Below are 144,179 nucleotides of genomic sequence, written 5' to 3' on the forward strand. Positions count from 1 at the left end.
CTCGACGCATAAAACCATTTTGAAGACACGTCCAAGATATCATCCCTCCTTACTGCAGTAACTGTTCCTTAATAAATAATGCAATACCACCTTCTTTTTAACATTCTCTCCTGCCCTGCCTGTAGTTCCAGTAATACAGAATATTGAGTTGTTCACCGTGACCATCCTCAAAAATATTTCACCTCCACATGTCAACTCACGCCATTATCATATCAGTCTGTATAATAATATTTTTAGCATTAATGTAAGCTGGAATATAACACCTGGAATACTCTGTGCCCCGGAGTTCCTCAATCCTTCACTATTTGTTATCAGGCTGCCCAAACCATGAACCAAAATTGTAACTCTGGGACTGAATGAACATTTGTTGAATTTAAATTTCTTTTTTAAAAATGTACTTATCAAGTCCAACTTTCCAGAACTGAGCAGTCAGGTCCACATAAAATGAGTTCTGATTGTTAATTTTCCGCTTAGTATGCAAAGTTGACCGCCCTCCGTCATGGAGACAGTGCGGATTGCAGATGATGGAGATCAGAGTCGAACAGTGTGGTGCTGCAAAAGCACAACAGGTCAGGAAGCGTCCGAGGAGCAAGAGTGTCGCTGTTTCAGTCATAAGATCATTATCAGGAAGGGATTGGTGCATTCCTTTTTATTTGATTCTGTGATTCGCAGGACTTGGGAACCGCACTTACTCAGGAAGGCAGCACTGTATTTTGCACTGAAATGGAAAGCAGTCAATCAGTTCGTTGGACAGTGTGTAGATAAGGTAAGGGGAAGTACAGACTGATTGAAGTACAAACATAAGGATAGGTAAATCCCCTGTGTCAGATGGGGTGTACACGAGGTTACTCCAGGAAATGATAGAAGAGATTGGTGTGCCTTTGGTGATGATCGTTGTGTCCTCACTGTCCACTAGAGTGGTGCAAGATGATTGAAGTGTGGCAAATGTTATTCCCTTGTTCAGGGAAGGGAATAGGGATAACCCTGGGAATGACCAAACAGTCAGTCTTACATCAGTGGTGGGCAAAGTATTGGAGACGTTTCTGAGAGACAGGATTTACAATTACTTAGAAAATGAGAATTTGATTGGAGATAGTCAGCATGACTTTTTGAGGAGCAGGTCATTTCTCACAAACCTTATTAAATTATTTTAAGATGTGAAAAATACAAGTTGGTGAAGGTAGACCGGTAGATGTGGTGAACACGAATTTTAGCAAGGCGTTTGATAAGGTTTCCCATTGTAGTCTCATTCAGAAGGTAAGGAGGAATGGGATGCAGGGAAATTTGCCTCGCCGAATACGGGCATGGCTGGCCCATAGAAGACAAAGGATTGTAGCAGATGGAAAGTATTCAGCCTGGAGCTGATTGACCTGTGGTTTTCCACAGGGATTGGCTCTGGGACCTGTGCTGTTTGTGATTTTTATAAATGACTCTGATGAGGAAGTGGAATGGTGGGTTAGTAAGTTTACCGAAGACATGCAGGTTGATGGAGTTGTGGATATTGTGGAGGGCTGTTGTAGGTTGCAACAGAACATTGACAGGATGCAGCGCCGGGCTAATAAGTGGCAGATAATGTTCGACCTTAAAAAGTGTCAAGTGATTTGGTTTAGAGGGTTGGATTTGAATACAGAATACAGAGTTAAAGGCAGAATTCTTGGTAATGGGAAGGAACAGATGGATCTTGTGGTCCATGTCCATAGATCCCACAAAATTGTCACCCAAGTTGATAGAGTTGTTAAGAAGGTGTATGGTGTGTTGACTTTCATTAGCACGGGTATTGAGTTTAAGAGTGGAGAGGTTAATGCTTAGCTCTATAAAGCTGTGGTTCAAACACATTTGGCATATTGTGTTCAGTTCAGGTTTCCTCATTATAGGAAACATGTGGACGCCTCAGAGAGTATGCAGAGATTTACCAGGATGTTGCCTGGACTGGAGGACATGTCTTAGGAAGAAAGTTTGAGGGAGCTAGAGCTTTTCTCCCTGGAGCAAAGAAGAATGACAGCTGGCTTGATAGAGGTGTACAAATGTTGAGAGACAAAGTTTGGATAACCAGAGTCTTTTCCCGTGGCAGAAATGGCTATCGATAAGGAGCGTAATTTTAAGGTGATTGGATGAAGGTTTAGGGACGATGTCAGAGGTGGCTGCTTTAAAAAGAGAATGGTGGGGTTGGAATGCACCGCCAGTGATAGAAGTAGAGTCAGAAACATTAACGATAATTAAGAAGACTCTTGAATAGGCTCATGAAAGCTAGTGCATTGAAGGTTATGTAGGTTAGTCTGATCTTAGAGTAGGATAAAAGGTCGGCAAAGCATTGAGGGCTGAAGGGTTCTTATTGTGCTGTACTGTTCCATGTTCCAAGTTTCTCTCAGCTGGTGGATTCTCAACAGTTGGTGAATGTGTCAGGGAGTGTGGTGTGTGAGGTCAGGAAGCTGGAAGGGACGTGATGCCAAGATTTCCAGTTATGGTGTGCATGGTTATAGTCAGCTTAGTGCCAGCACAATATGTCTGGTTAACTCGACCAAACAAAATCCACCAAGTTTAATTATTAAACTAATTTTTGGTTTGTCGTTAGCTCCTGGTTTCTTCAGATGCATTCTGTTGGGTGACCAATGTATTAATATCTGACCATCCACAGGCAGTTTCAATTAAATTTTGATACTGGTGAACGTGAAGTTACATTTATTGGATATAATTTCAGAGGATTCACTGTGAGACACAAGATGCTGTAGAAAGCTGTCAGTTTTGAACATTTTCACATCGCGTCTGGACAGGGGAGCGGATGTAGGTAGTATGGGGAACATGTCAGATGTTAGTACCGTAATCAATCCCATGTGATTCTGACATTCCATGTCCATCCAATGGTCTCTGGGTCATTCTCTGACTGAAGATGCATTCGTACGACCTGGTTCCTGATCAAACATTGATAACTAATTTAGACAGTATTTGTAACTACACTGAGAACATTGATAGGTAAAAACAAGAACTGCAGATGGTGGAAACCAGAGTCTAGATTAGAGCGGTGCTGGAAGAGCACAGCAGGTCAGGCAGCATCCGAGGTGCAGGAAAGTCGACGTTTCGGACAAAAGCCCTTCATCAGGAAAGATGACTGATAGCCTGTTGGCTAGGTTCCTCCTGCCCAAGGTGGAATCCAATGATTTCCTTTGAAGGAATGTTTGAATGATTGTACGGAGGAGAAAGTGAGGACTGCAGCTGCTGGCAATCAGAGCTGAAAAATGTGTTGCTGGAAAAGCGTAGCAGGTCAGGCAGCCTCCAAGGAGCAGGAGAATCAACGTTTCGTGCGTCTCCTCCTCCACACCGACCTCCTGATTGTCCTGACCCAGGTTGGAATCTTTCTGGTCAGATTCTGGAGTAGGCCAGTATCTCACTCTGTGTCACAGACAGCTGTGAGGTCCAGTAGCACGGTGCCTGAATTCAGGCCTTTTGGAATCCATTTCTAATGTCGGTCGTGATTGCAACGTGCTGGGTTGACTGACCTGAACAATGATTAGGAGTTAGCCATGTTTGTGAATTGGGCAATGATGAGATATGAACTACAATTATTCAACTGAACAATAATTGCATCATCTCTGAAAACAATTAAGTTGGTTCTATATTGATGGAACTAAAATGTAAACACCTAACAAGATTTTATGATACAAAAGTAAGGAGTGCGCGTTTTGTTTTGTACCAAAAATAAAATGTCTGATTATTTTGGTGATCACAATTACACATTGAATGCCAGTATTCAAATGCTTACATTGTCACTATATCATTTACAAAGTGGTTAACCTCTGATTGATTGCATATTCAGAGTGAGCAAGCAATTGAATAATCAGTAGAATTATCATTCTGACACATTTATGTATAATCAATCGATTTAATTCTGACTGAAGTATGTGAGCTTCAGCTATTTGCCAACAATTCTATTAGTTTTAAAATAATGATGGAAAATGACCGACCAGATCTAAAAGATGAAGTTCTAAATTAGAGCTCACTTTGATGATATTAGGCAAGAACTTTCAAAAGCTGACTGGAGGCTGATGTTCGTAGATAAAAGGGCAGCTGGAAAGTGAGAAGCATTCAGAAATTATGTAACGAGAGTCCAGAGACAGTATATTCCTGTTACGGTGAAAGGAACGGCTGGCTATAGGGAATGCTGGATGACTAAAGAAATTGAGGGTCTGGTTAAGAAAAAGAAGGGAGCATATATCAGGTACAAACAAGGTAGATTGAGTGAACCCTTAGAAGAGTACAAAAGGCAATATGAGTATATGCAAGGTTTGTGAAGGTTTGTAGCTCAGGTGAGGTTTAGGGTGTAGGTTTGCTCGCTGAGCTGTAGGTTTGATATCCAGACGTTTCATTACCTGGCTAGGTAACATCATCAGTGGCGACCGACAAGTGAAGCAAAGCTGTTGTCTCCTGCTTTCTATTTATATCTTTCTCCTGGATGGGGTTCCTGGGGTGTGTGGTGATGTCATTTCCTGATTGTTTTCAGAGGGGTTGATAGATGGCATCGAGATCTATGTGTTTGTTTATGGCGTTGTGGTTGGAGTACCAGGCCTCTAGGAATTCTCTGGCATGTCTTTGCTGAGCTGGTCCCAGGATAGATGCGTTGTCCCAGTCGAAGTGGTGTTTTTTTTTTCATTCGTTTGTAGGGCAACGAGGATGAGAGGGTTGTGTCTTTTTGAGGCTAGCTGGTGCTCGTGTATCCTGGTGGCTAACTTTCTTCCTGTTTGTCCTACGTAGTGTTTGTGGCAGTCCTTGCATGAAATTTTGTAGATGACGTTGGTTTTGTTCATGGGTTGTACTGGGTCTTTTAAGTTTGTTAGTTTTTGTTTGAGAGTGTTGGTGGGTTTGTGTGGTATTAGGATTCTGAGGGGTCTTAGTAGTCTGGCAGTCATTTCTGAAACTTCTTTGATGTATGGTGAGGTGGTTAGGGTGTCTGGCTGTGTTAGGTCTGCTTGTCGTGGTTTGTTCTTGAGGAATATGCGCACTGTATTTTTTGAGTATCCGTTCTTCTTGAATATGTTGAGTATAATATGAGTATACTTAAGAGATAAATCAGGAAGGCAAAAAGAGGACATGAGATAACATTGGCAAATATAAATTAAGGAAAATCCAAAAGGATTTTACAAAGACATTAAGGACAAAAGGGTAAATAGGGAAAGAATAGCGTCCCTCCAAGATCAGCTTGGAGGCCTTTGTGTGGAACGCAGGAGTTGGGGGCGATACTAAATGAGTATTTTGCATCAATGTTTACTGTTGGAAAGGACATGGAAGATATAGAATGTAGGGAAATAAATGGTGACAACTTCAAAAATATTCATATTACAGAGGAGGATGTGCTGGATGTCTTGAAATAGAAAAAGATGGATAAATCCCCGGAACCTGATCAGGTGTACAGAGAACTCTGTGGGAAGCCAGGGAACGGCTGGTCCTGTTACTGAGATATTTGCATAATCGATAGTCATAGGTGAGGTGCCAGAAGACTGGAGGTTGGCGAATGTGGTGCCAATGTTTAAGAAGGTTAGTAAGGACAAGCCAGGGAACTATAGACCAGCGAGCCTGACAGCGGTGCTGGGCAAGTTGTCGGAGGGAATCCTGAGGGACAGGATGTACATGTATTTGGAAAGGCAAGGACTGAGTAGGGAGAGTCAGCGTGGCTTTGTGAGTGGAAAATCATGTCTCACAACCTTCTTTGAATTTTTTGCAGAATTAACAATAATGATTGATGAGGGCAGAGAGGTGGATGTGATTTATTTAATCTTCAGTAAGTCGTTCGACAAGGTTCCCGATTGGAGACTGGTTAGTCAGATTAGATGTCATGGAATAGAGGGAGAACTAGCCATTTGGATCCAGAACTGGCTCAAAGGTAGATGACAGAGGGTGTTAGTGGTGTCGGGTTGTTTTACAGACTGGAGGCCTGTGACCAGTGGAGTGCCACAAGGATCGGTGCTGGGTCCAATACTTTTCATCATTTATATAAATTATTTGAATGTGAGCATAAGAGGTAAAGTTAGTACGTTTGCAGATAACACCAAAATTGGAGGTTTAGAGAACAGCAAAGAAGATTACCTCGGATTGCAACAGGATCAGATGGGCCAATGGGCTGAGGAGTGGCAGATGGAGATTAATTTACATAAATGTGAGGTGTTGCATTTTGGGAAAGCAAATCTTAGCAGGAGTTATACTCCTAATGGTGATGTCCTAGGGAGTGTTGCTAATCAAAGAGACCTTGTAGGACAGGTTTATTGAAAGTAGAGTCATAGATAGATAAGAATGTGAAGAAGGCGTTTGGTATGCGTTCCTTTATTGGTCAGAGTACTGAGTACAGGATTTGGAAGGTCATGTTGCGGCTGTACAGGAAGTTGGTGAGGGCTCCTTTGGACTATTGCGTGCAATTCTGGTCTCCTTCCTATCAGAAGGAAGTTCAGAAAAGATTTATAAGAATGTTGCCAGGGTTGGAGTATTTGAGCTGTAGGGAGTGCCTGAATAGGCTAGGACAGTTTTCCCTGGAGTGTCAGAGGCTGAGGGGTGACCTTATCGAGGTTTATAAAATCATGAGAGGCATGGATAGGATAAATAGACAAGGTGTTCTCCCTGGGGTGGGGAGTACAGAAAAGAGGGCAGAGGTTTAGGGTGAAAGGGGAAAGATAAAAGAGACCGAAGGGGTAACTTTTTCGTGCAGAGGGTGGTACGTGTATGGAATGAGCTGCCAGAGCAAATGGTGGAGGCTGGTACAATTGCAACATTTAAAAGGCATCTGGATGTGTATATAAATAGGAAGGAGTTGGAGGGATATGGCCCGGGTGCTGGCAGGTGAGACTAGATTGGGTTGGGATATCTGGTCGGCATGGCCGAGTTGGACCAAAGGGTCTGTTTCCATGCTATATATCTCTATGACTCTCTGACTCTAATTTAGAAATGACAATAATTTAACATGCACTGTCAAATAAATAAATGTTTTATGTTATTAAATTGTAACATACAATAAGTTGAAAACTTACAATTTTTAGAATGAAATATAAAGAACGAAGAACAAAGAAAATTCCAGCGCAGGAGCAGGCCCTTTAGCCCTCCAAGCCTGCACCGATCCAGATCCTCTGTCTAAATCTGTCGCATATTTTCTGAGGGTCTGTATCCCTTTGCTACCTGCCCATTCTTGTATCTGTCCAGATATATCTTAAATGATGCAATTGCAAAATACTCCAAATATGGTCTGATTAGAGCGTTGTAAAACCTCATAAATCCTTCCCAGCTTTAATATTCAAGTCATCTCAAAATAAATACCATCGTTGTATTTGTCTTTCTGACTGGATCGGCCACCAGGAACAATGAACACATGATGGATATTCATAAACTTAGCACGGAGTTCTAAAAATGAACAATGATTAAAGCATGCTGGGAAATGGATCCCAGCCTTGAGTAAACTCTGCTTATCCATATGCTGCAGAATCCAGACAGGCTGCAGCTCCTCACAGACGGTTTGCAAAGAAAACCTGACAGATACAGACCCTGCAATACCCACCTGAAATTGGACTTGAATGATACAATGGAATGTCGCCCTTGGTCCATCAATATGCCAACCCCGAGTTGAGTCTGATGGATCTGGGTAAATAAACTTGAACATAACATTGGAAAGTCTTCTATACCCTCCTAAGGGCTTGAAGACTTAGAAGGATAAGAATCACCTCAAAACCCCATAGAGTGCGGCAACTGGAGAATAACCACTGAGAAAGAAAACAACTCCAAGACCATCGGAAGAGTAAGAAGGCATCACCATGTGGATCCCGGCCAAGTTCTAGTGTGGTGGTACACAATCAGCCAAAGTTAAGTTAAAACATAAGACAGTTTGCAGTAGTTTTCATTACTTTATAGTAAACCTTATTGTACTAATATTGAGTGTGCTCAATAAACAAATATTATTGTTTGTAAGAGTTGACTCAGTTCCTTTGCTGAATGGAAGAATTTAAGCAAACTGTGCGGCAGAGGCAACACCTTCCTAACTATTGACTCAACCTGCAAGTTTACCTTGAGACAATCCTGTACTAGAACGCACAACTCTCTTTGCTCTTCAGACTTCTGAATTTTCTCCTTATTTATAAAATAGTCCATGCCTCTCTCCCTCCTCACAAAGTGCATCACTTCAAGTTTTCCCAAGATGAACTCCATCTGCCACATCTTTGTTCACTCTCCTACCCTGTCTAAATCCTTCTGCAGCCTCCCTGCCATCTCAATGCTACCTGTCCCTCTACCTACCTTTGATTCATCGAAAGACCTCGCCAGAATACCCTCAGTTCCTTAATGTAGATCGTTAATGCACAAAGTAAAAAGTTGTGTTCCCAACACTGAGCCATGCGGAACACCAGTTGTCATCGGCTGCTATCCCAAGAAGGACATTTTCATCCCCACTTGCTGCCAGACAGCCAACCTTCTGCACACACTAGTTACTTACCTCGAACAAAATGGGGCCTATTTTACTCAGCACCAGTAATATTTAATCTCAGCTCACCCAGCACATGAGATGCACTGCTGGCACTCCCTCCCACCAGCCACTTGGACTGACCAACATCAACTGGACTGGAACGAGTTTGGGGACTCGTTAACTGAGGTAGTATGGGCTGAGGTTAGAAACAGGAAAGGAGAAGTCACCATGCTGGGAGTTTTCTATAGGCCTCCAAATAGTCACAGAGATGTAGACGAAAGGATATCAAAGAAGATTCTCGATAGGATTGAGAGATGCAGGGTAGTTGTCATAGGGGACTTCAACTATCCAAATATTGACTGGGACCACTACTCTACGAGTACGATAGAAGGATCAGAGTTTTGTCCAGTGTGTGCAGGGGGGCTTCCTGACACAGTGTGTAGACTGGCCAACAAGGGGCAAAACCTCTTTAGATTTAGTACTGGGCAACAAGATAGGTGTTAGAGTTGGAAGTAGGTGAGCACTTTGGAGTCAGCGATCACAATTCTGTCAGGTTTGCTTTAGTGATGGAAAGGGATAAATGTACTCAACCGAGCAGGAGTTACAGCTGGGGGAAGGGAAATTACGATGCAATTAGGAAAGAATTAGGAAGTATAGAATGGAGAAGGCAACTGCTGGGGATGAGCACATTAAAATGTGGAGCTTATTGAAGGAAAGGCTCCTGTGTGTCCTGGATAAGTATGTACCTGTCAGACAGGGAGGAAGATATAGAACACGTGAGCCGTGGTTTACTAAGGAAGTGGAATCCTTGGTCAAGAAGAAGAAGAAAGCTTATGTTAGGACAAAATGTGAAAATTCAGTTAGAGCGCTTGAGGGTTACAAGAAAATCAGGAAAGACCTAAAAAGAGAGCTCAGAAAAGCCAGGAGGGGAGATGAGATTTTGTTGGTGGATAGGATCAGGGTTAATCCTAAAGCCTTCAGTAGGTATGTCAGGAATAAAAGAATGACGAGAGTTAAATTTGGGTCAATCAAGGAAAATAGTGGGAGGTTGTGTGTGGAGTCAGAAGATATAGGGGAAGCGCTAAATAAATATGTTTCGAAAGTGTTAACAATAGAAAATGAAATTGTTGGCGAGTAAGATCCAGAAATACTTGCATCTAGACTAGAAGAGATTGAGGTTCACAAGGAAGAGGTATTAGAAATACTGCAGAGTGTGAAAATAGACAAGTGCCCTGGGCCGGATAGTGTCTATCTTAGTATCCTCTGGGCAGCAAGGGAAGAGATTGCCAACTTTGGCATTGATCTTCAAATCATCATTGTCAACAGGAATAGTGCATGAGGATTGGAGGATAGCAAATGTGGTTTGCTCAAGGTTGTTCCAAATACCCTTGTTCAAAAAGATTATTTGAGACAACCCTGGTTATTACAGACCAGTGACTCGCACTTCAGCTGTTGGTAAAGTGTTGGAAAAAGTTATAAGAGATATGATTTGTAACCATCTGGTAAAGAAATATCTGATCAGGGATAGTCAGCACGGTTTTGTGAAGGGTAGATCGTGGTTAACAAATCTTATTGACTTTTTTGACAAAGCAACCAAACAGGTGGATGAGAGTAAACTAGTTGATATGGTGGAAATGGATTTCAGCAAGGTGTTCGATAAGGATCCACACAGTAGGCTATTGTACAAAATGCAGAGGAATGGGATTATGGGAGACATAGCAGTTTGGATCAGTAATTGGCTTGCTGAAAGAAAACAGAGGGTTGTCATTGATGGAACATGTTCATCTTGGTGTCCAGTTACTGGTGGCGTACTGGAAGGGTCGGTGTTGGGTCCACTGCTGTTCATCATTTTTATAAATTACCTTGATGAGGGCTTAGAAGGGTGGGTTAATAAATTTGTGGATGACACTAAGGTCGGTGGATTTGTGAATAGTGACGAAGGAGTTAGTAGGTTGCAGAAAGACATAGATAGGATGCAGAGCTGGGCTGACAGGTGACAAATGGAGTTTATTGTGGGCGAGTGTGAGGTGATACACTTTGGACAGTGTAATCAGAATGCAAAGTACTGAGCTAATGGTAAGATTCTTGGAAGTGCAGATGAGCAGGGGGATCTCGATGTCCATGTACGCAGATTCCTGAAAGTTGCCACCCAGATTGACAAGGTTGTTAAGAAGGCAGACAGTGTTTTGGCCTTTATTAATAGAGGGATTGAGTTCTGGAACCATGAGGTTATGCTACAGCTGTACAAAGCTCTGGTCCGGCCGCACTTGGAGTATTGTGTACAGTTCTTGTCACCACATTATAAGAAGGATGTGGAAGCTTTGGAAAGGGTGCAGAGGAGATTTACCAGGATGTTAGGTAAAAACAATGACTGCGGATGCTGGAAAACAGATTTTGGATTAGTGGTGCTGGAAGAGCACATCAGTTCAGGCAGCATCAAAGGAGCAGTAAAATCGACATTTTGGGCAAAAGCCCTTCATCTGGAATAAATGCAGAGAACCTGAAGCATAGAGAGATAAGCTAGAGGAGGGTGGTGGTGGGGAAAAAGTAGCATAGAGTACAATAGGTGAGTGGGGGAGGGGATGAAGGTGATAGGTCAGGGAGGAGAGGGTGGAATGGATAGATGATAAAGAAGATCGGGAGGAAGGACAAGTTTGGACAAGTCATGGGGACAGTGCTGAGCTGGAAGTTTGGAACTAGGGTGAGGTGGGGGAAGGGTAAATGACGAAGCTGTTGAAGTCCACATTGATGCCCTGGAGTTGAAGTGTTCCGAGGCGGAAGATGAGGCGTTCTTCCTCCAAGTGTCTGGTGGTGAGGGAGCGGCGGTGAAGGAGGCCCAGGATCTCTATGTCCTTGGCAGAGTGGGAGGGGGAGTTGAAATGTCGGGCCACGGGGTGGTTTGGTTGATTGGTTCGAGTGTCCCAGAGATGTTTCCTAAAGCGCTCTGCTAGAAGGCGTCTGCTAGAGCAACAGATACAATAAATGATATTAGTGGATGTGCAAGTATATCTTAGATGGATGTGGAAGTCTCCTTTAGGGACTTGGATAGAGGTGAGGGAGCAAGTGTGGGCGCAGGTTTTACCATTCCTGCGGTGGCAGCAGAAGGTGCCAGGATGGGAGGGTGGGTTGTAGGAGGGCGTGGACCTGACCAGGTCATCACGGAGGGAACGGTCTTTGCGGAAGGCAGAAAGGGGTGTAGAGGGAAATATATCCCTGGTGGTGGGGTCTTTTTGGAGGTGGCAGAAATGTCGGTGGTTGATTTGGTTTATGCGAAGGTTGGTAGGGTGGAAGGTGAGCACTAGGGGTGTTCTGTCCTTGTTACGGTTGAAGGGGTGGGGTCTGAGGGCGGAGGTGCGGGATGTGGACGAGATGCGTTGGAGGGCATCTTTAACCACGTGGGAAGGGAAATTGCAGTCTCTAAACGACGGTGCCGTCTGGTGTGTTCTGTGGTGGAACTAGTCCTTCTGGGAGCAGATACGGTGGAGGCAGAGGAATTGGGAATACGGGATGGCATTTCTGCAAGAGGTAGGGTGGGAAGAGGTGTAATCCAGGTAGCTGTGGGAGTCAGTGGGTTTATAAAAAATGTCAGTGTAAAGTCGGAGATGGAGAGATCCAGGAAGTTGAGGGAGGTGTCAGAGATGGTCCAGGTAAATTTAAGGTCAGGGTGGAATGTGTTGGTGAATTTGATGAATTGCTCAACCTCTTCACGGGAGCACGAGGTGGCGCCAATGAAGTCATCAATGTACTGGAGGAAGAGGTGGGGAGTGGTGCCGGTGTAATTACGGAAGGTCAACTGTTCTACGTAGCCTACAAAGACACAGGCATACCTGGGGACCATATGTGTGCCCATGGCTACTCCTTTGGTCTGGAGGAAGTGGGAGGATTCGAAGGAGAAATTGTTAAGGGTGAGAATCAGTTCGGCCAAACGAATGAGAGTATTGGTGGAAGATACTGTTGGGGACGTCTGGAGAGGAAACACCGGAGGGCTTGGAGGCCCTGCTCATGGCGGATGGAGGTGTAGAGGGATTGGATATCCATGGTGAAGATGAGTCAATGGGGGCCAGGGAAACGGAAGTCTTGGAGGAGGTGGAGGGCGTGGGTGGTGTCTCGTACACGTGGGGAGTTCCTGGACTGGGAGTATAGGATAGTGTCGAGGTAGGTAGTGATGAGTTCAGTGGGGCAGGAGCATGCTGAGACAATTGTTCAGCTAAGGTGGTCAAGCTTGTGGATCTTGGAAAGGAGGTAGAACCGGGCAGTGCGGGGTTCCCGGACTGTGGGTGGGAGATCTCCTCAGGAGATGAGGTTCTCTGTGGTCTGGGAGATGTTGGTTTGGTGATGGGGTGTGGCGTCATGGTCGAGGGGACGGTAGGAAGAGGTGTCCTCGAGTTGGCATTTGGCTTCAGCGGTGTAGAGGTCAGTGCGCCAGGCTACCACTGCACCCCCATTATCCGCTGGTTTGATGGTGAGGTTGGAATTGGAGCAGAGGGATTGGAGGGCTGCGCGTTGTGTTGGTGAGAGTTTGGAGTGGAGGAGGGGTGTAGACAAGCTAAGGCAGTTAATATCCCAGCGGCAGTTGGAAATGAAGAGGTCGAGGGCAGGTAAAAGGCCAGCACGGGGTGTCCAGGTGGATGCAGTGTGTTGGAGGTGGGCGAAGGGGTCCTCGGAAGGTGGGCGGGAATCCTGATCGTGAAAGTAACCTCGGAGGCGGAGGCGGCAGAAGAATTGTTCGACCTCACAGTGCGCATTAAATTCATTGATGACTGGACGGAGGGGGAATGAAGGTGGGTCCTTTGCTGAGGACTGATCGTTCATCCTCAGTGAGGGGGAGGTCTGGAGGGATGGAGAAAACGCGGCAGGGCTGGGAGCTGGATCTGGTGCGGGTGTGGAGCTGGGAGTCGGTGTGGAACCTGTAACTGGAGTGGGTGGGAATGGGGTGGAGTCATGAGCAGGTGGAGTGTTCCCCTCGGGGTTCTGGGTGTTGGGGATAGTGACAGTGGGGTCTGTGGGGGGCATGTCAGCAGAATGCAGGTGAGTGGCGCTGGTGGGGGCGGAAGTGGTGGTGACCACGGCAGTAGGGGTGGTGGAAGACACTGAGAATGTGACATCAGTGATGATGTGAGGGGCGGAAGTGATATCACATGTGATGCATGAGGAATTGTGAGGGGTGGAAGTGGTTGTGGGAGTGGCCATGATTGGGGCGGAAGTGACATCATCAATCAGTGTGGGAGTGGCAGCTGCATCAGCCGCATGGCTAATGGCGTCTGAGCAGTTTCTGAGGCCAGGGGAATATTCTGGAATATTTGAGGAGCGCTGGTTATGGAGGTGGGTAGATAAAAGTTTGTTGTACTTACAGTTTTTGATGTTTGAGGTGGAATTGAAATACTGTTTGTTGAGAGTATGAACTCTCCTGAGGATGTATTACAGAGTGGATCCTTTGCAATTTTGAGAGAGTGTGGCCCTCAGCTGAGACAGGGCTGACTGGAGAGAGGGTAGGTGCCAGCGCATTGCTGCAAGTGTGGAGGGGAGGATCTTGAAGGAGAACTGTTGCTGGTGTTTTTGAATCCGTAGTCTGTACTGTTTGTCCTGTTCGGCTCTGAACTCAGCTGGTTTAAACGTGGTCCGGAGTCCGTGTGGGATGAGTTGGTTGCGGAGGCAGACACTGAGGAAGCAAATGTGGCTGTGGTAGCGAGTTTGTTTCATGACATGGTTGAAGAGCTTCAGAGCAGAGGAAATGACCTGGGAGTTGCAGTGGGCGAGGGACTCCCTGAGATTCTTGTAGAGAGAAGAGGAAAACTTCTTCAAGGCAGGCATCCTTGCAAGAGGATTTGCAATAGGGTTAAAATCAACTCGGTAAAAACAATGACTGTGGATGCTGGAAAAAAGATTCTGCATTAGTGGTGCTGGAAGAGCACAGCAGTTCAGGCAGCATCCAAGGAGCATCAAAATCGACGTTTCGGGCAAAAGCCCTTCATCAGGAATAGAGGCCGAGAGCCTGAATCGTGGAGAGATAAGCTAGAGGAGGATGTTGCCTCTTATGGAAGGAATGTCTTACGAGGAAAGGCTGAGGCCCTGAAGCTGTTCTCGTTAGAGAGAAGAAGGTTGAGAGGTGACTTATAGATACATACAAGAAAATCAGAGGGTTAGATAGGTGGACAGAGAGAGCCTTTTTCCAAGTATGGGGACGACAAACATGAGGGGACAAAACATTAAAGTATGGGGAGATAGGTATAAGACAGATGTCAGAGGTAGTTTATTTACTCAGAGAGTAGTAAGGGTATGGAATGCTTTGCCTGCAACCGTGGTAGATTCGCCAATTTAAGTGCATTTAAGCCGTCATTGGACAGGAATATGGACGTACATGGAATAGTGTAGGTGGGATGGGCTTCAGATTAGTAGGACAGGGTAGCTCAACATCGAGGACCAAAGGGCCTGTACTGCGCTGTAATGTTCAATGTTCTATGTTCGATTTATGAATATCCGATACAAACGTTGATTTCCTACCTGTTCTACAGATCTGTTGCAGAGGAAGAACTGGGAATTCCAGTCGCTTGTTTTTCATATTTTGGTGAATTAACAGCGTGATGCAGTTGAGGTTTTTTATGAGGAAGCCAGAAATAATATTTTGGAAATGGAGCTGAATTCTGCATTTACACTCCACCCCTCTGCATGTATTATTCATAAGACTTGTATATCATTAATTTTGGAATAAGGTTTTGGCACTGTGCACTGCGAAAGTTCAATTTGATGTGGACCTGCAGCTTATTCTGTAAGAAATTCGCTGCAATAGTCAGCTGCAGATTTTTTCTTTTCATGTACAGGATGGACGCAGGCTCATTCATTAAGGTTGTTTGAAAGAGCGAGATGTATGAGGATAAAGATTAAATTAATTTCTACATTAAAAACACACTATAGAAGATCAATTCACATTCTCTTTTCCACGTTGGTTTGGAAGCAAATTAAAAGAGCATGGACCCATCGTTTCTGAATATTGTTTTAAAAAGTGACATCATGTTGCAATAATGCATTGCGGGAAAAAGAAAATGCTGTCTGCATTTGAGAGAGATACAGGAATGCAGAGTGATTGTACAATATGAACAAGAATCAAGTGTTAATAAACATGTAGGAGAAATCATTTCATAATTTTCAAAGGAAACCAGATCCCAATTTTCATGAACAGTGATGTTTGATTGTCCATCAATCTCACTTTTCCAATTATATGCTTTTCCTGCCACTGATGCGCCTTCTGGCAAACCTCATCCTCCCTTCCTACTCGTTCCTTACCGTCCTACTTCCCTTGCATCGCCCCTTCTGATGCTACATACCCTTCCACTGACCATCTCCCTTTACACTTCTCGCACTGTATGTCACACCACTTCCCCTGACCTTCCCTTTCCCTTTTTGATCTCACACTAGATGCTGGAATCTGCTGATTTATGTGCTTCTACTGGTCATCAGTGAATGATGAGTTTGTAATGATCAATGTCCAATAACAACAGACAATAGGATGTTTGCCACTGTTTGATGCACCGTGAACAGGATAGTTTTGTTTTGTATTGGTACAGACTGGAGCCTGTCCGTCTGAAACAATGTTTAACCAAACAGCCTCACCACAAACAGGACAAACAACTTCTGACAGAATCGTATGACCATGTATCAATTGTCTTTTGAATATTGCGAGGACATTGTTCTAACAAACAGTGTTCTTGTCTTTTGCTCTTTATTTTTTCAACTGACTTCCCATGTAATTTAAGCTGAGATCAGAGTGAATTCCCTTTCAATCAAAGCAAGACTTGACTGAGGGTGGAATCAAAGTCCCTGAGCAAAACTGTGGTTAATGGTAATTGGAGAAAATTCTGCACTGGAAATCGGAACAATGGAAAAAGCAGTCTCTGCAAGGTATCTTCCAAGTTGCATGTCATTCTGGTTAGGGACTAATTTGTTCTTGCTTCATTATCGGTTATTAAAAATCTTGGAATGTCCCAACAACAGCTGTGTATGGATCTGCATTACTTGGATTGAAGAGGTTCAAGTAGGCAGCTCTCTGGCGCCATTTCCAGAGCTACTGGGGACGACAAATAAACTCTGCCCTTGCTAGTACCTTGCAAAACCCTGGATGAATATATTCTGTTCAAAAGAAAAACAAGATATATTATGTTTGCACACTCCCATCTGAAGTCTCGGAAAGGTAAGACCTTACTGGATGAGTATGATGCCAGTGACGTCAGGAGCATGACAAGATATTGGTAACAATTGGAATCGTTAATTCAGTTAGATACTTACAGATAATTGATTGTGTGATGTCAGTGCCACTGAGTTCAATATTTTCATAATGTGTAATGGTCGTCATTCTCATATTTTCAAATTTTTCATTCAGGTGCCGTAATCAAATACTCGCGAGCCAACAGAAATGGCAGCTTCACTGTTCCCTTTCAGATCAGACAAATATCCACAGTCTGAAAAGCTAAGTATGTTGAAAGTGCTGGAAAACCATAACAGATTCTGAGCAGACAGAAACATATTTAACTTATTGAGTCGAATGTGAGTTTTTTCCCAATAGGGTAATATCAGGCTTAATATTCTAACTCTGCTTCTCTTTCCAGATACTGGCTCATCTGCTGTGTTTTTCCACTGTTTTCTGTTTATATTACAGATTTTCATTTTCCCCAGTATTCCCTAGCACAGTGATTCATTGGGGGGAGCGGGGTGGGAGTGGCATGGTGTCTCAGTGGTTAGCACGACTGTCTCACAGTACCAGGGGACTGGTTTGGGGGGGAGGGGGAGGGGCACATGGTGTCTCAGTGGTTAACACGACTGTCTCACAGTACCAGGGGCCTGGTTTGCTTTCACACTCAAGACTATTTGTGTTGAGTTTTCACATTCTCCCCCTGTCTGCAAGTGTTTCCTCCAGGTGCGTCAGATTCCTCCCACAGGCTAAAGACTTTCAGTGGATTGACCATGCTAAATTGCCCATCGAACAATTTTGAATAAATGCAAACACACAGGTACCACAGACCTGTGGGGAAGAGAATTCCAACTCAAACGGTCCTTCGATAATTTCTCCTTATCCCTGTTCCGACCGAGGTTGGGAGAGTCATAATATCTTTTTCTACTCTCACTCCTCCATCTGTCATGAGAAATTATCAGTGTAACCAAGTGTGTGATATGGGAAATGATATCAGTCTTATACTGGGTCAGGTACAGTGTTCGGAACATGTCAGGCATGTTAATTAAATTTGTAAAAATAATTAATCTAAAACAAAAGCAAAGTTTATCAAAGAAACGATGGAAAGATAAATGACAGATAGTTTGGACATTGACGATATGTGTATCATTATTTATTTTCCTACAAATCTGAGACACACACACATACATCTGAAAGTAAACAGAAAAAAAAAACAAACTCTACAGAATATTAGTTTGGAAGAATTTTGTCCAGATAATAGTTAATTTAATGGCAAAAGGAAAATTGAGATGGTCTCAATTGTTATTCTGCCTCACAGATGCTGCTGGCAATGTGGTTTCTTCCTGGAATAGTTGGACTTGCCTGAATTCCCTTCTCTGCTGGCAGTGGGGAGATTCCAATGAATCCTCAAAAGGAACCCTCCATGAGTGGTAAAAATGACTGAGATTTTCTGCTCTCTGTTAAAAAGGCGTAAGGTGTGTTAGTTTCATTTGTCAAGCAATTGTATTCCGGAGTAGCAATGTCATGTTGCAACTAAACAAAACGCTGGTGAGACTAAACTTGGAATATTGTGTACAGTTCTCGTCCCCATATTACAGGAAGGATATGGAATCATTGGAAAAGGTCCAGATGAGATTTATCAGGATGTTGCCTGGTCTGGAGGGAAGTTCTTATGTGGAAAGGCTGAGAGGGGGTTTGATAGAGGCATATGATATGTTCAGAGGATTAGGTAGGGTAGATAGTGAAAGTCTTTTTCCTACGATGATGATGTCAGCTTGTACGAGGGCGCATAATTACAAATTTAGGGGTGATAGATTTAAGACAGATGTCAAAGGCAGGTTCTTTACGCAGAGAGTGGTAATGGCATGAAATGCCCTACCTGATAATGTAGTCAACTCAGCCACATTAGGGAGATTTAAACAATCCTTAGATAAGCACATGGGTGGTTTTGGTTTAGGGTAGGGGGACGAGATAAGAATAGTTCACAGGTCGGAACAATACTGAGGGCCGATGGGCCTGTTATGCGCTGTATTGTTCCATGTTCTATGTTCCATATGTTATTGTCGAGATGAAAAAGTAAAGTGATGGACCAATGGCTGTGGCTTCTCAGACAAGTTACATTGTCTTCCTCTCTGAGCTGAAACATATAATAATGTTACCTGAACACCAACGTGAAACATGTAATGTCTGGTTAAACATTTCCCTGAATGCATACTCCATCCCTGTTATCTGCTCCATTTAGGAGTGATTTGTAATTTATCGTCTGTAAATATTTTTATATGTGGCGTCGTAATTATTGTACATTAAATTCATATCTTCAAAGTACATATAATGTTTTATTAAATTAAATCCTTAGTTTTATTCTCTCATTCCTCAGCTACGCCCAGTACAGTCTCCTCAGGGCCCTTTATGGTTCAATGTGAACATCTCATATCCTCAGGCCTGAAGTGCCCTGACCTTGAAGAGGCCATGAGGGGCATGAATATGGTTATTTTTCAAGGCCGGAGGAGTCCAAACCAGAGGGCATAGATTTAAGGTAAGAGTGGCAAGATTACAAAGATATCTGCAGGAGTAACTTTTCTGCAAAGAGGGTGGTGTGTGTACGGAATGAGCTAGCAGCGAAAGTGATGGAGGCTGGCACAATTACAACATTTAAGAGGCAATGGATGGGCATGTGAATAAGAATCATTTAGAGGATTATGGGGCTAACGCTGTCAAAGATTACTACGTCAGACTGGAATATCTGGTTGGTACAGATAAGCTGGACTGAAGGGTCTGTTTCCGTGCTGTATAACACTATGATTCTATCAGGCCTTCATTCTAGCAAAGAATAAAGTGAAACATCAGTGAATAGCTTCCAAAACAATTGCATGTTTTTCTTTCAGTTTTTGCATCAGATGTAGTCTCAGCATTGTCATGTACAAATGCAGTAATACATCCTAATGATTATACCCAATAGCCTTGACATAAAACAGCAAGATTCAATACCCTTTTCTAATTATTGACTGAATGTGCTGACTAGGTTTATGTAGCTCATGTTTCGGAATGCACTAATCCTTCTGTACCAATGAGTTTTACAATTTTCTCTCCATTTAAGTAGGTTACTGTTATTTTCTCTGTTCAACACTGCACTGACTTCTCTTAACCCACATTATACTGTTTTCTGCCAAAGTTTTGCTCACTAACCTCGTGAGTCTCTTCTCATTGCAGAGTCTCCATGTCCAGTTAAATGACTCTCTTGGTGAATGAGCTAACTGAGCTCCAAGACAATCAGTCCTCGCATCCAAGTCATTGGTATTGATTGTAAATAGTTGATAATCTCACACGGATCCCCGAGGAACTCCACACAGTTACAACTTTACAACCTGAATATCCCGACTGTTTATTCCCTGATAGTTAACTGGATTTCCCATGCTGTTGGGCAGCAGGCTAGAAAGGTTGGATGGCCTCATCATCCACTGTGTAATGTACTTAGCGAGTTGAAAGACTTCAATCTATTCAGGTGTAAATCCTTAGAGGGCAGAATGGTCTCCTTCTGTCTCATTATAACGGTGCTGACAGGCTGAATGGGATCTTTCTTTACCTCTGTAACATTACGGAGTGCTTGAGAGAACAACACGTGTTTGGAGCAGCAGCTGGCCATTCAGCCCCTTTAGCCTGCTGCACCATTCGGAATGTGCATTGTTGATGTGATTGTAACTAAACACCCCTTTCCTCTCTGTTCCCAATAAACATGGATTCTCTGGTTCATCAAAGTTTTATGGAACTGAACCTTGAGTGTTTTCTGTACTCCAGTCTTCACTGCTCCCCAGGGATGAGAACACCACAGACTACACAACCCAAAAGAGAAAGGAGCATCCCTGCATCAGTCTGAAATGGGAAGGTCCTTATTCTCAAAATGTGTTCCCCTCAAACTCTTTTGATGTATAAGGAGTCGACAATTAGAAAGAGATATCGACCACTCAGCCTCTAAAACCTGTTCACATTCCCATTAACTCTCCGAAATCAAATACATATCAAATTCAGTCTCCACTGACCTCATGGAAAGACAATTCCAGGAAAGATCATATGAGCAATGAACACTGGAGCAGAATGAGGCCATTCAGCCCATCTTTTCTGCCATGACATTTGATCACGGCTAAAGTATTTCTGAACCCCATTCTCCTGCCTTCTCCGACTAACCAATGATAACCTATTAACTAAAAATTAATTAATTTTCACTGCACATTCTCCCTGTGACTGCGTGGGTTTCCTCCGGGTGCTCCAGTTTCCTCCTACAATTCAAAACAAATGTGCAGGTTAGGTGAATTGGCCATGCCAAATTGCCCGTCGTGTTAGGTGAAGGGGTAAATCTAGGGGAATGGGTCTGGGTCGGTTGCGTTTCAGCGGGTCGGTGTGGACTTGTTGGGCTGAAGGGTCTGTTTCCACGCTGTAAGTAATCTAATCAACTATTCTAAAAAAGTGTATATATCTCTGTATTAAAGACTGTGTGTGCCTGTATATGGGGTTATGTTTGTGTGTTTGTGTGTAAATGTCCATATCTATGTGCATATCTCTGTGGGCATGTGTTATGTGTGTTAGTGTCAGTATTTCAGTTTGTGTGTACCTCTGTCTGCATCTCTGTGTAAAGTTGTTTTCGACGTAAATAGAGTTGAACTTGGAATCAAAGTCTTCCTCCTCCTCTCTCTCCGCCTGTCCCTGTTGTTCATAGAGTTCATCGAATCGCTCCAGTGTGGAAACAGGCCCTTCGAACCAACAGGTCCACACTGACCCTTCGAAGAGTAACCCACCCAGACCCGTTCAAATGTTATCCTATGCTTACCTATGACTAATGCCCCTAACCGACACATCCCTCGGCACTATGGACAATTTGGCATGTCCAATTCACCTAACATCCACAATGTTAAACTGTGGGTGGAAACCAGAACACCCAGAGGGAACCCATGCAGACACGTGAGAATGTGAAACTCCACACAGACAGTCGCCTAAGGATGGACACGAGCGCGGGTGCCTGGTGCTGTGAGGCAGCAGTGCTCGCCTCTGAGTTTTGTGATTAGATTCATACACTACCTCCCTCTGCTGGACTACCCACGCCACTGCATCGGTGTCACCGTTTTTAACTCTGAGAAGATAATAGTGAATCTGACAAATTGCATGGCCGTTTGATTTTTCAAATAATATCTTTGGAAGCACAGAGCAGTTTTGTCTGATACTAAATAATGTTGTTCCTGTGTCATTACCAACATTACTGGACCTATTTTGGGACTTTTCACTACTTTCTCACATAACTTTTAAGCATTGGAAGTCACAGAATGAGAAATCAATTCATCTCATCTCCTGACAAAATGGTTCACTTGGAGGCTAGCATTTCTATTCTTACAGGCCTAAGTATATTTGCAACCCTCCTCCTACCAGGATTGTGTGTGAGTGTGTGTGGGGGTGTGGGGGTGTGGGTGTTAGAGGGGGTTGGGGGGAAGGTGTAAGTGTTGATGGTGTTGTCAAATTGGATGGTGCTGTGAGCTGCTTCCGTCTCTCCGTCCCAGACTGAATTCTTGAAGGGTTTCACTCTCTGCCAATGTCACTGCAGGAGGGTGGGGAGGCTAGCTGATGGAGAGATTGTGTCATTTTAAACGCCACAGAGACTGTCAGACCTGCACCCACGTATAGATACCCACAGAGTCAAATACAGACACACTGGTAAATGGGGGGGGGGGGGGGGGGGAAACCCAGCTTCACCCTTTGTGTCCGATTCCAAGCTGTTTGTCCTGGAATAGGAGACGGTGAAGGATGGAGTGAGGGTGAGAGTGGGTGACCCTGCTGTTAGTGCTGATGTAGGTGTGGGGGGGGGGGAATCGTGACGTGTCCAGAGGGAGTCAGTTAACATTGTTGTATCCATCCAGTGCGATTAGTGAGGGATATATAGTAGAGGGGAAAGAAAAAGAGAGAGAGATGGTGCTGCATGCTGGGTGGTGAGCCCAGACCATGCTCGCTGTGTCTAGTGGTGTGGCCTCCGCCGGGAAGAGAATGGCCCCCCTCTGTACTAGCCCATCCACCATAACCTCCGTGCCCCTGTCAATAACCAATGGTGTAATTCCCCCTTACCTGCCATGGCCAGGATAAATTGTGCAGGGCAGTGCCAGCCTGAGAAAGCTCAACCATTTACCCATTGGCCTTTTAAAGATGGCACCAGTGCCAAAGATCACGGAATACCAAGGGGCATGCGGGTGATGGTGATTACCTCCAACTTTGATGAGTGGGAGAACCGGGCTAGTATTGAATGAGAGGGATTCCATGGGTGGGGTGGGCAGTTAATGAGGTGACGCCAATAAGATAGCTCGAGGAATCTAGCTCAACCTCGTGCAGATAATCCCTCTGTCACACTGAATGAAAATGGCATTGAGACAAATTATTATTCGATTCAAACCAATGAGCCGAAGACTCTGCTGATCCCAATCCCAGTTACAACGCTGCAGCTCCTTGACCAATGCTCTCCATCACAGAGAAGGAGCAAAACGTCACCTTACCCTTGGGAATTAAGACAGTGGGGAGGGGGTGGTTTTGGTATCAATGTGGGAGCACATTGTGGCAAGTCATCATAATTCTATTCGTTTTAAAATAGAGATGGAAAAGGATGAAGCAGGTCTAAAACTTAAAGTTCTAAATTGTTGAAAACCAATTTTGATGATATTAACTAAGAATTTTCCAAATACGATTGGGACAGATATTCTCAGAAAAGGGGGTCAGTTGGGAAGTGGGAAGCCTTCAAAAATGAGATGTCAGGAGTACAGAGACATTATGGCCCTGTTAGGGTGAAGGGTAAGGCCGGTACGTGTAAGGAATGCTGGAGGATTGGAGAAGTTGAAGTTCTGGTCACGGATAAAAGAGAAGCATATGTCAGGTATAGACAGCAGGAATTGAGGCTGGTTTTCTTAATTCATTCACGGGATGAGGGCGTCTCTGGCTAGGCATACATCTATTACCCATCCCTAATTGCCCAGAGGGCAGTTGGCAGTCAACCACATTGCTGTGTGTCTGGAGTCACGTCTAGGCCAGACCAGGTAAGAATGGCAGTTTGTTTCCTTAAAGGGTGTCAGTGAACCAGATGGATTTTTCCATCAAACGGAATGGTCATCATTAGCCTCTTAATTCCTGATTTAAAGTGAATCACGAGAAGAGTTGGAAGGCAACAAGAGTATACTTGCGGGAAATTTGTAACATAAAAAGGGGTCATGTGATAGCTTTGGCAAATAGAGTAAAGAAGACTCCAAAGGAATTCTACAAATACGTCAAGGACATAAGAGTAACGAGGGAGAGAATAGCACATCCTTAAAGATCAGCAAAACTGCCCATGTGTAGAACCACAGGAAATGGGGGAGGTACTAAATGAATATTTTGTATCAGTGTTTACTGTGCAGGAGGATATGGAAGCTAGAGAAATTGGGAAAAAAGTAGTGACATCTTGGAAAGTGTCTGTATTACAGAGGAACTGCTGGAGGTCTTAAAACATTCAAAGGCAGGAAAATATCCTGGCTTTTATTAGATGTACGCTAAAACTCTGTGGGAAGTGATTGCTGGGCACCTTGCTATCATTAATAGCCACAAGTAAAGTGTCGGAAGACTGGAGGTTGGCTACGTGGTGCCACTACTTAAAGGATTTATGAAGAGTAATAAGAAAAAGTTAGTGAGTCTGACGTCAGTGGTGGATAAATTGTTGGAGGGGATTATGAGTCATTGGATTTTCACGCATTTTGAAAGGTAACAACTGATTAGGGATAGTCAACATGTCTTTGTGCAAACAATATTGTGTCTCACTGACTTGACTGAGATTTCTTTGAAGAAGCGACTAAAACGATTGAGATAGAGTGGTGTACATTGTTGATATCGACTTCAGTAAGGCATTGAATAACATTGTGCATGGTCATCTTTTTATCAGGCTTGGTTCATATGAAAGCCATGTGGATACAAAACTTGCTCAAAGGTAGGAGGCAGAGGGTGAAGGTAGAAGTTTGCAATATCCTGGTAAAGGTTTGCAATGCTCCCCATGCTGTACAGATAATCCAGTTTATCGAGTAATCCACTAGCACGGCCTACACAGCTCTCCATATTAGACGTTACCTTACCCCAGTTTATGGTGTCTGGGCTGGTTCTGTGAAGAAGATTCAGAATTTGAGGCAATGGACCATTCTAGCGGACCTGGCAATGTCTCCATTCAATGTTTGCTTGCTTGGGATTGGACCCCCCATTGTCTCCATTATCCCGTTATTCCAATCCCCCCATCTCCTTATCCATATTTTCAGCAAGTTATCAGTTAATGAATTATTTGCTTTTTTTCTGTATCTTTCCTTGGCCTTTGTTTTCGACTCCCTCGTGCATCGAGTGTTGGCATGGTGAAGTTCAGAAACATTGAAATGGTGTGTGTCAGACTGTTGTTCACCTCCCGGTGTGTCCCATGTGGTATTCTATTGGCAGGAGTGTTTCAGCAGCTGTGACTCAAGTGTTTGAAACTTGGTATGGACCTGCCCACGGAACGCCTCTGTTTGTCTCTCTCAGTTGATCGTGCGGTCAGTTACAGAAGGAAAATCCTCGAGTATAATTATCAAGGAACAGGCATCTAACTTATAGCTGAGGGGCTTCTGTCTGACTCCTGTTATTGAAAAGTTAGTGGAGGTGTGGGGGATGGTTTGCTGAAGGCTGTGCTGTGAGCTGCGTCAGACATTCAGGGAGACCTGAGGATTTGCTGACCCAACTCTGGATGGAGCATGGGGACTGTAGTTACTGTAACTGGGTCTGTAACATGGACACCAAATGGGGCAGATGCTGCAGAGAGGTGACGCTCTGAAACCACGGAGTGTGTGTGTTGGGGGGAAGGGATGTGCTGTATCTGTCTGTGTTTTCGCCTGGACAAGCACATAGACTCACTGTCCCCGTTACATACAGTGATGGACACTTCCTATCCGCTTCACACACACAATCTCACTCTCCCTGTCTCACATACACACACGCGCACTCCACTCTGTCACACGCATGCATGCACACACAGCCTCTCTCTCTCACTCCCGCAATCACACACACAATCCCCCTCACTCTCTTGCACGGACACACAGTCTCTCTCTCTCTCTCTCTCTCTCTCTCTCCCCTTCACACAGACACGCCCCCTCTCTCCCAAATACGCACACACATGTATGCACACATAAATTTGCGGGGAAAATTTGCATTTGACCATTTGTATTTGCAGATGCATTTTATTTTGTTCCACAAACATACAATTTGTATTCAGTCAGTCAATGTGATATTTTATAAACTCCTAATTTGAAAATAAAACCAGTCTGACTCCAGGTGAAGACACAGACAGCGTCCAAACAATGTCTCAAGCTTAGAATATATAGTCTGACGGCAAGTGTTACTTCATTTACCTGGAAGTATCTCCAGGCAGTGACTTGAAATAAATTATGCGATTTGCATAATAATCAATCAAATTTGCATCCCCATTCCAACTGATTGAGTATTTAAGCGCCATCTCAGTTGTGTGGACAATTCATGTGCACAAGTTGTACAACCCTTTCATCTTTTCCTTATAACTTCTGTGTTTAAGGTCTTCCTCTCTCTTACACCTGATGAAGGAACAGCGCAATGAAACCTTGTGTTTACAAATAAACCCATTGGGCTCTAACCTGGTGTCGTTTGATTTTTGACCTTGTCCAACCAAGTCCAAAACCAGCGACTCCATATTATGGGTTTAACTGGTTAGCTAATCCTCTTTCCCAACAAGTAAGATGTGGACATGAATTGATGGGTTTCTGAAGAGAATATTGACAAGAATTATTAGCGTGAACTATCAATGGAAAAGGTAAGAGTAAACAAGAGCAGCTTCGTTGCAGTCTGAACCCAGAGGAAGGAGAATAGAGAACAGAGCAATAGCAGAACAAGAAAAAATTATTTCAGTGATGTCTTCACAGAAGAAAAGAAATCAAATCTTCCCAGAAAGACTGGAAAGCCTAAGTCTCGAATGAAAAAGAATGAAATTAATAAATAAATGCGTTGGGACAAATTATTGGGACTGAAAGTATGGTTGAATTTAGAATAGAGATGGAAGGTGAGAAGGTAAAGTCCAATAACCGGGTCCTGTGCTTCAACAAAGTAGACAACAATGGGATGAGGGAAGAGTTGGCTAAAGTTAACTGGAAGCAAATACTTTACGGTGGAACTGTACATAAACAGTGGTAGGCTTTCAAAGCAATTCTTCCAAGTGCTCGGCAACAGCATATAACAGTGAAATGGAAGGATTGTAGGAAAAAGGATAAGCTACCATGGCTGTCTCAGTAAATAAGGCTATCAAATTAAAATAAATCGCATAAATAATGGCAAAGGCCATTGCAAAACAAGAAGATTGCGAAAACTTTAAAGGTCAATAGAGCAACAAAAAACTATCAAGAAACATAAGATAATTATGAGAGTAAACTACCTCAGAGAATAAAGACAGATAGCAAAGGATTCTATAAATATGTAAAACGAAAAGAGTGGCTCAGGTAAGCATTAGTCGTTTAGAGGGTGAGGGGTTTCAGTAATGGGATATGAGGAAATGTCGTGGAATGGAACAGATATTTAGTCGGTCTTCACAGTGAAGGACACGAATAACATGCCAGTAATTGTCAAAGGGAGGAAGGTAGGTGAGGACCTGTTAGCAATCATTCCCACGATGGAGATAGTGTTGGGCAAGCTAATGGATCTAAAGGTAGATAAGTCTCGAGGACCTGATGCAATGCACCCCAGGGTACTAACAGAATCGTGGGAGAAATAGCAAATGCATTTGAGGAAACTTTTTTTAAATTCACCTGACTGACGCAGTTCCAGCAGATTGGAAAACAGGAAATCAGACACCAGTGTTTAAAAAGGGAAGTAGGAAAAAATGGTGCATTATAGACTCATTAGCCTCACATGTGCAGTGGGGAAAATATGTCAATCTGTAATAAAGGAATAAATAGCACGCATCTAGATAGAAATTGTCCCGTTGGACAGACACAGCATTAGTTCATGAAAGACAGGTTATGCTTAACTAATTGACTAGAAAACTCTGAAGCATTATGACCACGGACGCCCAGTAGATGTGGTGTACCTAGATTAACAAAAGGCATTTGACACAGTGCCACCAAAAAAAGCTGCTGAATAAGGTAAAAATGCATGGCATCACGGGTAATGTATTAGCATGGATAGAGGATTGGTTAATTAACAGGAATCAATGAGTGGGAATAAATGAGTAATTCTCTGGTTACTGATCAGTGACTAGTGGTGTGCCTCTGGGATTGGAGCTGGGACCACAATTATTCACAGCTTACATCGAAGTTTTTGAGTTGGGGACCACGTGGAGTGTCTCAACGATAGCAGATTATACTAAAATGAGTGGCAGAGCAAAGTGTGCAGAGGACTGATAAACTTTACAACGGTACATAAATATTATAAGTGAGTGGGCAAAGGTCTGGCAGATGGAGTACAATTATAATAAATGTGAAGTCATCCATTTTGGTAGGAATACCAGTAAAAAGAGACTATTATTTGAATGTTAAAAATGCAGCATGCATCTGGGCAGAGGGACCTGGATGTCCTTGTGCATGGATCACAGACGTTGGCCTGCAGATGCAACAAATAATTAATAAGGCAAATGGAATTGAGTCCTTCATTGCAAAAAGGATTGAGTTTAAACACAGGGAGGTTATGTTGCAGCTGTGCAGGGTGCTGGGGAGGTTACCCCTGCAATACTGTGTGCAGTTTTGGTCTCCCTACTTGAGAAAGGATGTCCTGGCTACAATGGATGCAGAGGAGGTTCGCTAGGTTGGTTCTGGAGTTGAGGGGTTTGGCTTATGAGGAGAGACTAAGTGGATTGGAATTATATATTGATTGGAATTTGAAATAATGTGGGAGGATCAGATAGAAACATATATGATTATGATTGGAATAGAGAGGATACAAATAGAGAGGATGTTTCCAGTAGCAGGCGAAAGTTGGGCAAGAGGGCAAAATCTCAAAATTAGGTTGAGCAGATTTAGGACTGAATTGAGAAGGAACTTCTTGACCAAGAAGATTGTGAATCAGTGGAATTCCCTGCCCACTGAAATAGTTGAGACTTCATCGTTGAATGTTATTGAAGCTCAGATAGATAATGTTTTGAGCATTAAAGGAACAATGGGTTATGGAGAGCGGACGGGTACATGGAGTTGAGACCATGAAATGATCATCCCTGATCTTATTAATGCTCATAGATTTTATGTAATGGGTAACGTGAAATGGGAATCATACTTGGGAAAATGACTGGTTGATCCATACTGAGAAGCATTTGGATTTTCAGAAAGATCTTGGTACAGACTCTGGCCTAGTATGCAAAATTAGATGTCACAGGATTGGGGCTAAAATATCAACATGGTTTTAGAATAAGAGAGCTGACAGGAAACAGTGAACATTAATAACGCCATATGGTTTGAATTGGAAGGAACATGTTGTGTCGCAAGGATCGGTGCTTGGGTCTCAGCTGTTCCCAATGCATCTCAAACGTTTAGTTGAGGGAATCAAATGCAATATTCCCAAAACTGCTGCAAGCACTAAACGAGGTCGGATTGTGCGTGGGTGAGTAGGATGTAGAAAAGCTACAAGGTTATTGAGACAAGTGGAGTGAATGGGCAAATAAGTGGCAGATGGAGAGCAATGGGGATAGATGTGACGGTGTGTATTTTGGTGGGAACAATAGAACAGCAACCTATCATTTGAAAAGAGATTCGTTGAAACATGTTGATCTTTAAAGGGATTTATGTTCTGTCTTTGTTTATTCTGTGCAGCCCTCCGAGGACCATGCAGGGCAGTGAGTTCTGAACCAAGAAGTCAATAATGGGAATGGCATTGGCACACTGACCAGTGAACACAGACCCAACAAGTGGAGAGCTGTAACATTGAAAAGGACCTGGATCTCCTTGTACACCAGTTACTGACAGCAATATTGCAGGAAAGAAAGCAGTTAGGAAGATAAATGTTGTGTTGACCTTCATTTCAGGGAGATTTAAGTCCAGGAGTAAGGGCGTCTTACTGCAGCTGTACAGGGCCTTGGTGAGACCCCATCTCGAACATTGTGCAGTATTGTGTGCAGATTTGGTCTCCTTACCTCCTAATGAACAAACCTAACATTGAAGGAGAGCAGGGAAGGATAACCAGACTGATCTCTCGGATCACTGGCTTGTTGTGGGGCAGCTCTTGCATTGACTGGATTGGGCCTGTAATCCATGGGCTTTAGGAAAACGAATGGAGATATCAATGAAATTTAGAAAACCCAGATGGGCAAGACAGATTGGAAGCAGGGATGGCAATTCCACTGGCTGGGACGTATAAACCAAGAAGCCACAGTACTAGGTGCAGGCAGGTCACTCTGCATTGAGATGATAATAAATGTCTGCACTCACAGACTGATGAACCTGTAGAATTCTGTTCCACATAAGGCTATGGAAGCCAGGACATTGACTATAAATAAGGATTCCTGGACACTGAAGGGATCAGGAGACAGCTGAAGTTCAGCTGTTAGAGGATCTCAGATGTTAAGAAGGAGGTCTCTGCAGTGTCAACATGACTGTGTTTCCTGTTCCCTTTTTCAATACCGAGTTTTCTGTCAGTTTTTCCCTTCCAAGCCTCGGAGCAGTTTGATACATTTGAGTGTCTTGCTTGTGTGTTTTAGACACCTTTGAAGAGTTTATCACATGTCTGTGTGTCTGGAGTCAGTTTTAGGCCACACCAGGAAAGCACGGGAGATTCACTTCCTGAAAGTACATTGGGGAAGGAAATAGATGTTTAAATCGACATTGGCTTCAAGGTTACTGTTACTGACACCAGATTTTAATTCTTGATATTTTTTAATTGTTGTAATCCACCAGCTGCCAGAGCATCAACCTGGTATGGATTAGTAATCCAGTGACATTTCCACAACAGCACCATCTCCACATGGGGACCTATCAGATACCACACTGAGCTGTGCTGCTTGACAGCTCTGTCAGAAAAAAAACAACCACTACTTTGCCTTTTGTGAAAACACTGATGGTGTGATAATTAGTCAGACTGTAACTATTTCTCTCTTTGAGAACTGGACGTAGTTGAGTAATTTTCCGCATTCCCCTGGAGATGTCAGAGTTGTCAGCTTGATGGAAATGGTCGACTGAGGGATTATCCCAGTCAAAAAGTTACAGATTGTGAATGAATATAATGCTGTTTCAACTGCTGCTACTGCTGTGGTGCAAAGCAACACAACAATGCCAGGAATTCTGTATTTAAGCAAGTTCAGCGAGTTGTATCATTGAAAGTATTTACAGAGGAGTTTTGACTTGAAAAATAATTGAGTGCAATGCAGAATTAGTGATGAAAGAGGAGTTCTCGAGTCATAGACTCTTAGAGTCATACAACATACAAACATACCCTTTGGCCCAACTCATCCATGCTCACCAGGATTCCTAAACTTCCAAACCTTTCATATTCATGTACACATCAGATTGTCTTTCAATTGTTGTCATTGCACTCACCAATACCTCCTCCTCTGACAGCTCGCTACATATATACGCCAATTTCTTTGAGAAACAGCTGCTCTTAGATCTCTTTTAAATCTATTCCATCACACCTTAAACGTATCGTCTCTGATTTTGGACACCCCCACTCTGGGCAAAATACCTTGTCTATTTATCCTATCCCTGTCACTCTTGATTTTATAAACCTCTGCAAGGTCACCCCTCAGCTCCTACGCAAAAAGAACAAAATCCCTGCCTCTCCATTTATCTCAAAACCTCCCGTCTCCGTCACATCATTTAAAATACTTGTCCCCTTTCCAGGTTGTAACATCCTTCCTACAGCAGGGCGACAATAATTGTACTCAGTACTCCAAATGTGGCCTTGTACAGCCACAGCATGATGTCCCAATGTCTGTACTCAGTGCTCTGACTGATGCAGGTAAGTGTGCCTAACGCCTTCTTGACAGCACTCTCTACCTTCGACTCCACTTTCAAGGGACTATGTACCTGCACCCTGGGTCTCTCTGTTCGAATACAATCCCCAATGCCTTACCGTTAACTTTATAAATACTGCCTTAGTTTGTGTAACAAAATGCAACACCTCACAGTTATCTGCATGAAGCTATACCTGCCAATCCTCAGCCCACTTTTCCAGTTGATCACGATCTCATTGTTCTCTAAGATAACCTTCTTTACTGTCCATTACTAACATCAATTGAGTGGAGTTTGTCTATGATCTTACTATCCATGGTTCCTATATTCTCATCGAAATCATTTACAAAAACAATGAACAGCAGCAGACTGTTCCTTGTGGCGCATCACTGGTCACAGGCCTCCAATTTGGACAACACATCTCTCCCAGCATCATCTACCTCCTACTGTCAAGCCAATTTTGTGTCTAATTGGCTAGCTCTCACTGATCCCCTTTGATGTAAACTTATGAAACAGGCTACCATAAGGAACATTGTTGGGCCTCACTGAGGTCCACATAGACAACGCATGCTGCTTTAACTTCATCTATCTTTCCGAACACCTCTTCAAAAACTGCAATCTAGTTGGTGAGACATGGATTCCCAGACAAAAAGCGGTGCTGAATATCCCTAATCAGTCCTTGCCTTTCCAAATGCATGTAAATCCTGCCTCTCAGAATCTCCGAAAAACACTCACCCATCCTTGACATCAAACTCACTGGTCTGTAGTTCCCTGGGTTTTCCTTGCAGCCGTATTACAAATAATATAAAAACATTAGCTGCCTTCCTGTCCTCCAGCACTTCAGCCAAGCCTGCCAATGATACACATAAGAAAGTCAAGAGAACTGCAGATTTCGGAAACCAGAAATCTAAGACAGGAATGTGCTGGAAAAGCTCAGCAGGTCTGGCAGCATTTGCGCAGAGAAATCAGAGTTGCAGTGTTACAACACGGGGTAAACCCCACCCCCACCCCCATCCCGCACGCTTAATTTAAACTTACAAGACAGAAAAGATTTAGCCAGTGCTATAATCTTTAAAAATTCGGAAGGCCAAGAACCATCGTAAAGGTCAGTATTTAAAGGAAAAATTAACACCTTTTTTTGAAAGGTTAACAGAGAATAATTACCTAACTATTTGCAACCCCTTTCTTTGACCTATCTTTTACTTTCACTTCTACAATACTAGTCCGATAACCTCGCCCCCCCCATTAAGATTTAACAAAACATTCAAATTTCAGAACCAGCCAGCTGTCGAATCTTCTCTTTGTATCTTCCTCTGTCTTCTTTTATTCTCCGTGGTGTTTCTGTTTCACAGGTCATTGGTCAAAATAGGTGAATTAAAGAGAGCTATTCTCCGGGCAGTCTGCAGATGTTGGTGGCGTGGCAGTTCTCCCCGAACTGGTCAATTTCGTTTACAGCTTCATACGACAAAGCATTGGGTCATTTCATTTTTTTATAATATTGCCAAATGCCAAATTTAAACTCGATTGTAGTTTAGCTACTTGGGACATAATTTAAAAGGATTGAACAAATTTTATTTTTTTTTGTCTCATAGCAACCCAGGTACCGCCAGCTGCTGAACCAAATGTTACATTCTAAATTTTCCAGAACTCACTGTGCTTGTAAATCCTTCAACTCTCTTAAAGGTACAATACCCTTTACACGTTCATAACATCTTCTCTCTCAAAAAAGAACCATCATAATGAAAACACGGTCTCATTTGTTTTTCTATTCTTTAAACACATTACCATAACATACAGATAACTGAAATCTAAGATCACCTTAACTTTTCACATATACCTATATTTTACATTGGATAAATACAAATCTCATCTAAACTTTATCAGTTAAATCTGTGACAATGCATCTGTGATTACATTCTTACGACACTCTACATGTCTATTTTTTAAACTAAAAGTCTGTAATTTAAGACTACAATAATATAGTCTTTAAAGCGTTCAAAGAATGTAAGCAGATTGGAATCCGTGTACACAGCCATCACCAACATGCTGTTTGTGAGTACACATTAAAATGTCGTAAGGCTAGTACCAAACTCAATAGTTCTTTCTCAATCATGGAACATGTTCTCTGTCGATGTTTAATTTCATTGAAAAGTACAATCCTATCTCACCATCCTATAGCAGTATAGCTCCAACTGCTATGTCACTAGTGTCGATGACAACTTTGAAAGATTTTGAAACGTTTGGTATATTTAAAACTGGTTTGATGGTCAATATTTCTTTCTAATGGTCGAATGCCTCCTGGCATTTTTCTGTCCATCAAAACTTTGTGTTTTCTTCAGCAAATTGGTTAATGGTGCCACTACACTGCTGACGTTTGGAACAAACTTCGGATAGAATCCACTGACTCCTAAGAAGCAAAGCACCTTTTCCTTCGAGGTTGGTTGTGGAAATTCCTGGGTAACTTTTGTCTTTGTGTTCCATGGGGTCAGCTGGCCATGACTGATGTTTTGTAACAAGAACATCATGTCTGCTTTCGTGAATTCAGTTTTGTTTAATTTTATCACCAGTTTTGTTTCACGTATTCATTCAAAGGACTCTGCCAACTGTACCAAGTGATCTTTCCAGGACTTAGTAAAGATCACTGTATCGTCCAAACATCGTCCAAATTTATTAACCAGGTCTCAACTCTGTTCATGGGTCTTTGGAATGTGTTGGTTGTGTTCTTCATTCCAAAGAGCATCACTTTGAATTGATACAGTTCATTTAGAGTTAGAAATCATAAATTTATTTTACCATATCTGACAAAGGTACCTGAAAGAAACTACGCATCAAGTAAAACTTTGTGGTGTAACTGGCTTTTCCAACTTTCTCGATACAGTCTTCCAATGTCGGTATTGGATATAAGTCTGATTTTGTAACAGTGTTGACCTTCTAATAATCCAACCAAAATCATTGAGTCCAATCCGGTTTGGGAACGAAGATAATCGGCGAGCTCCACTCGCTCTGGCTTGTTTCGATGATGACCAAATTGAACATAGCCTCCACCTCCTTCTGGACCTGTCTACTTTGAGAGGATTAAGCCAATAGTGGGGTTGATTTATCGGAATAGTATTCTATGCGTCTACTTCAGGTACATTGGCATTAGTTGTCCCCGTATGATTCTAACATAAGCCCTCATATTGCAATAACAAACGTTTCAACTGCGTTCCATACTCCTGAGGCAGATTGTTTATGAACCTATCCCACTGCTGAAGGACTTCTACATTTTTAACATATTTTGAGGCACATCAAAATCCACGCCATTTAGAATTGATTCCTCACTCTGTGGGGCAGAAACTAGCACCTGTATCTTCAATTCTTTCCCTTCTGTACTTTTCCGGAGGGCACACTAATTTATAAGCCACATGAAGTGGTTTCTGAATGGGGGAATTGGTGACAGAGGTCCTAGTTTCATTACTGCCTGTGGCCTACCTGCTATTTGACATGTATGACATGTATGCCAGAAGTTAACCATATCTTTGTGCATTCCAGGGCAATAAAAATGTTTTTGTCCCTTAACCTGAGTCTTTTGTACCTCTCGGTGACCTCCCATAAGTAGTTCAAGTGCTACCCGTAACACTTCCTGTTTCTCTGCTACGGGCAACACAATCTGGTGCACGTCAGCACACTACTCCTCTGCACTAACCTGCCGTAGTCTCCATGTCCGTCTTAGGATTCTATATTTCTGATAATAATCCTCAGGAATAACCCTGCCTCACTTTCAGAGTACGCATCCACATATATATCTTTTGCCATCTTGCCTGTCTGTTTCAAATCTCTTCACCTTTCAGGACTTAACACCTTTGGCTGACCCTCTCTTTGTTCATGTTTTCCCTGCTCCATTACGTCAAGCAGGATGTCAGCTAACAGAACCTTAACTCCTTCATCGTTGTCTTTAGTTTGTGCTTCCTGCTGTGACTTATGATAGTGGGATCTGGTTACTGTACAGTCTGGGAAAGTACCAGTATATTTCTGTTTTAATTCCTCAGTTTGCTGTTCTTATTGGGCTTCTCCACAACGAGGGGTATCGCTCCCAACTTGGACCTTGCTAAATCATTCTAAATCACCCAACCAGCTATCCTTAGTAGCCACACACACAGATGACAAGCAACATGAATTCGACTGGGACAACACTACCATTATAGGGCAAGCCAAACAGAGAACAGCCAGGGAATTCCTAGAGGCATGGCAGTCATCCACAGACTGGACCAACAAGCACATCGACCTGCACCCAATATACCGGCCACTACAGTGGACAGCTGGAACAGACAACCGGAAGCGGCAGAGACAGGCCACTATAAATGCTGGAGGAAACAGCACAGAAGCGCTTCACAGGAGGCTCCCAAGCACTGAGGATGTCACCTAGACAGCGGACGAAACGTTTGCAAGACAAATTCCCAGCTCGGCGAACAGAACCACAACAACGAGCACCCGAGCTACAAATCTTCTTCCAAACTTTGAATATCCCTTCTTATGGCAGTGAAAACATCTTTTCCCAATGCCCTTCTGAAACCACCAGCAATGTAGCTTTCTGTGTCCCACTCTATTAAGTGAAATCACCTGAGGCCTCTTTGGCATCTTCTTTGACCTGTGGTAAACTCTTGTTCTCTACTGTTTCTTTTACAGTGTAGCATCTCCACATCTCCCAAATGCGATCCTTCACAGGCCGAAGTTCTGGTTGGAAGCTTGTCTTATGCAGCAACATGTATTCATCTGCTAATTCTACTACCCTTCTCAATTTCTGAACTTTCTGTTCCTCCACGTGAATTCTTATCATCTCTAGAAGTGAATTTTTCAATTCGTTCAGCAGAATAATCTCCATTAGAGCCTCATAGGTCATATCTATTTTTAAAGCAAGCATCCATCTATCAAAATACCTATGTTTAATTATTTCAAACTCAACACAAATCTGAAATGATTACTTCTTTATGTTTCTGTACTGTTGTCTATATAATTCTGGTACCAATTCGTGAGCACTCAAAAGAGCTTGTTTGACCTCTTCAGAATCTCGGGTCCTTCATCTGACAGCGGAGAAAATACCTCATTCATCCTGTCTACCACTTTAGTCCGAACTAGCATTACCCATAAATCCTTGGACCACTGCAAATGCCTAGCCAATTTTTCACATGAGATAAAGAAGGCATCAACATCTTTCTCATTAAAATGTTGCAGAGTATCGACAGAGTTGCATATAACACTACCGCCTCTTTTAATCTCCATCTTTTTATTGTGACTTTGCTGATTAAATCGTAACTTCTCAAGTTCAAATTCTCTCTCGTTTTGGTCAGCTAAGAACCTTCTCCTTCTCTTTTTTTCTCTCTTCGTTCTGTCTTGTTTTCTGTTTCTTCTCTCTCTCATTTTCTCTCCCTTTGTTTATCTTTAAACTGCATTTTCCTCAATTGTAATTTAAGTGTTTTGTCACTCTAAAGCAATTGTATGTGTTTCTAACACACCCTAGTATGTGAGAAATTCCAGGAGACTTTCAGCTTTACTTTTGTCCTTGTTTAAATCCAAATCTAACTTGCTTGCTGATTCTAAAAGTTTGGCCTTTATCTTTCCTTCTATGATTTCGTGACTAATTTGAGAATCATCTTCAAACCCATCTTAACTTTTTAACAGCCATTTCTCTCACTTTTAATTTAAACAAACACAAGTCATTGGAATTAAACAAGTTGTCTCACTGACGTTTTACTTAAAGATCTCAGACCAGATCGTGCAAATGTTTAAATATACTTTGTTTTCTTTTCATCCCTCAAATCTATACAAATCTGCTCAAACCTCAGACTGGATCTGTCTAAACCTGTTCATAACGTGGACGAATGCCCCCAAGCTGTTACGACACAGGGTTACCCCTCTCCTAATTTAAACCAGCCACACAGAAAAAGTTCACTTCATGCCATAATCTGTTAAATTTCGAGAGGCAAAGATTCATTTACAGAGGTCACTGTTTAAAGTAAAATTAACAATTTTACGATTTAAGTACAACAGAGAATAATAAAACAAACAACTATTTAGAATTCCCTTCGGTTAAACGTATCTTTTACCTCCCACTCTACAATACAAGTCAGATAAAACAAAAAAAAAAGGTTTACAAAAAATTATTACGTTTCAAAACCAGTCCACTTTATCGATTCTCCTTTGTAGACTTTCCTCTGTAGAGTTTTCTCTCGATTGGCTTCGATGTTCTGCTGTGCAAACCTCTGATAGACAGGTACCTTTCAGAAAGTCCTTCAGCTCACAGTCTATCTTTCTGGATGCCCTTGGCAGTTCTCCCCCTAAATGTTCAAAATGTCCAGTTTTACACCTCTAAACATCGGACCATTTCATTGATTTTGATGTCATCAAGTATTTCAAACTCAATTTGATTTCAGTGTTTTGGGTCAAATTTTAAACTGGCCGAATTTGAATTGGTTTTTGTTTCGTGGCAGCTCACCTATTGGTTTCGCGGTCAAACGTTGCATTTACCTTCTTTTAGATCACTTTGTGCCAGCTTCCAGTCTCTCTTAAATGTAACACACATCTCTACACCTTCATAACAATAACTTTTATCTGCTCTGCATAGCTTTCCATAAATTTGATCAACTTAGTAAGTTCACATATTCGTCTTTTCTGTTCCAAAAAGACCCATTTTCTCTCTTCCTTCCTTTACCTAAATCCTTCTTTCCTGTTATCATTCCAATTACTTACAATGTTACTAGTATTCTTCGACAAATAATTAAATTGTATGAATGTGTGTGTGTATGTGCATGTGTGTGTGTATGTTTGTGTGCTTGCATGTGTGTGTATGTGTTCCTATGTGTGTATGCATGTGCGTGCGTGTGTATGTGTGTGTATATGTGTGCATGTGTGTGTGTTTTGTGAATAATTCTCTGTAATTGGACTGAGATGAAAGAATGAGATGTTATCACATTCCCATACGAAAGAGTAAATGTACAACGTTTCCAAGCTTTTGATATCAAAAAAGATGTAAAAACATCCTTTATTCATGATTGGAAAAGTAAACAAATGATGTTCACGGACCGAACAGCAGTAATGTAATGAACCTTTACTGGGATCATTAAATGACCAAATATTTAGTTTTCTATTGACGGTTTAAATTAATCTTCTTTTTTCTATTGTATGATGCATACGTTTTTTTTATCAATATGCAATCAACATCGGTGACAAAACTAGAGATGTCTGGAAATGCTCAGTAGTTCTGTCAGTATCTTTTCTGAGAAAGCTGATTCAACATAATGTAGAGGAATGGGTCTGGGTTGTTTGTGTTTTGACAATAGTGGTCAGCGATGTGCCGCTTCGGTGCATTAGTCAGGAGTAAATGTAGAGTAGCAGAGTAGGTGAATGGGTCGGAATGGGTTACTCTTCAATGGGTCAGCGTGGATGTGCTGACCCATTGAAATGGCCTGTTTTCCCACTGTAGGGATTCTGTGATTCTATGATTTCTTCATAAAAAGGCAGGTCGGTGCCAGGATCAAGAACGTCTCTGAGCATGCTGAGGGCATATTGAAGTGAGAGGGTAAACAGCTAGAGGTAGTGGTTCACATTGACACCAATGACATAGGTAAGAAGAGTGAAATTTTGAAAGATCCTGCAAAGAAAGTTCAGGGAGTTAGCAGTAAGTTTAAAAGGAGGATGTCCAGGCTTGTATTCTTGGGATTACTCCCTGGGCACCTGGAAGTGGGTCAAGGAAGAGGAAGATAGTCGAGTTGAATATGTGGCCAAGAGCTAGTTTGGAAGGAGGGTTTCTGATTTTTGGATGATTCCGATCGCGTCCAGAGCATGTGGGAACTGTACAAGAAGCAAAGTGTGCACTTTAACTGGAGGGACCCCAACGTCCTGGAAGGGAGGTGTGATCGTGCAGATTTAAGCTAATGATACAGGAGGATGGGATTCAAAGCAGCAGATCAGAAAATTAACAGCAAGTAAAGGTTTGTCAATTAAACATACAGAACCATTTTAATGACCATGCTAAGGGAACTATTCACATTAATTTTAAAAATGTGAGTGAAATTTGGAGTAAATGATAGGCTCACTATTATCAGGGATCAATAAATAAGGATGGAGCGCCTGTGCACACAAATATTAAAAGAGCAAGATAAATCGATAGAACTTATGTTAAAACTTTTTTTAACGAAATGTGTGCAGTATTTGGAATAAATTGAATGAACTGATAGTGCTAACAGGTATAAATAGGTATGGCATGGTGGGCATGACTGAAATGTGGTTACATGAAGGTCAGGATTAGGGTGTTAAATGTCCAAGGCTACTCAGTATTCGGACACGAAGGAACAGCAGGTGGAGTGGCTGTATTCATTAAGGATTATGTCAAGGTTTTATTAAGAAATGTTATTAGCACGTGGGACAAATCTGATTAATCAGTCTGGTTTGAAATAAAACACATTGAAAGAAACCTATTGGTAGGAGCATTTCCAGCCTACAAACTGCACCCCCCCCCCCCACCACACACACACACACACACACACACACACACACACAACAAATTACTTTCAAAGTAGGGAATAACATGAACCAGGAAATAACGATGGCTTGAGACAAGACCACAAGAGTGATTATGGGAATGTGAGCATGCAAATTGACTGGATTAACCAATTTGGCAAGGGGAGCTTAAAAGAACGATCCGTCGAATATATGATGGATTATTTCTTTGATTAACATGTAATGAAACCAACCAGAGAAATGGTTTTGGTATTACGTAATGTGGAAGGAGCGATAAATCATATTGTAGCACAGGATCATCTTAGAAAGAGTGACCACAATATGTTGGAGTTTCACATTCAGACTGTAACAGTGAAGACAGAGTCCCATAGGAGTGGTTTAGTGTTGGACACTGATAATTTTACTGGCCTGAGGAAGTTCTTTTGCCTGATTGAACATGCCAAAAAGATTAAAGTACAAGACAATTGAAGAACAGTGGCATCTACTCCGGGAGATAGTCAATACCCCTCAAATAAAGTGTAATCCTGAGTGGAAGAGGAATTGTAAAAAGATGAAAAGCAATCCATGTCTTAACAAGGAAGTCAACAATAACATGAAGGTTCTTGTCTGGCGGTATTATCACTGACTGCTAATCCAGATAATGTTCTGGGGACATGGCTTCAAATGCCGCCACGCCAGATGGTGGAATTTAAGTCCAATATGAACCTGGAATTAAGAGTCTATTGATGATAATGAATCCATTGCTCATTGTTGGAAACGCCCATATGTTTCATGAGTGTCCTTTAGGATCGGAAAACAGCCTCCTTACCTGGTCTGACCAACATGTGATTTCAAATCCACCCAAATTTCGTTGACATTTAACTGCCCTCTGGGCAATTAGGGACAGACAATGCGTGCTGTCTAACCAGCGACACGCTCATCCTTGAATGAATTAAAGAAAAACACTTTAATTGTCAGCAAACGGTTACTAAAAACATCATCAAAACGGCTATGAAGAAAAATGAGAAGAAAACATTAGAAATGATAAAGAACACTTCTCTGAGTAGACAAAAAGTTTAAAAATGCTGAAAGCAAATGTTGGCCTTGAAGAGGATGAAAATGGCGAGGTAATAATGGGAAACTCAGAAATGGCAGCGGCAAAACCAACACTTTCTGTTTTCACAGTGCAAGATAATTTCTTCCCAAAACTTAAAACAACTGCAAAGGATCATGATGGAAGTACGATGACGAGGAAGAAGATATTAAATACATTGATGGGATCATTGGCAGGTCAGACCCTCGGCCCGCAGTATATCATATTAAAGGATGTAATAGCAGAGATAGTGGATGTGTTAGTAAGGATATTCAAAAAAATCCTTGAATTCTGGAATCGTACCGATGTATTCGAAAATTAATAATGTAGTACTCGTACCCAAAACAGGCGATAGGCAAAAAATCACAAACTGTCGACCAGTGAGTTTAACCTCTGTAGTGGGGAAGTTTCTTCAGTCAACCGTAAAGTATTAAATAACTGAACACTTGGAAAAGCAAAGATCAATTCACCACTGTCAGCACAGTTTCATGATGGGCAGGTTGTGCTCGACAAACCTGCTGGAGTTCTTTGAGAACGTAACCAGCAAGGTAGATAATGGGGATGCAGCAACTGCTGGACATCTGAACTTCAGAAGGCATTTGACAAAGTGCTGCATGAAGGACGGATCGAAGCGGTTAGAACCGCGGGGTTAAGGGTAGACTATTGAATTGTATAGAGGATTGACTGACTAACAGAAAGCAGAGCATCGGGATTAATGGTCATTCCCTGGCGAACTGAAACTAGTCATGTGCTGCAGTGTTCAGTTCTCAGACCTCAATTGTGTACAATCTGCCCAAATGACCTGGAAGGAGAGAGAGTGTAGCAACTATATTCACAGATGGTATTAAACTAGGTGGTAAATCATGCTGTAATGAGGAGCTAAAGGGTTTACAGATGAATAATGGTAGGGTTAGAAAATGGGGCAGATTGCTATATCGGGCAGATGGTGTTTAATGTGCTTAACTGCACAGTTAAATTTCCTACCGCCACTCATAATATCTGTTTTCTTGTGTTGCACCTTCTACAGTTCTTTGGATTTTATTCACCGTTGGTGGCTGGGGTCACAGGAGTCTAGAGGTTTGGTTGAGGGAGATGCAGTTTGCTCAATGTGTCTGGAACAAGACATTAATGTGGAGAAAAGACCACAGTCAGGCCTTGTTGATTCCCACAGCATGCCTGGCAACCAGATGGCCTATCCCTGTTCTAACTTCCTGATGTTTAATTGCCTGGAGTAATCCACATCAAAATGTTACAGTCAGACAGACAGTCCGTAATTAATATGCCCATTTCATAATAAAGGGACAAATGGCCACTTAGATCAGAAGTAAAGACTTGGCAATTCTTTTGAGATTTAATGACTATTTGCTGCAAATGCAGTCTGGGAACTGGGTGATGGGACAACAAAACAGTTCAGCATTGTTGCAAATTTATAAGTTAGATATTGAGTAAAAATATTATGTTATTAATTCTGTTAGAAAGTGTCCATAATCTATATCTTATTAAAAATGTATTGAAGGTATTGTGGGAGAATGCAAACATTGAATTGGTTAGAAAAGGAAGATATGAAGTGGATATAAATCATAGAACATAAAACATAGAACAGTGCAGCGCAGTACAGGCTCTTCGGTCCTCGATGTTGCGCCGACCTGTCATACCAATCTGAAGCCCATCTAACCTATACTACGTCCATATGCTTGTCCAATGACGACTTAAATGTACTTAAAGTTGCCGAATCTACTACTGTTGGAGGCAAAGCATTCCATAAACTTACTAATCTCTGAGTAAAGAAATTATCTCTAACATCTGTCCTAAACCTATCTCTCCTTAATTTCAAGCTATGCCCCCTCCTGCTTGCCGTCATCATCCTTGGAAAAAGGCTCTCCCTGTCCACCTTATCTAACCCTCTGATCATTTTATATGTCTCTATCATGTCAACTCTTAACCTTCTTCTCTCCAATGAAAACAGCCTCAGGTCCCTCAGACTTTCTTCGTAAGACCTACCCTCCATACCAGGCAACATCCTATTAAATCTCCTCTGCACCCTTTCCAAAGCTTCCACATCCTCCTTATAATGTGGTGACCTGAACTGTACACAATACTCCAAGTACACAATACCAGAGTTTTGTACAGCTTTAGCATAACCTCATGGTTCCAGAATGTGATCCCTCTATTAATAAAAGCTAAAACACTCTATGCCTTCTTAACAACCCTGTCAACCTGGGTGGCAACTTTCAAGGATCTGTGTACGTGGACACCGAGATCTCTCTACTCATCTACACGACCAAGAATCTTACCATTAATCCATTACTTTGCATTCCATTTACTCGAACCAAGGTGAATCACCTCACATTTGTCCACACTAAACTCCATTTGCCACCTCTCAGCGCAGCTGTGCAGCTTATCTATGTCTCTCTGTAACCTACAACATCCTTCGTCACTATCCACAACTCCACTGACCTTAGTGTCATCTGCAAATTGACTAAAACACCCTTCTACGCCCTCATCCATGTCGTTTATAAAAATGACGAGCAGCAGTGGACGCAAGACCAACCCATGCGGTATACCACTAGTAAATGGACTCCAGGATGAAAATTTCCCATCAACCACCACCCTCTGTCTTTTTTCAGCAAGTCAATTACTGATCCAAACTGCTATATCTCTCACAATTCAATTACTCCGCATTTTGGACAATACCCTACTGTGGGGAAATTCATTGAATGATTGCTGAAATCCATATACACCATATCAACCAGATTACTTTCATTTTTACTGTCTGGTCACCTTCTCAAAGAACTCAATAAGGTTTGTCAGGCATGACCTACCCTTCACAAAACCGTGCTGACTATCCCTAATCAAATTATTCTTTTGAGATGATTATAACTCAAAGCTCTTATAACGTTTTCCAACACTTTACCAACAACTGAAGTAAGGCTCACTGGTCTATAATTACCAGGGTTGTCTCGACTCCCCTTCTTGAACAGGGGAATCACATTTGCTATCCTCGAGTCTTCTGGCACTATTCCTGTAGACAATGACGTTTCCCATCCGCCTGTTGGATTAGTTTAAACCCACACGAATAGCCTTAGTGTATTGACCGCCCCCACCCCCACCCAAGATATGGGTATCCCTCTGGTTCAGATGAAGACCATCCTGCTTTTAGAGGTCCCACCTACCCTAGAAAGAGCCCCAATTATCCGTCCAGCACCATTCCTGTAGCCATGTGTTCAATTCCTCTCGCTCCTTATTCTTTGCCTCACTAGCATGTGGTACGGGCAACAAACCTGAGACAACAACTCTGTTCATCCTAGCTCTAAACTTCCATCCTAGCTCCCTGAATTTCTGCCTTAAATCACCATCTCTCTTCCTACCTATGTCGTTGGTGCCGATGTGGACCACGACTTGGGGCTGCTCCCCCTCCCCTTTAAGGATCCCAAAAACACGATCAGAGACATAACCAACCCCGGTACCTGGGAGGCAACACACCAACCGTGAGTCTCTCTCATCCCCACAGAACCTCCTATCTATCCCCCTAACTATGGAGTCCCCAATGACTACTGCTCTGCTCCTCTTCCCTTTCCCTTCTGAGAAGCAGAGACAGACTCTGTGCCAGAGCCCTGTGCCCCACTGCTTTCCCTGGTAAGTCCCCCCCCCCAACAGTATCCAAAACGGTATACATATTGTTGAGGTGGATGGCCACAGGTGATCCCTGCACTGCCTGCCAGTTCCCTTTCCATCCCCTGACTGTAACCTATTTGCCTTTCTCTTGTACCTGAGGAGTGACTACCTCCCTGTAACTCCTCTCATTAACTCCATCTGCCTCCCGAATGATCCGAAGTTCATCCAGCTCCAGCTCCAGTTCCCTAATGCGGTTTTCGAGGAGCTGGAGTTGGGTGCACTTCCGGCAGATGTAGTCAGCAGGGACACGAGTGGTGACTCTTACCTCCCACATTCTGCAAGAGGAATATTCAACTGCCCTCACCTCCATTCCCATGATTCGAAATTCCCAAAGAGACTGTTGAAAAATAAGGAATAAAAAAAATAAACTCGCTATCTTACCAATATGGCGCATAGAAGCTTTTTTTGGTCAGAGGAGGAGATGGGTGGGAGATACTACCCGAGTAGTGGTTCAGGTAACACAACCACACAAATATATGACTTCCCAAAAGTCGTTCGCTCATCCCTCACACCTCTCAGCAAATGGAGGCCCGACTGCCAAGGTAAGTCCTTTTTAATTCTTTATATAGGTCTCGGCATGTGAAGGAACGGGCAAATATTGGTCGTTGGATCATATTAAGAAAATGTGCCTGTGTTAGAGCACAATGACGAGTGAGGAGAAAGTGAGGACTGCAGATGCTGGAGATCAGAGCTGAAAATGTGTTGCTGGAAAAGTGCAGCAAGTCAGGCAGCATCCAAGGAGCAGGAGAATCGACTTTTCTGGCATGAGCCCTTCTTCAGGATTCTCCTGCTCCTTGGATGCTGCCTGACCTGCTGCTCTTTTCCAGCAACACATTTTCAGCCACAATGACGAGTGGAATGGAATAAAAAATCAGTGTATTATTTCAATGAATTTAGTTCAATGAATTATTGCCTTATCATTGAGCTTTGGAGTAAGGGGAAGAGCTATTCTTTGCTTTCCTTTTCTAGACCCCTCATGTTGTTAAACACCTCCACCAGGAGCACCTGTCAGCCTTCTTTGCTTAAAAGTAAAATCAAGTAAATCCAGCGTCTCTTCAGTTTGAGTACACTCTTGTCTTGTTACTTCTGAAAGGTATCAGTGTTAAATTTCATTAGCGATTGATCTGTCCACCAGAAAAACCGATTTATACCATCCTGTCCCCTCACACGTTCCTCCTCACTGTGAACCACCAGCTCATCTTTCTGTCATTCACAAACTTATTTACCATTCCCTCCAAAGTCCATCCCTCCCATTCTCATCATCATCGTTCATGAAATTCACAAATAAGCTCTGATTTTCTCTTGTTCTTCAGATATTGTTCACAGGGAAAGCATTGAGAATTCCATTCTCTCGTTTTTCCTATTTTGGTGAATTTACACCGTGATGCAGTTCAGTTCTTTTTTCGAGGGAGCCACAAATTTTATTTTGGACATGGAGCTGAATTCTACTTTTATACTATGTTCCTCTGTATGTTTTATTAATTAAGCTTGGAAATAATTCGTATTGGATTAGGTTTAGATGGCTTTCACTGCAACATTTGTGTTCCACGTGGACCTGGATAATGTTCTTTGAATCGTTCCCTGCAATAGACAGACCTGAAGGAAGTTTCCGTCTCTACAGTAGAGATAGATTCATAATTTTGTTTGAAATAGTTGGAGTGATGAGGATTTAGATTCAACTAAATTCTGTATATAGACTTACAGAAGGAGATCAAACCATATCGTCAAGTCTACCTTGAACTGGAAACAAATTATTAAATTATATGCCCACCTTTCTTCATATTGTAAAACATTTTCAAAAAATATTCTTAGTGCAGTGTGGATCTTCTAGCTGCTCCTGGGAATGCAGGCAGTTATATACTTCATATAGTCTTTTTGCAGTTGATATTATAGTTTATTAATTTAACATAATTGTTTCTATATTGTTTTATTAACATTCAAAAACAAACAAAACAGAAAAAAAACACACGATTTTCTTTCAAACGAACATTTTTTAAAAAGAATTGTTTAAGGGTTGTTTGCAAAAAAAACGAAACATCTATTTTTGTTTTAAAAGGTTTGTTTATTACACTGCAGAAGTTGTTTTTGTTTTGTAAAATTAATTAATTAAAATAAGGAGGTGTACCTTCATTCCGGAGAATCGTACACATTTTCAGCTCTGGAGAAGACTATTTTCTTCTCGCACTTTATTGAAGAGGAATATTTTTATTAATTTAATTAGCTAAAAGGTTGATTTTGTTTAATTTTTCTATTTTGATACGTGTATGTATATATTTTTCAATTTTAACATTGTCTGTACGTGATGACATGTAACAGAAGGTTTCGTAAAAAAATTCTGCTTTTCGGCATAATATTATTAAGGTCACAGATAACGCACAGAGAGGACGGCTGGAAGATTTGGAAAAAAATATTATCCAGCATATCAGTCATTTAGAAGTGTAGCTCTTAGGAAAGATAAGAAAGTAGTTCAAAATTCTCCGGTGGTTATTCCTCTATCAAAATGCTTTTCAGCTTTTAGAACAGCTGAAGGGGATTGTCTCTCTGAGGATAATGGAAGAGCAACTAATTATTGGACACTTGGAACGATTCTTATGTTAAGCAGCGTTTGAGATGATTTAGTAGAATGATTGCTTCAGTGGACTTTTCTTTCAGGGACATTAACATAAGATTCTGTGGCAGTGAGGAGGGTTTGTTGATTTTTCTGTGCTAAGATTAAGAACATCTCGAACCATTTCAAGCACGTTGTTAAAGGGGAGACTGAGTAGCCAAACATTATTGTAGATATTTGCAGGAATGATATTTTTAGGGAAAGATTAAAGCAATACAGAGTGAATTTAAAAGGTGAGGTAGAGTATCAATAATAAAACATTTAAAGCAATACTTTCTGGTTTCCTCCCAATGCAAAACTCAACTGTGGAGGAACAAAAGGTTAATAGAGAAAAACCAACGGCTGAAGAGCTACTATGTTTTTGAGGGGTTTCGATTTTTGGGAAATTGGAATCTAAATTAGAATAGAAATGACCTGTTCAGAAAGGATTGGTCTAATCTAAACTGGAAAGCAGCCAATATCTTAGCAGGGAGATTTGCTCCTTCTATGTAGGGAGATTTTATGTTTATAGAGTTGACAAGGGGGATTTTCCAAGTAGAATTTTAAATGGTAGAATGGATAGAGAAGTTTATGAATGTGAGGAGAGCACGTCAATTAGAAAAGAAAAACGAGAGAGTCAAAAGTATATAGTAATGCTGAAGCACGAATTTGCATTTATTTCAATGTGAGGGGTCTTACAGGGGAAGCTGATGAACTCGGGGCATGTTTAAGAACATGGGATCGGGACACCATATGTATTACAGAAAATTGGTTGAGAGATGTTCCATTCGGAAATGTAGTGCTGGGAAAGCACAGCAGGTCAAGCAGCATGTGAGGAGCAGGACAATCATCGTTTTGGGCAAAAGCCCTTGATCTGGAATGGGCTGATGAAGGGCTTTTGTTTGAAACGTCGATTTTCCTGCTCCTTGGATGCTACATGACCTGCTTTGCTTTTCCAGCACCACTCTCTCGACTCTAACTTCCAGCATCTGCAGTCCTCACTTTTGCCTGAGAGATGTTCAAGACTATCAATTCAATGTTCCAGCTGTTAAGTGTCATAGAAAGGATGGAAACAGATATGCAGAGAGCAGGGAGGGGGCAGTCTGCAATTTTTGATTAAGGAATAAATAATTGCTGGAAGTAGAGAAGATATTTCTGAAAAATTATCCAGTTAAAATATGCAGGTATCATTAAAAATAAGAAAAAAACGTTCACTTTGAACATATAGGACTAAATGCTCTTTTGTGAAAAACGATCTAGTAAAAATATGTTGGTCGAAATTAAAAATAGAAAGGAAGGAACACGTTGATTGTAGTATACCAGATGCTCTCCAACAGTAAGAAAGAAATTGAGAAACAAACATGTAGGGAGATCACAGATATATTTAAGCTTAATAAGTTTGTAATAATGGGGGTTTTAATTTTCTTAAAATTGATTGGAACTACCACAGCGTTAAAGGGTTGGATGGTGAAGAATTTGTCAAATATGTTCACGAAAATTTTCTTCATCAATATGCGGATGATTCTAACAGAGAAGGAGCAAACCTAGGCCTTCTTTTGTGCATTAGGCAGGGCAAGTGACTGATGTAAACGTGAGGGAAAGTTTTGGGCTTTGCAATCATAATTCTATTAGTTTCATAATGGATATGGAAAAGAATAAGCCTTTAATTATTATTTTTTTAAAAATTGGAGTACCATAAATTTTAATGGCATGGGACAAGGACTTATCAAGTTTGATTGGAGTAGACTGTCAGCAGGTAAAACAATGTCTGACAAGTGGGAGGCGTTCAACAGTGTGACGACAGGAGTTGAGAGGCATTATGTTCCTGTTAAAGTGAAGGGAAGATTAAGGAATAATGGACAATTACAGTTATTGAGATTTTATTCAAGAATCAAAGAAAACCTTACTTTAGATATAGACAACTTTATTCAATTTAATCGCTTAGTCAATATAAAGAGTGTGGGGTATTATTTAGAGAGAAATCAGGAAAACAAAAAGGCGATATGAGATAGCATGGGCAGATAAGTTTAAGGATAATCCAAAAATATTGTGCAACTACATTAACATCAAAAAGGTAACCATAGAGAGGGTTAGGCCTCTCAAAGATCATGAAGAAGATCGATGTTTTGAACCCAGGAAATGGGGAATAAAATCATTCCATTCCTAGTGCAACAGACAGCCACAAACACGCACTATTGCCTGCACCTCACATTCATCCAGCTTGAACTGTATCTGCTATCTGTCAGTCTATTGACCCATTTCATCAAGATCTTTTTGTATTCTTAGAAAACATTCTTCACTGTCCACTGTGCCACCAGTTTTGGTGTTATCCACTAAACTTACAAACCATGCCTTCGATATTCTCACGCAAATCATTTACATAAATGACAAACAAAGAAAACTCAGAATCAACCTCTGAGGAATACTGCTGAGCACAAGCCTTCAGTTCGAAAAGCAACCGCCCACCATTACTCTGTTTCCTGCCATTGCACCAATTGAAAGTGCTGGAGAGAAACCCCACTGTTCAGGCAGTATTGGAGCAGAGAAAAATGGAATTAACTTCTTTTAAGTCCAACATAACTTGTTCAAGATAGGTTCATATAAGACTCGATATGTTAACTCTGGTTCTCTGCTCAGATCCTGTGTCATCTGTTGCATTTCTCCATCATTTTGCATTAGCATTTCAGATTTCCACAATCTCTAATATCTTGCTTTTTTTGTTGATTGGTCTGGATGTTGGTTATATTTGGAGAATACGCTCCATTCCTGTTACTATCACTTTGGCCGGTGACACATGTTTTCCACTGGAGTCTGTTTCTTCTTTAAGTTCTGAAAATAAATGCGCGGATCTCACCAATGTGAATTTGATTTAAAATTCACATGTACCAAAGGTCATCTGTCATCTTGCTCTGCATTGCATTTCATTCCATTTGTCAGAATCAGTGATGGCTGAATACTAGTGACTGGGAGATATTACTGCACTCCCCTCAGGTCTCCTCAACCACTGGCCGCAGCCCTTTCTGTCTCATAGCCATTATCATATTCATACCATCCCTTACTCATTAATTCATGACTTTTAATAAACAAGGTTATTGTACATTTTTAGGGACTAGGCCCAACCCGTCACAACATTCTTAAGCACGTAGCCCAGTCCTTAATGTTGCCATTTGTTGAAGGTAAGCGTATAGTGGATATTCCCAGAGAGAACTAGTTGGTCCGACTGCCAACTTTTAAAAAAACAGAATGTATTTGTAAAAACAAGGAATGAAACACAATGAACCGAAAACACTGTAACTGAATAATTCATCCTATCCAAAACTGACAGGCTACCTCGAATTAAGGATGCTGATCCAAATTACTTGCAACAATCCCAATAAACAAACCCACGAGCACAAAATTACACAAAAAAGCTTATAGTTTATGAAGTCAGAGAACTGAAGGAGGGGGAGAGCGTCCAGTTTCAACAGTGACCCTGACTCAACTAACCCTCGAAATGAACTGACCTGTGCAGCTGGAGAGCTGGCCACGTCCCCTTGATTACACCAGTTTTTTTTGAAAAGAACTTGACAGCCTTCTGACCGAGGCATTATCTGTTAGGTTAAAAAAAACAAAGGATCCCAATGAAGCATTCAAAATTGAGACATGTTGGAACATTGGGCCATTTAGAACCTCTCTGAAAAAAATTCAAGGACAACATAACCTTGTAAAGGTACCACCTGTGTGACAACTCCCCCAATATAAAACTGAATCTTCAATATCCAAGATGGCTTCAGTTTTCAAAACTCCCAAAAATGGAATTTTGTACTCTACAATGAGCATGTACATTCGTTTATTGTAAACATGCAATCATGCTCAATTACGTCCACATTCAGTGCGTGGTACTTCCATCATTGAGTGCCTCCATTTGTCACTCAAGTCTCAACAATGCATTGGAAATCATGTTTTCAAGACCTGCCACGTGCACACTTTTCAAATTGAATGGCTGTAACAACAGGCTCCAGCTAAACAGTCTCGCATTTTTGACCTAATATTTCTCAAAATGACTTCATTGAGTTATGATCAGTGTAAATGGTTGTCTCCGATACGTTGCTGTTATTATAAACATTAAAATGTTGTCGTGCCAACATAAAGCTCACTGTCTCTTTCTCAACTGTTGAATATTTCGACTAATGAACATTCAACTTCTTGGAGGAATACCCAATAGGTCTCTCTGTCTTCTCGTCATCTTCCTGCCGGAGTCCAACACCGAAATCCACATCATTCGCTTTTAAATCCACCTTGAATGGTTTTGCATAAACAGGTGTGTCTGATCGTTGGGTAGTGGTTAACACATATTTCAAATGCCGTCAAATGCCTTCCAACATTCCTCTGTGCAATGAAACTTCTTGCCTTTCTTTAACAATTCAGTGAGTGGTACAGTCATACTGCGAAAACGAGGCACAAACATTCGATAAAATCGACTTAATCCCAGGAACTGCTCCTTCTGTCAACAGGATGCAAAATGTCCCAATTACCGTCACTTTTAAATCTCATGGCACCGTTTATCTATGTCCAATAGCATGGCCAAGGAAGATGACTTTTGCTTTGGCAAATTCACTTTTCACTAGGTTTACCACCAAGCCTGCCTTCCAAAGTCGATCGAACAAGTCTGATAGATGCTGTAGTGTTCCTTCCATGAGTCACTAAAAGTCACAAGGTCATCAATGTAAACCACAGGTTGGATAATCCGGCAACGTATTAGTTAGTCCCTCGAATGTGGCCGGCACATTTTACATACCAAATGTAAGTTGCTTGTCCCACATTTTCAACACAGTTTTCTAACCGTGAGACTGGGTATTCATCAACCTTTTTAACTGCATTGATGTTACGATCGTCCACACATAATCGTTGTGTGCTATTTGGCTTTGGCACCATGACTATGGGTAATTTCAAGTCACTGTAACACATGTTGATTATGTCATTTTAGAGCTTGCATTCAATCTCCTTCTGAGCCTATGCCAATTTTAGAGGATTATGCCTGTAAGGATGTTGGTTAATCGTAACAACATCTCCTATAGCTACATTATGCACAATTAGGTGAGTACTTCCAAGGTAATGTTTGCATAATTCCACATGTGATAGTGATAACTTTTTCTGATCATTTGAATTTTTCTCATGAAGGTAAAACAATAAATCATCCCAATTTTAGACAAGTATCTCATTGTCCACTTTAATTTGTGGAATGTCCGATTCAGAATCCTCTGAACTTGGTTCTTACTTCGGTGCCATAATCATTCACACCTTGTCCTCTGGCTTTCCTTCCCCATCAAAGTACATTTTGTGCATATTCACATGGCATACGCTGTGAGATTTCTTTCTTTCTGGAGTCCCTATCAAGTAGTTATCCTCACTCTATATCCGTTGTATTTGGTAAGGTCCACAAACCTTGCTTTTCAAGATTCACCTATAACTGAAAGTAACCTTACCCCCGATGGCAAAATTGCATTTTTTTTATTTCCTGTCCGCTTCCTACTTTATTGCGTGCAGCAATACTTTTAAATGCTGTCCAGCCAACTCGGCAGCACTATTAATCGTTCCCTAAAGTTTGAGAACTAATCCAAATGTGTGGCCTTTGAATTCTGATTTACTATTTTCTCCTTAATCAATATTAATGGTCCTCTCACTTAATGTCCAAAAAATAATTCCAATGGGTTGAATTTGCTCTGTTAATTTGTTGCATCCTTGATCACAAAAAGCGCAAAAAGAATTCCCTTACCCTAATCATCTGAATAATCCTGATTATAAGCCCTCAACATGGTCTTTAATGTTTAATGTCACCTTTCTAGCGCTCCCTTCAATTTTGGATGGTATGCAGTCAATTTGAATTGCTTTATTCCTGAGACATCATAGTGAAAAAAAATAAATGTGAAGTTTAAACCTTGACCTCACTGTATCTCTATTGGTAGTCCGTGTCTATTTTTTTTAAAAAAAGAGCATGTCCTTTGCAATTCTTTTGTCTATGATACTGCATCTTGGGATGGCCTCTGGAAATCTAGTCGATGGATCCATTATTGTTAACAAATACTGGTGCCCACCTTTTTGTTTGAGGTCGGGGACCTAGCCAATCAATTAAGACTTTTGTAAAAGGTTCTTCAAATACAGGAATAGTTAAGAAAGGCGCAGGTTTTATTATCGCTTCTGTTTTTTTTCCAATTACCTGATATGTATGACATGACTGGCAAAATTCAACCACATTCTGTTGCAGTCCAGGTCAGTAAAAGTGTCTCTGTGTTTCAGCCTGTGTTTTCCTCACTCCTAAATGACTTCTAATGGTAGCTCATGCGTCATTCACATCACCTCTTTTCTGTATCCCATTGGCAATGCGATTTAATGAACGTCTGCCCAATTATCATCTCCTTGAGTATGTGATAGTCTCCATTTCCTCATTTGGACATCATTTTAAGGGTAATAACACCCAGGGATACATTCAAAATTCCTAATGTATATGCTTTCTGGTAAAATTGCTTTGACCTTTTATCTTTCTGCTGTAACTCAATTAGTTAAATGAACTAAAATATTTCCATGATGCCCAGTTTGCTCAATAGTTTTTTTCACAACTATGTGATGGAGAAAGTCTCGTTAAATGTCACTTAAGCTTCCTTATCTTTACATTGTTGATATCTCCTGTTTCAACTGGTCACATTGAGCTTCGTTACCCACACGCAGGAATTTTCCAGGATAAGACTCCTGCATTTCTTCAGTGGCCTGCGTCTCCACTGGATTTTCAACCAGAGTAGGCAGTACTCCTACCAGTGAATCAGCTGTATTTTTTCAAGGATAGATTGTATTCCTGGAGTTGAGAGTTTGTCCAATACTCCAACCACAATTTCTCCACATTTTTCTGGACACTCTATCCTCGCTTTACATCATTATGCGCTTTTTGTCTCAAGGTGAATTCTCATTAGCAGTACCTTTTCTGGAAATTGTCCTTCTCGAGTATATATCTCCTGATCTTTCAGCATCATGGACCAAGAGGGTCCTGTGTCCCTTAATATTGCATCCTCTTTACATGCTCTATGTCTGTAACCGATCCCTTTGCAGGTATATTTTCTAAACAGATCTGCTACTTCCTCTTTAACAAACCTCTGAACAGCTTATACACTCTGATGTAGCTTTCTAGCTTCCACTGTGCTTTCTGTTGCCACCCTAGCAAAACTTCCAAGCTTATCCTGTTTTCCTGCATCTGTATCTTTTTTCCTGAACCCTCTTGCACAGTGATTTCATGTGACCTAATTTATTGCAATGAAAACACTGGACCTTTTTAATTTCTTTGTTTCCTTCAAGTGTTTACTTTTTAGCCTGTACGAAGTCATCCTTATGACCTTCTTCAAGATCTACCTTTCCCTCCCACGTGAGAATTTCTCTTTGCCCCAGTTTCTATCCCTCATGGACTGAAATTGATTCTAGAAGCCAAACCATGTTTTATGGACCACTTCATAATCATCAGCCACTTCAGCTGCCAGCCTTGCCGTTTTAACTCACTGCTCTTCCAAATGTGTTTACACTATGTCAGGCAGTGAAACTTTGAACTCCTCCAAAGTAATTGTCTCTCTCAGAGCATTGTAAAGCTCTTTTCCAGCTATCAAAATTACTTTGTCTGATCCTTTCAAACTCAATATAGGTTTGATCAGGATCCCTCATTATATTCCTGAAACATTGTCTGTCGGATTCTGGCACAAGCTCATATGCACTTTCTTTACCTCTTCATACACCCCAGATCCCTCATATGATAGTGTTGTCCTGTGAATACTTGCTGAACTCAACCGACAAGTTTTGGTTTGGATCAACAAAACCCACATGGTCACTGGCCACTGCAGTTGTTTAGCCACTTCTTCAAATAAAATGCAAAAGGTTTCCATATCCTACTCATCAAATTTAGGCAAGTTTGACTACCATGGCTTTTGCTCATCCTCATTCTGTTCCTCACGAAGCTCACCTTCAGCCTTCATCCCCATCCATTGAAGCTAACTTTCCATTCTAAGTGTCCATCTTTGAAGCACGAACCCTCTCTGCGTTTCTTTCCCTCCTGCTAAGGATATTCATTGTTTTTCTTTCCTCTGCTAAACCTATTCATTCTCTTTCTTTCTCTTCTGATTTTAGCCAACCTTAAACTGCTTCAGTTCTGCTTTTAACTCAAGCTGCGTCATTTGCAATTGAAGTTTGCTCATCTCTACAGACCCTGATGGAGTTTCCAGCAAATTGAAATGCTGAGATACTGCTGCAATCATCTCATCTTTCCTCATGTTAAGAGGTAGCTTCAACACACGCTTGTCTACTAATTCCCACAGCTTGGACTCATGTGCATTCTGTTAAAAACCCCAAGGTCATATCTTCCACCTCCAAAACATCCTTGGTTCCTCCAAGAGCCATTGCTATCTAAAGCACTGTGTCCCCACCAAATCAACGCACGGAATAGGCGACACTAATACTTGCCACTCGCTGCCTAAATCCGGCAAATGGCCCCCATTCTTTTATGGAACAGGCCCGACCCCACGGAACATTTTAAGCAACTAGCCCAGACGGTAACTTTGTTATTTCTTAAAAGTTTGTGTAGAGTGGATCTTCCTTGAGAGAATTAGCTGGTCAGACAGCCGTGTTTTAAACAAATAGCATTTATTTACCAAATTACCGAATGAAACACAAGAAACCAAAAATAGAATGCCTGAATAACTAATCCTAGACAAACACGACAGGCTATCCAGACTTTAGGATCCTGTTCCAAATAATTGCAACATCCCAATAAGCAAACCCCTTAGCACCAAGAGTAAAACTGACACAAAGGCTTACAGGTTATAAGATCAGAAGGACAGAAGGAGGGGGAGTGCGTCCAGTTCCAACAGTGACCCTGACTTCACTAACCCCAGAACTGATCAGACCTGTCCAGTTAGAGTTGGCCACGTCCTCTTGATTATACAAGTTTCCTATTAAAGACGAGAAAGCCTTCTGGCTGAGGCATTACCTGTTAGATATAAACAAAAGGATCCCAATGAAACTTTCAAAGTTCAGACATATTGGGATCTTGGTTCATTTAGATCGTCTTTAAAAAATTAAAGACAACATAACCTTGTAAAAGGACCGGTTTTGTGACAATATGCCACATATGGCTTTGGACTGAATTCAGTAAATGTAAGTCTTACTGCTTTGAAGCCAATAAAGTGTATTCAAGTGTTTGTAAGTTTACACAAAACAAAGCTGAATCGCATTGTGTGTTGAAGGTTCCACATTGTTTTGTTAGAGCAATGAGAAGAATGTCCAGACAGATCCACACTTCCTGTGTATGGTCAGGGCAAATATTCCCACAGAGAATCTATTGGCTGGCGTCTGGTCCAGTTGAGGAGAGATCAGCACTTTAACTACATCGAGATTGCATATTTTGTGGGTGGCTGTGTTGGGGTGGGGGGTGGGGTGGTGTTCAGGTGGTTACAGCATTGCAAACGGAAAATACAGCTGAATCATCGAGCCTGTGATAAGGAAACATCCATCATCTCCCTCACTACTAACTTCACGAGAACAATTGGTGATGGGAGATGTGATCAATAGTCAGCGATATCAACATTCAATCACGTCCAGTTATTATTTGTACCATACCGAAACGGGTTAACTGGATTTGTTTGCTCTGTGAATGTTATTGATGTCAATCTCCATGGATCCTAATGATGTCGCTGGATGGTTTCCCTCTTCTATTAGTAGGGACTTCTTGCAATAATTTATCCCATTGTATCAGCAGATACATCACCTTCAGCACTAACAGGAATCAGCAGTTTCAGAGACAGGGAGAGGAGAGGTCCGAATCTGAGAGTAGACCGGAATGTTCCAACAATGGATCAGAATCTGAGAACAGTAGACTGGAATGTTCCAACAATGGTTCAGAATCTGAGAACAGTAGACTGGAATGCTGCAACAATGGCTCAGAATCTGAGAACCCTCTGATGGAATGCTGCAACAATGGACAGGAGTTAATCCTGGGGTCCTTTCATTGTTTCCTGGTTTTGGAACATACTACCATATCGGATATACGGTGTACTGCTAATTATTCAGGCTAGTTACTATCCCATGCTTGCTATTGTTGGTGTTCCTGGTAATTCTCCCCATCTCTGTATACTTATTAATCCCATAAGCCATGGTGAACTTCAGTGCTATTTCTGTTAACTATATTTGGCAAAATTGGAAACTACTGTCTTCAGTTTCAAATGCAAATCCATTCATTACCACAAATTTCAAAACCGCCGACACCCCCGCCCTTACACACTTCTGAGGACAAGACTGTTCACAATACGGAAATATCTATTTTCCCTGAATTGATTTATGTATTCACATTCTCTCCATCACCATACAGACCCACTACCAGCTCCATGGTAGCCCCATTCCCCAGCTTGACGTTTGTGCAGTTGCTAAATACAACATTATACATGCCCTAGAAAACTACAGATTTTATGGTTCCAGCTCTCTTCTAATCACTCTTTCCATTACAATGTTTCCATCATGACCTTGTTCTTGTCTCTAAAGTAAATTCATGTCAGGGACACTGTGTCAGAATAGTAATGTCGCTGGCCACGTCAGTCAGTGGTCCAGGATACACCCTAAAGACATTGTTTCAAATCCTATCTCAGATGATGAGAGAACTTCAACTCAAATGATAGTAACTGGAAATAAAAGCGAATTTCACGAATAAAACCGCACTAGTATTTTGTTGATGAGTTAATCTATTTCACTGATGTCCTTTGGTAAAGAAATCTAACATAATTGCCTGGTCTGGATAAAGACGACGTCAGGTCCACAGCAATGTCCACTGCTTCAAGGAATGGCCTCACAGTAAAGTGCATTTAGTGAGGTCAACAAACGGTGCCCTTAAGAGCGATGCAGACATCCTATCGAATGACAACACTAAACATTGGGAAAAAAAGAATTATGCGAGAGATCAGGGGAATGAGGAAGTGCCAGAGAAACTGAGCAGATTTGGCAGCCTCGGATCGAGACAAAAATAGAATTGACACTTCGAGTCAAATGACCATCCATCAGAACTGCACACAATGGGAAACAGTGTGATTGATGTTGATGACAGGGATGTCTGTTGTGAAGGGGAGAAGGAGGGAGTTGAACAGAAAGAGAAAGAGAAAGATACAGAGAAAGAGCAAAGAGAGGGATTGTTGGTGACCAGATGGAATGGAAAAATAAATCAACGTTATCTTATTTATTTTTCTCCTGTTGCCATATTAACGAAAATCCTGTCCATGTATGGTATACATCCAAGTCACGGTTTGAAGTGAGTTATGTCCCCTTGTCTTCCTTTCCTAAGAGTAATCATCTTTTTAAAAATTCATTAATGGGATGTTGGGACAGCATGCAATTCCCTTTCCACGTTGTCCTTGAGAAGCTGTTGGTGAGCTGCCTTCCTGACCACTGATGTCTGTGGGCTGTAAGCATTCAATGTTTAGTTCCGTCTGGTTTAATTTCTTTGAGACTTTATAGTGAGTGATATAACTGAGTGGTTGGGCTTGGACATTTCAAACGGCATCCAAGAGTTAACAACATTGCTATGGGACTGGAGTCACATGTAAGCCCAATCAGGTGAAGGTGATAGATCTCATTCCTTGAAGGGTATCAGTGTGCCAGGTAGGTTTTTCTGACAATCGTTTCATTGTTTCTTAATTCGTGATATTTTATTGAACTCAAATTCCAATATTTGCTGCAGTGGGAATTGAATCTGTGCTCTGGGTCATTACCTGGACCGCTGCATTAATAATCCGGAGATAATACAGCTAGGCCATCGCCTCCTCAGCATCTCCAACCATCTCCAATGGCAGTAGTGATGTTGCTGTTGGCGTGGCTGTGCTGGAAGTATAGCGTTTCACAAGGCAAAGAAAGGACTTGGAAAAACATACCATCCTTCTCATTTTGTATTTATGAGAAGGTGAGATGATGGGAAGTGCTCTTGGTGAAAAGGAGCTGACTGCCCTTGGTCATGAGTCACTGACAGAACTCATACAGAGCAGCAAGTAATCAGCACAGTATATTGTATAATGTCCTTCATTGAAAAATTATTCAAATATAGCCGTGAAGACACCTCCCTGCAGTTGTAGAGAGATATTGAGATAGCACGTAGGGCACTGTGAACAGATTTTCTCTCCATTATAAGGAATGATCTCCTTGTCACAATGAGATAGTGTAAAGGAGTTTGACCAGACTAATCCCTGCAGTGATGGTACCATGAGGAGAGTGTGAGGGAAATCAGTGTTTAATCTGTAATTCTGCAAAAGATTAAAAATAAAACTTGAGCATCTTGAACCAGGTCTCATTATTCCCATAACAAAACAATGATATCGTGAAATATAACGTGTTTTCCTGCAGTATATGTTCTCATATGTGTACAGATACGTTGATAGGAAAGGTTTAGCAGGATATGGGCCAAGTGCAGGGAAATGGAGTTAATATGAATAGATATTTTGGTTGGTATAGTCCAATTTAGGCTAATGGGACTGTCTCCCTGCTGTTAAACTCTATGACTCTCTGATAGTTTACACTCTATGTTGATTGCGAGAGAGCTGCAGATTCTGAATGAACTCTCACCATCTCAACGTACAGCTGGGGTGAGACCCTCCACTAAGCATGATGTTGTTCACAAACCTGTCAGCAGATACAGTCTGATAGAGTTGGCCATTCCCAAAGGTTTCTGATCTCCATGCAGAAGACTGTCTTCTCTGAAATGGCAGATGCCTCCTTATGACTTGGGAAAAGCCATCCGGTGTGCTCCTCTCCATCAGCAAATCACATTAATGTAACACATGTTTAAGCATAAACAATGGAGCCAGGAGGAACAACTTGGAGCAGTCTATCTGTTCAGACTCTGCTTCATTGGTTTGTTGTGTTGCAGCATCAATGGCGTCCTCCTATTTCAGTGGAACAGTTTGGAGGGGCTGAATGGTCTCTTCTTTTCATGTGTTAGTGTCTCGAGGGGTTGTATGTCCTCCTCCTCATCCCAGGGAAGAGGTTCACTATTGGGTGGCTCATGGTAGCTGCTAACCAGCGTGTTGTGCTAACTAGACTCCTTATCGTCCTGTGTAATAATAGACAAACAGGAGGCTGGAAGAACACAACAAGCCAGGCAGCATCAGGAGGTGGAGAAGTCAATATTTCTGTTAAAACTGCTCTTCCGAATTGTGGGTGGGGGTAGGGGAGCTGCAGATAAAGAGAGAAGGAAATGGTCGGGCTGGCGAGAGCAGGGGAAGAGGAATTGAAATGGGTGGTGACTGGGAGCTCACGTCAGTCCCTTTGGGATCGGCTGTGTTGGTTGGGAAAATGTGCCCTTAGTTTATGTTTGGTCTTCCCAGTGTAGAGAAGACCACATCGGAAGCACCTGATGCAGTACACTAGGTTGGAAGGGAGGCAGGTGAATCTCTGTTTCACCTGGAAGGTCTGTTTGGAGCGCTGGATGGAGGTGAGGGAGATTGGGTGCCAGGAGGTAATGCATCTTTTCCGCTTGTAGGAGCAGTTGTCAGTGGGGATTGGAGGGTTTAGTGGGGAGTGTGGCACGTACCAAAGATAAACAAAGGGAATGGTCCTTGTGGAAAATGTGCCAGGTGTTGGGATCCAACGTAGTTTACTCTAACTGGTGCTCCCGATGTGGTATTCTCTACATTGGTGATCAAAAGTGTAAACTAAGGGGATGTTTTGCTGAGCATCACATCTGGGCCCGTAAGGGCTGAGCTGACCTCCTAGTCACTGCCTATTTCAATTCCCCCTCCCACGCCCTTTCCAACGTGGTCATCCTTGACTTCCTCCATTGCCACAATGAAACAAACCGCAAATTGGATGAACAACACTTCGTCCTCTGCCTGGTCAGCCTACAGCCCGGCGGACTCAACATTGAGTTGTACAATTTCAAATAACCTCCCCTCCAATTGCCCAAAACATTTCCAGCCCCTCCTCCTCCCCTCCATTCCTCTGATCAGCCCTTCTTCCATCTCCCAACTGGATTCATTCCTCCCATCGACCAACTGGCCATAACCTCTAACTTTTTCACCTATCCCAACCTCACCATCCTGTCTCCACCTCCCCCACCCCGCCTCTTTAAATGTTGGCACCCTTAACCAGCATCCGCCCACCCCCCCCCCCCCCCCCCCACACACACACACACAATCACAGTCCTGACGAAGGCTTTTACTCAAGTCGTTGACTTCTCACCTCCAGATGCCGCCTCTATTGTTGTGTTGTTCCGGCGTCCTGACTGTCTATTTTGAAGTCCAACATTTGCAGATTTTAAAAAAAAATCTCAGAGAGTGAATGGGTTGTGTCTCTTCTTATCGAATATTTTCGATGGGCTGAATGGTTTTCTCACATTCCAATGAAACCAGCTTCGCTGAGATGCGGAATGAGTTCCTCTTTCTATACTTTGGAAATGTCCAGGGTCCAGCAGTTTTGACACAGAATGTTACTTGCACGTTAACAGCATGAGCTTGAATATTGTCCAGGTTTTGATGCTTTATTGATCTTCACTAAACATCTTCACTTCTGATCGAATGACAGAAGGAAAGACATTGATGAAGCAGCTGAAAATATTTGTGCTAAGGAAGGTACCCTGAGGATCACCCACAGAGCTTTCCAGGGACTGAGAGGATTGATGTCCACCAGCCACATTGTGTTCTGAATGACTCCCCACAACCAGTAGGGAGTTTCCAACTGATTCCTATTAAGTTCAATCTTATTCCGACCCTTTTAAAACTTGCTCATTCAAATCTTGATGCAATGTCAGGGACAGTAACTCTGACGCTGTATTCATATCTTTTGCTCATGCAAATAGGACAAGGTATATGTGTGGGGAGTTTTTCCTTCTGTCAGAGGATCGCGATTGTTGGTGCCTCTCTATCCCAGACATTTGCATCCCTGAAGTGAAGGGGAGGCGGTGAGGAGGGTGTCAATTAATTTTGAGAGAGTCGAGGGCTACGAAGATTTGAGCATGAAAGAGAAATTGCTGCCAAGAGGAGGTCAGCCCTGTCCTTACTGAAGGGAAGGGCAGAGTTCAGAAGCTAAATAGCCTCGTGTTATTCCAACATTCCCAGAGTCCAGTCAGTTTGTGGCCTCTTCCATTTCCTGTATTACTGACCTGAAGCAGCTGAATAGACGGATCCTGTCGCTGCATAAGAGAATACTTGGTGCTGCATGATCTATTCTCGGTACAATTGTATAGGTTCGATGGGCTGATTGGCCTCCTCCTGTAACTGTATATCAGGCTCCCGGGGTTGAAAAGCCTTATCTTGTCCTGGTGTAACTGAAATCCATATTGACTAAATTTACCATATTAGCAGGAAGTGAGCACTGCAGATGCTGGAGATCAGAGTCCACAAGTGTGGTACTGGAAAAGCATGGCAGGTCATGCAACATCCGAGGAACAAGATAATCGATGTTTGGTGCATTCCTGATGAAAGGCTTATGCCCGAAATATCGATTCTCTTGTTCCTCCCTGACCTGCTGAGTTTTTTCAAGCGCCACAGTTTTTGACGTCTACTGCCCCGACCTAGTCAACCTTCCTGATCACATCATAAAATAACTTTAAGAAATTTTTCAAGCATGATCTTCCACGCACAAAAGCCATTCTCAATATTCCGAATCAAACCTTGTCTTTCTAAATTAATGTACATCTTATCCTTCAAAATTTTCTCAATTTTAACAGATGTTAAACTCACTGTTCATAGTTTCAAGGCTTTGTTTTCAGTCATTCTTAAGTAAGGGCACAATATTTGATATCCTCCAGCCTTCCAGGATCTAAACTCTGGTTAATGATGACCAAAATCATCAGCCAGGTCCTACGCAAATGCTTCTCTAGCCCCTTACAGTGTTCTTGGATATATCTGGTAAGGGACGTGAGATTTGTTCATCCACAAGCATTTTAGTAAGTCCAGTTCCTCCTCTACTGTGATATGGACTGTCCCTAAGAAATCACCATGAACTTCGCCAAGTTCCTAATTATTCATGTCTTTCTCCATGTGAAACACATCTGAGAAATTTCCATTGATGCTCTCGCCCATCTCTTATGGTTCCACACATATATATCACTTTGGTCTTTGAGGGGTCCTATTTTCGAACTCGTTATTGTTTTTCCTTTAATATACTGAATGTACAATTTTGGATTCATCTTAATCTTCTCAGCCAAGGCTCTTTCATGTGCCCTTTTCGCACGACTGATTTCCTTCTTCAGTAAATTCCTGTATCCCTTATATATCTCCAGGGATTCACTTGATCCCAGCTGCCTGTAACGGAGCTGCTTTTTTTCTGGTCAAAGCCTAAATATCTCTTGTCATCCAGGGTTCCCCATTCCTGCCAACATTTCTTTCACCTCCACAGTAACAAATAGACGTTGAAATCCAGTATCTCTCCATCAAAGGTCTCCCACCTGCCAGAGGTCTCTTTGCCGGCAACGAACTATTCCAGCAAACCCCTGCAAGCTCCTACCTAATTCCATCTAAATTCGTCTTGTCCCAATTTAGAACTTGAAGCTGTGGACCAGTTTTGTCTCTCACCATAACTATGTGAAAATTAATAGAACTATGGCCATTGGTTCCAAAGTGCTCCCACACTGTCACCTCTGTCACCTGTCCTGTCTTATTTCCTAAGAGTAGGTCGAATTTTGCCCCTACCCGAGAAGGGGCAACTACATACTGCTTGATGGTATTTTCCTGGCGCAATTAACGGATTCCACCCCACCAAATCCCTTAACACGGTGGCAGTCCCAGTCAATGTTATAAAAATTAAAATCCCCAATTATGACAATCCTTTTGCTTTTGCATGTCCCACCTCTCTGCCAGTATATTAGTTACTCTAACTCCTGGGGACTATTTCGGGGCATATAGTATAGCCCCCATAACATCACCATGCACCTTCCTATTTATTAGCTCCATCCACAAATTCTCGCTGTTTGATCCTTCAGTTATTTGAAATCTGATTACTGCTGTGATACTCCCCTTCATCAGAAATTCAACTCCCCCCCCTCCACCATTCTCTGTCCTGCCTAAAGCTATACCCTGGCACATTAAGCTGCCAGTCCTGTCCCTTCCTTCGCTATGCTTCTGTAATGCCTGAGTTCTTCACCCTTACCTGTCAGTCCTCTTCCATTGAAATAAATGCAATTTAATAAAATCAGACATTCTTGTCTCCCTGTTATGTTCCAGCCTGACCAATCTTGTCACTTTACTGTTTCTGATTACTGTATCTCCTTCCAGCCTCGCACTTGCCTCCCTGCTCTTGACGATCTCACCTCCTGCCAATCTCGTTCAAACCCTCCATTGGAGCACGAGCAAACCTGCCTGCCAGGATATTGGTCTCCCCTCCAGTGCATGTGCCACCTGGCCCTGTTGAACAGGTCAACTCTGTCACAGAAAAGACCCCAATCATCTAAGAATCTGTGTGCCTCCCCCCGCACCAATTCTTTAGTTATTTATGTATCTGCCATATCCTTCTCTTCTTACTTTCATGAGCTCATGAACCAGGAAGTACTCAGGGGATTACCACTTCGAGGTCTTGGTTTTTAGCTTTTCTCCTAGCTCTCTGTAATCACTCTGGAGGACCTCATTCCTATATCTACGTGTATTATTTGTGATGCCAACGTGCACAATGACTTCTGGCTGCTCACCGCCCCCCTTGACAACATTCTGCATTTGCTCAGAGACTTCCTGGATCCTGACACCTAGGACGTAACACAACTTGCTGGATTCCCGTTTGAGGCCCAAGAATCTCCAAAGTGTCCCTCCAACAATCGACTCTCCTATCTCTAAGGCACTGTTTAAATTTACAGTTTCCCGCTATGCTCTAAAACCAGTGGTAGTACCACCAAATGGCTACTGCTGCTTTCCCTTGAACGGTCGTTCCCTCCAACAGTATCAGAAGTGGTACACTTATTTTCGTGGGGAATGGCCACAGGGGATAGCTGCACTCTCTGCCTACTCCCTTTGCCATTCCAAACCTACTCTTTGCCTGGAACACGATAGGGAGCAAGGACTGACTGTTGGATTAAATTGTGTTTATTTAAATGCAACAGGGCAGACAGGGAAGACTGATGAACTCAGGGCATGGATGTTTATGTGGGACTGTGCCATTATAGTCATTACAGAAACATTGCCGGGGTGGGTCTTGGGCATGACCACCACACTAAAGCAGTTATATGTGAAGTTTCCAGCATCTCCGATAATCCTGAGTGTATCCAACTCCAGCTCCCAAACATGCTATCCCAGGAGCTGCAGCTGGGTGCACTTTCCACATGTGTAGTCAACAGGGATGGTGGAAATCTCTCTGAGCTCCCACATCCCACAGGATGAACGTACAGCTGGCCTAATTGCCATCTTGACTGCTGTATTACTAAATTGAAAGGACTTTATTTGAGCTTGCCTGTACTTTTTTCTGAGCTGCTGCTGTCTGAAGCCTCTCAAACCAATGACTTACTACATACTCTGCTACCAACTGCATTTTCTCTACTCCTCCACACTTCCTTCTGTTTAGTGAAGAAGGAAAACACTACAGTAATGCGATGTTTGTGCCTTAAACATTCTTTGACACCAAGCCCATGACGACCTGCTCTCCAGAGCACGTCATTACTTGTACTTGGAGGGTGTCTTACTGAGTCTTCCTCCTGCTGGTGGTGACTGTGCTGAGGCAAATATTCACCCCAACAGCCAATCCGCGTTGTCGCAATCCCCTGGTCCTTTCTGTCTATTAACACTGCATTTATGAAATCCTTGAATCCGTCGATTGCATTCCAAACTGTGTCCCACTCCAAAGGGAGAGAAGTTATGTTCCAGTCAACACAGGGCTGTTGGAAAAAGAATTGCATTAGACATTGGAGCAACATTCTTGCTATCTGCCCACTAAGTCTGCTTTTCTGTTCAATTCCATTATATTTATTCTGATAATCCCCATTCTACTTGACTGCATTTTCCCTATAACAAACCCATGTTTAATAATCAGTCTGCTTCAGTCTTCAAGATGTTTAATGATCTAACCTCAACAGCCCTCAGAATTGTCTACAATTGCTTCCCACTCACTGTTGGGAGACTTGGTGGTCTTTAATCCGTATTTCTAGCACTCTGTGTGAGAGTTGTGACAACGCTGATGTTATCGTGTCCCATCACACCTTCACTGTGGCCAGAGACAAGAGTAAAATAAAAAATGTCAGAGCCTGTACTCTTCTCCCTTATCTTCCGCATCAGCCTAAGTTACAGCTCACCCAGATCTGGGGACTTGTCCACCCTTTATCCTGCATAAACTTTCAATTCTTCCTTGGCTTCTGTATCAATTAGTTCAAGGGGCACACTGTCAATCTCCCTGAATCCAGGAACTACTTCTCCCAACTGAAGACCAATATGAAGCCCATGTTTAACATATTCTGTGACTCCGTGCACAGGCTGCCCCCTTTGTCTCTAATATCATCCCCTTCTTTCTGCTCTTTCCCTCTTCCTCTTAATGAACTGATATAATGTTTTTGGATTCTTGTTAATCTTACCCACTAATGTTTTATCACGATTCCCCTTCTGCTCTTCGACTGAAGTTTTAAGATTAGCCCGAATCTTTCTATTTCATTTAGTGCATCCATTGACCTGCTCACTTTGTACTTGATTTCAGCTCCTCTTTTGTTTTTAATTCTGTTCTGATTTGTTTTTTTGTTGACACCCGAGGTTCTCTGAGCTTGTTTTACAAATTTTCTTCTTTCGTGTAACACATTCGGCGGACAATCTGATTAATTACATTTTGATCAACTGATTCCCCAACCCCCCACCACATGCTGTTCTGCTACAGTTTCACTCAGAAGCCACTGTACTTTGGACAGATTCCGTCATATTTTCTCATGAAATCGGTCTCCCCAATCCAAAAACCTTTTATTTACCAGATAGTGCATTTTTAAAATCTTTTCCTGACCAAACATAAAATGTATGATATCATGGTTACTGGCCGTATACTGCTCTCCCAATCCTGCCTGCAATATACTGACTGGCTTCATTCCCCACAGTGATGCACATCACTGCCGCACCCATTGTTGTATCTGCTCCATGATGATACAAGGAGTTTCTGGAATAAATTTCAAGGCATCTGTCCCCTCTTAAAATATTATCACTGCCAGAATTAATGCTTGGAAATGAAATGCCTCTGTATAATAAACCTATTATTGTTTTTACACACCTCAGTAAATTGGTTTTATATCTGCTCCTGTATTTTCTTTTATCTAGGGATCTATAATATGTCCCCAGCAGTCCCTCTGACATGGTTTTGATCCTGAGCTCTAACCACCAATGCTCATTCGAAGATATTTCCAAGATATCGCCCCTCCTTACTGTAGTAACTGACTCCATAACTAATCATGCAACACCACCTCCTATTTTACTCCTTTCCTGTCCTGCCTATAGTTCTTGTACCACAGCATATGAGTTGTCAGCCCTAACCTCCCTCAAACGCATCTCTGTAATGGCAACAATGTCACATTTCCACATGTCACCTTGTTCCATTATCAGATCTCTCTGTCCGATAACATTCCCAGGATTAAATTAAAGTACATCCAGCCTGGAATATAACACCTGGAGTATAACATTCTGTACCTCGGAGTTCTTCAGTCATTCACTGTTCCTTATCAAGCTGCCCAATTCATGAACCAAATCTGTAACTCTGGGACTAAATTAGTATTTGTTGAAATGCAATTTCGTTTTTAATACATGTATTAATCTAATGCAATTTTCCAGAATTGAGCAGTCTGCTCCATATCCAATGGGTTTCTGCTGATTAATTCCCTGCTCAGTGTGCAGAGGGGACAGCCGTCAGTGAAATGGGAAAATGAGGACGACTGATGTTGGAGATCAGAGCCGAAACGTGTGGCACTGAAAACGAACAGCCAGTCACAAACATCGGAGGAGCAAGAGAGTCAATGATTTGGGCATCACCCCTTCATCAGGAGTGCATTCATGCCTTCCAATATTTTTCATTCCATGGATCTCAGATTATAGGGAACCATACATGCTAAGTGAAGAAGCACCGTACATAGCCCTGAAATGGAAAACAGTTACTCAGTTGGTTGGACAGGAGTAGACAATTTCAGGTGAAGTACAGATTAATTGAAGTACAAACATAAGAATAGATAAATCCCCCTGGGCTAGAAGGGAAACACCCTAAGTCGCTACAGGAGGTGGGAGAAGTGATTTCTGCACATTTGGCGATGGTCTTTGCGTCTTCACTCTCTATTGGAGTTGTGCCAGATGATTGAGGGTGGCAAATGTAACACCCTTTTTCATGAAAGAGAATTGGTATAATCCTGAGAATTACAGTCCAGTCAGTCCTACATCAGTATTGGGCAAAGTAGTGGAGAGGATTCTGAGAGACAGACATTATGATTACTTGGAAAATCATAGCTTGATTAGAAATACTCAGCATGGCTTTATGAAGGGCAAGTTATGCCTCACAAACCTCATGGAATTCTTTCAGGATAGGATCAAACACATTGAAGAAGGTAGAGCAGTGGATGCGGTGTGCATGGATTTTAACAAGACTTTCACCACATTACCCATGGGAGATTCATTCAGAAGGCAAGGAGGCTTGGGATACGGGGAAACCTGTCTGTCTGGATACAGATTTGACTGGCCCATGGAGACACTATGTAGTAGTAAACGGGAAGTATTCAGTCTGCAGCTCGGTGTTCTGTAGGATTCGGTTCTGGGAACTCTACTGTTTGTGGGTTTTTTAAATGATTTGGATGAGGTAGTGGTAGGGTGGGCTATTATATTTGACAATGGAATAAAGGTCGGTAGAATTGTGGATAGTGTGGAGGGCTGTTGTAGTTTCCACTGGGGACATTGATAGGATGAAGAACTGGGCTGATAAGTGGCAGGTGGATTTCAACCTGGAAAAGTGTGAAGCGATTCATTCTGGAAAACCAAATTTGAATGCAGAATACAGGATAAAAGATAGGTAGTGCTCATCAGGTCCCCAACAATTAACCCTCCTGTCTAGGCACCTTCCCCTGCCACCACTGGAATGCATGACCTGTGCCCACACTTCCCCCAAGACCCGAAAGATCCTTCCACATCCATCAAGATTTCACCTGCAGTTCCATACATGTCAGCTACTGTATCCATTGTTCCTAATGCGGTCTTCTATACGTTGGGGACATAGGACCTCGACTCGCCGAGCACTTCAGAGAAGATCTCTGGGACACCCACACCAAGCAACCCCACTGCCCCGTGGCAGAATGCTTCAATTCCACATTCCAGTCTGCTGAGGACATGCAGGTCGAGGGCTTCATCCATCGCCACTCCCTGACCACCTCATCTTCGACCTCGGGACACTCCAACCCCATGGCATCAATGTGGATTTCACCAGTTTCCATATTTCCCCTCCTCCCACCTTCTCACAGTTCCAAACTTCCAGCTTAGCACCGCCCTCATGACCCGTCCCATCTTTTCATTCAAAGTGGGAATGGATTTTTTTTAGATTCTCTACAGAGTGGAAGCAGGCCCTTTGGCCCAACAAGTCCGTATCAAACCTCCAAAGAATAACCCATTTCTCACTGGCTAATGCACGTATAACTATGGGCAATTTAACATGGCCAATTCACCTGGCCTGGACATCTTTGGACTGTGGGAGAAAACCGGAACACCCGGAGGAAACCCATGCAGATATGTGGGAGAATGTGAAAACTCCACACTGAGGCTGGAATCGAAACTGGTCCCTGGCACTGTGAGCTACCATGTCCACCTGCCCATCTTCCTTCCCACCTATCTGCTCCACCCTCCCTTCCGATGTATCACCATTACCCACACCTCCATCCAACAATCATACTCTCAGTTACCTTTCCCCAGCCCAAACCCCTCCCATTTATCACTCCACACTCATGGATCCCATTTTTATTGCCGATGAAGGGCTTTTGGACGAAAAGTCGATTTTCCCGCTCCTTGGATGCTGACTTAGCTGCTGTGCTTTTCCAGCTCCAGCCTCACGACTCTTACTTCCAGCATCTGCTGTCTTCGGTTTCGCCTTGATAACGTCTCCACTCAGTGCCTGTCAAGGTTGCAGATATACAGAGTCTGGGAGGTAGGCCAGATGTCATCACCGTAAGTAATTTGTGTGGTGTGCTTCTGACACTCCATGTCCACATATCTGCTCTCTGGGCCAGGGTCTGACTGAAAATGCATTTGTAAAGCATGGTTGCTAGCGAGTCAATGATGTCTAATTTGGAAAGCATTTGTTCTTACAGAGAGACCATTGATAGCCTGGTGGCGAGTTTCCACCCGGCCCAAGGGGGATTCCAAATGATTTGTTGTGAAATAATGCTTGAATGGCTGCCCTGAATCACGTGGTCGTGCTCTGGATGCATTCAGGTGCAGGCCAGGATCTCACTAAGTGCATCAGGCAGATATGAGGTTCAGTAACACTCTGCCTGAATTCAGATCCTTTTAAATCTATTTTCAACGAAGCTTATGATTGCACGATGATGAGTTTATGATCCGAAAAATAATCAGATATTTGCTACGTTTCATGAAATGCACAAAAATAAGATGTGAAGTATGATAATTCAACCAAACAATAATTGCATCACCTCTGAAAACAATGAGGCTGATGTTATATTTATGGAACAAAAATACAAACTCCTGTCAACATTTAATGACTCATAAATAAAGAATGCATATTTTATTTTATTTCGAACAAAGAATATGCTATCTGACTATAGACGTGATTACAATTACATACTCATTGTCGGTATTCAAATAAATACATTGTCACACCAACATTTGGAAAGTGCTTGGCGTCTGACCGATTATAATTAGATTGAAAAAATAATTGAACAATCATATAGAAAAAGCATTCTTATATATTTAAATAACAATCAGTTTAATTTCTCACTTAAATGTACGAGCGTCAGCTATTTACCAACATTTGAGAAATGACAATAATTCTACAGGCACGGTGAATATTAACTTAAATAAATGATTTGTGATATTACGCCTTTGACGAAATATTCTGTTTGCATTATGGAAGAATATAAATATGTGAACCTGCTTGAGAGGACACAGACAATTTCAAATGTTTGTATTCTTCCATAATACAGAGAGAATATTTGGTCAAAGACATAGGCTGTCGCCACATTCCAATGGAATTGACAATGTAATATTTCTACTTTACTTGTTTTTATTTGTATATGAAGAAGACACGAGTTAATACGGAGATATAAGTTGGCCAAATGAACAACAAATATTGGTGTATGGAGAATAGAATGGAAAATGTGTCTGTGTTCAAATATGTTGGAAGTTTAATGGAAACGTACGAATTATTTAAATGAGAGATTGGATTGAGGCACAGAGGAATCAGGCACCTGGATCACAAAAAATTTCGTGTACATCAAGGCTTTAGAGAGGCCAGACAAATGTTGAAACTTTTTTGAAACAGCATTCATTCAGAAGTAGGAAGAAGTTTTTACAGTTTTACAGGGTACTGGTAAAACCACATCAAAAGAACTATGGCCATAATGACATGCAAAGCAGTCCAGAGAAGATTCACTTAACTGACTCCTGTGAATAATTGTATTTCAGGAGGAAATATTGACCAGACTGGCCCTGGATCTCCTGGAGTTTAGCTGGACAATATGTGATCTTGTTTAACCACAGAATATTCCGAATAGTCTTTTTAAGTTGAATTCTGACATAATATTTCAGTTTGTATGAGAGATTACAAAAAGTGGATGGAAAGGAAAACTAAAGAATATCTCATGTCACAAGACGTATGTTGTTTCAGCCCTCTCAAAGTGTTGTGTATTTGTGAAACTCTCTTCGCAGAGAGCGATGAGGACTAGGACATTGACTATTCCTAAGGCAGAGGCAGGGAGATACTTGACTAAGAATGACACAGTAACGTTGTAAGGGCAAAGAAGGAACACTTACGACTGATGCTAGTTGCTAATTTTTTTGTTGTCTTCAGCTTTTAAAAAATTAGGAGACCATTCCCATGAACCTGAAGACCTTTCCTATCAGGTTAATGGACACAACATTCCAAATGTGCCTTTTTCTGAAAAAAAAACAAGTGAAAAACTCCTTTGAAGCTGTTTTAGAATTTTGATAATGTCGAATAGATATCTTAATAGTGCAGCTTCTTTTCAGTTGTTGTTGTGAGGTGAGTTTCGTTAGCAAAGCCACCGATCTGTTGCCTATGTCTACTTTCCACTCGTAATGTGTTAGTGAACCCCAGTGGCCCTCGTGGTGCTGGAACACTAACATTTCTGTTTCAGAGAGAGTTACAGGATTCTGAACAAGTGACAGTGAAGGGACAATGGTTTCGATTCAAGTCAGGATGCAATGTGACCTTAGAGACTATATTCTTCACCAATTGATGCTCACAAGCTATGAAAATGGGGAGACTATTTTCTGTTTTCAAGAATTAAAGGGATAGAGAATTATGGCACAAAAACAGGCCATTCAGCGCAACATGTCTACAGCAATCAGAAAACACCAAACTACATTAATGAAAGTTACCTCAAGGTGCATGGCCGACTCTGCTCTGACATTTTGTGCTCATTCAGCTGCTGATTAAATGCTGCATTAACTTGTGTTATTCGTGACCTGGGCTGTCAGCTGACCTTTTATTTCAAAGTATTCATGAAATAGTTTCTGCAAATGTGTCACACTACTTCAAAGTCCGTAACAAGCTCACCAGATCAATAAACATGGTTACAGTGTTCAATTATTATTAGGAAATTGGAATTTTCAAAAATTCATTTGGGATTTTAATGGAGCTAGTCCAATATTAATTGCCGTTGAGAAGTTCCAGCACAGTTGGCGTTGGTCCATTCAAGTGACTTTTGGGAAGGAGTACCAGCTGTGCATCTCATGTGCCAGTTTAGCTGGGAATAAGTATTACTGGTGGTGGACACAGTGTGAAACAAGCCACTGTACTGTGATGAACAGATGGCAGAAAAACGCAGGAACGCTTTGACTCTTTGTCAAAGCGAATATGTGGCAAGGAATTTATTATTCTGCAGAGAAATAACAACTTTGCAACTGGAAGTCTATATAAAAATGAAGGAAAGTTTGTTTGTGTGTTATTGGTGTCCTTAAACTAATGTTGTCAAACAACTGGAATAATGTTAGTGGGCTTATTGAACGAAGCTTACACTGAGTATATGATTTATCTTGGATATTTTCAGAGATGTATGGGCTGTCTTCGGTTTAGTAACTGCTGATGCTCCATGGGATGATGCTGATTTGTAATCTCCCCACTTACTGAGCACAGTTCGATGGAAAAAAAAAACAACAATTACCATTGGGTGGTGCTTCACAATATATCATGGAATCGTATAATAAAGAAGATGCCTATCAAATCTGGCACCATCAAGTGCTGACACAAGTGTTTTGCCAAGGTTGTACGGTTTCCTTCATCAACCATCCTCACAGGCAATGCATTCCAGAAGCATATCACACTCTGGGTTCAAAACAGATTTGACAAATCCACACTCAATCTCTTGTCTTTCACTTTAAACGTGTATCCCCTTGTATTTAACCGTTTGTCTAAGGGGAACAGCTGCTGTCTTTTCACTCTGTCCAAACCTCGCATGCTGTTATACACCTTTTTTAGGTTCACACCATAACCTTGTCTGCTCCAAAGTAAAGCAAAAGCAAATCTAGCCGATCTTCATGGTTTGAGTACTCTCTTGTGTTGTTATTCTTTCAAAGTGCAGCATCTCACATATTGCAGTGTTAAGGTTTTTAGTCATTGATCTGGCCATCTGAACAATCCGCTTGTACCCTTCTGTAACCTAACACTTTCGTCCACTATGTGAACGACTGGAATAATAGTTGTGTTATCCAAAACATTGTTTATCATTCTCTAACACCCACCCCCATCTCCTACATTCTATTCATCAACATGTATGAATATCAGAAACAAAACTTGATTTTCTACCTGCTCTGCAGTCGTTGTTGCAGAGGAAGAATTGATAATTCCAGTCTATAGTTTTCTCTCTTTTGGTGAATTCGCAGCATGATGCAGGAGAGGGCTTTTATTAGGGAGCCACAAATAGTATTTTGGACATGAAACTGAATTCTGCTTTTATACTCCGCCCCTCTGCATGTATTCTTGATAAGGCTTGTACATCATTATTCTTGGACTCGCCTTTGGCACTGTGCACTGCAACATTTCCATTTTATGTGGGCCTGCAGCTCATTCTTTATAACATTCGCTTCAATCGCGTCAGATCACAGATAACATTTTTTTTAATCTGTAGGATGCACGCAGGCTCATTCATAAAGTTTGTTTGAAAGAACTAAGGTGGTGAGGATAAAGATTAAATTAAATTCTGCATTATAAGCATGCAGTAGAAGATCAAATCACATTCTCATTAGAAGCAAATTCAAAGAAAAAAATACCCACCGTTCTGGATATTGTTTAGTGAAATAAAATGACATAATGTTGAGTTAATGAATTGGAGAGAAAAGAAAATGTCTGCCCTTGATGGAGATACAGAAATGTAGAGTGGATGTACAATATGAACAAGAATCCTGTTCATAAAAGAAGTATGAGAAACATTTTCCTAATATTGAAAGGAAACCAAACCTCAATTTTCCTTGACAGTGATGTTTGATTGTCCATCAATCTCAGTTTCCCAACTGCATGGTATTGCCTGCCACAGATGGTCCTTTTGATACACCACCTCCCCTTCCTACTCTTTTCTTACCCACTTACTTCCCTTGCATTGCCCCTTCTGCTGTGACATATCCTTCCGCTGACCATCTCCCTTCGCACTTCTCGCACTGTGGGTTACAACATTTCCCTATCACTCCCACTTTCCCTGACTCTCCCTTTCGTTTTTTGCTCTCTCACGAAATGCTGGAAATTGCTGACTTCTGTGCTACTACATGTCATCAGTGAATGGTGCATTTGAAATGATCACTGTCCAACAATAACAGAAAACAGCATGTTTGCCACTGTCTGATGCGCCGTGAACAGGATGGGTTTGTTAACTATTAGTACAGAGAGGAGTTTCTTCCTGTCCCTCTATCGCAACACTTAACCAAACAGCCTCATCACCAACAGGACAAACATCTTAGGACAGAATTGGAAGACAATGTATCAATTTTCTTTGGTATATTTTGAGGATATTGTTCAAACAAACAGTATTCTTGTCTTTTGCTCCTTGTTCTTTCAACTGATCTTCCAATATAATTTGAGGTGAGATCAGAGAGACTTCCCTTTCAATCGAAGCAGGACTTGACTAAGCGTGGGATCAAGGACCCTGAGCAAAACTGTGATTAATGGGAATTAGCGAACATTCTGCACTGGGAATGGGAACAATGGGAAAACAATCTCTACAAGTTATCTTCTAAGTTCCATGCCATCCTGACAAGGAACTAATTTGCTGTTCCTTCACTACCAGTTGTTAAAACATCTTGAAATGTGCCTACAAGCAGCTCTGTTTGTATGTGCATCACTTAGACAGAAGAGATTCAAGTCAGCTGCTCTAGGTCGCCTTTTCCAGAGTGATTGTGTTTGACACGTAAAATCTGCTCATGCTAGTTCCATCCAAAACTTATGGATGACTGTGTCCTGTATCAATGTACCTTATGTTTCCACAGTTTCATCTAAACTTTCAGAAATGTAAGACCTTGCTGAATGAGTATGACCCTAGTGACACCATGAGCATGATATGACATTGAGGTTATGATTGGGATCCTTAATTCAATTGGCTACTTAAAGAGGATTGATCATGTGATTCATGGTCACTGAATACAACATTTCCATGGTGATTTATGACACAGAAAATATTTAGGGCTCTGTCAAATAAAAAAGCTTTTAATTTTTCATTCAATGACCATAACCAAATACATGAGAGTTGACTGAAATGGCAGCTTCACTGCTCCCTTTCATGTCAGAAAAATATCCACACTCCAAAACAAAAAGGGTAGTTGGAAGTGCTGGAAAATTTTAACAAGTCCAGCAGCATCTGAGCAGAAAGAGAATTAACGTTCTGAGACCAATATGACTTTTTTAGAAAAGGGTCATGTTCGTCTCAGTATGTTAATTCTCTGTCACTCTCAAGGTATTGACTCTTCAGCTGTGTTCCACCAACATTTTCCACTTGTATTTGAGATTTCAAAGTTCCATCGTATACGCTAGCACAGTGACATATTTGGGTGGGTGGCATGGTGGCTCAGTGGCTTTCTCGAAACACCTGGGAACCTGCGCTCAATTCCACCCTTGGGCCACCGTCGGTAATGAGCTTTCATGTTCTTCCCGTGTCTGCAAGTGTTTCGTCCACGTGTTTCTGATTCCTCCCAATTGACCATGAAAAATTGTTCATTTGCAACTACTTGCTTTAATTATGGGAAATAGAGGAATCGTCTAGGAGTTAGATCTGGGTGCAATGTTCATCAGATGATCAGCGTCAGCTGATGGGCCGAATGTTTTATTTTAACAATTTAAAATTTTATATCATTATTATAACAAAGACGGTGGTTACTGGGCCAACATCTCTGTATCAGCAAATGAGCTATATTCCTACTGATGTTGTTCCGTATTCTTTCCATGGCCCTGCACATTGTGTTATCCATGTCGTGGTTTTTAATTCTGAATATTCTGTGCATCGAAGAGCCAGGAGGGGACATTAAAACTTGTTGGTAGATTGGGTCAAAGAAAACCCGAAGGGTTTTGATAACTATATCAGGAATAAAAAGATGACTAGATTAAGATTAGAGCCTATCAGATGTAGTAGTGGGAAGTTGTGCTTGGAGTCAGAGGAAATAGGGAAAGCGCAAAGTGATTTTTTTCATCAGTATTCACACTAGAAAATAGCCGATGTTGTCGAGGAGAGTCCCGAGATACAGGTCAGTAGATTAGACAGGATAAAGGTTCACAAGGAAGAGGTTTTAGCAATTCTGGAAAATGTAAAAATAGATAACTCCCCTGTGCTGGATGGGATTTATTTTAGGATTCTCTGGGAAGCCATGGAGGAGATTGCAGAGCCTTTAGCTTTGGTCTTTATGTTGTCATTGTCTACAGGAATAGTGCAGAAGGCTGGAAGAGAGCAAATGGTGTTACCTTGTTAAAGAAGGGGAGTAAAGTCTAATTATAGACCAGTGAGCGTTACTTTAGTTGGGGGTAAAGTGTTGAAATTATTAAAGAGATAGGGTTTATACTCAATAGGAAAGAAATAATTTGATTAACTATAGACAACACGGTTTGATGAAGGGTCGGTCGTGCCTCACAAACCTTATTGAATTCTTCTGAGAAGGTGACCAAACAGGTGGATGTGGGTAAAACGGTTGATGTAGTGTATATGACATTCAGTAAAGCGTTCGGGTAAGGTTCCCCATGATAGGCTATTGCAAAGAAAATCGGAGGCATGGAGATTGAAGGTAATTTAGCGGTTTGGATCAGGAAGTGGCTAGCTGAAAGAAGACAGAGGGTGGTAGCTGATGGGAAATGTTCATCCTGGAGTTCAATTACTAGTGGTGTACCGCAAGGATGTGTTTTGGGCCCACTGCTGTTTGTCATTTTTATAAACGATCTGGATGATGGCGTAGCAGGATGGGTTCGTAAATTTGCAGATGACATTAAGGTCACTAGAGTTGTGGATAATGCCAAACGATCTTCTGGGTTACAGCAGGACACAGAAAATTTGGAGGTTAGGCTGTGAGGTGGCAAATGGAATGCCATGCGGAACAATGTCAGGTGATTCACTTTGGATGGAGCAACAGGAATGTAGAGTATTGGGCTCTTGGTAAGACTCATGGTAGTGCAGAAGAGTAGAGATTCCTCAGTTTCCATGTACATAGATACCTGAAAGTTGCAACCCAGTTTGATAGAGTTGTTCAGAAGATATATGGTGTGTTTGCTTTTATTGGTCGAGGGATTGAGTTTTGGAACCATTGGGTCATGTACTTCTGTTTAAAAAAAAACCCTGGTGCAGCTGCACTTGGACTATTGAATACAGTTCTGGTCACCTCATTCATGGAAAGGTGTGGAATCTTTGGAAAGGGTTCAGAGGAGCTTTACTAGGTTGTTGCCTAGTATGGAGTTAAAGTCTTACAAGGAAAGACTGAGGGACTTGAGGCTGTTTTCATTTGAGAGAACGTTGAGAGATGACTTAATTCAGACATATAATATAATCAGAGATGAGATCGGCTGGAGAGCAAGAGCTTTTTTTCTTGGACGGTAATGGCTAGCACGAGGATACTTAGCTTTAATTGAGATGTAGTGAATACAGGACAGATGTCAAAGGTCGTTTATTTACTCAAAGAGTAGCAGGGTGTGGAACGCACTGCCTGCAACAGAAGTTGACTAACCAACTTTAAGGCCATTTAAGTGGTCATTGGATAGGCATATGGATGAAAAATGGAGTAGTGTATTTTAGATGGGCTTCAGATTGGTTTCATAGGTTGGCGCAACATTGAGGGCAGAAGGATCAGTACTGCACTGTAACATACTATATGCGATATGTGCACAACCCTGTCGAACTCTAAATCCACTGATTAAATACTTACGTAGCATACTATTCATTCCGTTTGATATTGCCCTGTTCACATTCATCGAATGCATGTCGTGTGGAAACAGGTCCTTGGAAGAGTAACCTACACAGACCCATTCTTCTACCCCCGATATTGACCCCTCACTAATGTGCCTAACCTACACATCGGTGAACACAATGAGAAGATTACTGTGGCCAATTAATCTAACCTGCACATCTTTGAACTGTTGGATGAAATACACACAGACCTGGGGAGAATATGCAAACTCCACACAGAGAATCGCCTGAGGTTGCAATCGAACCAGACTCCGAACACTGTGAAAGTGTCACACTAATCCCAAACCCACAGAGCCACATCAGGAATCAGCATTCTATCTCAGTTTCATTGCTCTGCTTTGCATTTCATTCTGTCGACCAGAAAGCGTGATGGTGACTGGCGGCTTATCGTTGTATTCCCCTCAAATCTCTACAACATCTGCTCCCATTCCTTCCTGTCTCCTGACTAATGTTATTTTCATTCGTCCCTGGCTCATTAATCCATGGGTTTTAACGAACAAGGTCTTTGTACATGGCATTTTTTTTTCTTGGACTGAAGTAAAAAACAATGTAAATCTCACTGTTTTAAAGCGATTAAAACAGCAATAAGGTGCTTGCCAATTAAAAAAAATCCTGAAGCGCAAATCTGCCCTGGCTTTACAGAGGAGGTTTGGATAGGTCTGGACATGACTCTGACTGCTGTCTGAAGGTAATGCTGTAATGTCAACACACAAGTTGCGCTTCAGGATTTTTTAAATTGGCAGTTGTTCTAGCGGAGGAGAGAACAGCACAATAACAACAACTTGATTGTGTGATTTTTAGGGCTGCAAGCCATTACAACATTGTAATGAACAACACAGCAGAATCATCTAAGCTGCGAAAAGAAAATATCCATCAGTTTTCCCCCACCCCCACTTCGGCACTGACTTCACTAGTGATTGGAGATGAGATCAATACCGAGTGATGTCGACATCCAATCCACTTCCGTTGTTACGTGTAGCTGAAAATGTTGTGTTGAAAGGGGTTAACTGCAACTGTTTGTTCAGTCACTGTGATTGATGTCAGTCTCGATGGACTCTAACTGTATCAATAGAGGATTTCTCTCTCCTATTAGTAAGGGACTTCTTTCGGTGATTTATCCCATGGTAGCAACAGATACATCACCTTCAACACTAACGGAGTCAGTAGCTACAGAGACAGGGAGAGGAGATATCAGAATCCGAGAACAACATACTGGAATGTTCCAGTAATGGATCATAACCCGAGAACATTAGACTGGAATGTTACAACAATGGATCAGAATCTAAGAACGTTAGACTGGAATATTCCAATAATCGATCAGAATCTGAGAACAATAGACTGGAATGTTACAACAATGCACAGGAGTTTATCCGATGGTCTTTACTTGATTTCCCGGTCATTTCCATTACCATTTCGAATATTGGGTGTACTGATGATTATTCAGGCAGGTTATTATCCCACCCTCGCTGTTGTTGGTGTTCCTGGTAAGTTTTTCAATCTCTATCCACTTATTACTTACATAAACCATGTTGAACTTCATTGCTTTTTTTGTTGTCTATATCTGGTAAAGACAGAAACTTTAATTCCATTATAAATCCCATTCATTATCCACAAATTCCAGACCCCTCCCTCACAAACGTCTGAAACAAAATTGTGAGGAGACTTTTTGCGTTGAACTGTTGTATGTCTTGGTTTTGTCTCCATCACCAAACCTGCCCACTACCAGCTTCATAATACACTGAGTCTCTGTCACTGTGTCAGTGCCTTTGCTCAATTAACCATAACCTATGCCTTGCTAAAGGTCATACTTTACAGTTGCAGTTGTCTTCTGGCCACTGCTCCAGTTACAAATAAATCGGTCACAAACTTGTAATGTGTCTAAAGTAAGTTTATGATAGGGATACCGTGTCAGAGTTGAAATGTCGCTGGATGGGTAATTGATAGGCACAGGTTAGAATACTAAAGGTACTGTCGCAAATCCTACCACAGCTGATCGCAGAACTTAAATTCAATGATAAGAATCAAATTAAAAGCAAATGCACGAACGGTAACCATAAATGAGGAGAATTATGTCTAAAAACCTATCTGTTTCACAGATGTCCTTTAGTAAAGAAATCTAACATCGTTATTTGGTCTGGATTGAGAGTGACTTCAGACCCACAACAATGTGCTTTGTTCTATTCTACCTTGTGGAATGGTCACAATTAAGGGCAATTAATGATGGTCATCAAATGCTGCCCTTCACAGTGATGCTGATATTCCATGAAATACCAAAAAGAAACATTAAATCAAACAAAGAAAGCTACTGAAGATCTGAAACAAAAAGAAACAAAGTGCTGGCGAAACGGAACAGATTTGGCAGCTTCTGTTGAGAGAAAAAAAGAATTAACGTTTTCAATCCACTCAGCATGCATCAGATCTGAAAGCAGCTGGGAAATAGTGTACTTTGTTTTGGTGGGGTGAGTTGAATATATGGAGGAATAGAGAGATAGAGAAAAAGATTTTAAAAATCAATTGTTGATTGTCAGATAGGATGGAAATAAATTGTGATATTAATCTCGTTGATTTTTCATTTCTTACCCATATTCCTGAGTATCATGTCCATGTAGATTTCTATCCAAACCCCTTTTTAAAATGGGATATGCCTCCTCTGACTCTCTTCCCTGAGCGTGGTAATTTTCTTTAATTCATTAAAGCGACGTGGGTGTGACTGGCTGGGCCAGTATATATTTCCGTTTCAGGATTGCCCACGAGAAGTTGTTGGTGAACTGCCTTCTTGAACAATAGCAGTTCACATGCTGTCGGCTGCCAGTGCTTAGATCTGTTTAGTTTCATTTCTTTGAGACCTTGTCGTGATATAACTGAATGCTGGCTTGGTCATTTCAAAGGGCAGTTGAGAGTCAATCATATTGCTTTGGGTCTGGTGTCACATGTATGCCTGACCACATGTAGATAACAGAATTCCTTCCACGAAGGACACAATTAGTTAGGTGTTTGTTTTTTATTTGACAATTGATAAGCGTTGATTAGATTGTTAATCCAAGTACTCAATTGAATTCAAATTCCACCATCTGATGAGGCGGGACTCAAGTCCAGGTCTGAGTCATCAGCTGGGTCCCTGGATTAATAGACTGGAGATAATAGCACTAGACCATCGCATCCCCAGCATCTACACTGGTAATGGTAGTGTTGCTGTTATTGTGACTGAGGTACAGAAAATTGTGCAGTTACATTGTCAACTACTTCCTTGGAGAACAGAACCAGTAATATTTCAGGTAACAGGAACTGTGCAGAGCTGCAATGGTTTTTCAGCCACGAGTAGAAACTGAGGCGAGAAAGCCATTTGTTAACTCTGAGTGGGTGTGACATATATACGGAGACTTGACTTGTTCTCATCATTGGAAAGTCACAGGAGGTTCCCTGGATGGTTTTCTTGGGTTTGTGTTATCAGCTACTGCAATGATTTAGGGAAACCTGAGGGTCTGGTGTCCCCATTCTGGACAAGGTTTGGGCACTGCATTTTGGAGAGAGTCTGGGTCTGCAGAGACTTCATAGGAAGGAGCAGGACACTGCACTATCCTTTCTGAGATTTCCACAAATATTTCTCAATGTTGAACCTTTTCCGTGTGCAAAGTGTGAAGCCAGTTCATTTCAACAATGACGCCACAGAGCTGTGAAACCTCCATCAACACAAAATTTGTCTCACACCAGGGAGATGAAAGTACTCAAAATTCCCATAAACTGTTTTGGTTCTGGAACTCTCCAGGCAGGAGTGGGTGAAGGATCCATTTTGCCAGAGTGCGATCCTCTCATGTACTCACAAGGTGACAGAGACCATCTCCGTCCGGTGAGGTGAATATGTTGGTTCTGTCTCCACAGAGGAAAGAACAGAAAAATCTTCCCGAAATGTTAGGGAATATGGTGACTGGCGAAAATGTGGAACTGCAAGAAGTTAGAATTATTAAAGAGGAAGTACTGGGGATATACAAAAAAACAAAGCTCATTGTTGTGAATATTGGTAAGTTGCTGGACTAATTGAGTTAAGAATTTAGAGGGCTACAGACCGGAGAGTTGTGCTTGCCGGGTAGCTCTTTCGGGAGCAGGTACAGTCACGATGGGTCAATGGCCTAAATCTGTTCTGTCAATTCCTTAAACTCTATGAGGGAGGGCAAAGTATGTCAAAGCTTTTTATGTTTTGTAAAGGATCCTGCCAGACTTGGACGTAGCTACTGTGACCACAAACATTTAAAACAGGAGGGAGATGGAAAACAGTGATGAATAAATCGATGTCAGTTGTGAGGGAAAATTTTAGAATTTTTTAGTAATTCGTAATAACTAGTAATACGTAATGATATGATTTGCTGAGTCAGCCTATATTTTAGAAAGGGAAATCGTTATTGATAAACCACTTGGAGTTTATGGAGGGTCTTGATTGTGACATCGACAAATGAGAACCAATGGGAACAGTGTATTTGAATTTTTAGGAAACTTTTGACAGATGAGTGAAGAACGTTAGAGTCCTTGTGTAAGGGGTGAATATTCTACATGGAAATGAGAATTGGATAATGGGGAGAATACAGAGAGTAAAATTCTGCTTGAGAATAAAGGTCATTGCACATAGGGTATCCCATGTATCAGTGCTTGGAGCACAGCTGTCAACAAGGCAAAGAAATGATTTGAAATGAGCAGCAAATACAGTTCTTTTCATTTTGTATTTATTAGAAGATGAGAGAGTGGGAAGTTCAGTCATCACTTATACAATTCACATGAGCCAGCAAGTAATCCGTACAGTAAATGGTACGTTGTCCTTCATTATAAAATGATTCAAGTGTTGGAGTAAATTCATCTTCCTGCAGTTGTAATGTGTTGCTTGGACAGTATTTCGGCCACTGATTACAGATTCTCTCTCCTTTATAAGGAACGATTACATTGTGGCTGAGATAGTGCAATATACTTGCACCAAACTTATTCCTGGGATGACGGTACAATGAGGGAAGTGTGAGGAAAATGAATGTTGAATACATGGCGCTGAGAGAACATAACAGGCTTTTACATTTAGACTTGAAGATGAAAAACTAACACTCATTTTGTCAGGAAAAAGACTGTGATCATGTGAAAAACTACTTTTTTTCATTATATTTAGAACCTAGAACATAGAACAATACAGCACAGAACAGGCCCTTCGGCCCACGATGTTGTGCCGAACTTCTATCCTAGATTAAGCACCCATCCATGTACCTATCCAAATGCCGCTTAAAGGTCGCCAATGAATCTGACTCTACCACTCCCTCGGGCAGCGCATTCCATGCCCCCACCACTCTCTGGGTAAAGAACCCACCCCTGACATCTCCCCTATACCTTCCACCCTTCACCTTAAATTTATGTCCCCTTGTAACACTCTGTTGTACCCGGGGAAAAAGTTTCTGACTGTCTACTCTATCTAATCCTCTGATCATCTTATAAATCTCTATCAAGTCACCCCTCATCCTTCGCCGTTCCAACGAGAAAAGGCCGAGAACTCTCAACCTATCCTCGTACGACCTACTCTCCATTCCAGGCAACATCCTGGTAAATCTTCTCTGCACCCTCTCCAAAGCTTCCACATCTTTCCTAATTTGATTCCCAATAGTTCACATACCTGCCCGGAGCCCCCATGTTGGTTGAGAGGCAGCTCCAGCCTCTGAATGAACTCTAACTGTCTCAATATGCAGTTGGGGTGTGAACATGCACTGTTCACAAATCTGTCAGCAGCCACAATACCTTCTTCCTGAAAGAGTTAGCCGGTCCCACCAGGTTGTAACCTCCATCGAAATACCAGTCTGTCTTCTCGGAGACAGAAGCTTTTTCCTTGAGACGTGGCACAAACCGCCACTTTCCCTTCACACCTTCAGTAAACCAAGTTAAAGTTACACGTGTACCACTGCCAATGGACCCAGGAGGAACAACATAGAGCGGTTTATCTGTGTAGTCTCTGCTTCACTGTTTGTCATGTTGGGGCATTAATGACATCTTCCTATTTCTGCATAATTGACTTGACAGGTTGAATGGCCTCTTCCTGGTCTCATGGAAGAGGCTCAAAGACCTGACTTGGCAACTCCTGGTTCATGTTTAACACATCGATGTGCTGACTACACTCCTTCCCTCCTCGTGTAATAGGCAGTAGGGACTGAATGGGCTATCCCTGTTCATAGTCAATAATTTCACTGGGTTGAATATGTTCAGTTGAAACCAGCTTGAGGTGCTGAATGAGCTCCTCATATTTCACTGTTGAACACAAGAAAGAGAAATTCCTAGTAAGACTGTTACATGAATGCTACCTTCACTTTAACAACACAGTTTGGATGTTATTCAGGCCTTGCTGCGCATGGACACGGACTGCTTCAGCAGTGGGCACGTGACAAATTATTCTTAATATTTTGTGATCTTCAGGGAACATCTCGACTTCTGACCATAAGATGTTGGAATGAAGTTGAAACAGCTGAAGAAAGCTACCTTGAGGATGCAGGCAGAGATATCCTGCGACCAATCATAAATATCTTCCCTTGTCCTCTGAATGTCTCTAGCCAGTGGGGAGTTTACAATTCATTCCAATTACATTCCATTGTATTCGGATTCCTTGATACCATCCACAGTTAAATCCTGCCTTGATATCAGGGCCAGTCACTCTTATCACGTGTTCATATCTTTTATTCATGTGAATAGGCCACGGTGTGTTTGTGAGGAGTGTTTCCTTCTCACAGAGGTTAGTGACTGTCGGGAGTTCTGTATTCCAGAGAGATAGGGGAGGTAGATTACTAAGATATTTGGAAGGGGGCACAATGGATATATGAGGCATCAGAATGTTGAGAGCTGCAGGGATGGAGTATAAGAGAGGCGTTGTGGCTTTTGCAGATCAGCTATGATCATATTGAAGCGAAAGACAGGCCAGGAGGGCTGAATATTATATATTTGCGTATCTGATGTTCTCTCATTCTGTTATTGGGAAGTTAATTTCCTGGAAATTCTTTTATTGGATGTTGCAGTCAGGGAGAACAGATGATTTTGTGGGCTATCTCTGGGTGAGGTATGGGTGCTGTATTTACAGTGAATCTGAATCGGCAGCATGACCAACAAATGAAGACAGTTCTTTAAAGACAGAGGAGTGAGATGTTTCACACCGTCACCTACCCTTTCTTTTCCCAAGAATATTTTCCAACACCATGTCAAACGATGTGTGACAGTCTTCTTTGGCTGAATTGTCTCCGCTGTTTCTGTGCACCAGGTTACTGGGGGAAATGGCCTCCAACTGTTCCTGTCCATCAGGTTTGAGAGGTTCAGTGGAACATGAGACTGAGGAGAAGGGTTTGTCATTAGACACTTTGAGCATTCTCCACCAGGCAATCAGATTGTGGCTGATCAGGCTGTGGTCTCAGCCTCACTTTCCTGTCTGTAGTTCATTGTCCTTTACCATCCAATGTCTAAATAGCGCGGCTTTGAATAAATGCAGACACACAGGCACCATACACGTCTGGTCAAGAGCATTCCCACTCAAACAGCCCTTTGTGAATTTCTCACCATCCCTGTTCAGACTGGGTTTGGAGAGGTTTCTGTTTCATTTTCTACTCCAGCTCCTCCATTGGTCATGACACATTTTAAATGTAACTACGTTGCTGATATGGCCAATGATGTTGTTCTCAGACTAGGTCAGGTTCTTTGCTAGGCACAAGTCAGGTAGGCACAAGATATCTTTAATTTGGCAAAGTAATTTACCAAAGCAGACTTACTCAAGCTATGATGGAAAGATACGTGGCAAGCAGTGTGGACAAATATGTACATTAATATTTATCTTTGAATCTATACTGAGATGCAGTTTGTATACACAGAAACATTCGCATACACAGACTCATACAAAAAGACACTCACAATGACCTGTAGAAACTGATGATCAAAATTATCAGCCAGGGCCCCCGCAAATTCTTCTCTAACCCCTTGCAGTGTTCTTGGATATATCTGGTAAGGCATGAGATTTCTCCAACTTCAAACATTCGAGTATATCCAATATCTCCTCTCCTGTGATACGGATTGTCCCCACGATATCACCACTTATTTCCTCAAATTCCTATGTATTCATGTCTTTCCCCACTGTAAACATAGAGGAGAAATATTTGTTGAGGACATCGCCTATCTCTCATGGTACGACACATACATGTTCACTTTGGTCTTTGAGAAGTCCTATTCTCTCTCTAGTTAATGTTTTTCCTTTAATATACTTAAATCGCCACTTTGGATTCACCCAGATCTTCCCAGGCAAGGTTATCTCATACCCCCTATTGGCCCTCCTGATTTTCTACTTCAGTAAACTCCTTTTTCCCCTGTGTACCCCGAGGGATTTCCTTGATTCCAGCCGCCTCTACCTGAGCCATGCCTCCTCATTTTGTTTGTTCAAAGCCTAAACATTTCTTGTCAATCAGGGTTCCTCATTCCTGTCAACTTTCCTTTCACACTCACTGGAAATATAGATCTTAGACTCCCACTTGCTGGAGGTCCTTTTGCTTGCAAGCAGACTACTCTAATCAACTCCTGCAAAATCCTGTCAAAGTTCATCAAAATTTACCTTTCCGTAATTTAGAACTTGAATCTGTGGACCATTTTTTCCCTCTCCATAACTATTTTAAAATTAATAGTACTATGGTTACTGGTCCCAAAGTGCACATCTACTGTCACCTCACTCACCTGTCCTGACCTATTTCTTAAGAGTAGGTCAAAATTTGCCCCTTCCCGATTAGGACCCTCGATATACTGCTTGAGGAAAGTTTCCTGACGCACTTACTTGATTCCATTCCTTCAAATCCCTTAATGCTCTGGCAGTTCTAGTTGTGTTATAAAACATAAAACCGCTATTATGACAACCCGAATGTTCCTGCAAGTCTCCCCAATCTCTGTATATATTTTTGAACCTGTAATTCTTGTTAACTATTTAGGGGCCTATAGTACAACCCCATTCATGTCACCACCCCCTTCTTTTGTCTTAGTTCCACCCACAATGCCTCACTGGATGATTCATCGGTTGTTTTATCTCTGATCACTGCTGTGATACTCCCCTTAATCAAAAATGAAACTCCCTCTATTCTTTCCATTATCTCTGTCCCTCCTAATGCACTTTACCTGGTACATTAAGCTGTCAGTCCTATCCATCCTCAGCCATGTTTCTGTAATAGCTACTCTATCCACAACGTATCCACAATAGCTACGTATCCACAACCTGAATTCATTGGCGTTACCTTTTAGTCCTTTTGCATTGAAATAAATGCAATTTAATCCATAGGCATTCCTTGCTCCCTATCGTATTCCAGCCTGATCTATGTCTTCAACGTACTATTCTGAATACTGTATCTCCTTCCAGCCTCACATTTGCCTCGCCAACTCTTGAGGATACCACCTCCTGCCAATCTCGCATACACACTCCCTTGTAGGACTAGCTAAACTGGCTTCAAAGATATTGGTTCCCCTCTCCAGTGCATGTGCTACCAGTCCCTCGTGAAAAGGTCAACTCTGTCACAGAAAAGCTCCAAATTATCTAAAATTATGAATACCTCCCCCTGCACCAATTCTTTAGTTACATACTTATCTGCCATATTCTTACCTTCACTCGCTCATGACACTGGAAGTAATCAGGAGATTACCACTGTCGAGGTTCTGGTTTTTAACTATTCTCCTAGATGCCAGTAATTATTCTGTAGAACCACATTCCTTTGTCCACCTGGTTCATTTGTGCCAACGTGCACAATGACTTCTGGGTGCTCCCCCTCCCCTTTGAGAACATTCAGCAGCCACTCAGAAGCACCTTGGACACCTGAGAGGCAACGCACCATCCTGGATTCCCGCTTGACGCCACAGAATCTCTGATCTGTCCGCCTAATAATCGACTCTTCAATCCCTAAGACCCTGTTTACCTTTTCCTTTCCTGCTACTCCCCAGAGCCAGTCGTAATGCAACCAACCTGGCTACTGCTGATTTCCTGACATCCATCCCCCATCTGCTAATACACACACAAAATCAGAATCCAAAATGGTACACTTGTTTTCGAGAGTAATGGCCACAGGACATTTCTGCACATCATGCCTACTCCCTTCGTCATTCCCAGTGGTCGGCCAGCTATTTTTTGCCAAAAAAAATGACAGTTTTGTTTTTAGTAATTGGAATACAAATTTTGGAATATTCATGTTCTAAGTAATAATTAGACTTCATAATGAAGCTGACCTTGTAATACTTGCATTTTAAATGCTTATTCTGCAACAAATAATCAGGTATTTGCGAGCATTTACAAGGGGAAAAAACCGGAGATTCACTTTTATTCGCATCAGCCACATGATAGAATACAAAACTTTAAAGTATGGGAGCATGCCATTGGCCACAGTGTGTGCACCAGCTCAAGTAATGTCTCCAAAGTGCCTCCGATTTGCCAGCCCTATCTGCAGCCTGTTAAATTCATATTTCCAAATACATAGCCTGTTCTCTTTTTAATCTTCATCCACAACTCTCCCAGGCTGTCCATTCCGAATCCTAACAACTCTCTCAATAAAGACGTTTTTTCCTTATCTCACTCCTGGATCTTTTGCTAAAAATCTTGAAATTAGAAATCATGATGCTGTAAGGCCAACGAACGGAAACAGAGTATTCCTGTTTTACTCTGCAACATGTTTTTCATAATTTTAAGCATCGCAATAAGCTCACATCTTTGTCTGTTCTGCTCCAGGAAGAATAAGCCTTGCAAGAACTGTAACAAACACGACATTGGACAAACAGGCAGAAAACTAGTCACCTGGATACATGAACAACAACTAGCCAGAAAAAAAGACATGATCCACTATTACTAGTATCCCTACATATAGCGGCACGGCACAGTGGTTAGCACTGCTGCCTCAAAGCACCAGAGACCCGGGTTCAATTCCCGCCTCAGGCGTCTAACTGTGTGGAGTTTGCAGGTTCTCCCTGTGTCTGCGTGGGTTTCCTCTGGGTGTTCCGGTTTCCTCCCACAGTCCAAAGATGTGCAGGTCAGGTAAATTGGCCATGCTAAATTGTCCGTAGTGTTAGGTAAGGGGTAAATGTAGGGGTCAGGGTGGGTTGCGCTTCGGCGGGGCGGTGTGGACTCGTTGGGCCGAAGGGCCTGTTTCCACACTGTAAGTAATCTAATATGGATAAGGAAGTATGCCATTTTGACTGGGTCTGCACATCCATAGAGGACAAGGTAAACAGAGACACGCAAGAGAATTCCTAGAAGAATGGCATTCCAATCGGAACTCCATCAAGAAACACATCTATTTTGATTCCTACTAACATTCTCTGAGAAAAAGAACGGGACATGAAATCACCAAGACTGGAAGTTACATCACTTACTCAAGGAAACCTAAACACTTAAATATAAATTCGGAAAAAAACACTAGCACTTCACCGGCGGCTCACTGATAATGTTCCTTAGTATAGTGATGAACCGTGTAAAAATGAACTCTCCAACTCAGCGAGTAAACTGACATCCAGAAGAAACGCAATTTCTCTCATCCTTTCTTTAACTAAATCCTTCATTCCAGTTATCATTCTGATTATTTATAAAGTTATTGGTATTCTTCTGCAAAGCAATGTGGCATCTGTCTGTCTGTCTGTGTGAATGTGTGTGTGTGAGAGGGACTGAATAATCCTCTTCAATCTCTGAGTTACTCCCCGTGCCATATGGAAAAGAGGCAAAGATTAGGAAGGCAGTACAGCTTAACATGTAGTTAAAAAGCAAGTTCAGGGTTGATGGTTTCAGAGTTTTGGATAACTGGGATTGTTTTCAGGACAGGAAGGACCTGTACAAAAAGACAGGTTGCATCTTAACTGGAGGCGCAGCAACGTCCTTGTGGGGAAGTTTGCTAGTGTAAGTCGAATGGATTTAAACGAATTAAGCAGGAGTGTGGGAACCAAAGCAGCAGGTCAGAAACTGAGTAGAAGGTCGAGGTGAACAGGACATTAGGCACGGCCAGTCCTCCGGGAGCTCCGGTTTCCTCCCACAGTCCAAAGATGTGCAGGTCAAGTGAATTGGCCATGCTAAATTGCCCGTAGTGTTAGGTAAGGGGTAGATGTAGGGGTATGGGTGCGTTACGCTTCGGCGGGGCGGTGTGGACTTGTTGGGCCGAAGGGCCTGTTTCCACACTGTAAGTAATCTAATCTAATCTAATCTAATCTAATGACCATGCTGAGGGAAGGAATCATATCAGTTCACATTGTGAGATGTAAGTTGGAATAAATGAAAGAGAAGAGGTGCAGGTTTATCAGGGATTCACAAATAAGGATGGAGAGTGTGGGGGACTGTGAGGGATTGAGACGTGTGAGATCAGGAAGACTGTGCACAAGAAAATATTAAAGGGGAAAGAGGTCGGGGTGTAGTGGGGTGGGGAATTCTGTGATAAACAACTGGCTCCAAAAAAGAGGAAAGCTTGCTTTTTGTCAAAGTGAATAACTGGGAAGGAATTTATTATGCTTCAGAGAACTAGAACCCTCATAGCTAAAAGTCTGCATTATATTAAAGGAGAAGCTATATCCATGATATTGTTGTAGCTATAATAATGGTGGAAAAAGAGCTCGTGCTGTTGTTGGACAATGCTTGCACTGAGCATGTGAATTATCCTGGATGTTCCCAGAGATGCCCTAGGTTGAGTAAGTGCATTGTGAGAACTTGCACGAGATGATGTTGGTTTGTAATCTCACCACTGACTCAGTCCAGTCAAAGGAACACACCAGCAACTGCCATTGCTTATTGCCTCAGAACATATCAGAGTCTTCATGGCTGCCACCGCATCGAATCATGCAACAAAGAAATGGCCTATCACGTCTGCACAAGCAGGTGCACATCCAAAGACTTTTTAAACGTTTGTGAGATTACCTCCCTCAACGACCCTCCTGGACAATGCATTTCAGATTTATACCACCCTCTCAGTGCGAAACACTTTCCACAAATCCTCTCTCAAATCCCTGCCTTTCACTTCAAAAATGCGTCCCTTTTTTATTGTCCCTTTGACTAAAGGAAACAGCTTCTGTCTGTTCAGCCTCTCCATAACCCTTATGCACTTGTACACCTGTACCATATTCCCTCCTCAACCTTCCCTGCTGCAAAGGAAAAACGAGTAAATTTAGCCGTCCCCATTCATAGTTTGAGGACTCACTTGTCTTATTACTTCTGACATGCGCTATCCCACATTTATCAGTGTTAAATGTTATCGGCCATTTATCTGGTTATCTGAATAATCTGTTTCTATCCTCCTGTAGCTCAGCTTTGTGTCATCCACAACATTATTTATCATTCCACTGCCACCGGCAACTCACATCTTCCACATTCTCACCATCATCATTTATGAATATCACAAATCAACCGTGATTTCCTTCCAGTTCTCCAAATCTTATTCAGAGGAAGATTTGAGAATTCCAGTCTCTGGCTTTTCTTATTTTGGTCAGTTTGCAGAGTGATGTGGCTAACAGCCTTTATGAGGAAGCCACAAATAACATTTTTGACACAGAGTTGAATTCACCTTTTACACTTTGCTCCTCTGCATATTTTAGTCATAAAGCATGTAAATAATTCAGGATGAACTAGTTTTAGGTACCTTGCACTGGAACATTAGCATTTTGGAGGCACTGTTCTTTGTTACATTCACTGCAATAGACAGAAAAGAAGAAACTTTTCATCTGCAGGATGGACACAGACTAATTCATTGTTTCTTTAAATTAGCTAGTGTGAGGAAGATAAATATGCAATTAAATTCTATGTTATGGACAAACTGCACAAGATCAAATCATATTGTCATGTCAACCTTAAAATGTAAAAAAAAATTCAAAAACACCACACTAGATGTGAAAAAAAACATGTCGTCTGCACTTGATGGAGATACAGAAATATAGTGTGCATGTACAATCTGAACAAGAATCAAGTGGTAGAAAATAAAGTACATGAAATATTTTCTTAATTTTGAATGGAAACCAGATCTTGATTTTCCTGAACAGTGATGTTTTTGCACACAATCCCGCTTCCTCAAAAACAAGCTTTTCCCTATCACTAAAACTTCATCTGCCATTCTTGGTCCTCCATCCTACTCTTTCCTTACACTCCTACTTTCCTTGCAATACCCCTTCTGCTGCTACAAACTCTTCCAATGATGATCTCCCTTATACCCTTCTTCTAGCACGCCCACTGTAAGTTACACCAATTCCCCAATTACTCCCATTTCGTCTGACCATTGCGTTCACTTTTTGCTTTCCAACTGGGATGATGGGAGCTGATGGCTTCAGTGCTGCTATTGATCATTAGTAAATGATGAGATTGGGATGATCAATGTCCAATCGGAACAGAGAAGAGTGTGTTTCTGTCACTGCCTGATGCACATGAACAGGATGGTTTTGTTCCCCATGGTACAGAGTGGACTGTTTTTCTGTCTCTGTGTCACAGCGCTTAACCAAACAGCCTCATCACAAACAGGACGAATCTCTCCTCAGAATCAGAAGTCCATGTATCAGCTTTCCTTTAAATTTTGTGAGGACAGTGAACACACTGTTCAAACAAGCCGTGTTCTATCCTTTTGCTTTTTATTATTTTGAGGATTTTCCAATGACATTTGAGGTGAGATCAGAGTGACTTCCCTTGAATCAAAGTAGTATCTGACTCATGTGGCATCAGGGACCCTGAGTAAACTGTGGTCAATAGGAATCGGAGGAAATTCTGTGGTGGTAATTTCCTCACTGAGCAATTACACCTTCCCAAGAGCGTTTGGGAATGACAAATACACTATGCCCTTCTAGTACCTTCCAAAACCATGGATGACTTTGTCCTGTTAATAATATCAACATATTATTAACAGTTTTCACAGTTTGGTCTAAAATCTCAGAGAAGTAAGATCTTGCGGGTTGAGTGTCACGCCTATGAAATCAGGGCGTTACAATAAGATTACGGTTCAGATTATTTTCAACCAGTTACTTTTTGAGGACTGATCGTGTGATGTCAGTGCCAGTGATATCAACATTTTATCTATCCAAAAGCATCACATCCCATTGTCTCAAGGCTGCACCACTCCCCAATTCTATTTCTTTCTCTGGCTCATTCGCCATGCTCTTCAGATATATGGAGCCCACAAGATGCAATAATACAGAGATGCCTATGACCTCTTTAACCCTGCCTCGCGACCCGTTCCCTGCACTCTGACTGCATCCCTTCACCCAAATGCACCTGCTGTCGTATCTGATGTTGAATGTTCTGTACTTGGAAAAGGTCTCAACTTTATCCCGCTCTGTCCCCACTTTAATGAATTTCGGGCACGGCATGATGCTGAACTCTTCTTCCATCGTATTCTCCTCATTTTATTGGGCAAAGATTCCACTCTCTGTTCCACAGAGTCTTCGCCAAGCTCCAGTACTCTTCCATCACCTGGACCTCTCGCTCTGGTGTTTGCTTGAACTCAATCTGTTCGTTGAGAATGCTCGATGTGACATTGGTTGTTTTAGTTTCTCTGCATCCCCTCACCCAATCCATAAATTACACTCTGAACAGGCTGCACGCCATGTGCTTTGATCCAACCCTGACTTTGTTATTCAGCCTATGCTAGTAAGGGTGGTGCTGCTGTCGTCTGGTGGACTACCCTCTACATTGCAGGGACTGAGCGCCAGCTCTCAGATACCTCCACATGTCACCTCATGGACCATGACGCTGCCATGGCACATCAGGCCATTGTGTCAACTATGATAAACTGACCACATTTCATCAGGTTATTCCCACCCCACTTGCCCCCACATAACAGTCCCCAAGCTGATGGTCTCTGATAGTAGAGCTCACTTGACTCTCCTCCTGAAAATCCACGAACAGAACTGCCCAGCAGACCCATTGCTTCAGCCTGCTCCTGCCACACAGGGGAGGGGGGGGGTGCATGGATACACACATGGGCCCCAGTCAAACCTGTTTCTTCATGGGGTGCGAAGACCATTCCCTGTTCCAGTTCTTTTCCAGCCCCATCTACTACTCTTTCTCCAATACATTCTCGATAAACTCGATTCTGCTTCCCTCTCTTGTCCTGAATTGGAAAAAAAGACATCGATTTCACTTCCAAATTGCATCCCTCCCTCACTTTCACCTAGTCTTTGTCTGACTCATCCCTTCCTTTCGTCGGTATCTCTGTTTCCATTTCTGGGGATCGACAGGCCACTAACATCTAGTATTAACCCACCGACGCCCACAGCTACCTGGAGTGTACACCCTCATACCCTGTTTGCTGCAAACACTCCATTCCATTCCACCAGTTATTCCGTCTCCATCGCATTGCTTCTGATGATGTCAATTTCAAAAATGTGGCCCCCAATATGTCCACTTTCTTCCTCAAATGAGGATTTCCCTAGCATTGTTCTTGATAGGGCCCTCAACCAGGTCTGACACACCTCCTCCACTTCTATCCTCACCCTCTCTTTACCCTTCTGAAACAGCGAGAGAATTCCTCTTGTCCTGGCTTACAATCCCACCAGCGTTCACACGAAGAGAATCATCAGCCACCATTTCCCCCACCTCCAGCAAGATGTCATCACCAGATACGTATTTCCCTCCTCTCTCTTGTCCGTTTTCTGGAGAGACCAGGACACGCTGGTTCACTCTTTATTCACTCCCAATATTCCGCCCTCACCCCACACCACAGATGCACTTCTCTTGCCCCTGCCGAAGGTGTAACACTTTCGCACTTCTGTCCTCCTTTCTCACTATCCAAGGGCTCAACCACACTGCACCAATGAAGCAGGACCTTACCGACGTTTCCCACGATATAGTCTAATAGATTCGCTGCTCACAATGTGGTCTCCTCTACACTGGGGAAACTAATGGTAGACTGGGTGACCGCTTCACTGAACATCCAAAGTGTACCTATACAAATGACCCTGAGCATCCAGTAGCCTGCCAGTTTAATACCGCATCCTGTTCCCTGGCCAATATCTCTGTGTCAGGCTTGCTGTAGTGAAAAGTCAATGCAAACTGGAAAAACAACGCCTCATTTACCGTGTGCGGACCCGACAACCCTTCAGTCTCAAAATCAAGTTCAATAGCTTTCGGCCCTGAACTCCCCAATGTCATATCCCGCGACCGATAATACACCAGGCCTAGTTCTCACATCGCCTTCCATTACTCAACCGCTATTGTTAGCTACTAACAATCTCCATTAACAGCTGTCCAGCCTCTTCTGCATATCAACCAACATTTGCCGAGCTAACATCAGTTCTGAGGTAGGGTCACTGGACCCGAAACGTTAACTGTGATTTGTCTGCACATATGCTCCCAGACCTACTGAGCTTTAGAAGCAACTTCTGTTTTTGTTTTAACATTTTCATGGCAAGTTCTCAGAATCCAATACGTCATCAATATTTAGAGCCTTGTCAAACACAGGAACTTTGTAATTTTTCATTTAATGTCCATAACAAATTACTTGAGATCCAAGTGAGACAGGGGTTTTGCTGTTATCGGTCAGATCAGACAATTTTTCACAGTTCAGAAAGAAAAAAAATCGAAAAAGCTGGAGCAAAACTCAACAAATCTGGCAGAATCTGAGCAGAGATGCACAGAATTAACCTTTGACTTTTCAGAAGTGTCACATCATAATCAATATGTTAACTCTGTTTCTCTCTGCAGATACTTCCTCATCTTTTTATTTCTCTTCCCAACCATTTTCCGTTTGTATATCATGTTTGCATATCATTATATCCCATGTTTCTTGACAGGTCCATATGTTGACCTTGGTTATATTTAGACACTGTGGTCCTATTACAGTTGGTGTGTCTGTGATACGTGTATTAAGGCCGAAATCTGTTTCTTCTATAAGATTCAAAGAGAATAAAAACACGTTTCTGAATATCCTGTAAAAATCAGAAAACCACTTTGTTTTAAAACACTTTTCAGAGGCAACTGAACTTCATGACATAATAAGAATCAAATTTTGATAATGGAACACTCTGTTCTTCATTGAACAAGCTTGTCTCCCCCCTCCATAAGCTTTCAATGCATATCACAGAATTATTGCAGCAAAGGTTGAGGAAACTCAACCCATTTTCTCTTCCAGTTTAGAATGACCTGTATCTCTTACTGTTATTCTGTATACTGGCAACTGAAAGCATTCAATTCGTGTTACATGGTAACTGCCCTGCCCAGGACCATAATGAATTACAGACGGTTGTGTACACAGCATAGACCATCACGGAAGGCAACCTTCTATTCATCTATACTTCTCATTGTCGCCGAAAGGCTGGTAGCAAAAAAGAAATCGCTCCCAAACCGGTAATGATCTTTTACAACCTCTTCCAACAGGAAGAAGATAGAGAGGCTTGAAAACATCGACCAGCATACTCAGGAACCCTTTCTTCCCTACTGTAATTAGACTGACGAATTGACATCTTTAACTTTAAATAATACTAGTCCTCTTAAGAGCGATCTTGCTTTGCACATCTCCTGTGCAGCTGTAACCTTATATGCCTCACTCTGTTGAAGTACCTCATGAGGGAGAAAGGGAGATAAAATCGCTTTAAACATTGTCTTAGACATATACCAGTTTCCCGCACGATCTGAAAGTACCGTGTTCCTTTCATAAGCTGATACGGTGTAAAGCGAAGAGACATTCATTGTATGGGGAAAAATATCGGCTTTCTTTTAAAAGTGAAAATCCTCTTTGGATTCCTTTTGATTAGCGAAAACAGGTCCTAATGTAGGTCATTTGGAAAGGGAAGCAGTGAAAAGTGAACTTTTGAAAAGCAGGGGATACCTGTATTTACGTGGGCATGTCATCAGCGAACTTGCAGCTGGCGTTGTTTGGAATTTGACAACACAGCCGCATGGGTACAGGGAGTACAGTAATTGTGGTTGAGGTGCAGATACCTCTCTTCACTAATTGCGGTCTGTTGGTCAGAAACCGGGGGATCCAGTTGCAGAGGGTGGAGCCGCGACGAAGGTCACAGTATTTTGAGATCAGTCTGGAGGGGACAATGATCTTTCAGGTGGAGCTGTCGTCAATGAGCAGGAGTCTGGTGTCGGTGTACTTGTTGCCCAGATGTCCCAGGGATGAGTGCAGGGATCAAGGCATGGCATATGTTCTGGTCTTGTTACAACAGTGGGCAAATTAAAAGGGATCAGGTCAGGCTGGGAGACTGGAGGTGATGTGGGCCATACCCAGCCTTTCAAATCACTCCATGTTTATTGAGGTCAGAGCCACTGGGCAGTAGTCATTAAGACATGTTACATATGCTTTCTCACTTACGAGGATGATGGTGATCTTCTCCATGCAGTTTGGCACTTCGGGTTGTAAGAAGGAGAAGCTGAAGTTGTATGTGAATACGTCTGCCAGTTGGTCCTCACAGGATCTGAGTACACAGCCGGGAACGTCGTCCAGTTCCGTCACTTGCCTTGCCTTGACTCTCAGGAAAACCGATAATGTCTGCAGCGGTGACAGCGGGCACAGATATATCCGAGGCTGTCGGGCAGCTTTCATTCTGGCAGTCACACAGTTATTCATTATGGACATTACTCCCCCCACCTCCCTCCATCGTTATCAACACACAGTGACATTGGTTGGTGTAGACACCACAAAGTTAGTAGCCAGACAGAATGCCATCAATATACTGGGATTGTGCGCCATAATGAAGTAAACTCACCAAAGAACGGGTCAGGGTGTGCTTCGACCGAGAGTCAGTGGAGCAGAGAGTGAAGACTTTGCAGGTGTAATTCCACTCAAGCTATTGCTTCAACATGAATGGAGTCAAGCACCTTGAGTGTTGTGCCTTGTAGATGGTGGATAGTCCTTTGGGAGCCAGGAAATGTATTATACATGGACAAACTGGAAAAAGGACCTGAAGGCAGTTTTACTAAGTTTTAAGATGATGCAGTGATGGTTTGATGGGAAGATGATATTGAGGAAATGGGGAGGCTGCAGAAAGACTTGGACAGTTTTGGACTGTGGGAAAACATGTGGCTGATGGAACACAATATGGAATCGTGTGAGAATATGCACTTTGATAGACGGAATAGAGGCAGACACTATGTTCTAATAGGATCCATTCAATCTGAAGCACAAAAGGATTTTGAAGCACTCGTCCTCCCTTATGGTTAACGTGCAGGTTCAGTTGGCAGTTACGAAAGCAAATGCAATGTTCGCATTCATTTCAAGAGAACAAGAATACAAGAGAGGAGACATACTGCTGAAAATGTAATGGGCTTTGGTCAGACGCCATTTGGCACATTGTGAGCTGCTGAGTGACGACGGCTTGTCATATGAGCGGCAGTGTGTGTACTCGATGGAACTTTGAAGAATGGCGGGGGGGGGGGCATCTGATTGAAACTGATCCATTACTGCAAAGATTGATACAGTCAGTGTGTAGAACATATTTCCACTAGACAGAGAGACAATGCTAAAACAGCACAGTGCAGAATTGTAAGTCTCTGATCTGCTCTTGTATTTGTAAGTTGATTTGACTTCATGTTCTGATCAATGGTAACCCCTGTGAAATAGACGGTGGGAGGATTTAGTAGAGTCAGCAGTCCATTAATCTGTCGAATGTAAGCTACTATTTGTGAGTCTCACCTGGCGGGAGTACATTATCTCTACGATGAGTGTCATTTGCAATCTGGTCATTTCGAAGGATTGAGCCTGTTACACCAGTTTTGTTGATTTTAACTAAAAAGTTAAATTTATCACAGAACTCAGCAACAATATGTCATCGAACACATAACACACTTTTAATAACAGAAAATGTCTGAAATGTGCAATATTAGAAACACTGCTTTCCTGTTTGTGTTCAAATCAGATAATCTGTCCCATCGAGGTTCTCAACATGGAACAATTTTTAAAAAAAATCTTTTTTTGATGTGGGCATCACTGAATGGACCCAGCATTTCTTGCCCGTCCCGAGTTGCGCTTGAGATGGTGGTGTTGAGCTCCATTCTCGAACTGGTGCAATCTACGTGCTGTGCGTTGACCCACTAGTGATTAAGGAGGGAATTCTAGTGTTTTGAACCAGCAACAGGGAAGGAACGTCCATATATTTCCAAATCAGGATGTTGACTGGTTTGCAGGGGAATGTGAAATTTGTGGTGTTATCAAAAGTCTACTGCCCTTGTCATTCTACATGGAAGTGTTCGTGAAATTGGAAGGAGCTCCCTGAGGATCTTTGTGGAATTTCTGCATTGTGTCTAGTTGATAGTACGCACTGCTGTTCCTGAGCGACCGTGGTGAAGGGAGTGAATGCTTGTGGATGTAGTACAAATCAAATGGGCTGCTTTGTCCTGGATGGTGTCAAGCTTCTTTAGTGCTGTTGGGGCTGCACTCAGTCAGGCAAGTGAGGATTATTTCATCTCATTCCTGACTTGTGCCGTGAAAATGATGGACAGGCTTTGGGAAGTCAGGAAGTGAGTTAATCGCGCAGTATTCCTAGCCTCTGATCTGCACTTACCTGTGGTGAGTCCAGTTGAGTTTATGGTCAATAATACCCCCCAGGATTTTGACAGTGCGGAAATTTAGTTATGATAATGCTGCTGAATAACAAGTGGTTATATTGTTTCTTATTCATGACGGTCATTGTCTGGATTTGTGTGACACGAATGTTACTTGCCACTTGTCAGCCCAAGCCTGGATAATCCCCACTCCCGACCTTGTGATGGAAGGAAGGTCATTGTTGAAGCTGCTGAAGATGTTTGGACCTAGAACATTATCCTAAGGGACTACTGCAGAGATGTTCTGGAGCTGAGATGACTGACCTCCTAGAACAATGACGATCTTCCTATCTGTCAGGTATGACTCCAATAATGCAGTGTTTGCATGAGATACCGTTTTTGCTTGGGGTCCCTGATGTCACATTTGGCAGAATGCAGCCTTGATATCAAGGGCTGGAATTCAGTTCCTTTTTCTATGTTTGAACCAAGGTTGTGATGAGATCAGGAGCTGAGTGACCCTGGTAGAACACAAAATGGGCGTCCCTTAGCAGGTGCTGCTTGATAACACTGTTGATGACACCTTCCATCACTTTACTAATGATGGAGAGTAGACTGATGAGGCGGTATTTGGATGGGTTGACTTTGTCCTGCGTTTTATGTATAGAACATATTTGAGCAGTTTTACCCATTGTCTGTTTGTAACCGTACTAGAACAGCTTGTCTAGGGAAGCGGGAAATTCTGGAGTACAAGTCTTCAGGATTATTGTCGGCATGTTATCAGGGTTATAGCCTTTGCAGTATCCAGTACCTTAAAACGTTTCTTGATATTAGTCAATCGAATTTGCAGAAGATTGCTATCTGTAATGATGGGGACCGCGGGAGGAGGCCGAAATGGATCATCCACTCAAAACTTCTGAATGAAGATTGCTGCGAAAGCTTCAGCCTTAACTTTTGCACTGATGTTCTGGGATCTTCCATCATTGAGGATGGGGATAGTTGTGGAGTGAGGTGTTTGATCATCCAACACCGTCCATGATCAGATTAGGAGGACTGCAGAGAGTAAATCTGATGCATTTGTTGTGGGATAGCTCAGTTCTGTCTGTCCCTTGCTGTTTATATTATTTGGCATGCAAGTATTTCAGTTTGGAAGATTCAGCAGATTAACATTTTATCTTTGTATATTCCTGGTTCTGCTCGTGGCATGCACTCCTGCACTCTCCATTAAACCAGAGTTGATCCTCTGCCTTGATGGTAATGGTTGAGTGGGGGGATATGATGGGTCGTGACATTACAGTTTGTGCTGGAGTAGAGTGCTGCTGCTATTAATGATCCACAGTGTCTTAAGGATGCTCAGTCTTGAGTTGCTCGATCTCTTCGAAGTCTGCCATTTAGCATGGTGATAGTGCCGCACAACATAATAGAATTCATTCTGAACGTGACCGCGAGACTTTTACCGATACTGTCATGGACAGATACGTCTGCAGTTGGTCGATTGGTAAGGATGAGGTCATGTTTGATTTTTTCCCCTCCTGTTCTTTCCCTCACCACCTGCTGCAGACCCAATCTAGTAGCTATGTCCTTTAGGACCCGACCAGCGTGATCAGTAGTACTGCTGCCAAACCATTCTTGGTGGTCGACTTTGAAATCTCCCAGCCAGAATACACTTTGTGCCCTTGCCTCAGTCAGTGCTTTCTCCAAGTGTTGTTTAACATAGAGGAGCACTGATTCAGACGAGGAACGATGTCACGTGGTAATCAGTAAGAGAATTCTTTGTCCATGTTTAATCTGAAGCCATGGGACTTCATTAGGTCTGGAGTCAATTCTGGAGACCCCCAGAGCAACTACCTACCGACTATATCTCACTGAGCTGCCCCCTCTGCTGGATCGGTCCTGCCTTTGGGGCGGGACATATCCATGGATGTCAGGATTCAAAACAATGCATTGTCACTCCAACATTTTGAAAGTGTTTGGCTTCTGAATGATTATATGTTCAGGGTGAGCAAACGGTTGAACAATCAAATAGAATTAGCGTTCTTATACATTTATACATAATCAATCAATTTAATTTCTCACTGAAATGTACAAGCTTCAGCTATTTGCCAGCGAATTAGAAATGGCTATAGGTCAACATGCAGTACGAATATTAAACTAAATAAATGATTTGTGTTATCAAATTTTAGTGAACAATAATTTGGAAACGTTTAATTTTTAGCTAAAATGTTATTTAATTTGAAATGCAGACAGTGAACAAAAACGATAAACATATTATCATGTGAGTGAAAAGTCAAATCTTTTCAAAGAGACTTGTGCTAAAGCAATGACAGATTTGTTTTCGTAATGAGAATTCAAAATTTAAAATATTCATGTTCTGAGCAATAACTAGACTATATAATGAAGATGGTCTCGCAATACTTGCATTTTAAATGCTTATGCTGCACTAAATAATCAGATTTGCGCGAGCATTTACAATGGGAAATAATCGTGTTCTGACTTTTATTCACATCAGACACATGATAGAGTGTGTGCACCAGCTCCAGGAATGTCTCCAAAGCCCCTCCCATTTGCTAGCCTTATCTCTGCAGCCTGTTAAATTCATGTTTCCAAATACATATCCAGATCTCTTTTTAATCTTCATCCACAACTCTCCCAGGCAGTCCATTCCAAATCCTAACAACTCTCTCAATAAAGACGTTTTTCCTTATCTCAAACCTGGTTCTTTTATAACAATCTTGGAATTAGAACTCGTTGATGTTGTAATGCCAACTAACGGAAACAGAGTATTCCTGTTTTACTCTACAACTTTATTTCATACTTTTGAGCACCGCAATAAGTTCACATATTTGTCTGATCTCCTCCAGGAAGAATAAGCCTTGCAGGAACTGTAACTACCACTTCATTGGAAAAACAGGCAGAAAACTAGCCACCTGGATACATGAAAAACAGTTATCCAGAAAAAAAGACATGACCCTTTATCACCAGTATCCTTACATACAGATGAGGAAGTACACCATTTCAACTGGGTCCATCTAGGACAAGCCAAACAGAGACACGCACGAGAATTCCTAGAAGCAGAGCAGAACCGGAACTCTATCAACAAACATATCGATTTTGATTCCATCCAACACTCTCTGAGAAAAAGAACGGGACATAAAGTCACCAATACTGGAAATTACATCACTGACTCAAGGAAACCTAAACACTTGAATAGCAAGTGGGATATAACACCAGCACTCCACCAGAGGCTCACTGATAATGTTCCCTCGTACAGTGATGAACCATCTGAAAATGTACTCTCCAGCTAAGTGAGCAAACTGACATGCAGAAGAAGCGCAATTTCTCTCAGCCTCCCTTTAACTCAATCCTTCATTCCAGTTATCATTCCAATTATATTAAGGTTATTTGTATTCTTCTGGAACGTAATTTGGTGTCTGTCTGTCTTCTGAATATGTGTGTGTTGGGGGGGTGGTGCGAGAGAGAGAGAGAGGGCGAGAGAGACAGACAGAGAGGGAGGCAGAGACAGAGAGAGAAAACAATCCCTTATAATCTCTGGATTACTCCCCGTGCCATGTGGAAAAGAGGGCAGGATGAGGAAGACAGTATAGCTTAACAAGTTGTTAACAAGCTCGTTAAAGGGTGAGGATTTCAGATTGTTGGCTCATTGCGATCTCTTCCAAGACAGGCGGGGATCTGTACAAAGAATACAGGTTGTATCTTAACTGGACGAGCACCAACATCCTTGTCGAGAGGTTTGCTAGTGCAAGTCAGATGGATTTGAATAAAACAGGAGAGTGAGAAACAAAGCAGCAGATCAGGAACTGAGTAGAAGGTCGAAGTGAATAGGATATCAGACACAGCCAGTCTAATGACCATGCCGAGAGAAGGAATCAAATCTTTCCAAAATGTGAGTTGGGAGTTGGAATAAATTATTGAGATTAGGCGCAAGTTTTTCAGGGATTAATAAATAAGGATGGAGAGTGTGGGGGACGTGAGGAAGTGAGGTGTGTGAGAGCAGAGAGACCGTGCACAAGAAAATGATAAAGTGGAAAGAGGTTGGGTGGGGAATTCTGTGAGAAACAACTGGCAGAAAAAACACTGGAAAACTTGCAGTTTGTCAAAGTGAATACCTGGGAAATAATTTATTATGCTTCAGCGAAATAACATCCTTATTGCTAGAGGTGTTTATTATAATAGAGGAAAAGCTGAGTTCAAATTATGGCTCTAACTATAATAATGGTGGCAAACAGCTAGAATAGTGTCAGTGCTGTTGTTGGACAATGCTTGCTCAGAGCATGTGAATTACCCTGGATGTTCCCAGAGATGGCTGGGCTGACTTTGGTTGAGTAAGTGCTGAAGCTGCATGAGATACTGCTGCTTTGTAATATAGTTACTTACTGAGTACAGTTAAAGGAAAAAAAGCATCAAATGCCATTGCTTATTGTTTCAAATATACCAGAGTGTTCATTGCTACCACTGCAAAGAATCATGCAATGAAAAACAGGCTCATCTCGCCTGTGCCAGCAAGTGGACATCCAAAGGCTTTTTAAACGTTTGTGAGGTTACCTGCCTCAACCACCCTCCTGGACAAAGCATTCCAGATTCAGACTACCCTCTCAGTTCGAAACACAGTCCACAAATTCTCTCTCAATCCCCTCCCTTTCTCTTTAAAAGTGTGTCCCTTTGTTTTTGATCCTTTGACTAAGGAAAACAGCTGTTGTCTGTTCATCCTCTCCATACCCCTTATGCTCTTGTATACCTGTACCAGATTCCCTCCTCAACCTTTCCTGCTGCAATGAAAAAACGAGCAAATTTAGCCCTCCTCTTTCATACTTACTTTTGAGTACTTACTTGTCTTGTTACTTCTGACTTGGATCTGCCCAAATTATCGGTGTTGAATTTCATCAGGCCATTGATCTGGCTATCTGAATAATTTGTTTATATCGTCCTGTAGTCTAACACTTCCCTCCTGACTGTGAACCACCCCGCCCATCTTTGTGTCATCCACAACATTGATCATCATTTCACTGCTCCCCACCTCCACATTCTCACAATCTTCATTTCTGAATATCACAAACAACCAGTGATTTCCTTCCTGTTCTCCAGCTGTTATTCAGAGGATTATTTGACAATTCCAATTTCTTGCTTTCCCTATTTTGGTGAACTTATGAGTGATGTAATTAACACATTTTAAGAGGGAGCCACACAGAGCATTTTCGACAGAGTTGAATTCACTTTTTACTCTCCGCCCCTCTGCATGTTTTAGTTATAACCCTTGTAAATAAATTAGGATAAACTGGGTTTGGCATCTTGCGCTGGAACTTTAGCATTTTGTGTGGCACTATTCTTTGTAACATTCCCTGCAATAGCCAGAGCTGAAGAAATTTTTCATCTGCAGGATGGACGTGGACTCATGCATTGTTTGTTTAATTCAACGTGTGTGATGGGGATAAATATTCAATTAAATTCTATATTATGGGCATACTGCAGAAGGTCAAGCCATATTCTCATATCCACCTTGAATTGGAAGCAAATACATAGTGGAAAATAATCAAAAATATTGAGAATCCACAGTAGGGGAGAAAAAAACATGTTGTCTGCACTTGATGGAGATATAGAAATATATAGTACATGTACAACCTGAACAAGGACCAAGCGATAGAAGAGAGAGTACAAGAAATCCTTTCTTAATTTTGAATGGAATCCAGATCCCGATTTTCTTGAACAGTGATGGTTTCTCATCCAATCTCACCATCCAGTCTTTTCTGTATATAAACCAACATTTTCCGTAATACCATCAGTTCTGAGGAAGGGGCACTGGACCTGAAACGTTAACTCTGATTTCTCTGCACAGATGCTCCCAGACCGACTGAGCAGTTGCAGCAAACTCTGTTTTGTTTCAACATTTTCATCGCAAGTTCTCACAATACAATACGTCATCGATATTTAGAGCCCTGTCAAAGAGAGGAACTTCGTAATTTGTCATTTAATGTTCATAGCAAATTACTCGAGATTCAACTGTGATAACAGCTTTGCTGTTATCATCTCAGATCAGACACTTTGTCACGGTTCAGAAAGAAGAAAGAAATCAAAAGAGCTGGTGCGAAACTCAGTAGATCTGGCAACATTTGAGCAGAGATGCAAAAAATTGACCTTTGATTCTGATATGACTTTTCAGAACGGTGTCACATCATAGGACATATGTTAATTCTGTTGCTCTCTGCAGATACTTCCTCACCTTTTTCGTTTCTCCAGCAATTTATGTTTATATTTCATGTTTCCATTATCTCTATATTTCATGTTTCTTGACAGGTCTACATGTTGAACTTGGTAATATTTGGACAATGTGATCATTTCTCGTTTCTATTACAGTTGCTATTCCTGTGACACCTGAATTACAACCGAAATCTGCTTCTTCTTTAAGATAGAAAGTAAAAACAATTCTGAACATCCTTTAAATCTCAGGAAATCTATTTTTTTTAAAATATATTTTAGAGGCAGCTGACCTCCATGAAATAATACGGATAGATTTTTGATGATGGAACACTCTGTGTCCTTCATTGAACAAGCTTGTCTCCCCACTCTCCAAAAGCTTTCAATGCATAACATAGAATTATTACAGCAATGGTGGTGAAAACTCAGCCCATTGTCTCTTCCAGTTTGGAATGAGCGATATCTCTACTATTATTCTACAGTATTGTCCCCATAGCCCTGCACATTTTGTTATTAGTATTTGTTTTTAATTGTAAGCATTATGCAAGATATGAACAATATGATCAACCTCAAACAAAAACAGACGTTGGAGGGAAATCTCTGCAGGTCTGGCTGTATCTGTAAAGAGAAATCAATGTTAATGCTTCAGGTGCGGTGACCCTACTCAAACTGTATTCCCAATGATTAAATGGTGTGTATATAAAATATAAAATATCCTTGTTGTGAACTATATTTAATTCTATCTGACGTTGAGAGTGTTGATGACATGTGGAATATCATTGTACTCCCCATGCAGTCTCCACAGCCACTCCCCCCATTCCGCCCTATCTCCCAGCCAAACCTGACTCATTAATTCGTAAGTCTTAATGAATAAGTTCACTTTTGGTTTTGGACTGAGGAGAAAAAGCGTAACAATTACTGCTTTATAGCAAATAAAACTGCATTAAAATGTTTGTCCATTTGTATAAATTAATTACTCAAGCATATTATGAATGGAAGATACAAAGTTTCTTTATTAGACCAGGAAGAGGAACATTCAGAGATGTCCACACTTCCCGTCTATATGCAGAGCAACTGCACCAAGTGAAAGTGTGTTGGCTTGGCGTTTCTTCCCGTGGAGGAGAGATCAGCCCAGTAACAACGTCCTGATTGTGTTTCTTTTTTTGTGGAGAGGTGAAAATTCGGGGTAAGATGGTTACAGCATGGCAATCGTACAACAGATCAGAATCATCTAGCCTGCGAAAAGAAAGCATCCATCATTCTCCCACACAATGACTTCACTAGAGCAATTCGTGAGGGGAGATGTGACCAATGGCCAGCGATGTCAGCATCCAGTCCAGTCCAGTTATATTGTAAACTGAATGTGCTGTATTGAAAGCTCGAACTGTTTGCTCAGTGACTGTGATTGTTGTCAGTCTCCATGTATTGTAACTGTGTCACTGGAGGGTTTCCCTCTCCGATTGGTGAGGGGCTTCACTTAGTGCGCTATCCCAGTGTAGGAGCAGATGCATCAGCTCCAACAATAACAAAGATCAGCCGCTGCACAGACGTGGAGAGGACAGATCTGAATCTGAGAATAATGGACTGGATAATTAAACCAATGGAGAGGAGGCTTTCCTTGGGACTTTTCAAAATTTTTCTGTGTTGAGAATTTGTACCATATCGCATATTAGCGGGACTGATCATTATTTTGGGCGGGGTGGAGGGTGTGCTAATCACCTATTCTCTCTATTGTTGGTGTTCTCTACCTCTGTCCATTCATTAATCCCATAAACAATTTTGAACTTCATTGCAATTGCTGTTATCTATATTTGTCAAAGAAAGACACTATTATCTTCAATTCAACTTGCTATCTCCATTCATCTGAATTGCAGACCACTCTCTTACAAAGATCTGAGAACAAAACTATGGACAACCTCGAGATCCCTTTTTGCCCTGACTGATTTCTGTCTCGTGTTCTCTCTGTCACGAACCCTGTCTACGACCAGCTCATAATATCCCCAGTCTCCATCTTTGCGTCAGTGCTGGTTCTGAACAAACCATTGTCTGCACTTTGGTAAAATTCAGACTTTATATTTCAAGCTCTCTTCTGGTCACTTTTCCAGTTACAAGTATTTTAATAACAAAATTGTTCTTGTCTCGGACGTTACTTCATAATTAGGACAATGTATCAGAGTAAGAATGTCGCTTGATGTAATTCAGGAGCAAAGCTTATTAAACGAAAGACATTGTTTCAAGCGATTTGTTTCAAGTCTTACCACAGCTGATGGCAGAACTTCAATAAAAATGATAAGAATTGGAATAAAAGCGAACTTCACGAAAAAGAAGCATAAGCCCACATTTTGTCTGTAAATCTTGCTGTTTCACTGATGACCTTCGATAAAGAAATCTAATGTTACTACCCGGTCTGGGTTAAGTGTGAATTCAGACCCATATCAATGTGCTTGATTTTATATTGGCTTGTGGAATGGCCTCACAATCAGGACAATTAGTGATAATTAACAAATGCTGCCCTGGCAGAGATGCCGACTTCCCATGGAACAACAAATTTGAAGATTAAACCAAATAAAAGAAGATGCTGGAGATCTCATATTGCATGAGAAATGGAAAGAAAAGAACAGAAATTGCTAGGGAGCTTTTCTGAACTGAAAACAGTTGGAAAATAGTGTGAATAATGCTAGTTACAGGGAAGTCTGTTTTGAAGGGGAGGAGGAGGGAGTTAAATGGATAGAGAAATAAAGAGATAGAAGGAAAAGAACAAACAACAGGAATGATGATCAGCTGGGATGGAAATAAAATGTGAGATTCACCTCATTTATTTTTAACTTTTCCCATCTTCCTGAATATCATGCCCATGCTGGTACATGGATACCCCGCTTTTCAAAAATTCGCTTTTTGCCACTTCAGTTTCCGAGAAACCTCCATTAGGTCATGTTTTCGCTAACCAAAAGAAATCTAAAGAGGATTTTCGCTTTTACCAAGAAAGATGATTTTTTTCCCACATACATTAATGCTACTTTGCTTTCCGCCATATCGGTTTATGGAAGGTTTTGTAGGATCACTCTACCTTCAGATACCGAGGGAAACCTGTATGTATCTAAGATCACGTTTAAAGCGACTTGATCCCACGTGTCTGTCTTCACTGAGTGTCGTCATCTTCTTATATTTATTAATGGGATATAGGTATCGATGGCTGGGCCAGCATTAGTTCACTCATTTGATTGCCCTTGAGAAGACCTTCAGCCTCAATGGCACTTACAGAGTGAGGCACACAAGGTGACAGCTGCACAGGAGGTGTGCAAAGCAAGATCGACTTTCGCAAGATTAATATTATTTGAAAAGTTAGAGATGTCAATTCGTCAGTGTAATTAAGGCAAGGACGATGGTGTTCCTGAGCATGCTGATCCATGTTTTCAAGCCTCTGTATCTTCTCCCTTTGGAAGAGGTTATAGGATATCATTACCGGTTTTGGAGAGATATTTGATGTGCCCGCCTTTAGCTCACAATGAGAAGTATAAATGGATGGAAGGTTGACTTCCATGATAGTCTGGGCTGTGCACACCACCGTCTGTAGTTTCTTCTGGTCCTGGGAAGAGCTGTTACCGTCACACTATTATGCCCATGAATAGAATGCTTTCAGTTGCCAGTACACAGAGCACTCAGAGAAGGCAGTTCCAAAATATTTAGATGTAGCAATTGGCTTTCAAATGGATTTCCAATTTCTGGTTGCTGTTTTGACAACAATTGAAATTTAACCAATATTGCCAACATCCAACCAAAAAGCCATCACATGCTTCAAAACAATAGAGAAGCGATCACCATCACAACGAGGGAGAACGAGACAGACACGTATAAGGAGAGAGAGAACACAGGGAGGGAAACAGAATGACAGTCAGTACAACAGAGAAAGGAAAGAAAACAAGAAACAAATAGTCACATGGACAGGGAGAAGGGGAGATAGTAAGTTCAGGGAAAGAAATAGAAGACAGAGAAAAGGAAAATACAAGGGAACAGACAGTGTGAGAGAAGTAGTGAGACACAAAGCACACAGTGAGCTAGGGATAGGGTCACAGTGTGCTGTGGTGGGGAATGGGATGTGCTGGGGTGAGGACCAGAGAGACCTCAGAGTAAGCTGGGGGGAGGAAGATGAGGATTTACTTTGACCTGTACCAAGGTGTACAGGCTGATCATAGTAAGCAAGGATGTGCAGAACAATGGCTGTAAAACATGTCTGAGCGGCATGCAGGTTACGCTGCACACGGCGTGCGTGAGGCGAGATCAGCATGAACCTGATCAGTATTATCTGAGATTAGAGAGTACATTCATCAGTCTAATAACAGTCGGGAAGAAACTTTTAATGAGCCAGCTGCGCAGTGTTTTCAATCTTCCATATCTTTGGCCTGATGGAAGAGGTTGTGGGAGACCATTACTGGGGTGTGATGGGTCTTTGATAATGTTAGAACAAAACATTCCAGCACAGAAACAGGCCATTCGATTGGCCTGCGCCGATCCAAATCCTCTATCTAAACCTGTCGCCTATTATCTAAGGATCTGTATCCCTTTGTTCCCTGCCCATTCATGTATCTTTCCAGAAACATCTTAAATGGAACCACTGGTCACAGTTCTCCATTTTGAGAAACTCCCTCCCCCTACTATTCTCTGCCTCGATGTAGCTAGCGCACCATGTGACTTTCACTTTCTCCATAACCCGACCGAGGGGAAACATACCAAACGCCTTCCTGAAGTCCATGTACATGACATCTACAGTCTCTCCCTCATCAATCAACTTGGTCACTTCCTCAAAGAATTCTATTGAGTTGCTAAGACATGACCTTCTCTGCACAAAACCATGTTGTCCATCACTGATAATACTATTTTCATCCAAATGATAGTAGATCCTATCCCTCAGTATCTTCTCTGGCAGATTCCCTACCCCTGACATCAGTCTCACTAGTCCATAATTGACTGGATTATCCCTACTATCTTTCTTAAACAAGGGGTTTAATAATTTTCCAGTCTTCCGCAACCTCAGCCGTGTTCAAGGATGCTACAAAGGTATCTGTTAATGCCCCAGATATTTCCTGTATCCCTTCCCTCAGTAATCTGGGGTAGATGTTGGCAGCCTTTCTGCGGCAACGAGCCATGTAAATGGAATCGATGGTTGGGATGTTAGAGTCCATGTTGGTCAGAGCTGTGCACCCAACCTTCTGCAGTTTCTCACGGTCCTGAGTAGAGCAGTTGCTGTACCAGGCTGTTATCCACCGGGACAATACACTCTCAATGGTGCATCTGTAGAAGTAGTGCATGCTGATTTTCCTGTATCACCTCAGGAAGGAGAGGCATTGTTGAACCATCCCGACAGTCGGACCTTTGTGAGAAGTTCAGGACAGGTTGTGAGTTAACATCACTCCGAGGGACTTTATTGCCTGCACTCCCTCAAACGGTTGATGTAGATGGGATGTGTTCCCCTCCTTTCTTCATAAAATCAGTGATCAGTCCTTTACGTTTGCCGGATAGGAGAGAGAGGTCATTATCAATACACCATGCCACCAAGCTCTCTATCTCCTTTCTACATTCTGACACGTTGTTGTTTAATATCCGTACTGCTATTGTGATGTCATCAGCGAACTTGTAGCTGGCGTTGTTTGGAATTTGGAAACTCAGCCGTGGCTGTACAGGGAGTATATAGGCGGCTGAGGACACAGCTGTGGGTGTACAAGGAGGACATTTGGGGGCGGCAGAAACAACCGTGGGTTTACAAAGAGTATAATAGTTGGTTTAGGGCACAGCCGTGGGTGTACAGGGAACACACTAAGAGGCTGAGGTCACATCCGTGGGTGTACAGGGTGGATAGTTGGGGGCTGAGGACACAGCCATAGGTGTACCTGGAGTACCATAAGGGACTGAGGACTCAGACGTGGGAATACATGGAATACAGTAAGCGGCTGAGGGCACAGACGTGGGTGTGCATGGAGGACAGTGGGGGGCTGAGTACACAACCGTGGGTGTAAAGTGAATACAGTAGGGGGTTGAGGGCACATCCATGGGTGTACAGGGCATACAGTAAGGTGCTGATGGCACAGCCATGGGTGAATAGGGAGGACAGTAGTGGGCTGAGGGTAGAGCCGTGGGTGTACATGGAGTATTGTCGGGTGTTGAGAACACATTCTTCAGCAGCTTTAGTGTTCATTGTTATTATGGAGGAGGTGGTTTTAACCTAATTTCACGATTGTGGGTCAGAAATCTGAGGAGCCAGTTGCAGAGGATGGAACCGAGACCAAGGTCGGGGAGTTTTTGATTCGTCTGTAAGGGATAATGATTTTGAATGTGGAGCTTTAGTCAATGAGCCGGGGTCTGGTGTAAGTGTCCTTGTGGTCCAGATCTTCCAGTGATGCGTGCAGGCTCGGATATGGCATCTGTTGTGCACCCGTTACATCAGTCGGCAAATTATAGTGCAGCAGGTCAGGCTGGGAGACTGGAGTTGATGTAGGCCATAACCAGCCTCTCAAAGCACTGCATGATTATTGAGGTCAGAGCCTCTGGATGGTCGTCAATAAGGGCATGTTCCATGTGCTTTCTCATGAGGATGATGATGGCCTTCTTGAATTTAATTGGGACTTCGGCTTCTGGAGGGAGAGGCTGAAGTTGTATGTGAATACCTCTGCCAGTTGGTACAAGCAGGATCTGAATGCTCAGCCAGGAACACTGTCCAGGCCCATCACTTTCTTTGATTTGACTCACTGAAAAGCTGATCATGCCTGCAGCGGTGACAACAGACACAGGTACATGTGGGGCTTTCGTGGCTGGTGTCAGCACTCAGTGACAGTCACACAGTCATTTATGATCGACATCTCCTCCCCCCACCTCCCTCTGTCGTCTTCAACACAAAATGACATTCGTTGGTGTGAGCAACACACAGTCAGCATTGAGCCAGATTGCCATTAATAGACTGGGATCGTGCGCCATCAAGTTCTGCATCACCATAATGGAGTAAATTCACAATAAATTAGTGAGCAGGGTGTCAGTGCCAGTGGTGCAAGGAGTGAAGGCATTGCAGGTGTAATTACAGTCATGCAGCTTTAAACTAAATGGAGTCAAGCATCTTGCGTGTTGTGCCTTTCCAATTGATGGATAGTCCTTAGGTCGTCAAGAAGCAACATTTACATGAACCATCTGACCTGACGGCAGTTTTAATCGGTTTGCAGATGATACAATGATGATTGGATGGGGAGGTGATATTGAGGAAGTGGGGAGGCTGCAGAAAGACTTGGACAGTTTCGGACACTGGGAAAACACGTGGCTGATGGAACACAATATGGGAACATGTGAGATTATGCACTTCAGTAGGCGTAATACAGGCAGACATTATGTTCTAAAATGCTTCATGAAATCTGAAGCACAAATGAGTTTGGCGTCATTGTCCGCTCTTACGGTTAATGCGCATGTGCAGTTGGCAGTTAGGAAAGCAAATGCAATGTTAACATTCATTTAAAGAGAGTGAGAATACAAGGGCGGAGACATACTGCTGAGAATGTAATGGGCTATGGTCAGACGGGATTTGGATTATTGTGAGCTGTTCTGGGGAAGGATCTACGGGTGTTGGACATGATCTATCCTGGGAATGAAGACTTGTCATATGAGCGGAAGTTGAGGGCTCGATGTCTGTACTCAATGGAATTTAGAAGAATGGGGGGGGCACAACTGATTGAAACTGGGCGATTACTGCAAAGATTGATACAGTTAGAGTATAGAAGATATTTCCACAAGTTTTAGAGACTTTGACAAAATGAGACAGTTTCAGAGTGAAGAGATAGGCTGAAGGGCCTAAATCTATTGATATATAGCATGCCTGTATTGTCATACAGTCTATTATTCAGTGCAGAATTGTAAATCTCAGACCTGCTCTTGTAACCCTTGTATCTGTATTTTGATTTGAATTCACCTTCTGGTAAGTGGTAACCCCTGTAATATGGACGGTGGGAGGATTCAGTGTTAAGCAGTAGCACTAAAATGTTGAATATAAGCTGCTATCTGTGAGTCTCACCTGACGGGAGTACATTGTCTCGACGATGATTGTCATTTTCAGTCTGGTATTTTTCAAGGATCGATCCAGTTAGACTAATATTGCATTTAATAAAACAGGTGCAATTTATCACAGCACTCAGCAATAATATGTCATGGAACACTGAACACCTTTCTAATAACAGAAAGGTCGAAAATGTTTTCCATCAGAAACACTGCTTTCCTGTTCATGTTCAAATCAGAAAACCTGTTACATCGAGGTGTTCAACTTGGAACTTTTTAAACATTTTTTTTGGTTATGGGAATCTCTGAATGGGCCCACCATTTCTTTCCCGTCCCTAGTTACCCTCTTGAGAAGGTGGTGCTGAGTTGCCTTCTTATACCGCTGCAGTTCACCTGCTGTGAGTTGATCCACAATGCTACGAGGGAGGGAATTCCAGGGTTTTGGCCCAGCAACAGTGAAAGAATGGCAATATATTTCCAACTCAGGATGTTGACTGGTTTCGAAGGGAGTTTGAAGCTGGTGGTGTTCGCCAAAGCCTGCTGCCGTTGTCATTCAAGATGGAAGTGATTGTAGGATTGGAAGGTGCTGTCTTGTAGATAGTACATACTGCTGCTACTGAGCAGAGGTGGTGAATGGAGTGGATGATTGTGGATGTGGTGCCAATCAATTGGACTGTTTTGTCCTGGATGGTGTCAAGCTTCTTCAGTGCCGTTGTGGCTGCACTCATTCAGGCAATTGGGGAGTATTCCATCTCACTCTTCACTTGTGTCTTGTAGATGATGAGCATGCTTTGGGAAGACAAGAGGTGAGTTAAACGCACAATATTCTGAGCCTTTGATCTGTTCTTATATCTATGTGGCGAGTCCAGTTGAGTTTCTGGTCATTGGTAACCTGAAGTGTATTGATAGTGTGGTGGGGAGGGGAAATTAGTGTCAAATAAGCTGCTGAATACCAAGTGGTTATATTGTTTATTATTGGTGATAGTCATTGTCTGGCATTTGTGTGGTGCGAGTGTTACTTGTCACTTATTAGCCCAAGCCTGGATATTGTCTAGATCCTGTTGTCTTTAGGCATGGACTGCTTCCATAACTGAGCATTTGCAAATGGATGCTGAACATTGTGCAGTCATCGTCGTATATCCCCACTTCTGACCTTAGGATGGAGAGAAGGCCATTGATGAAGCAACAGGAGGTGTTTAGACCTAGGTTTCATCCGGAGGGCAACTGAAGATATTGCCTAGTATGGTGATGAAACATCTGAAAATGACCATTGCAGCTCATGGAGCAAACCTACGTCCACATTATCCTGAGTCACTCCTGCAGAGATATTATGGAAGTGTGATGACTGACCTCCAACAACAATAACCGTTTTCCTATCTGTCAGGTAAAACTCCAATAATGAAATACTTGCTCGAAATATCCTTTTTGCATGGGTTTCTTGATGCCACATTTGAAAGAATGCAGCCTTGATTTTCAAGTGCTAGAATTCAGTTCCTTTTTCTGTGTTTGAACAAAGACTGTGGTGAGGTTAGGAGCTGAGTGTCCCCGGTGGAACCCAACCTGGGCGTCACTGAGCAGGTTATTGCTGAGCAGGTGCTGCTTGATAGCACAGTTGGTGAGTCCTTCCATCACTTTATTGATGATGGAGAGTAGACTGATGAGGCGGTATTTGGCTGGTTTGAATTTGCCCTGAGTTTTATGTACAGAACATACCTGAGCAGTTTTTTCTCATTGTTTCACTCCCTTTTGCACTAGGGTTAATCCTCTGGTTTGCTGGCAATGATTGAGTGGTTTATATGCTGCACCATGAGATTACAGATTGCGCTGGGGTATTGTTTTTCTGCTGTTGTTGGACCACAGCGTCTTATGAATACTCAGTCTTGAGTTGCTATAACTGTTTGAAGTCTGTGCCATTTAGCATGGTGATAGTGCCACACAACACTATAGTGTTTATTCTCAATATGACCATGAGACTTTGTCTCGTCATCGACAGTGCGGTGTTCAGTTTTACCGATGCTGGCATGGACAGATGAATCTGCAGTTGGTAGATTGCTAAGGATGAGATCAGGTATGTTTTTTTTCCCTTTCATTCATTCCCTCACTACCTTCTGCAGACCCAATCAAGTCGATATGTCCTTTAGGATACAACCAGCGTGATCGGTAGTGCTGCTGCCAAACCACTCTTGGTTGGTGACTTTGAAATTCCTCAGCGAGAATAAATTTGTGCCCTTTTCACAGTCAGTGCTTTCTCCAAGTGTTGTTCAACATGGCGGAAAGCTGATCCAGCTGAGGAATGTCGTTAAATGTTAATCAGTAACGCTGCTTTGCCCACGTTTAATCTAAAGCCATGGGACTTCATTGGGTTTTGTGTTTTTTTTGGGGACTCGCAGAGCAACTCCCTCCAGAATGTATCACACTGAGCTGCCCCCTCTGCTGGATTGGTCCTGACCTTTGGCCAGGACATATCCAGTCATGGTGTTGGTGGTTTCTGGGTATTTCTGTCAGTTATAATTTCGTGAGCATGACTATGTCAGGCTGTTGCTTAACTAGTCTGTAAGGCAGTTGTTCCAATATTGGCACTAGCCCTCAGGTGTTAGTAAGGAGGACTTTGCAGGTCCGACAGTGATGTTTCCAACTGACGTTTTCGGTGGTCCGATCGATAACTGTTGGTCCACCTGGTTTTATTTCTTTGAGATTTTGTAGCGATTGGTATAACTGAATGACACGCTAGTCCATTTCACAGCGTGACTGAGAGTCATCACATTGCTTTGGGTCTGGAGTGAGGATGCAAGATTACTTCATTGGAGGATATTAGTAAGCCAAATAGTTTTTCTTTTCTGACAATCAGCAAAGATTTCATTCTCATCAGTAGATTCTTAATTCTAGCTTTTTAAATAATTATTGAGTTGAATTTCCACCTTCTGCAGTGGTGGGTTTCGAACCTGGGTCCACAGAACAAGAGCTGATTTTCGGGATTGATAATCTAGCGATAATACCATGAGGCCTACTTGGTGCCACATGTTGTATTCATATGCTATTTCTTGTGCTGCCCTGTTTTTCTTTCATTGCTTAGGTTTTTCTAGAATCTCATCCTCCATTAAATCCTAATTGAAACACACCGTCATGAACGTCTTCTGGACTGCTCGAATTTCATTCAGTCAATTTTGTTTGCACAGATATTTCAAGGCAGCTGTACATCAGAGAAGAACAGGAAGAGATAATGGGTGATTGTGCACTGTACCTGTCACCACACCAGCTTATCTGACCAGGCACTTAAAGTATTTATTGTGGATCAGAGAACTGCCAAATTATTATAACACCGATGGAGGTCAGTCAACCCATTGTGGGGTCACAAGCGCTTCAACTGCACAACTGGAGATAGAGAGAGCGTGTGGAGATAGATGGTGTGAGAGAGAAATAAATCGGGGAACAGAACGTGAATGGAGATAAACTGAGAGAGGATAGAAAGGGGAGCGACTGACTGAGTGGGAGAGGAAGAGGTGTTCGATGAGAGTGAAGTCAGATAGATCAGAAGGCAGCATGAGGGTAGATAAATACGGACAGACAGAGGTTGGAAGTTTTATTTAGAAATTCCTCTGAACTGCAATCCATTTGTCTGGGTGCCATACCCTGTGACCACTCTGCCGATACTGGCTGTCGTCCCAGATCATTGTTTTCCAATAATATCACAGAGCTGTGTTACTGACAGCTAAACAGAACCCAAAAGATCATAGATTAGTTATATGGCGAAGGTGGATTTAAAAAAAAATAAACTGTGCCATGAGCAGCAGGAAATGATAACCCCACCCAACACTCCCACCCCACCTCCAGATACTGTGTGAGAGACTGGGCCAGAGAATCTCAGTGAGGGGGATCACTGACAGAAAGGAAATCAGCATCTCCGCTGTGAATCAAATAATGATTGATACAGTTTGCACATCACTTTTCGAGTTTACACATCCACATTTCAATTTATATAACGCAATATCAAGAGTGAATTTTAACAAACTTATCTCTTTATACTTTGCATATTTCGGTCTGTATAGAAAATCATTTTGTCCCTGTATTTTGCATTAAATAAATACATTTCATTAATATTGTCTCTGCTAATTTCTCATTATAGATTTATCCTTGAATCTGTTCTTCATATGAGTTATAAAGAGTAACGTTCCAGTACTGATAAATAGGGAACAACAATGTTCCTCTTCTCAGTTTGAACACCCATGTCTCCCAGTCCTCTCCATCTTTTGTCTTTTCCCCAATGTCATAATCACAATGTAATTGAAGTCAGTAAATGACACTTCATCACAGTTCCTTAACATGGATAACATCAACACCCACGCTTGCCCTCTCTGATTCTGGAATAACAATCTGAATTTTATTTGTCATGTACAATTCTCTGTTAACATATACATGCCGTTTGTTTGTTATAAACCCACATTTTCTTAGGCACATGTTGCCATCAGATCATGGACTGAAGATATTCTCTCAATGTTTTACTGATTTTGCAATGACTGATCAGTAATTATCGGAATTATTTCTCCATTTATGAGCAGAGAAGCATGTTTATGTTCAGTTAAACCTCTGGCATTACCTCTATATCCAAGGCAGACTGAATTATTACACAAATAATATGTCATCGCCAACATTCCTCCTTAAGTCGCACTCACATCGCACATCCAGAACGCAGGTGTTCAAAGTTATTTTGAATTTTAGTAAAACAGAATCACATTGAGAGGGGTCAGCTGGAGCTGTTTGTTCAGCGATTGTGACTATGCGAGTCTCCATGGATCCTATGGGTCCCCAGAGATTTTCAGTCTTCTATCAATAATGCAATGTGTTCAATGTGTAATCCCATAGTATGAGCGGGAGCATCATCCACACCAGTAACAGGGATCAGCAGCTTCAAGGAGAGAGGGAGGAGAGATCAGAATCTGGAAAGAGTATACTGGAGTGTTCCAACAATGGATCAAGATCTGAGAACATTCAAATGGAAATTTCCAGCAATGGACAGGAGTTTATCCTCGGGTCTTTTCTGGCTTTCCCAGCCTTGGATATCATTAGCATCGCGGATTGAAGGTGTACTGATGGTTATTCAAGCTGGTTACTATCCTATCCTTGCTATAGTTGGTGTTCCTGGTAAGTCACTCTATCTGTCTAGTGAAATGGTCTGAACTGAATTGATGGTCATGAAATGTAAATTTTGGAAAGGTGCAAGTCAATGTTTTCAGTTCCAATCAAAGATTCCATTCCTTACATATTATAATTAGCAAATGATTATTTAAAAATTACACAGCAATATGTGAGGATGAAACAAACTGTTCTCCTTGATTCGTTTTCTCCTGCACAAGTTTACATTTCCATATCCTCCCCACTCACCATTCCTGTCCAGTACCACCAACATGACATCCCAGTCTCCTCCTCAGCCTCAGTACAATTCCTGAATATGCTATCATTTGTGCCTTTGTTAATCTCCGCATACAGCTGTTTGAAGCCCATTTATACCATGTGTCCATTGCAAAATAATTGCACTTGAGATGGTTACATTGTTCTCTGCACAGAAGTAGAAAGACGGGAAGACAGTGTATGGTGGTTACATCATTGGCTCATAATCTACAACCACAAAATAATAATCTGTTGATATCGGTTTGCCTCATGCCCATTAGAGAAGGCAATGGGTCATTCTTCTCTGGTCAGGTCTCTGTGTGACTGCAAACCCACAGCACTGCGTTTTAATCTTTACTGTCCTGTAGAATAGCGAACCAGCCACTCAGTGCAAGGTCAACATTATATGCTGGCCTGACCAGGGCTGAATACATCCCGTGAGGGCAGATGAAAAGGAAAGATAACCCCCTTCCTCTGCCTGTATCCCATATTCCTGCAGCTGAATTACATTCAGGTAGGTGGCCACTCACACTTTTAGACGTATTCTTTGTGATTGAGTCTGTCTCCGAGAGTGTTTGCCATCTCGATAGGCACCTCTGGTGCGAGCTTTATTGATGCTGACCTACAGATGTAAGGATGGTTTAAATTCCACGTCAGTGGCTGTGCATTGTAAATGAATGGTATCCTGTGTCACATGAAGGAAATGGAGCCAGCTAAGTGAGGGAAAGGAGTTATTGTGATCAACTCTGAGAGCGTTTTTGAGGCCGTGTTTGGGGTATTGTGGACAGATTTTATCTCCTTTATATGGAGTGATCTCCTTACCACAGAGAGAATGGACAAGAGTCCCACCAGCTTAATCCCTGGGATGATGGCACCATGAGGAGTGAGTAAAGGTTGATCTGTAGCGCTGTGAGATAATAAGAGGTGATTGCATTGAACCTTGAGGAGGATGGACAAGCACTCCTTATATTCGAAACAGAGAATGAGAAGGCGATAAATTCCGTGACTGTTGATTCATTCAGGATGCATGGTTCTGGATAGTTTAAGTGTCTCTGAAGACGTTACGCCTACCCACGCCAACCCTCACTCCCCACGGTGATTGACAAAGACAGAGAGGTTCAAGTTTTGAATAAACTCTCCCCACATTAATTCAGTGCAGTTAGTGTGTGATCCTGCACTGAATGTCATATCATCCACCATCCTGACAGCAGACAAAGTATCTTCATTCAAAAACAGTCAACTATTTTTGGCCCTGGTGAGACCACACCTGGAGTATTGTGTGCAGTTCTGGTCTCCAAATTTGAGGAAAGACATTCTAGATATTGAGGGAGTGCAGCGTAGGTTCACGAGGTCAATTCTGGAATGTTGGGATTTCCTTCCACTGAAAGACTGGAGCGACTGGGCTTGAATACCCTTGAGTTTAGAAGACTGAGAGGGGATCTGATTGAGACATATAACATTATTAAAGGATTGGATGCTTTAGCGGCAGGAAACATGTTTCCACTGATGGGTGAGTGCCGAACCAGAGGACACAGCTTAAAAATACGGGGTAGGCCATTTAGGACAGAGATGAGGAGAAACTTCTTCAACCAAAGAGTAGTGGCTGTGTGGAATGCTCTATCCCAGAGGGCAGCGGAGGCCCAGTCTCTGGATTCATTTAAGAAACAGTTGGATAGAGCTCTCAAGGATTGTGGAATCAAGGGTTATGGAGATAAGGCAGGAACAGGATACTGATTAAGGATGATCAGCCATGATCATATTGAATGGTGGTGCAGGCTCGAAGTGCAGAATGGCCTACTCCTGCACCTATTGTCTATTGTCTATTGTCTATTTCCACGAGCTTCTGACCTTCATAAAGAACACGAATCCATATTCTCAGAAATGCAAAAAGACTCCTTAAAGATAAAACCATAATACTATAAGACAAGGGGTCGAAACTAGGCCAGTTAGCCCATCGAGTCTGCTCCGCCATTTGGTCATCGCTGATAAGTTTCTCAAACCCATTCTCCATCCTTCTCCCCATAACCCTTGATCCCCTGGATAATCTGAAAAGCTATCCACGTCTCACATATACTCAATGACCTGGCCCCACATCCTTCTCTGCAAATAAATTTCAAAGATTCACCATTCCCTGGTGAAAGAAGTTTCTCCTTAGCAATATTCTAAAAGATGTTCCCTTTAAGCTTAGGCTGTGTCCTTGGGTCCTCGTCTCTCCTACAAGTGGAAACATCTTATGAACATCCACTCTGTTCAGGTCATTCAGTATTCTGCATGTTTCAATTACATTTCCTCTCTTCCTTCTAAACTTTATCAAGTATAGACCCAAAGACTCAAACATTCGCTATACAACAAACTTTTCACTCCTATGACTATTCCCGTGAAAATCTTCTGAACACGCTCCAGGGGCAGTATACCTTTCCTGAGATATTGGGCTCAACAGTGCGCTCAACACTCCAAATGTAGTCTGACCAAATCTGTATAAAGCCTTTTCTTATATTCAATTCCTCCCGTAATAAATGCCATCAATAATAAGTGCAATTGCCCTCTTAACTACTGCATCAACCTACAAGCTTACCTTAAGAGATCCCTGCACTAGAACTCCGAAGTCCCTTTGCACTTCAGAGTTCTGAATTTTCTCCCCATTTAGAAAATATGCCTCGATTCTTCGTGACAAAGTGCATGCCCTCACCCTTTGTGAGGTTGGAATCCATCTGCCAACACTTTTACCTGGTCAATTACTTCATCGGCCTCTGTATGTGACCAGTCCATCTGCCTATCTTTGTATCACCTGCAAACTTAGCCAGAGTGCCCTCAGTTCGATCATCTATATTGTTAATGTAACAAGTAAAATGTTACGATTCCAACACTGAGCCTTGTGGATCACCTCTTGCCACCGGCTGCCATTCTGAGAAGGACCATTTTATCCCCACTCTCTGCTTTCTGTCAGACTGGCAAGTTCCTATTCATGCCTCTCTACCTTGCTTCTAACACCACGGACCCTTATCATACTTAGTCATCTGCTGTGTGACAAATTGTCAAAGGCCTTCTTGGCGTCCAGGTGGATAGCATCCATTGGCTCTACTTGATCGAGCCTGTTCATTTCTTCTTCAAAGATTTCCAACAAATTTGTCAGGCATGATATTCCCTTGATGGAACCATGCTGACTTGCCCTATTTTACCAAACACTTCCAAGTATTCAGAAATCTCATCCTTCACAATGGATTCCAGGATCTTACCCAGGACAGAGGTTAAGCTATTCATTGCGGTTTTAAAAGTAATTTTTCCTTACTCCCTGCTATAGCTGATTTCCCTCATCAGTCATGGTTACCTCATTCTCCGTGTACTCTGCCTCATTTTAATCGGGGTCAATCTCTGCTGCATGCCGAATTACTCAAAAAGTCTCCTGCCATTGCTGCTCCACTGTCCCTCCTGCTGGGCCCTTCTACGAGTCAATTCGACCAAGCTCCTCTCTCATGTCTCTGTACTTGCCTTTATTCAGCTTTAATACCGTTACTTCTGAATATAACTTCTCCATCTTAAATTGCAGAGTAAATTCAATCATATTACGATACTGCCTCCTATGATTTTCTTCACCTTAAGCTCGCTCATCTAATCTGCCTGCACAAGCTGCTCCAAAAAGCCATCTCATAGACATTCCACAAATTCGTTTTCTTGCAAACCACCATCTATCTGAATTCACAGCCCACCTCAGTAATGAAATCCCACATGATCACTGTAACTTTGTTCTTCCTACACATTTTTCTAGCTCCTGGTGTATCTTGCCCCCCAGCTCCTGAGTACTGTTTGGAGGCCTGAACAGAACTCCAACAACTTGTTTTTAACCTTTTTGATTCCTTAATTCTACCGGCACAGATTCTACACCATTTCACCTTACATCATTTCTTATTATTGATTTAATTGCATTTCTTACTAATAGGACAGCCCCATTCCCTCTGCCCAACTGCCTATATTTTTGATAGGATGCATATCCTTGAATATTCAGCTTCCAATCCTATCCACTTGCAGCAACGTCTCCGTGATGGCGATCTGCCAATTTGTGTATGAGCCACAAGCTTATTTACCTTATTCCTTATACTGCATGCATTCCGATATAACAGTTCAGCCCTGTAGTAACCATCCCTCTTCTCATCGTCATTTGTTTGTCCTGAGTGTTTGAAGTTTGATTGCTAACACTTTCCATACTCTGCGTCTGTGCTGAAGATTTGAATAACTTAGAGTTTTAGAGTCATCGAGGTGCACAGAATGGAAACAGACCGTTCGGTCCAACCTGTCCAGGTATCAGATATCACTAATCCAGTCCCACCTGCAAGTACCCGGTCCATATACCTCCGAACCCTTCCTCTTCATACACTCATCTAAATGCCTCTTAAACGTTGCAATTGTACAGCCTCCACCACATCCTCTGACAGCTTATGCCATACACGTACCACCCTCTGCGTGAAAACGTTGACCCTTAGGTCTCTTTTATATCTTTCCCCTCTCACCCTTAACCTCTGCTCTCTAGTTCTGGACTCCCTGACCCCAGGGAAAAGACTTTGTCTGTTTATCATATCCATGCCACTCATAATTTTGTAAATCTCTAAAAGGTCACTCCTCAGCCTCCGACGCTCCAGGGAAAGCAGCCTCAGCCTACTCAGCCTCTCCCTATAGCTCAAATCCTCCAAACATGGCAACATCCTTGTAATTTTTTTTCTGAAACCTTTTCAAGTTTAACAACATCTATCTGATACGAAGGAGATCAGAATTGCATGCAATATTCCAACAGTGGCCGAACCAATGTCCTGTACAGCCGCAACATGACCTCCCAACTCCTGTACTCAATACTGTGACCAACAAAGTAAAGCATACCAAACGCCTTCTTCTTGAGATCTGCAGTCTTACCCGCTCCTTTAATTCGGGTTTTATAATTTTCCCTATAACTGGCACCATCCCACCCCCATTTAGCTTAATGCCCAGTCTACAGCCCCAGTTATGCGATTTGCTTGGACTCTGGTCCCAACACGGTTCAGATGAAGACCGTCCGATCAGATCCTTCCCCAGTGTCTGGTGTCAAAGTCCCATGATACAAACCCATTTCTCCCACACCAAACTTTGAGCCACGCATTTTCCTGCTGACCCTGTGCTAATTAGCTCATGGCTCAGGCCGTAATCCACAGATTATTTCCTTTTTGATTCTGTTTTCTAATTTAGCTCCGAGCTCTTCGTATCCCTTAGCAGAACCTCTGTCCTAGTTTTATCTCGGTCGTTTGTACCGAAACAGACCATGACTAATGGATCTTTACCCTCACACTCGAAGTTCCCCTGCAGCCCAGATGGGATATCCCTTAGCCAAACACCAGTCGGTAATGCCGCATTCAGGACTCTCAATCCGGGTCACAGAGAACAGTGTCTATGCCGTTAACTACGCTATCCCCAATTACATTAACATTTCTCTTCTCTTGCCCCACTTGAATGCTTTCCTCAACTCGGTGCTGTGGCCAATCAGCTCATCCTCCCTGCAGTCCCCATCCCATCCACACAGAGAACAAAACTCTTGAATCTCTTAGACACGGACAGGGGCTGAGGCTCCAGCAATTCTACGTTCTGGATCCCTTTATCTGCCTCACTTATAGATAATCTCTCTGCTTTCTAACCACTGGCTGAATTTGAGTCAGTTGATCTAAGGAGTGTAACTGTCTCTTGAATCACAGCATCCAGGGAACTCTCCCCCTCCCTGATGCCTCGCATTGTTTGAAGCTCAAACTCCAGCTCACCGATTCAGAACCAGAGTTGTTCTTGCATGCGACATTTACTCCAGACATGGTCACTGGGAACCACAGTGGGGTCGACATCTCCCACATCATGTAGAAACAACACATCAACCGAACCTCCATCCTTATTTTATTTATCTGCTATTGAATTGTTCCTCTGCAATTTTATTTGTTTATGCACATCTGCTTATGCAAGTTGTAACCAATAAATTAACATGATTCAATTTAACACAGATTCAAAGTTAACACACTGCCTATTAGCAAATGAGATCACATCCTCCCTTTGTCAAACCTGGTCATTATTTTCTAATAGAATTCTGACAAACTTGTCAGCGGGACCACTCCTTGATGAAGCCATGCTGACTCAGCCCTATTTTACCATGCACCTCCAAGTACTCTGCAAAGTCATTGCTAGCAATGCACTCTAAATCCCTAATAACGACCGATGCCAGGCTATGCTGCCCTATGATTTCCTGTATTTTGCCTTTCTTCCTTCTTACACAGAGATTTTAAATTGTCCATTTTCCAGTTATCTGGGACTCTGTCTGATGATAGTTATTCCTGAACAGTCACGACCAATCGTTTCACAATCTCCTCCGCTAATTCCTTCAGAACATTGGTTGTTATCCTTCCAGTCTGTGTGATTTATCCGTTTTCAAACATTGCAGCTTCCCCAGAACCTTCTCCTCAGCGCTGATCACTACATCTATTCCTCACCCTTGACTCGCTTTAAGTTCTGGAATGTTCATAGTATCTACCATTGTGAGGATTGACGGAAAGTACCTAGTCAGGTCATTCTCCAATTCTTTGTTTTCCATTTCTCTGCAGTCAGCCTCAATTTCTGGTTGTCCAATGTTCACTCTCCCCTTTTATATATCTTAACAAAACTCCTGCAATCTCCTTTTCTAAAGCAAGTTAGCTTACATATTTCGTGTTCATCACTTTATTGCTTCTTGAATTGTCCTCTGCTGCTGTATAACGGCTTCCCAATCTTAGATAGGCTGCGTGAGAGCAATCCTGTTAACTAACTGTCGAAAATATACTAATGTAACTGTCCTAATCCTGTTGTCCATCATTGGATAGCGCGGTGACACAGCATTGCTGCCTCACAGTGCCAGGGACTCGGGTTCAATTCCAATCTCTGGACCCTGTCTTTCTAGAGATTTTGCAATCTCTGCATTGGGAGAATTGCCTCTTTTCTCTCTCCACAGTATGTTTCTGTGTTTGTTTCAGGTTTCTGCCATCTACAGTATGTGCTTGTGTTTGATGGAAAATTGCTGCAAATATGACGGGTTTATTGTAAAAGTGGCTCTGGTCCTCAGGCTTCCTGAGTGCTTGGGAATCTTGCCCAGCTACTTATGTGAGTGCATGTCCCTGATTACCTACTCTGTCTCCCTCAGTCCCTGAATCCATCCGTCACTGCATGCAGCCTTTCATTGAGCCACCCCGGGATTCCCCACACCCCATCACCTGGCACTGGATGCTCCCTACGCAGTGAGCGCACAAAGACACTGGGCACTTTCTGACGTGCTAGGGATCCGGGGTAAAGACCCAGCCATTAAAAGGAACAGAATAGCTAAAATCCAATTGAACAGTAAAGCAGAGTAAACAGGCTGACGGGCACCCAACTGTTATGACATTTTCAGGTCTTTTGGACTAATTTCTGTTTATCCTCGTCCATGTCCAAATAGATGCTCCATAAGTATATCTTGTCACACAGGTTTGGTGGAGGTGACAGATATCAGATCCTATGATCATGACGACTGATTCGTTGGGCTCCACGTTCCTGGTGAATGAGATCACACTTAAGTTTGTATTGTCAAGTCTATCCATTTTAAAGTAAAGGTCTTGCTGGAGTTGTGCTGAAAGCATATTTGAATGTTGGGGAGACTAGATTATGCCACGTGCCAGTGAGGTTAGGAATAGGAAGGTAGTAAAGTTAAAAACATGGCCAAAGAGCTGGTAGGGTAGGCAGCACTTCCAATATGTTGAACATTGGGATTCCCGGGTCGGTAGGATAGACACAAGGACGACGGGATGCAGCTGAACTGGCAGCAATCTCAGATATATGGGTCATTGGGAATCCTGGGTCAGTATGAAATACACAAGAAGGACGGGATGCAGTTGAACTGGCAGCAATCTCAGATATGTGGGTCGTTGGGAATCCTGGGTCAGTATTAAATTCACAAGATGGACGGGATGGACGTGAACCGGCAGCAATCTCCTGGCAGGAAGGTTTGCTATTGTCACTCAGGAGGGTTTAAACTAGTGTGATGGTGGGGGAGGGAGGGTGGAGCTAGAGCAGTACATCTACAAGCACAGTGACTGAAGAGCAGTTGGAGACTAATCCCAGTGCAACTAAGACCTGCAACAAACTGGCAGAGGGGAGTGAACACAATGGGACTGGCAGTCTGAAGTATACTGATTTTAATGTGAGCAGTGTGACAGGCAAGACAGATGAATATATATAACCATGATACAAATAATACAGAGATTTGGTTGAGAGAGGGATCAGAAAACTATCAATCCAATGTGTCCAGAGCGAGTAGAAGAATGTGCCGTGAGAGGCTGGAGACGGTTGTTTGAAGCAAAATAATTACCCAGCAGTTTATTGGAATTGGACAGTGTGGGATGCAATGTACAGATTGAAGGGACAAGGAAGGAAACTGAAATTGTCTGTTTACAATATTTTCCGCTTTACTGACAATCCTTTGTAATCTCCTGTTACAAGAGAATAGACGAGGAGGAATTTACATCAGGGAAACTCAAACCAAATATCAGGTCAGGATTTGATGGAGTTTGGCTGAAGTGTATTTATTTCAATGCAAGAATTGTTATGGTTAAGAAACTGGGAGCCTGAATCCATACATGGGACTATGATGTTGCGGCTTTACAGAGACTTGGTTGAGAGAGGGAAAGGACTGGCCGTTCAAAGTATCCAGGGTTTCATTGGTTTAGGCGCGATAGAGAAGAAGCTAAAAGAGGTGGACGAGTTGTTTAACTGATCAGGGAGAATGCTACATCTGCACGTGAACAGGACATACAGGAGGGACCATCCACTGCAGCAATATGGGTCAAGCTCAAAAATAAGATGGATACAAGCACTGCGTTACTGTAATCTCTCCAACAGCCACAGCAGGATTGAGGAACAGATATGTATGTCGATTAAGGAAAGAAATATTAAAAAACAGAGTGGTCATAGTGAGTGACTTTAATATCCCCTATAATGACTGGAAGTCCATTAGAGCAAGGGGTTTAGACTGGGCAAAATTTGCTAACTACAGCAGTATGTGGATAGTTCAACGAGAGGAAGAACCATACTGGACCTCGTATTGGCTAATGAGCCTGGCCAGGTGACTGACCTTTCAGTGGGACATAATTTTAGCAACAGTGGTCACAGCTCCTTCAGATTTAAGATAGACAAGAACACGGATATGTCAGGGCCTTATGGGAATCTACTGAATTGGCGGAAGGCAAATTACATCAGCATCAGGCAGAGCTAGGACGTGTCAATTGGGAGGAGCTGCTATCAGGCAAATCCAACTTTGTAAGAGGGAACTGCTTGTTAAATCCTGACAGCAAAATCATCTCGTGGACGTTCTCCCAACTGCTCGAATTTCTATCTTTTCTTTGAACAGATATTTCAAGGCTGCTGCATATCAGACAACAGGTAGAGATAAAGGATGATTCTGTACTGTGTCCTTCGCAGTATTAGTTTGTATCTCCAGGCACCTGAAGTCTTTATTGTGGGTCAGAGAACTTCAGAATTGATAGAGCACTGAAGGAGGCCATTTAGCCCATTGTACACCGACGAGCTCTCCAACAGCACAATTGGTCAACAAAGAGAACAGAATGTGTGTGTGTCTGTGTGTGTGTGCGTGAGAGAGAGAAAAATTAACAGAGAAAAAAGGAAGTGAAGAGAGAGAAAAGGAATGGAGAGAAAATGGAGCGACAGAGTGAGTGAGAACAAGGGGTGTCAGACGAGTGTGAAGTTATATCAGAAGACAGCATGAGGAGAAATACACAGAAATTTCATTTAGAAACTCCCACAGACTGCAAGCCCTTTGCCTGTTCCGTACCCTGTGAGCACTATGCTGCCATCCCAGATCATTTATTGCCAATAATATCACAGAACCGGGTTGCTGACGCTGAACAGGATCCAAAAGAACAATAGATTAGTTCCAGGGAGAAGGTGAATTAATTTAAATATTCTGGGCCAACAGGAACTTGTAGTCCCTCTAGACACGGTGTGAGAGACAGGGCGAGAGATTCTCAATGAGGGGGATCACTGACAGGGGGGAGATCAGCATCTCAGCTGTGGTTCAAATAATGACTGATAAAGGTTGAAAACCTCGTCCGTGGTTTTCAAATTCACATTTCAATTCATATAACTCCACATCATAAGTGTATTTTAACAATCTTGCATCTTTGTAGTTTTCATGTTTTGGTATGTACAGAAAAGCTTGTTTTTTGTCCCTTTATTTTGCGTTGGGACCAGAGTCCGATTGAATCCTAACTAAGGCTGTAGACAGAGGTCAAAACTGATTAGGAGAGTGAGTGTGTTGGCAGGGTGGGGGGGGGGGGGGGCGTCGGTTATAGGGTTTAATTAGAAAAGAGGACGTAAATGCACAGAGCTCAGGAGAGGTTATTAAAATCTCCAGCACAGATGCAAATAAGACAGAGTGTATGGAAAGTGTAAGTAATCAGACTTCCAGCACACCGGCCAAACAAATAACAATGAGAAGAGGAACCGTTAATACAAGATTGAAGGGGTTATATCTGAATGCAGGCAGTATAAGGAATAGAGTAAATGAGCTTGTGGCACAGATTGAAATTGGTAGGTATGACGTGAAGGGCATCACAGAGAAGTGGTTGCAAGAGGTTCGGGACATTCAAGGACATATATCCTATCGAAAAGATAGGTAGCAGAGGGAGAGGGTTTACATTATTAATAAGAAATGAAATTAATTCAATATTAAGAAAGGAAGTAAAGTCAGATGGTGTGGAATCTGCCTGGGTAGAATTGAGGAATCACAAAGGTAAGACAACCACAGTTGGAGAATTGCACAAGCCTCCAAAGAGTAGTCAGGAGCTGGGGTACAAGATAAACCAGGAGATAGAAAAGATCTGTAGGAAAGACAAAGTTACAGTGATCATGGGGGGATTTCAATATGCAAGTGGAATGGGAAACCAGGTTGGGAGTGGATCGCAAGAAAAGGAATTTGAGAAATGTCTATGGGATGGCTTTTTGAAGCATCATATGGTGGAGCCCACTCTGGAACAGATGACACTGGATTTAATGACGCTGGCTAGATAAGGGAGCTTAAGGTGAAAGAAAACTTCAGAAGCGGTGATTAGAACATTGTTGAATTTATTCTGGAATTTGAGAGAGAGAAAGTAGAATCAGAGTTAACAGTATTTCAGTTGAAGAAAGGCAACTGGAGAGGCACAAGGGAGAAACTGGGCAGAATTGACCGGGACAGGGGTCTAGCAGGAAAGACAGCGGAACAGTAATGGCAGAAAATTCCAAGATTACTTCAGGAGACACTGCAGAGATACATGCTGAGCAATAAAGGCATGGTACAGGGAGGAAGAGGCAACCAGGGCTGATGAGAGAAGTCAGGGAATTCGTATAAGTAAAAGCGCAAGCAATGTGAAGGGCAAAGGGAAACTGGAGAATGGGGCCAACAGAAGGCAAGGAAAAATAAATAAGGAGGGAGAAGATGAATTATGGGGGTAAGCTAACCATTAATATAACGGAAACTTTAAGAGATTCTTTAGATATATAAAGAGAGGTAAAAGTGAACATGGACCACTGGAAAATGATGCTGGAGAGACGGTAGTGGGAAACAAAGAAATGGCTGAGGAACTTTGCATCAGTCTTCACGGTGGAAGACACGAGTAATTTCTCAAGAATTGACGAGAGTGAGAGGGCAGTCCTGAAGATGGTGGTCATCAACAAGAAGAGCATCTTAGAAAATGGAATGGCCTGAATGTGGATAGCTCACCTGGACCAGTTGGACTACACCCCAGCCTTGTAAGGGAGTTAGCTGAAGGGTTAGTGCAAGCGTAAGTGGTAATCTTTCAGGAATGACTAAAATCAGGAAACGGCAAAGTGGCTGTATAATTGCTAACATGACACCCCGTGTAATAAAGGAGTTAGGTAGAAGATGAAAAACTGCAGACTGATTTGCCTAACGTTGGTTGTGGGTAATATCCTGGAATCCATCGTGAAGGATGGGATTTCTGATACTTGGAGGTGTTTGGTAAAATAGGACAGAGTCAGCATGGTTTCATCAAGGGGAGATCAGTCCTGCCAAACCGGCTAGAAAACAGTGATGGAGTAATGAGCAGATTAGATCAAGGAGAACCAATAGATGTTATCCATCTGCACTCAAGAATCCTTTGACAAAGTGCCATGCATGAGGCTATTGAGAAAAGTATGGGCCCATGGTATTAGAGGCAAGGTGATAGCATGGATAGAAGTTTGGCTGCCTGAGAGAAAGCATAGAGTGGGGATAAAAGTGTTCTTCACAGGATGGCAACCAGTGACAAGTGGTGTTCCACAAAACTCAGTGTTGGGACCACAACTTTTTACTTTGTGCATTCATTATCTATATGAAGGAACTGAGGGCATTCTGGCTAAGCTTTCAAACAGTGCAAAGATAGACAGAGGGACCGGTAGCATTGAGGAGGTGGTTCGGCTGCAGGAGGTGCTCTCGTGCATCTCCTCAACATTGTCCTCTTGGACACAGAAACCCAACAACCCCACTTCCCTGTGGCCGAATACTTCAACTCCCCCTCCCGCTCCGCCAAAGCCCTGCAAGCTTTTGGCCTCCTCCACTGCCAAATTCTAGCCACCTGGCTTCTGGAGGAAGAACGCATCATCTTCTGCCTTGGGACCCTCCAAACACACGGTATCAAGGACAATTTCACCAGTTTCCTTCTCTCCCCTCCCTCCACCTTATCCCAGACGTAATCCTCCAACTCAGCACCGCCCTCTTGAACTGTCCTACCTGTCCATCTACATCCCAAGTATCAAATCCACCTTCCACTCTGACCTATCACTATCATCACCCACCTTCATGTAGCTGTCGCCTTCCAAGCTACCTTCCTCCCAGCCCCAGCCCATCCCATTTATCTCTCTGGCCCCTTCCGCCCACCCCACATTCCTGATGAAGGCTTTATGCCTGAAACTTCGAATCTCCTGCTCCTCGGATGCTGCCTGACAGGCTGTACTTTTCTATGACCTCACGTTTTGACTCTGATCTCTAGCATCTGCGGTCTTCACTTTCACCTGCTGAAGGACTTTCACAGGTTTGGAGAGTGAGCAAAGAAGTGATAGATGGAGTACAAGGTGGGAAATTGTGGGAAAGCATTTTGCCAGGATGAATAGAGGCATGGACTATTTTCGAAATAGCGAGCAAATTCAGAAGTCTGAAGGGCAAAAAGACGAGGGAGTTTAGTCCAGGAATCTTGAAAGGTAAACTTGCAGTTTGTCAGTAGATAGGCAGGCAAATACAATGATGGTATTTATTTCAAGAAGGCTTAAATATAAAAGCAGGGATGTACTTCTCAGGCTCTACAAGGCTTTGGTCATACCACATTTGGATTATTGTGCGCAGTTTTGCATCCCGTATCTCAGGAAGGATGCATTGGTCCTGGTGCATTTTCCAAAGAGATTCACGAGAATGGTGCCAGGAAATAAAAGCTTATCATATAAAAATATTTGAGGGCTCTGGGTCTGTATTTGGTAGAATTCAGAAGGATGCTAGGAGGTATAATTGAAACTTACAGAATACTAAATGACCTGGGAGAGAGGGGATTTTGGGAAGATGTGTCCAATGTAGGAGAGACGAGTACCCGAGGGGACAGTGGAAAGAGAAGATCTTTTCAAACAAAGATAAGGCGAAACCTCTTCAGCCAGACAGCGGTGAATCTATGGAATTCACTGATACAGAGGGCTGTCGAGTCCAGGTCAGTGAGTATATTTAGGAGTGAGACAGATAGGTTCTTGACTGTAAAGCGGATCAAGGGATACAGGTAGAGAGTGTGAGAATGGGGTTGAGAAGCTTAACAGCCATCATGGAATGGCGGAGCAGGCTCAAATGGCCTAATGGCCAGATTTCTGCTCCAATGTCTTCTGCTTGTGTGGTTAATATTGGCTCTGCTCATTCCTCATTGGCAATGTACCCTTGAGTTTGATCTTCATATGATTTATGAAGAATAAAATTCCAATACTGATGGCTGGGTAATATCATGTTCCCTCCCTCCACTCTCAGCAGCCATGCCCCGATATCATAATCACACTGCAATTGAAATCCAGTGAAATGTTCTTCAATACAGTTGATTGACATCGATAGCATTAACAGCAGGACCCTTACCTACCCTCTCTGATCCTTGAATAACCATCTGAATTGTGTGTCACATCATATTCTCTGTTAACATATCCATGCCATTTGACTGTTATCACTCATGTTGTCATAAGTGATTTTCTGTCAGATTATGGACTAGAAAAGTTCTCTACATGTTTTACTGACATTATAATCATTGATCAGTAGTTACAGACAGTATATTCCGATTTATAAGCCGAGAAACTTATTTAAGTTCTGACAATCCTTTGACATTACTGTCATATCCAAGGTAGATTGAATGATGACATACAATCAATCTACCATCTCAAATATTTCTTCCTGTTCACCCCCCACACATATCCCATGCCAAATGTGCAAACTTTAAAAGTTCTTTTGATTTTTAATAAAATCATTATTGAATTCAAAGGGGTTACCTGGAGCTATTTGTTCAGTGACTGAGATTAATATCAATCTCAGTGGATCCTAATTATGGCAGTGGAGATTTTCCATGGTTGAAATATAAATGGGCTCGTTCAATGTGCTATCACATAGTGTGATTAGGAGCATCACTGACAGCACTAACAGGGATCAGCAGCTCGAGAGAGATAGCGGGAGGAGAGATCTGTATCTGAGAACATTAGACAGGAACGTTACAATAATGATTCATAATCTGCGGACCATGGATTGGAATGGCACAGCAATGTATCAGAATCTGAGAACATTAGACTGGAATATTCTAACAATGGATCAGAATCTGAGAACATTACACTGGAATGTTCCAACAATGGACAGAAGTTTATCCTCGGGTCTTTACTGGCATTCTCGGCCTTGGATATCATTAGCATCACTGATCCTGTATATCCTTTGGATTATTCAAGGTGGATACTATCCCATCCTTGCGATAGTTGGTGTTCCTGGTAAGTCATTATATTTGTCTACTAAACTGGGTTGAACTCAATTTATGCTCATGATATACAAATTTTGGAACGTGCAAGTCATTGTCTTCAGGTCCAAACAAAAAGTACTTTCCTTATAAATATAACTATGAAACTACTATTTATAAATTACTCACTGGTAAGCGAGAAGGACACAGAATGTTCTGAAACTCCATAATCCATTTTGTCCTTCACGGATTTACATCTCCATGTCCTCCCCACTCACCAATCTTGTCCAAAACCACCATCATGATATCTCAGTCTCGTCTGCAGGCTCAGTGCAACTTCTGAATGAACCATGATTTTTGCCTTTGTTCAATCTGGATGCAACAGTTTCAAGTGCCTTCTAATCACATGTCCATCACTAAATAATTGCTCTTGAGGATATTTGACATGTTCCCTGCACGTACAGGAAGACAGTTTATGGTATTCAAGTCATTGACTCATTATCTAGAGCCACAGAATAATAATCTGTTGATATCTCATGAAGGAAAGTGGTGGAATTTAAAAGCAACCATTATCATTTGTTATAAAAGCCCATCTGCTTGCCTGAAGTCCTTTAGGTAAGTCATTGTGTCAACCTTCCCTAATCAGGTTTCTGTGTGACTTCAGTGATGAACATGTGGGTGTACTGCACCTTTAAACTATCTGACAGCACCAAGTCTTCTGAAAAATAGATATAATTTAACATTTGGTCGAACAACTCGATTAGCTCATTGTCTTGAGACAAAAACAAATTCAGCCAAAAAGTTTAAATTATACCCCAAATAACCAACTTCCCATCAAGTTTGAATGTAATAGATTGATAATCTTAAAAGCCAGTGACACAATCCAATAGTTTGGAGGTACAAGACCGTGGAGAATTGAACAGTTGAGAGCAGAGCTGCCAAGCTACCAGCATGCGAAAAATACTGCCTGAAAAAATAGTTCCCTTAAAAGTATATTCATTGATTAGTAACTAGTGAAGCAGAATCCCCCAGAAGAAAAGAAGACAGGACTATAGAGAAGAACCGAAAGCTTCCTGGTTTTGAGATAAGAAGTTTTATTTTGTAAATCTTAAATAGGAGTCTTATCTGACTCGTATTGTGGAAGGCGAAGGTCAAAGATAGGTTAGAGGAAGAAGTTGTAAATATTCCTTCGATTATTATTCTCTGTAAAACTTTAAGAAATAGAATTGTTAATTTTTACTTTAAATAGTTCTGAGAATCTAGAATTATCACACATTACTGCATTGGATAAATCTTTTCTGTGTTGATGGTTTTAATTAAGCAGGAGAATTTATCCTGAATTGTAACACTACAAATGCCTAGCAATGTGTTTTACTCTTTACTGTCCTGTGGAACAACTGAACCAGCCACTCAGTTTAAGATTGGTGTAACATGCTGCCCTGACCAGGGCTGCATACATCCCGTGAGAGAAGTACAAAAGTAAAGATAGCTCCCATCCTCTCCCTGTTTCCCGTATTTGTACAGCTCATTTCTATTCAGGTAGGTGATCATTCCATCTTTTAGGTGGATTCGATCTCATTGAAATGCTCCCCGAGTGTGATGCACAGCTCCACAGGCAACTCTGGTGCTGGCTTTACTGATGCTGACGTACAGATATAATGAACTTATTAATTCCATGTCAGTTGTAGTTCATAGAGAAATAATGGCGTTTCATAACACATGAAGGAAACGGCAATGTCTAAGTGAGAGAAAAGGATTATTGTGATCATCCCTGAGTGTGTTGAGGCAGTACTTGGGGTACTGTGGATAGACTTTCTCTCAAGTCTCACCAGACTAATCCCTGGAATGATGGCAACATGAACAGTGAGTGAAGCTCAGTGAGAGAATGAGGTGATTGCATTGAACATTAAGGGGGATGCACAATCACTTATGATGTTCTAAACAGACACTGTTACGGTGATAAATTCCATGGCTTTTTTGTCACTCGGGTTACATGATTCTCGATAGTTTAAGAGCCTCTGAGAACGATCCACCCAACCACCCCCACTCCCTATTTCGATTCAGAAACAGAGAGAGAGAGGTTCAGGCTTTTGAAAAAAAAACTCTCCCAGCGTTAATACAGTTCAATTGGTGCGTGATCCTGCAATGAACTTCATGCCATCCATAATCCCGACAGCAGCAACAGTACCTTCATTATAAAAGAGTTAACTCTTCCCAGCAGCTTCTGACCTACATAGAGCACATGGGAGTGTCTTCTCGGAGATAGAAGATGCCTCCTTGATACTTTACACAAAACATTTAGTTTCCATTATCACTGCCAGCAAACCATGTTAAGGTAGCACACGTTCTACAAACAATGGAACCATGATTAACACCATGGAGCCCCCTATCAATGCAGTCTCGGTTTCATTGGTTTGTCATGTTAGAGTATCAATGACGCCCTCCTGTTTCTGTATAACTATCTTGTGGGGCTGAATAGCCTCCTCCTGGTCTCATGGAACAGGTTTAAGGGTCTGATTGGGCTCTGCCTGTTTCTGTTTAACAGCTCGATGTACTGACCCTTCTCTTCATGTGGAATAGACAGGTGGATTGAATGGGCTGTCCCTCTTCTTCTTCAGTAGTTTCAACGTGCTCACTGGCTTCCATATGTCAGTGTGCAACCAGCCATGGGTTGCTGATTGAGCTCCTCTATTAACTGTGGAAATGTGCAGTGACTGGCAGCGCTGTTACATGAATGTTACCGACCCTGTAACAGCACAAACGGAATGCTGTCCAGGTCTTGCTGCACATGGACACAGCTTGGTTCAGGAGCTGAGGGGGCAAAAAATCTCTGAATATTGTGTGATCTTTAGTCATCATCCTTACTTCAGATCTTATGATATATCAGTTGAAGATGTTTGTGCTGAGGAGGCTAACCTGAGGATCTCCTGCAGAGATGTCCAGGAACTGTTAGGACTGTTGGTCACCGACCACAAGCATCTTTCTTTGTGCTCTGAAAGACCCAGACAAGTGGGAGGTTACACCTGATTTCCATTCAGCTCAAATAAGTGCGTGGTCCTGATGCCATCCTCAGTCAAATACTCACTTGATATCAAAGCCATTCACTGCTTGCTGAGCCACTGTGTTCACCTCTCGTTCATATCAATTAGGTGACGATGTATGTGTAGGGAATGTTTTCCTCTCACAGCGGGTAATCAATGTCAGGAATTATCTGGGCTATCGAGTTCTGGGATCTACATCACTGAAAGTATTTAAGGAGGAGGTAGATGGATTTTTGACCTGTCAGACAGCTAAGTGATGTTAATAATTAAAAAGGAGTTAATGCCAATAGTAAACAGCCATGACGGTAGACAATGGCTTGATCGTCCAAATTAGCTGATCCGGTTCCTTATGTCCTCATATTCTGTAATTACAAAGTTAATGGTTATAATTTTCCGAAACATTCTGTTATTGAAGGTTGCAATCAGACAGAGCAAAGTATTTTGTGAGTCATTTCTGCGTGAGATATGAGGGTTGTATTTACAGTGAATCTGGGCCTGTATTATGACCAACACATAAAGCACAAGTTGCAGTGAGGAGACACTCTGCAAAGAGACCAGAGGCGTCTTTCAAATCCAGCCTGGATTTCCAAATAGCATTTTCCAACCCACACTAAACCGTGTGTGTGACAGTCTTGAGGGACTGAAAGATGCTGTGTTACTGTGGATCAGGTATTTGGAGCAAGTGGCCTCCAACGGCTCCTTGCAGGAGCTGTGAGTGGTTGGATGGAACATAGGAATATAGGACTGACCAGAAGGAGTGTGCCATTAGACACTTTGTCACCGCTCCACCATGCACAAAGATTATGGGTCATGTGATTGTGATATCCCCAGCACTTTTCTGTCTGTATACCATTATCTACATTCACTTTTCTGTCAAACGTCAACAAATACAACTTTGAATAAATGTAAACATCCAGGAACCACAAACTTCTTCGAGGGAATTTCCACTTGGACAGCCCTTTGAATATTTCTTATTTGTGTTCCAGCCAATGTTGGAAGATCACTGTTTCCTTTTCCGTCTCACTCCTCCACTGGTTACACCAATCTTAACTGTAACCAGTTTAATGATGTGGCCAATGATATCGGTCTCAGAGTAGGTCATTCTCTAGAAAAAAAAATGTAAGACACAGAACGTAAAACACATATCAAATAGTAAAATGACAGAGTGCTCCAAATGTTATTCTGCCTTTGAAGTCATTCTGTTCAAATAAGCTACTGGTTGTGGGATTTCTTTCTGGAACAGTTGGATTTGGCTGAAGCCCTTTGTTTCGGGCATATAAGAGTTTCCAATGAATCCTCACCAGGAATCCACCACAAGTGGTAAAGATCACTTAGGGAATTTATAGACTGACACTTTGCTATCTGGTGGAACAAAGTAAGAGAAAGTGATCAATCGGCTGTTGCTTCTCAGGCAGGGAACAACTTTCTCCCTCTCTATGTTGAAACATACAATAATGTCAACTGAACACCAAACTGGACCACGTGTGCCCTCCTGGAACATTCCCTGGAAAACCTGAATATGGATTATATGCAGGGGCATCATTGCTCTTGTTGTACACAATTCCATTCAATCTCAAAAAATGTCCCCATTTTATAATTTGATGATATGCTTACACCTGTCTGTGTAATTTGTAAATAGGTGTCTTCATAGTATGTGTGTTAATATCAATGCATCTTTTTCTTCAAATATTTTCTCTAGCTTTAGTCTCCCTGACAAGAGATAATATGCATCCAGCTGATGCACTTTTCTGAAAGTCATGGTGGTTCAATACTATTTCTAGGCTAAGATCGGAACTGATTATCCCCATAACCAAAGGCCGGCATCCCAGGAATGAGAAAAGGAAAACCTCTTTGAAAATTTCAAAAATAATTATATCCTTTTATTTTCGTGTTAGAGGATCAAAACTGCACACAGTGCTTCAGATGTGGTCTCAGCAATGCCCTGTACAGATGCAGTAAAACATTCCTGCAATTAAACCTTAACCTTTTGTCAAAAACAGCATCATTCCACTTACCTTCCAAATCACTTGCTGCATCTGCAGACTGACTTCACATGATTCATATCCCAGGAACATGAAAACCGCCTGTATCACAGAGTTCTGCAATCTCTCTCCATTTAAATTGATTACCATTATTTTATCCTTCATGCCAAAACAGACAATTTACCTTATGTTATTTCTACTGAAGGTTTGCACACGAACCATCCCTGTCTATAATCATATTGCAGACTCAGTATCTCAATTTGACGACACAATCAATGACCATCTTGGTGTACGTTCTAATTGAGCTCCATGCCATTCCCTCCCCTTCCTCCAAATCATTGATTCAGATTATTGGTCATTGATGACCCCACAGTGATCTCTGAGGCACTCCATCAGTTAGTGCTTTGCAGCCTGAAAGTAAACATTTCTCTCTACTCTCTATTTCCTGCTAGCGACATATTCCCTGTTCCTGTGTAGCCGCTCAGGCGGGTTGAATGGTCTCGTTATGGTCTGTGTAATGTCCTCAACGATCTGAATTACTTAATTCTATATTCTTGTGTAATTTCTTAGAGGGGCAGAATGGTCTCCTCCTGTCTCATTGTAACGGTCCTGTCTGACGGATTGGGGTCGTCCCCTACGCTGTAACAGCATCGAGGGGTAGATTGAAGGAACAACACATGGGTTCGGGGCAGCAGTATATCTCTGTAACAGCCTCGATGGTGGATTGAGGGAACAACACATGTGGTAGGGGCAGCAGTATATCTCTGTAACGGCATCGTGAGACGGTTTGAGGGAACAACACATTGAGTAGGGACAGCAGTATATCTCTGTAACAGCTTCGAGTGGTGGATTGAGGGAACAACACATGGGGTAGGGGCAGCAGTATATCTCTATGACAGCATCGAGGGTGCATTGAGATAACAACACAGTCACAATGCTCATGGCTGGTCCAATTGTCTCTGATCATCCCTCTCCTGTCTGTTCCCGATAAACATTGACTCTCCTGTCCAGCAAAGATCAGTCGAGATCAGCCTAGAATATTCTCAATAACAGAGTCTTCCCTATTCCCTGAGGATGAGGATACCACAGACCGCACACAGCACTAATTGGAAAGGGTCATCTTTGTTTCATTGTCGGACCCATTACATTAAAACTGTGCTAACCTCACATCAAATCACCACCTCTTTTCATACTTACGGATACAATAATTATGAATAGCTATAAACCATTCTGCCCTCTAAACCTGTCCCACATTACCACTGAATCTTTCCAGTCAAATATGTATCAAATCCATCCTTTGCTGCAATCTCAGAAAGTGAATACTTGACAGCATAACACCACATGAGCATGAAAAAAGGAGCAGAATGAGGCCATTGACACATCAAGTCTGATATGCCATTCAATAATTTCTTGTATCTACCCCAAACTCCATCTCCTGCGTTCTCCCTAGAATCCTTGATCCCTTTATAAACCAAAAACGTGTCGGTTTATGTCTTAATGACACTAGTGCTTGTGTCTCTGTGTGTATGTGTGTGTCCATGTGCTTGTTTTCTGTGTATTTGTGTGTCTACATCAGTGTGCCTATGTATCAGCCTCTGTGTTTCTATCTGTGTTTGTGTCTATTTCTGTGCAATTGTATATTTCTCTGTGTGTTGCAATGTGTGCGTATGCCCATCTCCTTATATGTGTTGTGCATGTTAGTATGTTGGGGTGTTCACCAATACGTCTGTGCATTTCAGTGTCTGCATGTCTGTGCAGTGAGGTATCTGTTTTTGTTTGGGAGTGAATGGACTGACGTTGGAACTGACAGTGGGTTTAAAGTGAGAACTGAATGTTGCTCTGTACTCAGTTGATGGGAAGTGGATGTTTCAGAAGCTCCACATGAGCCATCTTGTTTCTATCCGGCTCATGCCAGGTTCCTCCCCACATGGCGGGAGAAGAGGGTGTGAGGGAACAGATATCAGGCACAGCACCACCCGGCTTGGCCCTTTCTGTCCCATTCCAGACCGTTTCTCCTGGAAAAGGAGAAAGGGAGAGAGGGAGGGAGAGTGGAAATGAGTGACCCTGCTGTTAGTGCTGGTGGATGTGGGGCTGGGGGAAATGGTGAGGTGTCCGGAATGAGTCAGTCGACAGTTGTAAATAAATTTAGTATTATTAGTGTGCAAAGTATTGTGTAGGTGACAGAGAAAGTGAGGAAGAAATTTGCTGAATTCAAAAGTGAGTTTGGAAATGCCTGAGCCTTATTTGGAAATAGAGAGTGAGCCTTGTTCCGGGGTAGGTGCTATAACAGGCATACAGGGAGTGTGAAGGAGCAGATAGAATATGGTGACCCTTATCCTGACAGAGCGAAGAAGGTTATGTATCACAGCGTCAAGGTGACCCTTCCGGAATGTCTTGTCCAAGTCTATCACCAATGACGCCACAGACCATGTCCCTCAGATTCATTTTAAGTGTAGCTTACACATAACAAGGAGAAGCAAACATTGGTGTATTATATACCGAAACTAAAACTGTTGCAGAAATTCTGAGCGTCATATGCTTTGAAAATTAGACATGCAAATATCATGGATACTGCATTCTTATTGGATGGTCTCAAGTTGCATCTCAACTGCGTTAACTAAGTGACTGTGAAAAATAAATTCCCTAAATGTATATCAGGTGTGTTGAAGAGTATGTATTGAACCAAACTAGAGATCAAGTTTTTTCGGATTTGGTGTTGTGTGGTCAGGAGGACTAATCAATGTCCTTGATCTGAAGCAGCTTTGGAGGAGTAGTGACATTAATATGTTGTATTTTATTCGGAGTCTGCATACAATATAGAATGTTTGTACATTTTGGTCAAACATGATGGAAGCATGGAGCCGACAGGGTCAAGTTTGTTCCAGTGAATTGGAAAAATACAAAATAACATTCAGTGGGAGATAAGCAATGGTTGTTAGAGTCATAGAGTCCAGTAGGCCCTTCAGCTCAAATTGATCCATTCCGACCAAAATGTCAATTCACACTAACCCCATGTCCCAGCCATTGCCCCGCATCCTTCTAATCCTTTCCCATCCTGTATTTGTCAAAATGCATTTTAAATGTTGTGAATGTACCCACCTTAACTACTTCTGCTGGTAGCTCATTCCATATGCATATCACCGTGTGTGTAAAAAAGTTGCTTCTCAGGTTCCCTTTTATTCTTACTCCTCTGACCTTAAACCGATGCCCTCTAGAACAAAAACACTGCATAAATCTACAATCTGTATTTCGAAGGAAACAAAGTAAAAGCAAGGTCAAATATGGAAATTGGTAATCGGGAGAGGAGAGTTTATTGTGAAAAACAGGGAAATGGCCAAGAAAATAACCAGTCACTTTGCATCTGTCTTCATGGAGGAAGATCCACAAAATCACCCAGTAATACCCAGTGATCATGTTGGACTTGTGCAACTGAAGACATAAAGTCAACTTATATCATTAACAAGGTGGTATTTGAGAATGTCACTGGATTGAGCATTGCTAAGTCTGACAAACCTAATGTACTTCATATTAAAATGTCAGACATAAATCAGCAATAGAAATATTAATTGCACTGTCGATGACTTGTTTTATTTTCCTGTGCATTCTTCAAAGGCTGGAAGCCATTGTGGATAAATGGAAGTTAGCAAACATGGTCCAAGCACTATAGATTAATGGAAGGAATCCAAGCATCTATAAAGGGAAGAAGACATAGTTTGGAGAACTGCCGAACAATTAACTTGATATCTGCAATTTGGAAACTGTTGGAATCTCTTATACAGCGTGTGATATTGGATATTTAGGAATTTACAGCAACACTGGAGAAAATCCATATGCATTTCTGACAGATGTCTAACTCGATGTGCTATTAGTTCTTACACCACATCAACCACCCTCTGAGAAAAGGAACAGGAAGTGACTTCGCCACATGAAACAGCATCACCAACACAAAAGAATCCAAACATATAAATGGAAAGCAGGAATTTTAAGCATTGTTTCGCATGAGGTCCACTGAAGATGTTACCTAGTAAGATAAAGAAAAGTCTGGAAATGTAGCGAACAAACCTACATCCATTGTGTAAAGTGTTGGTGACCCAATCTGAGAAAGAATATACTGACCACAAAAAA

This window comes from Chiloscyllium punctatum, chromosome 17, assembly GCF_047496795.1.
Source record: "Chiloscyllium punctatum isolate Juve2018m chromosome 17, sChiPun1.3, whole genome shotgun sequence".
Taxonomy (NCBI): Eukaryota; Metazoa; Chordata; class Chondrichthyes; order Orectolobiformes; family Hemiscylliidae; genus Chiloscyllium; species Chiloscyllium punctatum.